Raw genomic sequence first — 137,951 nt, forward strand, 5'->3', positions numbered from 1 at the left:
AAACGCGTAATATTTTCTCTGAATACCAGACGGGACGGTTGGCAACTCTAATAACTTATGAACAAAATAAAGTTCAACATCATTAACTTCATAGCACCCACCCAGCTGTATAGAAACTCCGTCATGCTAGCTAGTACGCAGTATGGAAAAAGTCAGAATAACGAAAATAAACTCCACCTAAACTTGGTTTATATCTGACCCAGATAGACTGCAGGTCACAACTTCTTACCTGAAGTTCAGTTCACACTTGGACCGGCGGCCGCCTCGGGTCTCTTTTCCTTCTGCGTCCCCTTTCCCTCCTCCACCTGCTGCCTCCACCACTTGCCAATGTTACAGAATCTGTGGTGGAAGCTCCGCGATAGCCACCACACGAAGTAACGAGTAACGACCCTATCTAAATCCCAGTAACGACTAACGCGTTCCTGATTTTGGCATAATAACTAGTTACCGTGCTCGTTACCACAATAATAACGTAGTTACTGTAACGCGTTACTTAATAACGCGTTAGTCCCAACACTGGTCACTTATACTGCTGAATGTTACAGTTGCTCCAAAAAAGTCACCAAAGGCAGATTCCAGTGTAAACGCTGTCTCCACATGGAAAACTGGACTGATGCACCTCCTGCTGTCAGACCTGCAGGGTTTAGGCCTGTGGTGTTCTCCTCTGTCTTATACTGAACAAAAACTATTTTTTTGAAGTCCCACCAATAATTTGTGTGCCTTCTTATTTGATGCAGCACACCTGATTGTTCTGTAAATAGATTTAAATGGTTATATAAAAAACGCCTGAGGCCTTGGCTGCATTTTTAGGTAAATGGTATTAAATAACTTTGTTTGCAAAACTTGTGCATAATTTTTAGAAATGTACAATTTCTATTTGCATTTCAAGTTATGAAAATGATTCGTTAAACATGTTTGTGGGTTTTACAGTAAAAAATATAACTTTTTTCTACTCGGATTTTGAATTTTTTGTCTGGATTTAGATCAATTGTGCTAATATAGTATTCCAAAATGAAAAAAACCCTCAAATTTCAGATATTTGAGGTTGTGCTGAAAATAATGATACCAAACGAAGCAAGATAAACAGTTTTTAAAGGTGAACTATAGAGGTAAAATCAAAAGTAGTCAAAAACAGCCAATTATACCCTGGACCCCAGAGGGTTAAGTCCTGTGTTTCTTTCTGTCATTTGTCATGTCGCACGCTCATAATGCTCTGTGTTTCTTTCCTCCCTGTTCCAAGTCAATTCCTAGTTTTCAGTTTCTGGTTTATTTTCTAGTGTTTGAGTTTCTAGTTTTGCTTTGTATTTGGATGAGAAGTTTTGCAGCGTTAAAGCTATCGTTTTGAGTTTACTCCTCTGTTTACGAGTCCTACACTTGGGTCCAACATCCTGCCTGCCACACAGCAAACCATGACAATAAATCTTTCTTAGATAAACTAAACCAGCTCCACACACCGACTCAGATTAGAGTGAACCATCAAAAAACATATTAATAACAAAACATGAGAGTTCTCTGATCACATGACCTGAAATAGTACAAATAACTCATACTCTGTTCCAATTTTCCCTCTACTTTTTCACGTGTCTGAGCGAACACACAAACTCCCTGAGCGATCCCTTTGACCACTGTGAGCAACATCAGACATGTGCACTGTGGTCACGCCGGCATCTTATCCACCCAAGTTACATGGTTTATTAAAATAATCAAATTACAGCATTTACATCACAGCCCATTGTTCCTTCAGTGGGCTGGTTTCAGTCATTATGCAAATGTACTGTTTATAAGATTGGGGAAACCTGCAGTCAGCTGAGACTGAAGAAGTCACTTGGATGAGTGACGAAACGTTTCTCCCAGAATACGCTACGTCCAGATGAACAGAATCAACTTTTGGAGATTTACATTTATCTTAGACTACTTTTAATTAACTGCTTTAGCCCACTTACAATAAAAAATAATAAATAAATCTTTTATGTTAACACTATTGGAAGTAAAAATAACTTGAACTCCAATTTCGAAAACACAACTTACTTTTTTTAAATTATTTTTTTTATAAAGCTCTGACTTGTATTATGAGTCTGTGGTCTGGGAGAGAGTCCTGTAACTCTCTGTCTGCCAAATACAGTATATAATGACCAATGTTGGGCAATTAATTATATAGTTACTTCCTCAAAAAAGTAACTGAGTTTTGCAAACAACAAAGTTTTTTGCAGCTATTTTTTTTAAACGCAGCTGAGGCATTTTTAAATAAACATTTCAAACTATTTACAGAACAATCAGCTGTTCTGCATCAAATCTGATGCCACACAAATTATTTGTGCCACTCCAAAAAATAATTTCTGTCCACTATGAGATAAAGGAGAACAACAGCCTGATACCTGCAGGCCTGACAACAGGAGATGTATCACTGCTGTAACACCTGTAACATTCAGCAGTCGCCTCATTGTTCTGACACACACAACAAAACTATTGACTACACTACACACTAACTACACAAGATTTGCGCTGAACGTCTCAAATCTCTCACATCTCAAAACACCGCCGTCACTGCTAATATTTCCCCCCGTTTCTTAACAACAAGATGCCACGTTGCCATATCATTTTTTGATTGGTCGACATGGTACTTTTTTTGGACCAATAGGAAAGGTGGGGGGTGGGGTTTGTTTTTGCTCACAGGCTTTCGAGCCTTTTTTCTTATAAAACACAGTTTTTACCGTTTCTTCCCGCAGTAAATATAAACAACGACAGTATTCAGGAAGAAAACCAAACATTGCATATATTTTTAAATCACAACTCTGGTTTTACGTGGCCTATCAACACAATTTAAAAACTGGTATAAAGTCAACACTTTTTCCGTCAATTGTTCCGTCTGTCCTGCTCACATCTCTAATGGTTGTACACGTTGTCATTAACGTGGCTTCACTCCACATTAGACACGCCGCTTTGCTAGCTATAACACCGATGTCGGCACATAAGGACGCTGTCATAGCCTGTCAACGACACTGATTGGCTGCGTATATACGCATCGGCTGAATTATGGGATAAGGTGGCATCGTTCTAATCCCATATGGGAGCAGCCAGTCACTTACTGACTAACACTGCAAAACAGGATTGTTGAAGAATTAATTTTAATTTCAATTCAGGTTATTTTTTTTTGTGCGCAACGCAGATTTTCTGTGCCAGCAGTGCGCAATTGCGCACGTGCGCAGCTTAGAGGTAACATTGCTCTGTTCTTCTTACTAAAACATGCTTATCGATCAGTATTAATCAAACAATAGATGTAATAGATGTGATGTACTCACAGAATAGGCCCAGCTCACAGAGCAAAGTGGCTCCCATCCTCACATCCAGCAGTGACACGTCTGAAAACTTCTACAACTTTCTGTAAAGAGAGAGAGTGAAGCAGCAGCACAGCAGATACCAAAGAACTGTGAAGGAAACAAAGAGGGTTTTTTTTACTTCTTCTCTCTGCTTCCTTCCTTCTCAACAGAGCTAACACTCTTTAACAAGCTCTGACCACCGCATGACGTGTTTATACTTTTTTACATTTATTGAAATTTTCATCTGTCTGTGGTGTACCCTACCTCTCATCCTAAAACAGCTTTGATAGGCTCCAAACCATCTGAGAACCAGAACTTTATAAACAATTAAGAAAATCATGGTCATATCGTCGATCGTAGCTCAAGAGTTGGCAGTTTGTCTTGTAATCGCAAGGTTGCTGGTTCGAGCTTGTGTGTGAATGGGTGAATGACTGAATGTAGTGTAAAGCACTTTGGGGTCCTTAGGGATTAAGTAAAGCGCTACACAAATACAGACCAAAATAGATTGATAGAAGAACAAAGTTTTAACTGATGCTGATAAACAAAGATGTAAATATAAAACTGAAAATACATCTGAACTATGAAATTGTGGTTTGGTGATAAATTCACCCACATGTCGTGAGCAACCTCAAGCTAAACAGAAATAGTGTCGTTAACCAGAAGTGGGCATGAGGCAAGAGGAAGTCCTGCCCCCTCTCTCAGATTATATCTCTGTTACTTTAATTGTGCTGCTGTGTTTATGGTGATGTCAGCTGGGCTGAGTTGCTGAGGCTCATGGGTAATGGATTTGAAATCAAATAAACTTTAAACATGTGACAAAGGTGTAAGTGTGGCATGCTGAACTTGACACTTTGTGCCCACACCAATGTGTCAGAGTTTCACACTTTGTACTTTATACTTTACAGAAGAAGAGAAAGAAAATGGGGAAAAAAAATTAAGGTATGATGTTGCTTCACCCGCAGTTACACCTGTTAATTTCTATTTATATTTCTTTATTACTATTATTTTTAAATCGGCAAGTACTATACACAGAGCACACCCACTTAGCAGTGGGTGTTTCCCCTGTTCACTCTCATGAAACCCTTAAAGAGACAGAAGCTCATGTTGTCTTCAAATAACACCTCCGTTTCACAAGAGATACCACAGAGTGAGATTTATGCAGCACTTTTCTAGTTTTAATGTTAAAAGTTAAAACTACAAGCGACATTTAAAAAGCAGTTTATACTGTACAATTTAGGTATTTTAAATTTCACAGCAATTCTACAATCACAAGATACCGTGAGATGCACATCTGTGGACTTGAAAAGCAACTTGCTATTTTTATGCAGTACAAACATTTGATGCAGATGAGCTAAAAAGCTTCTGTTGAGGAGCTAAATGAAGGCCTTTTATAAATTAGTGAAGCAGAGGCTTAAACACAGTTGATATTTTATCTCAAACTGCCTGGATCAGTCATATCAGATAGATAAGTCTACATTTGTAGTTTTGCAGCAGATAAATCCTTTGCTGTTTTTTTGCTTTTAGCAGAACAGAAAGTCTTTGACATGAGTTTACTGAGTATTAACAGGACAAGTTTGTCTAATCAAGCTACTGGGAGGAGGGCACCGGCTGTGTGTGTATCCATGGTGTTTGCATAGAAGGCCCAGAGTTGTACTGTCCCATGTTTTAAAGTCTGCATATTGCTGAAAGTCGGGTGAGTGGAGTCCAGATTATCATTGTTAAAACTTACATTTTAAACTCTTTCGACACCTTAATGGACAAAAACTGTACACACACAAAATCTGCCATGAAATCGTCACATAAGAATGTATTTTTGTCTTTATTTCATAAATCACCAAATCAACTTGAGATCTTTTGATCTCAATGATCAAGCAATAAGATATTTCCATCAATTTTCAGATATTTAAAGCCTTTAAATGACAGTTTAAACATTTTAATTATTTGTTGTTTGTTGAAATGTTTATTTTGCATATAATATCTAATAAGGGGAAGGACACTCGTGGTGATTAGAGTCTTGGACATCAGCAGCAAAATTGACTTAATTGTAATGTCATTGTTTTGTGAAGTGCAATGGAGAATAATGTCCTGTTGGCTTCCACTGAAACCACATTTAAATCTCTCTGCCACTGCAGTATAAAACAATGCATTCTGTATTGTCAGCTTTTCATTTTGAAGAAAAGCATTTGATTTTTGTTCACTATATTCCACCAGATTGACCTTTTTGCTACTGTAGGCCAATGCATAAAAGTCTTGTATATTTGCCAGTTGTCTTAGAGAACTGAAAAATCATGGCTTTGTTCACTGCTGCTGTACATGTATGAACATGATTGACACTGACTTAAAATAAACTGTAAAACCACACTCATCCCTCAAAAAAAGGCCAAAAGCACATAACAATTCAAGATAATGATCACCACTGTATTTGCTGTTCCAGGTCCATAAAGACAAATGTATTGCAAATTTGTATAGAAAAAAAATAGACATGAAATACACAATACATTCAAATCCATACACTATTTATGAATAATGTATGTATTCTTCATTACTTTGGGGATAACGTAGAAGATCTAATGTGTAAAAATATTCTCATTATATCTACTGTAACAAAGAAACAGCTGAATTTAAAGCCACATTTTCACACACTACAAATATAACATATAACACTTTTTAAACTTTTTGTTGTTACATGAAATGTTATACAAAAGCTTTAATAAAAAAAATATTCAGTTGTAAAGAACATGAATACTTAATGGGAATATCCATTTGGAAAAAAAGACACTATTAAGTCTATATTATGGTATTTAATATGATTTCTAACCAACTTATTGTACAATGTTAAGGAGAAAATCACAACCATTTAAAATGAAAACACTGACACAGATAATGTAATCAATGAACCTAAGAAAGTTGCCTCACTTATAATGATGATTTAATGTTTACATTATCAATATATTCCTACTGATATTTCCATTTTTCAGTGAAAATTAAAGAATATAATATAAAAACAAAACATCGGAGAATCATTTTTAAAACATATTTCAAATGTTTAGTTAAATGTTAAACCTAAATACTTTACTAGAAAATGTTAATGTATATTTGTGCCCATAATTTGTAACTTGATGGTCCATGAATGGTGGGAAATATGTGGGAATGGGACTTGACAAAGCTCTGATGGTTGAGAATGAGAATTAGTCTTCAGTTATGACAGTGGTTCCCAAAGTGGGAGGCCATTGCAGGGGGTGGGGGTAATGAACTCTTGGGCACTGCTAGCATAATGGACAGGTTTTTTGACGGGGCTCCCACACAAACGCAAAGCAGAGGTTGAAGCATTGCCAAATATGCTTCCAAACCAACTTCCTTCCAAGCCATAGAAAATATGATGAAGCATATCTTGTCTTTGGCTTCACCTGGACAACGAAGATTTTCTTGTAAAACAAAAGGGGGTCAAAAAAAAAAAAGTTTGGGAACCACTGAGTTATAGGAAAGGAGATGCTCAAACTACTGTCACTTCTCATAGCTCACCCACTTTCGATAGAAAGAATCGCTGACTTTCCACAAGAAGGAGCCACTGGACCTACAGCACACAGGTCACCCAGCTTCATACAGAGCAAGGGCGGTAAAGCACAGATAAATTAATAAATTCACAATTCCAGATACATTCTGCTTTAAATGAGCACATTAGATGAATGCTCTCTTCCAGTGGATTCATGAACAACACTGAACTTCTGTAAAATATATTCAAATATACTCTCAGTCTGAAACAGCTCTGCAGTTCATTATAATTATAGGTGTAAAAACCCTCTGGTTAAACTAAAATAATAATGTTAGTGTTGTTTTTAGTGATAATCACTGTTATTTTATAATTACGTGGCTTCCACAAACTATATATTAAAGTTGATACTGTACCGTTTTGAGTATTTCCAGAGCCTCTGATTGTTTCATAGACAGAACGATCACCTACAAGTCAGAGAAAATGATTCACCACATAATGTAAACACAAGTATTCTTGTCAGTAACATTTATACTAAGACAAGATGAGATAAGATAAGCTTTAATGTCAGTGTAAGCACAAACATACAGTGAAATTAGAAAATGTATTATTACTTATAAATGCTGTACATGATTAAATTTCGTTGTTGTCTTAGTTTTCTTTAATTCAACAGTGTTAAAGCTGCAGAAGAGAAAAACATCAGGATATTTTAAACTAGGTAAAAAACTAACCATGAATGAGAGTGGAGTAGACTTGTTGTTGATTTTCACACTGACTCACCCTCTGGTCATCGGCAGAACCTTTATTAAAATTTCAAAATAAGACACTAACGTTCACATAGTTTATTATGTTTTATATAATATTGTGAACAGTTTTCAGTTTTGGAATGTTGCATCTCCATATTTAAATATTTTAAAGAGTAAAATATGTAAAAGTCTCACCTTTCTTTTTGTAGACCTTTTTGTACAGGAACAGGAACAGGAGCAAAATAAATATGATTCCAGAAATGAGTCCAGTGACCATCAGAAGAAGAAATGAAGAACTGGACACAGCTATTGCAAATAAGAAAAATGAACTGTTAACTTTAATAAACTTAACCAAACTCAGTTGAGTCAGCTGATCTGGTAACACTAGTAGGGATAGAAAGAACCTTAACAACAACATCAAGATGAAGTGCAAAACAAGTCTTAAAAGTAACTTTCATTTAAAGATATATAATAATATCATATAACCTCTTCAATACATGTGCCACACTTGACAACATTTAAAAGTGGGACCACTTGCTGTAAATAGCAATCATGATTCCTTTTAGGTTTGTAAAGTGATTTAAGTGTTAGGATGCCTGGGTCGTTGACCCAGAGTTTTGAGTTTATTATGTTACTTATCATTTCTAGTCTTTGGTTTCTTTGTTGGAGTTCTGTCTTATGGTTTATGTCTGTGTTCTCTAGTTGCTGTCTCTCTGTGTCCAGTCAGAGTCTGTGTCTATAGTTCAGTCTGTGTTATGTTTCCTGTTTTACTTTGAAAATCCGTGTCTCATGTAAATGTGTCTGGTTTTGCTTCCTTTGTCTGGTTAGGCCTGATTTGCCCCAGCTGTGTTTCCCTCCTGTTACCCATTCCCTGATTGCTCCCTCTGTGTATTTAAGCCCTGTGTTTCAGTTTGTCTGTGTTGTGATCTACCCTTATCTAGCTGTGTGTTTTGTCTGCCCGTGTAAGTTATTTGGATTCTTACTTTTGTTCTGTTTGAGTTCAGCATTAAAGCTGTTTGAGTTTACGTTTGTCTCTGGCGTCTGCACTTTGGGTCCTTTTCCTGCCTGCACACAGCCGTCACATAACAGTTTGTGTTGTGTTCTCTGTTTTTAGTAGTTTTGTATTATTTTACGTCCCCAGTGTCACTTTTCTATATTTAGCATGTATTTCAGGTCTGATACTTCATATGGCTTCTTTATGGTTTATTTTCTTGCTTTATTGTTTATGTTTCTATATTCATTTGTATTCTTGTATTCATGCCTTAACTTTTCAGCTTTAGTTATTCATCATTTTATGGTTTATATTTAGTTGGTTCTCCCTCATGTTTTCTACTCTGTACCTTTAGGCTCATCTCTGCGTTGTCTTCGTGTCTGTTTTTCAGACTGATGGGGTTTATCTGTTAGAAACATATTTCCCCCATAAAAAAGAAAACATGTTACAGTGTGCACATGATAGACTTTCTTTTTTCTGAATCCATTTGACCACTACTCTTCTTTACATTTATAAATTAATCTTTTTCTGTACTCTGCATGATGCTTCCCTCAGAGCTACTGTTCATAACAGCCGATTTACCAGGAAACACAAGACATCTCATTAGTGTAAGGTTCAGAGGCCAGACCTCACAGGAGGAGATGCACATTATAGCTGCACAGGGACATTTGAAATAGCAGCAACTTCAAATATGTTATTTCTAACTTCTGACTAATTCCTTAATCTGCTCCAAAACATACAGACTATATCAAAATTTCACAAATCACATCATCAATATAACACACGCATACATATGTGTGTGTATTTATATCCTTGTGCAGGCATCTCATTGACATAATGGTTTCCCTACCTAACCCTAACCATCAAAAATAAATGCCTAACACTGACTCCAACCCTAAACCTAACCATAACCTAATTGTAACCCTGACATTAAAACCACATTTTGAGTCTCAAAAATGCCTTCAAACTTGTGGGGACCAGGATTTATAATCAAATATCAGACGTTTTTTAGGGTGCCTTATGACTTTAATATGCTAGCCTCCTGTTGCAGCTATGTGCAGGTGACTGGGCGTGCGTACACAGTAACATTGTTTCTGATGTTTTTCTTCATCATTGCATTTTTGTATTAATCTGATAAAGTCATAGTGAAAGAGACAGTGTGCTTCTGTGTTTTTTATTTATTTTGAATGAGATGATAAGGCAGGATGAGTTCTATTCTTTTTTTAGAGAAATCATAGTTGTTTTCTTAGTTACAGGGGTTTGAAATTACAAATGAGTACTTTTTTTCTGTTTATTTCTTTCATGATTGTACTCAGGTGAGAAAGCAGCATATGAGTTCTGCGCTACATACACCAGCTGAAAGTTCAAACACAAAGTGGTGAGAAAGCTACGATCACATGAAGCTCTTTGTCTGACTGAAAATCTTACGCTGCCTGCAGTTTCCAACTCTGTGGACTGTGAGAAGAAGATGGAAAATCCAGAGAGAATCCGGATGAGGGAAGAAGAGGGAGTTTGAAAAATTGTTTAATTTTATAAAATGTATTAAAAAAAAATGGTAGCACTTTAGTCTGTTGAAGACTGCTGTGCACATTTCATTCTGCCTTTGCAAGTTTCAGTCAGAGTTAAACAAACAAATAAACAAAACAAACATAAACAGTTTTAACTTCCACAGTTATTTTTTTTCCTTCAAAGTTTGATAGACCTCTGTTCATATTCCCACTGAGTGTCGTCTCTGTGGATCTCACATCTGATAATTATTTTCTCTGCTCTGCCCATCTGATGCCAAATGTGTTCAGATATCAATAATACAGGCACAAAAAGGAGAAAATAAAACTTTTTTTTCACAGTTTGTATTAATAGAAAATTTACTGCTGAAAAAAACTTACCATTTTTAAAGAGATCACTGTACTCTGTGTAGTAAACTGGGTTTCCTCTTCCTCCTCTGCACCTGTAGAGTCCTTCCTGTGAGACTCTGATTTGGCCATTTAAGTGGAAAACTGCATCTTGTGTGGTCAGAGGTTTAGACAAGTTCTCATCTCTGTACCAGTAGTATCTCCATCCAGATGATAATGGGTTCACTGAACATTTCAGGGTCATATTGCCCCCTACTGGAACGTCTCTCATATCAGAAGTTATTTGAGCCTTTGGTTGATCTGTTGAGTTTAGACAAAGATAGAAAGAATAAATATAATATACCACACAAACAGGTTAGGATTGCACTGCCCTGATGTTGTCAGAATTCAACATCACTAAACCTCTATTTAGATTTCCAACAACGCATAAGAAGCAATAAGACCAAACTGCCATGCTATGAGTACATCCTTCTTTTTGATAACCACAGGATGGTAAAAGGGTCCAAGCTGTGTTTATACTGATGTAATTCACTTTCCTCCACTCTTACACACCCAGAATGCCTTTTATCCTTTCAGTGAATGCATTTTTGCTCCATTTCATTGTGATGCTTTATTTTATTTATAAATTACTCCTCTCCATTATTTTGTGTGACGTCTCTTTGCTTCCACCACAACAACAGATTCACAAGAAAACTTCTCATAATCTGAGGTTCAGATGTCAGACCACACAGGAGGAAATACACATTATAGCTGCAAAGAGGAATTTGAAATAGTAAAACTTTAATTAAGAGACTTTGTAACATTTTGTGACCCTCGTTAAGCATTTTCATATGATTTGATTATTTTTATTTCATGGAGTTTGCGTTACTTGTGACTTTCCAAACTGTAACAGACGCACAACAGACCCGACCACATTTCACCGCTTTTCAACACTTTATTTCGGTTGCTGCTCCTTCAGCTCTCAGTTGCAGCTTGTCAGCTGCCAGCCACACACACAACAACAACAAACTCAGGAGCCAGTCCAGCCTTAAATGCAGTGGAGGTGTGATGAGCTGATGCCGCTAAGGTGTGGTTTTAAAATGATTGTTTTACATAAGAAAAAAATATAAAATTCATTCAAAATAAATGCTGCAGGCCATTTGAAGTTTTGATAGATGTCATCAAGATACTTTTCCTCTTTCAGAGATGCCTGATCCCACAATAATCCAGCTAAACAATGACAACACCAGATTGCTTATTTTAGTCACAAAAACAAGCAGGCAAAGAGAAACACAAATTTTACACTCTATAAAAAATGACTTACATAAAATAAATAATTCCTTCATCTACATAATTTTTAATGTTATTTTGTATGTTTTGCAGAATCAGTGCACAGGCACATTCACACACGCACACACCTCTTTAAGGTCTGGGAGTGGGTTTAAAGGGAATGATCTCAATATTCTAGCCTCCTGCTGGAGCTTTCTAGTGTTGGTGAGGATGGTAACCACAGCAACAGTAACATTATTTGAACTTCCCTCCTTCAATTTTCCTCCATTTCCTGCTTTGCACTGATGTCTTTTTGGGTTGTGGCTCCAACCCTGAATATTTTGACTAAAATGTCAAATCTGATTGTTGATCATTGCATTTATTTTCAATCAAACTCATTAATGGTAAATGGCCTGTATTTGTATAGCACTTTACTAGTCCCTAAGGACCCCAAAGTGCTTTACACATCCAGTCATCCACTCATTCACACACTGGTGATGGTAGCCACAGCCGCACTGACAGAGGCGAGGCTGCCAAACACTGGCGCCACCGGGTCCTCTGACCACCACCAATAGGCAACAGGTGAAGTGTCTTGCCCAAGGACACAATGACCGAGACTGTCCGAGCCGGGACTCGAACCGGCAACCTTCCAATTACAAGGCGAACGCCCAACTCTTGAGCCACGATCACCAGTATTAATGTATTCTGCTTCAACAATTTAGGGTCACAAGGTATTGGACCATATCGCAGCTAACAGGAAGCTACTCGGGACAGGTCGCTCATCTGTTACCGGGCTGAGACATTCACACCTACAAGCAATTTAGATTCACCAATTTCCCTAACCCCACTAACTCTGTGGACTGTGGGAAGAAGATGGAGAATATGGAGAGAATCCACAGAGATGTGGAGAGAACATTCAAACTCCACACTGAAAGACCTCAGACAGACAGTGGATTTGAAACCAGTGCAAAGAAGCATGCGACTCTGCTGTTTGTGTTAGGCATAGTGAATTACACAGTGGACTGAACTATTTATTTATTTAATACTGTCATTTATTTTAAAAGATCACATTATTTGCATAAGATCCTAGGCTAAGATGATTTTGTTTTTGTTTAATAAAATTTGGAGATTTGTAGTTATTTGTTGAGCAAGTTTGAAAAATGCTATACTTCTTGTTAAGCTCGAAGAGTTTTCTTCTTCTTCGGCCATGTTTTCTTAATAATGCACACACTTGGTTGGTTGATTACTTTTCCTGTTTCTTTTATTGTTAGCAACACAGGAGGGAAAACCATACATACTTCAGCAGTTCGCGCTTCGGAACATAAGGAACAGGAAGTGAAGTAATCTGTAATCACCAAAATAAAATCCTTTCCAAAATAAAATGACAATCAGAAAACGTCTTTCACAACATAAAATAAATTAATATATTTACTCATGAGAACACAAATCTAACACCCCCCCTTGTTCTTATGCTGTTAATCCATAGCATCTTATGCATTTCCAAAGAACCATTTTTGAAACTTTCTGAGTCTCACTCTTGTAACTGGTTTTGTTAGTATGTCTGCAGCCATTTCTTCTGATGGACAGTGTTCAATGCGGATTTTCCCTTCATTTACCGCTTCACGAATGAAGTGATATTTCACATTAATATGCTTTGACCTCTGTCTGTTCACTGGGTTTTTACTCAAAGCAATGGCCCCTTGGTTGTCCCCAAACAGTTTTGTACATGTGTACCTTTTTCTGTCCATGCCGTTTAACAGTTGGGTTAAGTACATGCTTTCCTGAGTAGTGGTTGCAAGACCAATGTATTCAGCTTCACATGTTGAGAGTGCCACTGTAGGCTGTTTCTTTGTTTTCCAAGATATTACTGGTCCCTCTTTAGTAAGTGCAAAACAGTAGCCTGTTGTACTGCATCTGTCTTTTACAGAGGATGCCCAGTCAGAGTCACTGTAAGCAATTAGATCTAGATCCTCACTGCTTTTCTTAAAGATCAGTTCAAAGTCATTTGTGCCTTTTAGGTATCTGAGGACTTGTTTTGCCGTTACTAAGTCCTCTCTCGTGGGTTGAGCTAGTGTTCGAGATAGTCTGCTAACAACCCAGCTTATATCTGGTCTCGTACACGTCATGGAATATATCAAACTGCCCACTATTTCTCTGTACTCTCTTGAGTTAACAGTCTCATTTGCATCACTTCCTCCACATGCAGTAGTATCCGTTTTTAGTTCCCACGGTGTGGATCTGGGTTTGCATTCAGACATCCCAAAGCGTTCCAACATTTTTTGAATGTACCTCTTCTGATTCATCCTGATTTCACTCTCTTTTTGTATAAACTGTATCCCAAGAAAACTGGATATTTTCCCCAGGTCTTTCATGTTAAACTTTGACCTCATTGTTTCTTTGAATGTGTTTAACAAGTTAGTATTGCTAGCCGCAATGATCAAGTCATCTACCCAGATGATAACCAGTAGAGTTTCATGTTTAATATCCTTCCTGTATACACAGTGATCAGAAAGGTTTCTTTCAAAGTCATTTTGTTCAAGGTTTCTACCTGATTGTTTTAACCCGTAAAGGGATTTCTTTAATGTGTACACCACGTTTTCTCCTGATTCTGTTTGCTCAAAACCTTCTGGTTGGTCCATGTATATTTCTTCCTCAATGGGAGCATGCAAATATGCAGTTTTAACATCCATTTGGTGGATAATAAGATCATTCTGGACTGCTATTTGCATTAGGGTTCGCACAGATGTCATGTTTGCTGTTGGTGCAAATGTCTCTTGGTAGTCTATTCCTTGTGTCTGGTTGTAACCTTTTGCTACAAACCTGGCTTTGAATATTTGTCCTTGTTCATTTTCTTTGAGGGCGTAGACCCATTTTCCTCCAATGGTTTTTCTACCAGTAGGTAAAGTAGTCAGTTCAAATGTGTCATTCTCTTTCAGAGAGTTGATTTCTTCTGTCATTGCCTGTTTCCACCTTGGTGCCTCTGGTGACATCAGCGCCTCTTTATAGGTTTGGGGGATTCCACAGGTTGCTCTGTAACAATAATCAACACTTACAGAAGTTGCATTTGCTAAATCTCTGCAGTTAGATGTGTAATCCTCTAAATATTTAGGAGGTTTCCTTTCTCTGTTAGGATAGCGCTCAGTTTGGTTTTGCTCATCACCCTCATTTCTTTCTATGTCAGGGTTTGGTTCATTTGTGTCGGTTTCCTCTTCTCTAGGAGGTCTGTTCTCTGCTGCGTTTTCATTTTGTTGTTCTGTACTTTCTTTTGAAGGCACTACATGCTCATAAGTCTGAATTTCTGTGTCATATTCATCAGTCTGTGTTTGTTGTTCAACAGTGTTCTTCTTGATAAATCTCACAAGTCTGTGTTTTGACACTTTTCCTGTGTGAGGGTTATAAACCAGGTATGCTGGGCTATTTTTACTATAACCCACAAATATTCCTTTTTCACATCTGGGATCAAGTTTCTTGTGATCATGTATGTATGCATAACAGTCTGACCCAAATATCCACAGTTTTGAGAGATCTGGTCTTTTCCCTGTTAACATCTGATAAGGTGTACTTTTAGTCCTGTTACTGTAGCATCTGTTGCGGATGTGTGCTGCATTTTGAATGGCGTAAGGCCATAATTCTTTTGGCAGCTCTTTTTCTAGTAAAAGACACCTCCCCATTTCAAAGAGAGTTCTCCATTGCCTCTCAGCTGTGCCATTCTGATGGGGAGAATATGGCGCAGATGTCTCATGCTTTATACCCTTTTCCCTTAAAAGAGACTGGAAGGAACTGCTTGTGAACTCGGTGCCATTGTCCGATCTAATGCACTTAACACTGCCGTATGGTGCACAGTCGGCTAGAAACTTTGCTGTGGCCTCTGTGGTGTCACTTTTCTGTTTTAGAAAGTAAACTGACACTGCCCCTGAAAAATCATCCGTAAATAATATAGCGTATTTATGACCACTTTGGCCACTTGGTTCAATGGGGCCGGCTAGATCAGTGTGCACCAACTGTAATGGCTCACTCGCTTTTGGGTCGCTTTGTCTGTTTCTGTTGTTAGTGAACTTCCCTTCTGTGCACACATTACAATCTAACATGCCACTGCCTGTGATTTTCATGCCATCTACAACATCAGGTAGCTTTAACACATCACTAACATTACAATGTCCTAAAATTTCGTGCCATGTTTTCACATCACATGCCAGATTAACAGTGTCACAGGACATCATGTCATTGAATGATGTTTCATTGTTTACCGTTTTCAAATAGTAGAGTCTGTTGTATTCTTCGATGGAGAAGACTGTCCCATCTTTGTTCACTAGTTCATTCTGTCCCTTCTTGAAGACCGCCTGTGCTCCATAGGTTGTAGCTGCCTTCACTGAAAATATGCTCTGAGGGTAGGATGGGATGAACAGAGCATCTCTCAGTGTGATGGTGGTACAGTGTCCTTGTATGTCCCGTAGAGAGACGTTGGCATCTCCCCTCTTGAGTGCGACGTTGTTTGTCCAGGATCCATCAGCGAGCTCCATGTAGTGTTTCTCAGGATCAAAAGTCTCATCAAACTTTATGAACTTGTTCTTCTCCGTAATGATGTGTGAAGTAACACCACAGTCCACCATTAGTCCTTCTCTTATTATGTCAGTAGGCAGAAGTCTTTGACTAACTTTAAATAGAAAAGTCTGCTCTTCTTTCTTGTCCTCTTGTTTTACTACAGTTAGTTTTGCATCATCTCTGTACTTGGTTTTTCTTCTACATGTCTCATCACTGTGTGTTGAGCTTCTATGGTAGCTACACCACTTAGGTGTTCCCTTTTGGAGACAATCTTTTACAAAATGTCCTCGGTTTCCGCATCCATGACAGGTGATTGATGTTAAATCAACCTTCATCACATTATCCGCTTTTACTTTGTTGTCGAATTTCTCGGTTTCCTCATAACTTCGTAGGTTGCTTTTGAACTGTGTGAATGTTAAATCATCACTGCTTTGAGTTGTGTGAATAGCAAATGGCTTGTAAGCTTCAGGAAGCCCATTTAAAATCATAGCGATAATAAGTCCATCACTGATTACTTCTTTTGCATTTCTTAGGGAGGTCACTGCTTTTTCAGCTCGGATAATATAATCTGTCACTGTCTCATCTGGTTTCTTCTGTAAAGATGTCAGCTCTGTGTACAGTGCGATGATTCTGGGCTTGCCTTTACTATCGTAGTGGTCACGTAGTATTTTTAAAGCTTTTCTTCCGTCGTCAGTCGCATCTCTCATTACCAGTGAAAGGCTTTTATCATCAAGAAACTGTATCATTTCAGCGTAGCATTCAGCATTCTTCTCTGCATCTGGGTTAGTGGCTAATTATAGTGTCCTTTAGGCCAATGATCCGCATGTGGCCGAGAAACTTTGCCTCCCAAAGTTCGTAACTGTTTTTGTCTCCGTTGAACACTAACCTCTGCCATCTTCCTCCTGTTGTGTCACGTCTGGGCCCATAACCTGTTAAGCTCGAAGAGTTTTCTTCTTCTTCGGCCATGTTCTCTTAATAATGCACACACTTGGTTGGTTGATTACTTTTCCCGTTTCTTTTATTGTTAGCAACACAGGAGGGAAAACCATACATACTTCAGCAGTTCGCGCTTCGGAACATATGGAACAGGAAGTGAAGTAATCTGTAATCACCAAAATAAAATCCTTTCCAAAATAAAATGACAATCAGAAAACGTCTTTCACAACATAAAATAAATTAATATATTTACTCATGAGAACACAAATCTAACACTTCTTATCCTGTATCTTTATATCAGTATTGTCCTGAGGTGATGGAGCAGCAGGTCAGCATTGGCGTCTCACAAAGTGGTGACAAACTGTCTACAATGAGGCTACTATCAGCTGCAGCTCTTTGTCTGACTAACAATGTAACATGCTTTGTAGACCATTGAATTCATCCTGTGCTGACCATTATGACATTTGTCAAATGGAGATCACACAACAAACATGACTTACTTGATACTGACAATGTGAAGGCTTCACTCCACTCTGTTGAAGAATATGAGTCATCTCTGCGTCGACTCTTACACATGTAGTCTCCACTGCTGAACTCAGAAACACTGAATGTCACATCATTATTGTGTGTCCACTGTGTGGGTGTCCTGAGTTCTCTCCATTCATACTCCCACTCAGTGGTTTTACCTCCTTCCTGCATCTCACATGTCAGAGTGATCGTCTCACCTCTGAATATCTGAGGCCAGTTGGGTTGTTGTTTTACAACAACTTTATTGGAAACTGTTTACACATATTAACAGTTGAGATACAAATAGAAACATGAAATCAACACAGAAAACTTAACATTGTATGTTTGATAATCATGAGTGAATGTATATTTCAAACTAAATTTCTGAACTCACTGGTTTTCTCAATGGTGACTTCATCACTTATATCAGTGTAGTAAACTGGGTTTCCTCTTGTTCCTCTGCAGCGGTAGATTCCTCCTTGAGATACTCTGATATCTCTGTTTTGATCTCTGATTTGAACTATAGAGGTTCTTTGGGTTCGTCTGAACCACTCATATTTCCATCCATCAGAGCTCTGCACAGAGCAGGTCAGTGTCACACTGCCCCCTACTGGTATGATTGTTGTTCCTGCTGTCAGTGTGGCCCAGGGTCTATCTGCAGATATGAAAGAGGAAGAAAAATAAATATGTGGTTCATTATAAAAACATAATAAGATTAAAAAAATACAGTTTATATTTATGTTTATATTTGTAGATCTCTAAATAACCACAGTCTAAATGTTTGTCCATTCTATGGCCCTGAATGTAAAATAATGCTGGTTAGTTGGTTTAGATAACAGAAACATCATCACTTTAAACTTCACGAAGCTTTTCATGTTTCTTCTTTTCCTTTAGAAATGTAATTAAATTTAATTTCATCCACGATTGACTCTGTTGTTAAAACTCAATTTGTTAATTTTGTTAATGACAACTTGCAGAGTCTGTGAGTATTGACGCACTGACTTTACAGTGGTCCTGGTTCAAGTTCAAGTTTTAATGACAAATTTAATTAAATGTTGTTCAGTTGATTATTTGAACAGGGATCATACATTTATGCTGTCGGTCACTGAAGACTTACCTAATACAGTTATAGAGACAGTATTACTGTTCTTTTTATCATGTGAGCTCTTCCTGTCACCAATGCACTGATATTCACCACTGTCACGTGTAGATATAATTTCTAATTTGGAATCTTTGTTTGGACTGTAGGAGAAAACTTCTTGACCATCCTTGTTAATTTTGTAATACCAGTCAGTGTCTTCTCCTTCATTCATGTCACATTTGAAGGTAACAGACTCTCCGATGAAAAAACTGGACGAGTTGGGTTCAATAGTTAGCACCGCATCTAGAATCCAACATAACCACAAAGTTAACAATCTGAAACACTTCATGCACTATTGAAGGCACAACCTTAGTTTATATTCACAAAATTATAAAGATAGTGATAGATATATAAATAAATAAATAAAAAGAAAAATGTAAAGTGCTTAAGACTGAAACAGTAGTATGTAAACAGAAGTAAGATAAATAAAAAACAAAAAGTGAAAAGTGTTTTGTCACCTTGAGCGTGTCCAGTGCAGAGAAGCGTACAGAGCACTAAAATAAAGACAGAAACTTCAGACATTATCAAAGTAGCGACACTCAAATATGTCTGTGTAGGTTGTCAATCATCATAAAACAGGAAACAGAGGATGACAACACAAGTTTGACAACATGAACCAGAAGACAGGAAACATGACAGACTAACACAGAAGACCTAAGTGAAACATTACTAAACTAATCTTAACGCAACCAAAGGCAACCAGGTACCTACCCCTGGTTTATTATTACTAGTCTTATTGTTTGTGGATCTGTATTTCTAGCTTTAGTTGTTGTTTGTTTTGTGATTTCTAGTTCTTGTGTTTTGTTCCTGTGCCCCTCATGTTTAGTTCTGTCATAGATAGATAGATCATCATCATGTTCCCCAGTCAGCCGTGTCTCATGTCGCAGTTTGTCACTCCTGTCCTGTGCTCTGTGTTCCCTCTTTTCAGTGTCAAGGTTGTGCCTCTGTGCCTGTCGTGTGTTTCCTGTTTTATTTTGATAGTCTCTGTCCTGTGTGCAGTGTGTCCAGTTTTGCTTCCCTTTTCTCGTTAGGTCTGATTTGTCCCGGCTGTGTTGCCACCTGTTCCCCATCCTCTTGTTGTCCTGCCTGTGTGTTTAAGTCCTGTCATTTGCCATGTCGTACCCTCATAATGCTGTGTATTTCTTTCCTCCCTGTTCCAAGTCAGTTCCTAGTTTTCAGTTCCTCGTTTATTTTCTAGTATTTGAGTTTCTAGTTTTGCTTTGTATTTGGATGAGAAGTTTTCCAGCGTTAAATCTTCCGTTTTGAGTTTACTCCTCTGTTTACGAGTCAAACATCCTGCCTGCCACACAGAAAACCATGACAACAAATCTTTCTTGGATAAACTAAAGCAGCTCCACATACTGACTCAAATTAGAATGAAACATCAAAAAAAATGTTGGTAACAAAACATGAGAATCCTCTGATCAGAAAACCTGAAATAGTGATGACTGATGCTCTGTTCTTCTTACTAAAACATGTTTATGGATCAGTATGAATCAAACAATAGAAGTCAGTGATGTACTCACAGAATAGGCCCAGCTCACAGAGCAAAGTGGCTCCCATCCTCACATCCAGCAGTGACACGTCTGAAAACTTCTACAACTTTCTGTAAAGAGAGAGAGTGAAGCAGCAGCACAGCAGATACCAAAGAGCTGTGAAGAGAACAAAGAGTATTTTTTTTAACTTCTTCTTTCTGCTTCCTTCCTTTTACACTGAAATAGCATCTAAAAGATCTGACCACAGCATGCTGTGACATCTTTATACTCTCCTGCTGCTGCAGAAACATCAGGTTCTTTCTTTATGAAAAGGCCTGTAATATAAAAACTAAACCGAAAAAACTTGACATGCAGTAATTTTTATTATACAAATATCCGCGTGACTGAGCAGCTAAAAAGGCAAAATAAGATCACAATTTCAGAATAATTTTTAAATGTGAAGTGTTTAGGTTATCTTACATGTCAAAAACACAACAAGAACACAGCTCTGGCTGCACCTTCACACACCACACACACCGAATACTCTTTGTCATAAACCATTAGAAGCATAAAATCACAGCATCGAAGCATCATCATACAGAAACATACATAATAAGACACAAAATGCTAATGTTGCACTAAAGGCTGCTGCACAAAATCATTACATTGCTTCAAATATCCAATTAATACATTTCCATGAACAAATAAAGTCATATGTCCAGGGTGTATCTCACCTCTCATCAGCTGGGATAGGCTCGAGCCCACCTGAGACACTGAACTTTATAAACAACCAAGAAAACAGATTCATACAATATTAAGGTTTTCTTAACTGACAAAGCTGAGCTTGGTTTGTTTAAAGTATTTCATTACACTAATGCAAAACAGAAATAGTGTCCCTAACCAGAAGTGGGCATGTGGCAAGAGGAAGTCCTGCCCTCTCTCTCAGGTTATACGTGCTGCTGTTTTCATGGTGATGTAAGCTGTGTCAGTGACAACACAGTGGTCTGGTTCCTGGGGAATGTGAGTAATGTTTTGTTTTTTGTTTTTTTAAACTGAAATGTAAAATAAAACTCTGTCTGACTCTTTTATAAACTGTTTCCACTCAGAACTATTAAAGCAAATCCAAAATGTAGACCTGTTTGAGCTGACCACATACAAAACACTGTCAGTCTGATGTTTGGAGAGCAGAGCAAAGATGCAAACAGAGCCACCGTATGAATGCTATATTTGTGTTTCTTGTTTGGTTTCCTGATGCACATTTTTTTTATATATTTTATATATACATGTGTGTGTGTGTGTGTCTGTGTGTGTGTGTGTGTGTATATATATATATACAGTGGGGCAAAAAAGTATTTAGTCAGCCACCGATTGTGCAAGTTCCCCCACTTAAAATGATGACAGAGGTCAGTAATTTGCACCAGAGGTACACTTCAACTGTGAGAGACAGAATGTGAAAAAAAAAATCCATGAATTCACATGGTAGGATTTGTAAAGAATTTATTCGTAAATCAGGGTGGAAAATAAGTATTTGGTCAATAACAAAAATACAACTCAATACTTTGTAACATAACCTTTGTTGGCAATAACAGAGGTCAAACGTTTACTATAGGTCTTTACCAGGTTTGCACACACAGTAGCTGGTATTTTGGCCCATTCCTCCATGCAGATCTTCTCAAGAGCAGTGATGTTTTGGGGCTGTCGCCGAGCAACACGGACTTTCAACTCCCGCCACAGATTTTCTATGGGGTTGAGGTCTGGAGACTGGCTAGGCCACTCCAGGACTTTCAAATGCTTCTTACGGAGCCACTCCTTTGTTGCCCGGGCGGTGTGTTTTGGATCATTGTCATGTTGGAAGACCCAGCCTCGTTTCATCTTCAAAGTTCTCACTGATGGAAGGAGGTTTTGGCTCAAAATCTCACGATACTTGGCCCCATTCATTCTGTCCTTAACACGGATCAGTCGTCCTGTCCCCTTGGCAGAAAAACAGCCCCATAGCATGATGTTTCCACCCCCATGCTTCACAGTAGGTATGGTGTTCTTGGGATGCAACTCAGTATTCTTCTTCCTCCAAACACGACGAGTTGAGTTTATACCAAAAAGTTCTACTTTGGTTTCATCTGACCACACTGACATTCTCCCAATCCTCTGCTGTATCATCCATGTTCTCTCTGGCAAACTTCAGACGGGCCTGGACATGCACTGGCTTCAGCAGCGGAACACGTCTGGCACTGCGGGATTTGATTCCCTGCTGTTGTAGTGTGTTACTGATGGTGACCTTTGTTACTTTGGTCCCAGCTCTCTGCAGGTCATTCACCAGGTCCCCCCGTGTGGTTCTGGGATCTTTGCTCACCGTTCTCATGATCATTTTGACCCCACGGGATGAGATCTTGCGTGGAGCCCCAGATCGAGGGAGATTATCAGTGGTCTTGTATGTCTTCCATTTTCTGATGATTGCTCCCACAGTTGATTTTTTCACACCAAGCTGCTTGCCTATTGTAGATTCACTCTTCCCAGTCTGGTGCAGGTCTACAATTCTTTTCCTGGTGTCCTTCGAAAGCTCTTTGGTCTTGGCCATGGCGGAGTTTGGAGTCTGACTGGTTGAGGCTGTGGACAGGTGTCTTTTATACAGATGATGAGGTCAAACAGGTGCCATTCATACAGGTAACGAGTGGGGGACAGAAAAGCTTCTTACAGAAGACGTTACAGGTCTGTGAGAGCCAGGGATTTTCCTTGTTTGAGGTGACCAAATACTTATTTTCCACCCTGATTTACGAATAAATTCTTTAAAAATCCTACCATGTGAATTCATGGATTTTTTTTTCACATTCTGTCTCTCACAGTTGAAGTGTACCTCTGGTGCAAATTACTGACCTCTGTCATCATTTTAAGTGGGGGAACTTGCACAATCGGTGGCTGACTAAATACTTTTTTGCCCCACTGTATATACATACATATACATACATACATATATATATTCTAGTTTTAATGACTATTAAAAGTTAATAGTACAAGCCACATTTATAAAGCAGTTCATTTTGTACACTTTAAATACTTTAAAAACCTCACATCCACAACCAGTTTTAAACACTGGATATGGTTTCTCGTCCACTAAAGAATCAAGAGGCTGCTTCTCCAAAAGCTGGCAACTGTCCCTGAGCCATGCAGGGAAATAAAACTAACTTATTGTTACTGTTTCTTCAAAAAGTTCTATAGTTGACAATCATTGTGTAGATTAATGGTTGGGTCTGCGCTTCCACAGGCCCCGCTGGTATAGAAACTTATTCCCGTTAATGACAAGGAAGGAAACAAGACGAACAGCTTCAACCGGTTTTTACTTGCACAAGGGAGGTCCCGGTTGGTGTCTCAGAAAAGCACTCTGAATCCAACCACAGACTACCACGACTCTGGCCCCCGCTTGCCGCCTTTTATTGAAAACAGTTACAGTACACACAAGCACCTCCCATTGTAAAACCCCCCTATGGTCACAAAAGACAAGGCACTATGTGTGTGTGTGTGTGAGTGTGTATGCTTGTGTTTGGGGGTGCGTTTGTGTGACCTCCTGCTTACCAAAAGGGTCATAAAGGCAGGAAGTTCACTAAGCAAGAAAACAGAACCCTCACATAGATGTCCCTATAATAAAACGCTACAGCCTCCCCCACCAACAAACTGGTTGGCGAGATGGTCAGAGACAAAGGAATGTCTTTGATCATGCTGCTTGAACTAAGACTTACAAATTTAAGTAACACAATGACAACATTTAACAATTTGACTCCAACATTAATAATTCCTTTCTTGAACTGTCTACTACAGGTTTGTGACTGAGCTTCTTGGAGGTGAGACATGTGTCTCATGTTCAGGTGCTTTCTGACACCTGCATCACACCATGGAGGTCTGCAATGATGACTCAAACTACATGGTGAAATTTAAGTCTCCGTCCACACTAGCCCGGATAGATTTGAAAACGGTGTTTTCATCTGAAAACGCTCCGCGTCCACACTATTGTTTTCAGTCGTTTTCATAGAGTTGTGCGTCCACATTGAATCGGCCGAAAACGCTTACGTTCCAGTACTGCGCATGTGTGAAGCGCAAGATAATTTGACCTGCCTCATTTCTGTCTGCCGTTTATTTACTCTCTGGCTCTTTGAAACGTTGCGGCAAAATATCGTGGAAAAGCACAGAGTTTTTAAATGGACAAACAATGAGGTGGAGTTGTTGCTGCGAGTAACACAAAAGTACAAAGTTGCAAAAGAGAGTGAGAATTAAAGAATTTGAAGAAAAGCTATCTGAAGCATGTATAAACTGATATTATTTTTAATAGGGCTGTCAAAATTGAGAGCATGCTTATGTGTATATGGGGGTGGGAATACACGTTTGTGTCTGTGAGCACCTGTACGTCTGTGTCTATATGTCAGGTTGGGTCTTAGACTCCACCTCTCTGGGAACATGTCAGTATGTATGGAGTCCTATGTCCCCTCACCACACTCCCTGCCGGTGGCTGATGCCCTCAAATGTGGGTGCGTTGGTGTTCTTGGTGTCTGGGGCTGGGCACTCATGTATGTACCGGCTCACTCCTGGTGGCTGCTTGGGGGGACCTGGCGCCTGCGGCCCGGCTGGGCCCCTTCTTGGGGGTGGGGCGCCCTCAGGCCTCTGGGCCTGAGGCTCGGTCCTCTCTGGCACAATCGGCTGCCAGCAGAGCCCGCGGGCACGTCACTGCAACCCCCTCTGGCCTCTGCTCCGTGGCTGCTGGGTGACCTCTCATCTGGGGCTCTCCTCAGCCCTTCCCAGGAGGGTGGCACGGTTGTCCCTTTGGTGGTCCTCCTTGGGTTCTCGTACTCTGGGCCCTCTGGATGTCTGGGGCCTGGATCCCCACCATACCTGCTTCATGCCCTGGGGGACGGGGCTATGGCTCCCCACATCGTTGCATGGAGAAACCTTTTGAATACAAGTGTGCTGATCCACACAGTTGTGCACACAGGTGTACACACGGGTGTTCACAGACACAAACTACATCTTTCTTGGCTGCTACCTCAAAGCACATTGTGCGCTGTCAGTCTCGCGTGCTGCACAATAACATTTAATATTTAGTATCTACTGTTATCTACTGTTAGCTAGTTTATTGTGATGGTGTTGTATTTATTATGTTGCTCTTTTTTGTTTGTTTTCTCTTCTGGTTTTTTTTTCTTCTCTCGACAGGTGATCCAGGTGTTGTTTTTTTCTTTTTTGTTTGTTTGTTTGCTTTTCTTTTTTTCTCTCTCCCCTCTATTTTGTCTTTCTCTCCTTCTCTTTCTTTCATCCTTTCTTTCTCCCTATCCTATCCCCCAGTCATGTCTGTCCCATCTGTAACAACTGAAAATAAAATAAAATAAATACATAATTATAACAAAGATCAATCAAATGGACCAATATGGCAAGGCCATGATGATCCACTTGGTAAAGTAAATCCGCTTGGCATCTTTTTTGGCCTTCAGACAACAATTCTGATGGCTAAAGATCCAAACGGGACAGGCAAAAAAGAAACACTGTATGACTCTTCCATAAACTCTTTCCACTGAGAACTATTAAAGCAAATCCAAAATTTACACCTGAGTGTAGTAGTGTGGACCCGCATCCACACTATGGTTTTCAGTCGTTTTCTCAGAGTCCCATCCCAACATGTAGCTACACTCAACCATCAGTGGCTCAAATAGCTACTGTGCTTTACCCACGCTTTAAGGATTTAAAGTGTCTTGCAAAGGGAGAGCAAGAAGAGGTTTGGCCCAGCCTTGAGGCCCTGCTGCAGGAACAGTGTAAAAATGCCACCACAAAGGAGCCAACAAAGACAAAGAGCCTCCTCCTCTCTTCATTGTCTTCAGACCCTGACTCAGATGAGGAAGCACTGTGTAAAAGGGCCCTGAGTTTATACAGAGCAGAAACCGCCATCAGCGAGACAGACTGCCCACTGCAGTGGTGGGCCAGTTGAGCAGGGACCCACCCACAGCTTTCTGTCCTGGAAACGCTCTCAAAAACACATACATTTCAAAACAGAGCTGCCCCGTCGCAGCGTGGACACTCGAAAACGCAGACTTTCTAAATCGATGACGCATTTTAGTCATGTGATGCAGTCATGTGACCAATTAAACAAAGATAGCGGAGTGCTTTATACAGCAGTTGTTTTGATTGCTTTCAATTTTGACAGCGCTATTAAAGATTAATATCAGTTTATACATGCTCCAGATAGCTTTTCTTCAAATTCTTTAATCCCCTGGACTGGAACGTAAGCGTTTTCGTCCGTTTCAATGTGGACGCACAACTCTGTGAAAACAACTGAAAATGCAAGTGTGGACGCAGAGCGTTTTCAGATGACAACGCCGTTTTCAAATCCAGGAAGTGAATGAGCTAAAACAAATAGAAACAGAGTATTCCATCCACCGCCCAACAATAATCTCAGTTAAAGTCATCAATGCTCCACCTGCACTGTGTGCCTCCCACACCCAAGTTTTGCTTCAGCCAAGCTGTGTTCCACTTGGCCTGTCCATATCTATCATCTGCCTCTGGTGTTCCACAGGCTTGAGGGTATAGAGTATGTATGGGGAGTGTGTGTGTACTGTGTTCATTTCTGTGTGTCTCCATGTGTGTGCGAGTATTTGCATATGTGTGCATGAGGGTGGGAATGCACGTTTGTGACTGTGTGTGGCTGTTTGTCTGTGTGTCAGCTCAGATCTTAGACCACCTCTCTCAGAACCTCACCCGCTGATGCATTGGTCGTTCTCAGTGTCCAGGGCTGGGTGCTTTTAGTTTCTTTTTATTTTGTTTTCCTGTGGACACTTTCAGATGGTTTTAATTACTTGTGTCACAAACTAAATTATATCTTAATGTTAGTTGTTTTGGGGACTTAATGACCTTAATCAGATCTGTGTCTTTTTACACAGCTGATATAAAGCTGTGCATAATCTGTGTCAGATTTTACCACATCACCATCTTGTGCTTTTACATTGAGTTTCAATAATTCCTGCCAATGCTTCACTTGGCTTAACTGCCACAGAAAAATCTAAAACATACAGCTCTGCTATCACTTTTAACATAAAGGAAGACAGAAAACTAAACAGCAGTGGTGTTTGTAGGGTTACTGAAGTTGGGCTATGTGGTGGCTAGCGACACAGCTATGTTAGCATAATATAAACAGTGAAACTGGAGGGTGAACGCTAACATTTTTCCATTCGATGAAAGTTAATGTGATGGTTCCCGAAGGTTAGGGACAAATGCAATCGCATGGCAGGATGCTATAAACTGACAAAACTTCAGTCAGGAGAACAACTGAGATAATCCATCCACATTACAAGGTTACTCATTAATATACTGCTGCATGGGCTGGGCTGTAGTTATATCGTAAGGTTTTAAAAACTCAGCTTTAAAATGAATAGCTGCAATGAAAACCGAGAGAGGTCGACAATGATCAGGGACTGAATTTAGGGGCTCGCTCCAATGAAATAGAACAAGATACAAAACATTAAAACATGTTAAAAACACAAAGCCTTAATAAATGCAGATTAGTTTTGACCTGGAAGCAGGGTTCATACGTCATCACTTAAAGACCGGATATCCCACCTGTTGTGAATGTTTTAATGCAGTACAGTTCTTCTTCTTATTATTACTTTTCACATCCTGTTTATGACAGTTAAAATAAGCATATTCATATAACAAATACATTTGTCTCATGTAAACTGTATATGGTGTTAAATAGGCCTATACTACTGTGCTTTAATGTTGGTCATAAGGGTGGTACTTCAAGAGCCATATATTTTATGAGGGTGTACTCAGTGTGAAAAGTTTGAGAACCACTGGTCTAATATAAAATATTTGCCAAATCAAACACATGCATCATAAATAATGTGATTTCCATGTTACATAGGTTGAGGCCTCATCTGGTGCTCCAAGCCAACAAGGTGCGAGTAGAAACTGTGCTACTGTTTTCCATAGACAAAGGAAGGGGAGAGAGAGGTGGTGTGTTGAGGACAGCAAGAGAGGAAAGACAAGAGTTTGGAGAAGAGAGTAGGAACTTTAAATGGAACTCTGACTTTTAAAGGAAGACAGCAAGGAGATGTGATAGGAAGGTAGATATGTTGTACCCCAAGAGGACCACCTGTGTTAGTCAACACACAGCCGAGCACCTGGCTTGAGAAAATACTTCACATCTTGTGTCGTAATCTAATGAGTCAAATCAAACACAAAGCATAAATATAAGCTCAAGTACTTAAGTCACCAAGACTGAAACAAAACATGGTTGGAAATACAGAAATTTTTAAAATGTTACTGTGATAGAGCGACTAGTGCAAGAAATGGAGCTTCCTACAACAACATTTAAGTAATTTAATATTTATTATTTTAGTAGAAAAGCGATTAAAATAATGAGAAAATGGGATACAGTTCAATGTGAAAAACTACTTAATACACTTTATACTTATATACAATATTTTCATCTTAAAAACACTTCTACAAAATTCAAACTTCCTCATGTTTATATGTTTTGTTTATATTTACACACAGAATTACTCATCATGATACTCATGAGCATGCTTATACTGGTGATCATGTGACATGGTCACCAGTACAATTACGATACTTAGGAGCTTAGTATTGTTAGAGTTGGAAGTGCCTTGGTAATTTCCCTTTAGTTTGATATTAAACTCTGAATTATACTGTAAGCATTTATACAATTACAATAATAATTATTACAATAACAATTAATTTATTAATTGATCATTTACAAATAAATAGTCGTGCAGTTTTGCAAACCTTCCCTATCAATCTCACTGCTGTCCATATGTCACAAATCACCCCTGCCCACTCTTTACCCACCCTTGCTGCACTCTCTTTGGGGCTCTCAGTTGAACTTATCCACCTTCACTTCCTCTACTCCTTGCAGCTTCACTGTTAAACTGTCTCATATTCATACATATGTGTTCTGTCGTGCTTCTACTGAATTTCATTCCTCTTCTCTCCGGTGCATGCGTCCTCCTCTCCAGCCTCTCTTCCACCTGCTCCCTCCTCTCTCTACACATTACAATGCTTTCTGCAAACACCATAATCCACAGAGACTCCTGCATGACCTCATCTGTCATCTTGTCCATCACCACTGCAAACAAGAAGGGGCTCAGAGCTGATTCCTGATGTAATCCCACCCCCAGCTTGAACTGCTAAGTTACAACCACACACCTCACTGCTGTCTCACTGTCCTCATACATGTCCTGCACCACCTTGACATACTCCTCTGCTACTCCTGACATCCTCACGCAGTACCCCACACACTTGGCACCATATCCTTTCTCTAGATCCACAAAGACACAGTGAAGCTCCCTCTGACCTTCCTTATACTTCTTTCTCAGCATGAAGCCATATGCTGCCATATCACTGACATAATGTTTTTTTTTTATGTTTTTGTTTGTTTTTTCATGTTGCTGTTGACCTTCTCTTGTTTTATTGATGCCGTGCCTCTCTTTAGGGACCTTCAAATGTAAATACATAAAATGAAATAAATGAAAACAGAATAAAGTAAAACTAACTAAACAACAGGTTTAATGATACTGAAGGTGTGGTTTTAAAAGGGCTACAAATGAGTTTCTTCTTATTATTAGGAAATCTAATTAAAGCTCCCTTGAAGTTAACACATATGTAGCCCAACACACATATGTGATACATATTTCATCCCTGAAACAAAATATTTGGTACATTTAATATTTGTACCTGTAGCTGAGTTTGGATCTACGTTATGGTAGTCAGAGGTTTCCTCTGGATCATCACGCTTTCCTGTAACATTAACACAGAAAATATATGTGGGTATAATGACTCTGAGGGGCCTTTAAAATATAAATGGTACAGTAAACAAATGAGATTTTATTCACTGAAACTTAAATGTTACATATATTTACAGGTATGATTTCAGAAGTGCACATGGTTTTGGCTGCATGATACATTTGCAATTATAATTCAAAATCTGTTTTGTATTTTCATATTTTTTGTACTCACTCCTCTGTTCGACACTTCTGAGCTGAAGAGAGATATTTCTGTAGTCATCTGTCCGTCCACCTAAAATGAGGACAATTGTACTATTTTAGATTTTTATTATTCAGTAATCTTGATCTAATCTTTAATAAAAAAGACATATCTTATACTGTACCCGTGTTTTCAGAAGGTCTACATGACTCATAGACGTTCATATCACCTTTGGGTCAGTGAGAATCAAGACAATGACAAAATAATCACTCTGTGTGCAGTAAACTTGCAGTTATATTATAACTGTGAATATAAACATGAGTATAGAAATGTTCAGCTGTAAATGCTCTTATTTTGTAACAGGTGTGTGGCTGACCATGAAGAAGGGAGGAATATATTTGCTGCTGATTTTCATCCTGGCTCATAGTTTGAACTGTAGCAGCAGCCTGACTGTTTTCCTGAGACTGGGCTGGTCTGAGGTTTTAAACAGGTTCAAGTTACAATGAATGTGTTACATAGTGTTTGTTCACTGGAGACAAGAAAAGAAAGTGTTTTACCAACCTGATACAAAGTGTACCTATGGAGAAGACAGTAGTAATCATATTAAATGGGTGAGAATTACAAATAAACATAATAATTGTCCATACCATGGCAGTGTCTGGCAGTTAATATATGAAATAAAAATAAATAAATAAATCACCCTTTGATTTTTTGTGCCAACAACAGAGCAACAGGGACAGCAGGAGAATCAGTGACATACCACTAACCAGCCCCGTGATTAGAGAGACAGAAAATGAAGATCTGGATCCTGCAATGATAAAGAATAAAAATTAGCTTAATCTATAATGATATAACCCAATCAATGGGATACATCATGGGCAAAGGACACTTTGAACCTGACAGGCATTTTCTGGCGTGTCTGAAGACGTCTGTAAATGTTTTGTTAAATCAGAAAGTCATCTCTTAAAACTGTGGAGATGGAAAATATTGTGAATGGTTACATAGTAACGACTGGGATGTTAAACAATCAACACTCTATAAAAATGGCTAAAAAGACAAACTATAAAATACAGTTTTAGTTCAAAATAAGGGTTTGCATACTTTACGTGGGCAGGACCATTTTAACCTTCTTTTAACCTTTTAATCTTCTTCATTTTCACACTTCGATTTTGTAGACTGTCACTACTGGCCGGCTGGTTTTATTTGATGATCCTTTTGTTTAAATCTTTTGAAACAGAGACAACAGGGTATTTCTTCTCTGTCTACAACTCTATCGTTCACACTTACCTTTTACTGACATCCAACTTTCTGGTGACTCATGCCCTGAATAGTCACACTTGTAGAAGCCTTCATCAGACTTTGACACTGCGGGAATATTTAGCTTTTCTCGGTCATCATTTTGAATTAGTTTCCCATTTTTGTAAAATCCAACAGTGGAATTGAAGTTTCCTGTCCTCAACTTGCAGCCAAGAGCAACAGAGTCCCCTTCATTGACTGGATGGACAGGGCTCACCAGGATCACATCAGTATCTGTAAAAGCCATTAAAATATGAGAGAACTTACCAACATACAGTCTACTGTTTCCATCCTTGTTTGGTAAATGAAGACAGTGACATCAACAGCTCTAATCCTGTTCTTTGTTATGTTTTTATTAGTATTATTTTTCCTCACACTTTTAACCACAGCATGATCATTTAAGCTATAGCTGGATTTCAGATGCATTTTTGGCTACATCGTCTCATAATTATGAATACTGTTATGACACAAAGCTATTACCACACCTATAATCATGGGCTCACATTTCTGCTTCATCCTCTGCAGTGTTGGATTTATTTGTATGTGTCCAATGGCTGCACTGTGAATTTAAATCTTGTTGGTGCCACTTAATGGAAAACTAAACTCTTGGTATCGTCATAATTATGTGGAAAATATATTTCAAAAATGTAGATATTGAACCATATAATGAAACATGTCAAACATTGTATAAATACATGTTCTATTCTGCTGTATACACATTGTAATAAGATGACTTGTAGCAAGGATAGATTTTTTCCTTAATGCAATATAAACTAATGTGGTACATACAGTATTCTGTTGATTGTTTGCACTTCTATGTTGCAGATTAGTCAGTGTTTCAAGGTTACTGTGCCATTCAGAAATACAGGCTACAGGTCTAACATTCAAAGAAGAGGCCATCTGGGAACATCATTCAGTGTCTTGTGTTGGCCAAAACTCATTTGAATGAAACCAAGATAACACAGAAAATTGTTTTCTTGTTTAGATTAATACAAATTTGAAATTCTTTTTGAAATACTCAAATGCCACATCCCCTGGACTAAAGAAAAGAAGGACCATCCACGCTGTTATTAGGGCTCAGTTCTAAAGTTTGGATCTCTGATGGTTTAAGGTGCTTTAGTGACTATGGAATATGAGCTGCTTGGCTCATCTGAAAAGGCACTATTAATGTTGAAAAGTATATAGAGATTTTAGAGCAAAATATGCTCTCATCAAGATGACTTTTTTTCATGAAAGGCCTTGCATATTTGAAGAGTACAGAAGCTGAACTGGGCTGCCTGGAGTCCCAGTCTTTCACCATTTGAAAACAATTTGTGTATCTGTTTCTTGCAATTATACAGTTTCTCATTTTAAAAGCTTAAACATAGATACTGTTTTCTTTCTTAATTTATATTTTACACAGCGTCCAAACTCTTTAGAATTAGGGATGTAAAGACCTACAAGGTGCAGTGATGTTGATTCCATTGCTGAACTGTCCTGATTCAGACTCACACCAGGACACAGCATCTTGGTACAGGAGACGATCTATGTTGCATGTGGATTCAGTCATTATCCCCCAGTTTCCACATTCCAGGAGTTCTCTCAGGTATCTGTCCCGAGTAAATGTCATCACTCTCCACTGAGAAGAGTTTCCAGAACAATTCAGAGATACTGAATCATAAATGAAGTGCTGCACACTGTTAGGACTGACTGTGAGAGAGGCTGCTGAATTTAAATCTAGAGGAAAAACAAGAACTGTCATTTTTTTCTTGATAGATTAATAGATTGAAGACTGTGAATGCAATAGTAACACTTATTTTTTTCCTTTTTAAATTAGGAGCAAAAATACTGACCTGCAGACCAGACAAACTTTGGTCGACTGTGATCAGTGTGATACTCTGGGTCTCCTCTTCCAGCTCTGCACACATATCCTGCTGTGTGTGTCTGTCCATGAATGATGTAGGAGTCCTGTGCAGTCCCACTGATGCTTCCAGGTAATAATTCATACTTGTAGAGGCGATAAATTCTATTATGATGTCTCCAGTGTCTGTGTCTGGAGTAATAGTCATAGGGGTAATAGTGGTATGGGTGATACATGCCTGACTCCTGTTTAATAACTTTATACCAGTAGAAGCTCCATCCTGCAGACGGATGTTCAACATCACAGTTCAGAGTTACTGAGGCTCCAGGACTCAGCCATGATGGAGACACAGTGAGGACAGGATGACGTTCTGTTGGGAAATTATATTTTCAGAGTGAGATCAAGAACAAGAAGCTTAAGGGCAGATTATCTGTTAATAAATGCAAGCATACAATTCACATTACATTTACAATTCACTCACCATAAACTATCTTTAGGTCAAAGGATGCACTCCACATTGTTGAATTCTGTTGTGCACTTCTCATTCTGCCCTTACACCAGTAGTGCCCATGGTGTGATGTAGAAACAGAGTTAATCTTGTATTCATTTTGGTTTGGAGGTTGATGTGAGCTGCTTGTTTCCCACTCATAATCCCACTCAGTGTCTTCTCCTGGGATCTCACATTTCAAAGTGATTGTCTCTCCGCTGTATACCTCCGGCCAGTTTGGATGCAGAGTCACAGCAGGCCTGTTTCTAACTGTTAAACAGATAAAAAATAAATAAATAACTAATTAAATTACTTTTAAACATCTTCCATTAATTAAATAAAGGGAAATTCACCATGACTCACCGGTTTTTTTAATACTGATCACATCACTGTAGTCTATGTAGTAAACTGGGTTGCCTCGTCCTCCTCTGCACCAATAGTCTCCTTCCTGTGATACACCGATTTGTCCATCAGAGTGGAGAACAACTTCTGCCATCGTCAGTGGTTCTGAGGTTTTCTTGCCTCTGTACCAGTAGTAACTCCAACCAGTAGTAGATGGTGTCACAGAGCAGGTCAGGGTGACTGTATCACCTTCTAGAAAGACTCTGTTATCAGCACTGATGCTGGCCTTTGGTCTGTTTCCTGTTTAATTTAGAAAAAAAAGAAATGTATTATAAAATTACAGTGAAACAATTACTGCCTCTTTGCTTTAGAGACAATCACAATTTTACAAATAATTCTTAAAGGATACATAGTATATCTTAGGTTACGTTCACACTGCAGGTCTTAATGCTCAATTCTGATTTTTTGATCAAATCTGATTTTTTTTGTCTGCTTGTTCACATTATAAATAAAATGTGACAGCAAACGCGCTCTAGTGTGAACGCTCAAAGCGGCCCGCATGCGCAAAAGAAGACGTCACACACAACGCGCTCTGTTAGACCCAGACCAAACAATATTGTTTGACTGATGGCCTTAATATAAAGACTTGTTTCAGACTTTATGTTTCCCAATTTTGCTTTAAGTTATAAAAATATTTTTGTTATTTACATATGGCCTAATAATTATCCTTATTGCTGTTTTAGAGGAGCGGTGCTTCAAAGGATAGTTGCAGATTTCTGTCAGAATCTGCAGATTATACAGTATAAATAAAATGTTCACGTTTCTCCAACGTTGTCTTCCCAACAGTTTCACTGACATCTACACGGGATGGCCAGGAAACGTTCGCGATGTCTTCTCCGGCGCTGATAATTGGCGTCTGTCTTGTGTCAGTGACACAGAAGACGGATTTAATGTGACATGACCGTTCAAACTGCAGTCGCTTTCTAAAACATCGGATATGTATCAGATTCAGTACCACATACGCAAGAAACCCAGGTCGGATTTGAAAATATCGGATTTGTGCCATTCAAACTGTCATACCATGATCAGATATGGGTCGCATAGGGTCAAAAAAGTCAGATTTGATGCGCTTTCACCTGCAGTGTGAACGTAGCCTTATTCAGTAGCACTCAGCCTGTACCAAGTATGTATGTTTGCATCACATATATGAAATATTAACATTTGCAGTTACATGCTTTTATCAAACTCAGTTTAATTTTGCAGTCATCTGTTGGTAACAAATGCACTGTTATGAAAAAATTAGGACCGCGCATTGAATATTCAGTTCTTAATAAGGAATATTCACATATCAAAGTCTAATTTTGTTATTATTTATTTTGGTAGAAAAAACTCATTTAACAGCAGGTGGTCTAAGGAGCTTGGAAAGAAAAGCGACTGGACTTCTTTAAGTTCCTTTAAGACGTTTCACCTCTCATCCGAGAAGTTTCTTCAGTTCTAAGGTTAAATGGCGGAGAGTCCCAGATTTAAACCCAGTGGGAGTATCCCCCCAAGGTTACTAAGTTCTGACCTTAGAAACTCTACATTTCACACTTGATCTTGAAAATCTGCACCAATACAGTTCTCCATTCCTCAGGCTTGTGTTAAACAATGTGACTAAAAGGCCCACTGCCCTCTCTTCTGGACATCTCCATACCCCCCACTGATGTGACATCAGGACCAGCTGCCTTTGTACTCACTTCATCTGCTTATCAGCTGCACTCACTTCCTCCCTACTAATCCTCTGCACTTCCTAACTTTTCCCCTTCCATCCTCTCTGTCATTTTCTACATTCATGAGTTCTTCAAAGTATTCCTTCAGTCTTCTCCATCTTCTCTGTTATAACTGGAGCTTCGATGGATCTAACCTGTCTATCCGGCTCTACTGAACTTGTCAGTGGAGACTCTTCTTCCAAGGCAAATGAAGATTATGGGAATCTTCGCCCACTAAGCCACCCCACTACATCATGAGGAGAGGATATTTCATTTGACTTTTATTAATGGTAGATCATTAACAAACAAGGCTTTTCTGTTAAATGAATTCTTCACCTCACAGGATTTTATGTTTCCCACAGATGCTTGTCTTAGTGCTGGTGAGTCCAGCCTATTCTTACAACTACCTTCTCTTGTCTGTTTTCAGCTCCCTTTGCACTACTGGTAGAGGTGGGGGTTAGCAACTGTTTTCAAATCCAGTTTCCAATGTCGACATTTATACTGTACTGTGCACTCTGATCTACCACTAAGATTTTTAAATAGAATTTGCAGAGTTTGTGGGTGAAATAACCCTGAATTATGATCACTTTAAATTGTTGGTGGTTTTAATATTCATGAGTCTAATGTCTTCATCTTGTTGAAAGATTTAACCTCACTTACTCAGTGACTTGTCCAACACAGGAAAAGGGACACACACACCAGACCTTATGTCCCACACAGATTTATGATGCATGTATTTCAGACCATGATGCTGTTTTACCTTCTGTTTCTTGGTTCTCAAATTAAATAGTATTGCCCAGCTTATCGAATTCACATAAATTCTTTAACAGCATCTTTGTTTTCATTAGATTTTAATGACCTTAAACTTTTCATTTGAAAATACTTCATGACGAAGCTCTCGCTCTCTTACTAGTTGATAAAAAATAAATCCTTACATACATAAATGTGCATCTGAATACTTTTTATACTTACACTTTCAACATAATGCTACTGCTATTAGGTCTAAGCATTTTATACTTGATGAAATGCTTAATTTACAAAACAGTCATTTATAAACAACAAAAATGCTGTCATTAAACATGCTATGACCCGTTAACGAAGAATAATGATTTCATCATTATTAGTTGTAATGTTTATTATGCCATAAGATTTTATAAATGATCAATCCTGCACCAATAAATTAGTGAGAATAACTCATACTATGTGGTTGTAATATAAACTATAAAATGTTATAAAATGTTGCCCTTGTGCCTTATATAGGCATAACAAAACTTTCTTACCAGAGACTGTCAGTGTGATGACATCACTCCACTCTGTCACAGAATACAGCTCCTGTTTGTTTTTACCCATACACCTGTAGCTTCCACTGCTGATCACAGATGCATTAAGATTTAAGTATGCATCATTTGCCAGAACTGTGCTTGAGTCGGGTTTGCTCCACTCATACTCCCACTCAGTGCTTCCACCTAAAGAAATCTGACATCTAACAGTGATCTTCTCGCCACTGAATATCAGAGGCCAGCTGGGATCCAGGGACACAACTGCTTTGTTGGAAACTGTTTACAAAAACAAAAATCCAATTGGTCCAGTTTTAAATATTTCTGCATCCCATGTTAATCCAAATGAAAACGCTTAAACTCACCTCTTTTTTCAATAGTAATTGGATGACTGTCCTCTGTGAAGAAAACTGGGTTTCCTCTCCCTCCCTTGCAGTAGTAGATACCTCCCTGTGTGACAGTGATCATTTGATCTGGTTCTTTGTTTCTAATCACCTGAATTTCTGAAAAGACTGAGGCACGTCTGAACCAGAAGTATTTCCACTCATTGTAGCTCCCCACAGAGCAGCTGAGTGTTACATTGCCTCCAGCTGGTATAGTTCTTCTTTCAGCAGTAATTGTGGGTCTGGGTTTGTTTGCTGTTTGTTAGAGTAAAACAAATCTGTTTTTCTATAGTTGGTCAGATGAAAAAGAGTAAATAATAAACTCAAAGATGATTTTACTTACAGACTTTTAGTGTAAAAGCATCACTCCAAACTGTTGAGAAGAACAAGTCTCTTCTACCCTTACACCAATATTGCCCGTTGTAGGAAAATGAAGCACTGCTGATGTTGTATTCACTGTGTGTGGGAGGTGTTTTTGAGCTTGTTGTTCTCCATTCATACTGCCACTCAGTGTTTTCTCCTCCTTGGATCTCACACTTGATGGTGATCATCTCACCGCTGAATATCTGAGTCCAGTTCTGTTGCAGAGTCACAAAGGCCCTGTTGGACACTTTTCATACCGAAAATGAATTAATACAGAAAAGGTTGGTCATCATAAATCTTTGTCCTTTTATTTCTTACAAAAAGTTATCAAACTCACATGTTTTCTGAATGTGATACACTTTGCTGAGGTTTGTGAAGAAAACTGGGTTTCCTCTTCTTCCTCTGCACCGATAGATGCCTTCGTCTGAGACATTAATGAAGTTCTGCAAACTGTTCGTATTAATTGCTACTTCATGAGAATCTGGTACTTGTCTGAACCAATCATATGTCCAGCCAGCAGAGCCCTGAACAGAGCAGGACAGTGTCACCGAGCCCCCCACTGGAATAGTTGTCCTGTCTGCTGTTACAGTCGCCGTGGGTCTGAGTGCTGTTTGATTTAGAATACATTGTTTTTGTTATTTATGCATTTTTTTCTGGGAAAACCTCAATGTTAACAATTTTTCATAATATGTAGAATAAAAGGCTGTGAAGTAATTCATCAAGGCAGCATCTCATGTGACCAGTTCTTCTCACGTCTCTCATGCATCATACTATATATAACATACACTTCGCTGTATGTAATGCACTAAAGTTCACACTGCTTCCTAATTTGATGTCATCTTCACGAGTTGTCACAACGCTCAGCTAAAAGTTACATCGTACTTGACATATTTACTTCCTGCTACATTTTCAGCCTTAACAGGTCGACTCTGAGTTTGTAACTTAGCAGGAAATGTCTGCTTAATGTTACTGTCCACGCCCTGCTGTGCAGAGATCATTACATCAACAAGAATAAAAGAAAAATACTAAATAGAAACTTTGGAATAACATAAATTTAAACTCTGATGCTGGAGTTTCACATTTAACTCAGCTGTGCTACTGGAGAAAGAAAGTCTAATAAATATGATACAGAAGCTTACCTGATATGGACAGAGTCAGGTTATTACTCCGTTTTGTAAAATCTTTCAAGCCATTGTGGCGACCAATACATTGATAATTCCCACTCAGCTCTGCTGTCAGGTAAAGTAAGTAGGATCTACTTTTAGTAAAGTGGACCATTTCTTGATCATTCCAGTTGAATTTGTAAAGCCAGTCAGTGGCATTTCCCTCTCTCATGTCACAGAAGAAGGTTACAGACTCTCCAGCAAATAAATGGGACACGTTTGGTTTAAGGCTCAGCTCAGCATCTAAAATCCAACATGAACATAAACACACAGAAAAAGTTCAGACAAGATTTTGTCTTAATGAAGAGGAAGATTTCTCACTTTACAAGCAATTATTAATGTATTTCTAATATAATTTGCAAAAATGAAGAAAAAAACAAGAATGTTATTCACACATCAATCCATAGAAAAATAAAAAAGGAAGAAAGCTGTTCATTTACCTTGAGCGTCTCCACAGCAGAGGGTAATATTCAGCACTGTAACATATCATTCAGTCATCAATGGTCACATGTCGCAAATAAAAGCATTTTTAATGAATAGAATTTTACCAGTAGTATCAATAGTTGGACAAACATTTAGCACTCAATATAGTTCAGTCTTTATCGGTCAAATAAAGGAAGTTACTTATACTCACAGAATAAGGACAGCACGCTGAGCACAGTGAGCCCCATCCTCACACTGAGCCTGAAAGTCTGTCACTGCTACTGACAGAAACACTGAAACAGAAGTGAGAAACAGAGAATGCGAGAAAATAGTAAAGTTTCACCTGATTATGGGAGTAGAGGCTTTCTGCAACCTCGTTTTATGTGTTCAGCCTTTCACTGCTACTTCTCTTTTAGCCCTACATGAGGACACTGATGACATATCTTATTTTTAACTGTTGACACTTCCTGTTTTACTGTGAACAGTATGCAGAGCTGACATTATATATGATCCCTGCTTCTGAAGCTAAATTGTAACTGCTCAGATAATAATGTTTGGGAAAAGGATTTGTCGTAGTGTTTTAAGATCACCAGAATGTCATCAATGGTTTAATTTGAAAACAAATTCAAAGAAAAAAAAATGGAACAATTTATCATTGTTATGTCTTAGACTACTTAAAATCTGGGGTTCAAACGGGAGGTAGCAAATAAATTCAAGCCTGAATGTAGATTTTCTCAGGGGCAGATTGTTAGAACAATAATGTTTAAAAAAAAAAAAAAAAAAAAAAAACAGAAAAAAGAAGGAGCCTCAGCTAATGCTTTATGTAGTGGCTTCCTGATGAGATGATGTGGGTGGCAGATTGCTGCAGCTGCATTCAGCCAGAGGCAGGAACCTGTAGTGGGTCCCACCCATAGACAGACACACATGCACAGAAGAGAGAGAGATAGGGAGAAAAACTAAACTTGGAGCAGGAAGTTTAGGAGGACTAGGGGACCATGACAGTGACGGTTAGCATGTGGTTGATGAGCTCAACTTCTTTTTCACACCTTGCAATGTGCTGCTAGATCAGGGCTTTGACATCATCTCAGACACTGAGCTTTATACATATGCAAACAAACTTCTTTATATATTTATAATGCATTCAGGAAAGATGTGCAATTAAACATGCTATACAGTTAAAGATCAACAGGGTTTATAAAAGTATTACAGCATCTGACACCCCTGTGGTTTCGAATAAAAAGTCCGCCGTTGTGTTTTTTTATATATATAAATGAGGAAGTGTAGAGTGAAATGTTAGAAAATAGTTGCTTCATGCAAGACAGAGGAATGAAGGTCTTTGCATTAAAAAACTACAACTAAGATACTGAAATATATGAGTTGTTTCACCTACTAGGAAATCAGAATGACAAATGGAACAACATAGTCATCCACTGCGTGGCAGGTTTGTCAGAGAAACTCATCCCACGACCAGAATTCTCAAACAAAAATACCACATTTTATGTTCAAAATTAAATGTCATGCACAGTAGCAGAGGAATACAGGTTAGAAAAATACAGCTGTAACATATGCAGTTTTAACTCTTAAGGACAAAAATACTACATGGCACAGATAAATATTTGTTGCTCAAACATCAAAACTTGACACAGAAGAAACGTAACAAGACTTAAGCAAGATGACTGAAAAAGAGGAACAAAATATAACTGACTATGACCAGGAAGAGAACCCACACAACTAAAACTAAGTGCAGAGAATATGAATTCAATTAAACTAACTAGTAATAAAATCTTTAAGTAAGCAAATACAAAACTCAAAATGCAACATCAAAAGAATACAATATACCAGAGTCATCCAAGCCTGGAGTTGTACCTCAGTATCTAGAAATTTATTTGTGTGTGACTACTCCTCACATATATGTTTCTAGTATGTTTGTATTTTAAAATGTTGTTATATTTGAAGCTGAAAGTTATTAACAATTATTTGTTAGCTCCCACTGACAATTTACCCAAAACCATGTGCTTTGATGATAGCGCTTTACTGAGGTCGCAAGTTTGTTAATCTGAGGTTTTTCCCCCTTCAAAAGTAAACTTGGAGCAAAGCTATAACTAGGCTGAACAGACACTTGGTGTACTGTAAAATGCTTTCAGGTTAACCCTAGTTGTACGACAATATTAGATTGGTGGCGATGTCATGGATCAGCAGAATGATAGACCCGCTCACAGACGGGTTTGTTCACGTGTGAATAGAAACAGAGGCGAAGCAACTGGTGAATCTCTAATGCAGGGGTGACAAACTCCTGTCTGCAAGGGCCGGTGTCCTGAAACTTTTAAACGTGTCCTTGCTGCAACACACCTGAATAAAATTAGTAGGTCATTAGCAAGAGATTATTGAACTCGACTGCATGCTGAGGTTACAACCCCTAACCCAGTGGTGTCAAACTCCAGGCCTCGAGGGCCGGTGTCCTGCAGGTTTTAGATCTCACCCTGGGTCAACACACCTGAATCAAATGATTAGTTCATCACCAGGCATCTGGAGAACTTCAGGACATGTTGAGGAGGTAATTTAGCCACTTGAATCAGCTGTGTTGCAGGACACCGGCCCTCGAGGCCTGGAGTTCGACACCTGTGCCCTAACCCTACTTAAGTAAATTAATTGTTTGGAATAATTTACTTCTTAAAGCTATTTTATTGCACCACATTCATTCACTCATGAGCTGCTGTGACATGAATCAAATGGCTGAATTGCCACCTCAGCATTCTTTCAAGTTCTAGTCTCTTGCTAATGACCTATTAATTTTATTCAGGTGTGTTGCAGCAGGGACACATGGAAATGTTTCAGGACAGCGGCCCTCGAGGACTGGAGTTTGACATCCGTGCATTAGATATTTGGGAATGGCGGTGAAAGTATTGAGGCTTTCCAAGGAAAGCACTGTTGTTTGAAACTCAGGGGGCTTGATACACACAGGGAGACTGATTATTCCACTGAAAGACAAACAGAAACTCATATAAGAAAGAAGCAGAGCACATATCTCACTGACACAATAATATGGCAACAACTGAGTATCTGCTTCCGTCGTAATACTGAGCTTGATTAGAAATGGTGAAGCAGGTGAATCTGATCAGCTGATCCTCTACAGGAGAGCAGCCAATGGGGCAGCAGAGAAAATGAGTGGAGCTCATGTCCACAAGCACACACACAAACACCAACAGGAGAGAGAGAAAGAAACAAAAGCCAGGCCATCACGAGAGAAACTCGGGGACCACGTCAGGAAACTGTTGGGTTTATCTGGCACAACCTTGTTACCATGGAACTACTTGGAAGACGAGGTATTCACGTCAGAGAACAGCAGCATTTAACTTGACAGTGGCACTGCTGCACTAGAGTCTGGATTGGCTCTTTCTATACCTGTGTGGGTTCTCTCAGAGTACGTCTGCTTCCTCCAAACATATGCATGTTAGGTCAATCAGTGATTTGACATTGGCTGGAGCTGTGAGTGATTTTCTCTTTCCTACTCTGTTGACCCTCTGATAGACTGGTGACCTCTCCAGGTTACACCCTGCCTTGAGAGGTTCAAGCCCCTCTGTGACCGAAGAATATGGAAATTTTAATCTACAGCAAATGGATGGATGAGTAGATGACTCACACTGGGCATGTTGTAGTTGCACAAAAAGAACAGGATATTCCTGAGAAGACCAGTAAGAAATGATAAAGTAATCAAAGGGCTTTTACACTATGAAAGTTATTGAAAACAAAAGTCTACGGGTCTACTTCAGTTACTGAGTGCAATAACTTATTGGGTGTTCTTTCTAAGCTGAGACAGTCAAAACTTCATTAGAATATTATTAGAATTTTAAAGTGATGTACTGTAATTATTAGTGTTTTTATCTATTAACTTTGAATCATCATATCTGCTGTCTAAACACTTTCACAATCCTGCTCCTTTTTTTTTTACAGCCAATAATGAGACAATCTTTCTATATTTATAGAATAACCAGATGATGTATTTGTTGTCAAAATGATCAAATAAACACATAAATACTGTATCACTGAGTGTGTTTGATGAACAAGTACCCTCATCAACACCCAAGGCATCAGCAGTTGCAAGACAGTAATCTGTGTATTTGTTGGTACCTCTGAAAACCAATATCTAGGCTCCTATTTTTAACAGTAGAGTAAATCCTGTAGTCAGACTGTACATATAATTATTATTTCTGTCTTTCCATGTACAGCTGTGGTGTTTATGAACATTCCCCACTCTGAGCCATGTATGATGTGATGCCACTTAACTTACTTTACCGTTTTAGAACACAAACATTCAAGTCAATTTGAATCAATTTTGTTTATTTAACAACAACTCACAATAATAGCTGCCTCAAAATGCTTTATTTTACAAGATAATCACCTTAAAATAAAAAGTCCGCTTTAAACAAGCACCTGGTAACAGCTGGAAGGAAGAACTAAATCTTACAGTGACAGAAACTAAAATATGTGGATGATATCAGCCATGTGTGAATTAGATCTATCTGGAGCAATGAAGCGCAGAAACAAGAGCAAGTGTGCAAACAACTTTAAATTGTTTTTCAGCAAACAAGACTGTAGATGTAACAATATTTGAGATTAAATATCTTATAGGAAACACATATTCATATAACACAATTGCAGCTCTCCAAGCAGCTTACATAAAATAAAATTTAAAGTTGATCTTTTCCTAAAGCTGTTAAAAGAAGAAAAGCAACTTTATAGAAAAATGTCAAGTGATGCTTAATTCATGCAGGGGAAGAGAAACATGTATGCTTATCATACACATCAAATGATTTTAGAAACAACACAGGAAACATCTGTAAACATAGACTGCTCAAAAAAGATTAAAGGAATTATTTTTAATCAGTGTTTAGCATCACATCACTCAAACGCCTAAACTTGTTTTACAGGTAGAGGTCACTGACATTTTTCCCTCCTCACTCTCTTCTGACTATTTTTTTCACTATTTTTGCATTTGGCTAGGGTCATCATCGTTACTAGCAGGGTGAGACGATCCCTGGATGCTACAGAGGCTGTAGAGGATGTCCAACTCCTCTAGGATGCCAATTCAGTGCATGCTCAAGAGTCTGTCACCCACTGTCAGACCCTATTGTGCTGTGGGTTGTGGGTTCCTCCTGGTATGATAATGACCACCCTCATGTGTTAAGAGTGTGCAGGCAGTTCCTGGAGGATTAAGGAATTGATACCACTGACTGGTCCCCACACTTGCCTGACCAAAATCCAACTGGGACATTATGTTTCTCTCCATCTGAAGCTGCCAGGTGGCAGCTCAGATTCTCCAGAAGCTCAGATGCCCTTGTCCAGATCTTGGAGGAGATCTCCAGGACACCATTGACTCATTATTCATATGCTCCAAGATTGTCAGGCATGCACACAAGCACATGTTGGCCAAACTGACAACTGAGTATCATTTTGAGTTGGTGCAATGAACATTTGACAAAATGGACAAACCTGCTGCATTATTTTGTCACTTTGATGTGTCTTTGCATTTAGCCCTCTGTAGGTTGTTGACTTTCATTTCCAAGTGTTGTTTATTTTTATTTTTTTTATTTGTTGTTTATTTATTGAGCAATCTAAATGTAAAAACACTCTAAAAAGCATCCTGGTCTCAAAGCCAGATCATCAGTTGGTGCTATTATGATGAAAGAAAGTTTGTTTGACTTTATTTTATTTTACAAAACAGTGCATAATCTCATTTTCTCCAATGATTTCTTTACTTCTAATGGAATTAACACAGTTTTGTCACTGATCCAGTTGGTTTTGCAGATCTTGTTATTAATCTGAAAGAAACGATGCAGCATAATTCAGTCGTTAAAGCTGATTTAGAACTGAATTTACTCCATAAAAACTTGAGTAGTTGAGTTCATCGTTACAGCAACAAATCACAACATGTAAGCTATTTTATTTCTGCACAGTTACCCAGAGCTGTTTGTGATTTCACTTCAGAATAAACTGTTTCATCAGCTGCTGCAGGAGCTGGTTTCCCTGCAAATAAAGAAATGATTTGTCAAATGTCATTGCTATTGCTTCTTTGTTCAAAGTGACAACTTGATTTATTTATACAGTTTTCCTTGGTGTGTAAAACGTGTAAAACCCAAAGCAAAAGAAATAAGGTACTCATTTTATGACATTACTTACCTTTGTGTCTCTTAGGTTTTGCTTTAATGTAATAGACCTGTGCGTACAACAGGCTGTCATCTAAAAGAAGATGGACAGATGAGCAGCAGTAACAAACTTGAGTGGCTTTAATTTCCTTTATATTTTCTGTCAGTTAACACCTACAGTAACTCATCACAGGAACTGACTGAAGGAGATATTTTACTCTATTGAAGATGAGATTTTATGACAACCTGTTACTGTCATGTTTGAAAACCTGTTTCTTTCTCTGCTGCTGTTAAATCTCATTTCAGTGTCAGATCACTTCAAGCTTCCTCCACCCTGTTTATTAAGGTCAGTGACTCTATAATACAATGATATCTAACTGATATCATTATAACCCTCTTAAAATTATGAAATAATGGTCTAGTCAATGAAGTCAAGAAAAAAGTTCTATATTATATTACTTTACTCACCGTTGTCTTTCTTGGTTTTAGCTCTATCGTGGGAGACCTGTGCATAAAACACACTGTCATCTGAAAGAGGACGGACAGATGATCAGGATAAAAGGTGAAGCGTGTTCATTTTCATTACATTTATATATCTGTCAGTCAACAACACACTGATCATAGAAACCTATTGAAGGTCTATTAAAGATTAGATGTTTCTGTCATGTTTAAAAACCTTTTCTATGAAAACCTGTCAGCCCTCAAGTCCGTGTCACATCAGCTCAACCCTGCTCAGCACGACCCTTCCACTAAGCTCAAATCCAAACCTTAAGGATCACGGTTCACTTTTCCTCCATCTTTGCCATTCTATACTCCTGCACTACTGATGCCATTTATGTCCTCTTAAAATAAAATAATGTGCTCTAATCAACAGACTCCTCAAATGTTTCTTCTAATCTCTTATCTGAAACTGCGCTGAAATTAATTCCACGTGATTCTTCTAGGTTAAAATATTAGAATAACAATAATAATAATGATGTTTATTACATAACTTGGCATAAGAAAAACGAAAACAAAACGTAATTACATTTAAAAAAATTATACCAAAATAAAGAAAAAAATATTAATCTCTGAAATGTAAAAACAACCAAACAAAAAAAGGATATAAGCAAAGAGTTAAAAAATGAAGACATGAGGTTGATTACTGGTTGTTGTCTCATACTGTTAGTAGGGACAGTAACACCAGCAAAAAGTGAAACTAGAGAATAATCAGTCAGGAGGAATGAGATAGATTCATAAATCAGATTCACAATGGTTTATGTTTTGTAGGACAGACTGATCTTAAAGTTGAACTGACCCCGTGTTACACCAGAAGGACCAAGTGTCCAACCTCTTTGTTTTCTTATCTGTGTGCAGCTGATTTCTAAAACTTCCATGTTTAAACATAAATAATCACATAGTCTTCATATATCTGTGCTACTGTATCTACTTTACCATTTTGTGTGTCATCGTGGTCTTTGATTGATTCATAAACACAAGCATCACCTACAAAAACAAGCCAATGATAGATTAAAAATTGAATTTCTTATGTATGGGTTTGATTATCTTCTAAATCAGCAAACTAGAAACAGATATATTGGACCTGGAGTTTAAAAATCGTCAGTAAATAAATTTATAAATACAACAACAACAACAAAACTTGTCATGGATCAGGCTGACCTTGGACAGTAGAAGCATGTCGACTGTGTTGAGCTTCATCCTTGATCACGTGGTTCATTGCAGAGCTCTGATTTGTGCTCCGAGTCCTGGTGGAACAAAAAAAACAAAACAAAAAAAACAAACGTAGTAAACCTGTAGGTTTAATAAGAAACACAGGATGTAGTTCTAGTACAGGAGAGGGGAGATTTGAACCAACCTGGCAAAGAATGAATCTGTAAGAAAAGACAGTTATATTCTTTATTGTAACCTGTTGTGGTGCAGAAATATTACATTGAGCGTTCAGGATACATCTGTGATTTTCATTATTTACATCATATTCAGTTTAATATCAGATGGTTAATGGTCTCACCCTTTGACTGTTTGAAGCGACACAAAAGCAGAAGAAGAAGAATCAGTAAAATCCCACAAACAAGTCCAACGATCAAAGGAGTGAGAAATGAAGAGCTTTCAGGTGTTGCTGTAATAATACCAGGCTTTAATTAGATGCATTTATACAGATTAGCAACATAGTTTACATGGGGACATTTTAAAACATAAATACTATTTACAACATCACTATTCCTAATAATAACTAAAAATATTCCATTTATTTTAGTATCATCGTCCTCTGTGGTGATTATTTACCTGAATAGTGATACAAAAAACCTTTTGAATTTCTTATCACCTGTTTATCATTCCCTTATGAGCAAAGGTCTTTAAACCAACAGCAGATTTTGATTCAGATGAGTGGTGATAAATTCTGTGAATTATTTTCTAATTCAAATACATAATGTGAGCTTTACAGAGACAAAAGTATATATTGCTATTTTATCACTTTGTATTTATACTGTAAAGCTCTGTGCTAATATGTTTCAGCTCAGAAGAACATTTACGTTTGTCTGCAGACACTGTGAATTTTTCAATAATGGTAATATACAGTAGATAATGAGCGAGCGTAGAAGTAGATTCACATCATCATCTATTCTACATATTGTATAAAAAACCTAATGAATGCTGACATGAAGTAATCACTCAACACTGGTGCGCGCTCTCCCTTCACACTTGTATTGTGCATCTTCGAGTGAATTTATTTTTGTTTGGTAGTTTTCCATTCATACATCCACTAAAGGTCTAACTGTGAGATCATTAACTTATCACTTTTTGTATTTCTTGAAGAAAAAAAATTAACTCACCCCTGCGATCAATCCTGACTGACTGGCTGTCCTCTGTGTAGTAAACTGGGTTTCCTCTTCCTCCTCTGCACCTGTAGAGTCCTTCCTGTGAGACACTGATTTGTCCATTTGAGTGGAAAACTGCATCTTGTGTGGTCAGGGCTTCAGAGGCGTTCTCATCTCTGTACCAGAAGTGTTTCCATCCAGATGATGATGATGATGGGTTCACAGAGCAGTTTAGGGTCACATTTCCCCCTACTGGGATGTCTCTCATGTCTGAAGTTATTTGGGCCTTTGGTTGATCTGCTGTTGAGTTTAAACAAAGACAGAAAGAAAATATAAATATATACCCCACACACATGGGTTGGGATCACACTGCCCTGATGTTGTCTGCATTAATGTTACCTCTTGTAAACCTCCTCTCCAGTTTCAAACAACACATAGCAAGCAATAACACTAAACTGAAATGGTATGAGTAATCTTACAGATGCCTATAATCCATTTTATTCTTTTAGTGTTTATTTTTTTCTGTTTCATTATGATTCTTCTTTGGATTTATAAAATAATACTTGTGATTATTCTGTGTGATTCCTTCTTATTACCACAACAGAAGACACAGAACGTCTTACTAATGGAAGTTTATAATTCCCAGACCATGTAGCTGCACAGAGAAATTTGAAATACAGACATTTTAGTTATGAGATTTTTAGTTTCAGTCTTTCATAAAACATTTTCATTTGTTTAGATTATTTTTTCATGGTAAGTTTGCTTTGATTAGGAAATTGTCTTCTTCCTACATGATCAGAAGGAACATATCAACATATCTCTGTCTCTATAAACCTCCTGTTGAACACATACACACTGATATCAAAAACTCACACATCACCGTTTGTTCCATTAATACAACAAAATGCATTCATTTATTTACCACTGCTCATGCAAAGTTCTTAAATAAAGTGTTTGAAAGCATCAGTTTCATGACAAAAAAAGAAAGAAGAAGAATCTTCACACAGTTCACCTCGGTTGGCAAAACAAACCAAAAAGTCAGTCACTAAAAATGTTGATTGTTGTCACAAAGTCACTCTCTCTCTAGGATGCCTCACCCCACAGTAATGCAATTGAACCAGGAAAATATTGCATTACTCCTTGTAACTCTATCAATCACAAAGACGATTAGTAATTAAAGAAAAAATATAAATCTTACTATCTAAAAAAAGGGATAATATAATATGGCTTATATATTACATCTTTGGCGCACATATTCTGTCCAATTTGTATTTGCACAGAAATCACCTCAGTGTCTGCTTACAATAATAATTTTTCCACCTTGTCAGTTTTTTTCTGTTTTTGTATTTCTGTCATTATCGTCCTCAGGTGATGGAGCAGCAGGTCAGCATTGGCGTCTCTATACCAGCTGAAAGTTCATGACACAAAGTGGTGACAAACTGTCTACAATGAGGCTACTATCAGCTGCAGCTCTTTGTCTGACTAACAATGTAACATGCTTTGTAGACCATTGAATTCATCCTGTGCTGACCATGATGACATTTGTCAAATGGAGATCACACAACAAACATGACTTACTTGATACTGACAATGTGAAGGCTTCACTCCACTCTGTTGAAGAATATGAGTCATCTCTGCGTCGACTCTTACACATGTAGTCTCCACTGCTGGACTCAGAAACGCTGAATGTCACATCATTATTGTGTGTCCACTGTGTGGGTGTCCTGAGTCCTCTCCATTCATACTCCCACTCAGTGGTTTCACCTCCTTCCTGCACCTCACATGTCAGAGTGATCGTCTCACCTCTGAATATCTGAGGCCAGTTGGGTTGTTGTTTTACAACAACTTTACTGGAAACTGTTTACACATATTAACAGTTGAGATACAAATAGAAACATGAAATCAACACAGAAAACTTCACATTGTATGTTTGATAATCATGAGTGAATGTATATTTCAAACTAAATGACTGAACTCACTGGTTTTCTCAATGGTGACATCATCACTTCTATCAGTGTAGTAAACTGGGTTTCCTCTTGTTCCTCTGCAGCTGTAGATTCCTCCTTCAGATACTCTGATATCTCTGTTTTGTTGATCACTGATTTGAACTTCATAAGTTCTTTGGGGTTGTCCAAACCACTCATATTTCCATCCATCAGAGCTCTGCACAGAGCAGGTCAGTGTCACACTGCCCCCTACTGGTATGATTGTTGTTCCTGCTGTCAGTGTGGCCCTGGGTTTATCTGCTGTTATCACAAAGACGAAAAGAAAACATACAGCCATTGAACAACATTTTAAAATATGTTTTCATTTTATTTAAATTCCAACTTCCAAGAAGATATGTCTTTGCCGAGCACGCATCATTCTCAGGGACTCCTCTCATCCTGCCAATAAACTCTTCCAGCTCCTCCCCTTCAGCTGACGCTACAAGACCCTAGAGACTAAAACCAGCAGGTTTATGAACAGCTTCTTCCCCACAGCTGTCACCTTACTGAACTCAGTCCCCTGCTGAACCTTTCCATCCACACCCACTTATCCCTCCCAGTGACCATGATCATGACTGTCATTCATTCTCAACCTTCACCATATGCTTACATTGGTTACTGCTATAGTTTAGGACCCTGACATAGTATAGTCTCTGGTATAGTGCGTACACTGTTCACTATTATAGTCTGCTCAGAGCGCTACACTGTGAATATATTCATAGCAGTCTGTAGATCTGTTAAACATATGCAGCACATCTGTATATATTTAGCAAAGCTTTATATTTGTTCATAGTACATCTGTATTTCTGCCCGTCTGTATAGCAATACAGAACATCTGTATACTATATAGATCATCTGTGTATCTGTACACATGTCTGTAGGTCATCTGTATATTTGCTCTCTCTGTACATAATCTGTTCATAACTATCCCACCATTTATTTATACTACCCTTATCTGTATATAATTGCTCCTATTTTTTAGCACTTACTATTCTTGCACTCTGATCAGATGCAAACTGTATTTCCTTAACCTGTATTTATAGATGTGTAATGACAATAAAGTTGAATCCTAAACCTAATTTAAATTTATTTTTTTAATACAGTTTAAGATAATTTTAATGTTTTCTGACATGGTGAGAGAGCTACAATTTTGAGGTTAGTCGGGTAATTCAGGTTGTAGATCTCTAAATAAGCACAGTACAAATGTTTGTCCATTCTTTGGCCTGAAGAAGTCACACTGAATGTAAACTAATGCAGTTCACTGTTGAAGGAAACACACTGATGGGTTCAGAGGGATCTGCCTGGTTTCACATTTAGACAACAGAAACATCGTCACCTTAAATTATATCGAGCTTTTGATGTTTCTTTTTTTCATTATTTAAATTAAATTTCATCGACAGTTATTCTTGTTATAAAGTAAAACAGTATTTTGGTTGTAGTGTGTACTGTGAACAAAGTTAGATAAAATGCAATGGTCTTGGTTAAAGTTTCAATACATCGTAAATAAAATAGTTTCAATGAAACATTTATTAAACACATATTTTTATAATCCAGATGAGTATTTTAACTGGAATCATCACATTATTAATCACTGAGGACTTACCTAATACAGTTATAAAGACAGTATTACTGTTCTTTGTATAATATGACCCCTTCCAGGTACCAGAGCACTGATATTTACCACTGTGGCCTGTCGAGCTAATTTTGAATGTGTAGTCTTTGTGTGCACTGTAGCGGACATAGTCTCGACCATCCTTCTTGATTGTGTAATACCAGTCAGTGTTTCTTCCTTCATTCATGTTACATTTGAAGGTAACAACCTCTCCAGTGAAATAACTGGACCAGCTGGGTTTAATAGTTAGCACAGCATCTAGAATCCAACACAAACAGACAATTAGCAATCTGAAACACTTATTTAATGCTCAAGGCAAGACATTGATTTATAACACTTTATTTATATTCACATAAAATGAAAATAGAGTGATAAATCAATAAAAAGAAACACAAATAGGATCTGCATTAGAGTCATACAAGTTGAGAATAATCTTTATTAAATAAAAAGGAAGAAATTGAAAAAGGAAAACTGTTCAGTCACCTTGAGCATGTCCACTGCAGAGGAGCGTACAGAGCACTACAATAAAGACAGAAACTTTAGACATTATCAAACTAAAGACATTCAAATGTAACATAAATAAAACACTGTTGGTAATGATGTGTCTCATTTCTTGAGGCACATGATCAATAGTGAGTTAATGACCTTCTTAAGGAACAATCCCACTAGGGTTTAAAGTCCAGTTGCTTTCTTACCAAGCTCCTTAAAACACTTGGAGGTTTTCAATGTCTACTATGATCTGAGTCAGTGCACTAAAATCTAATCCAGTCTGCAAGCAACCATGTTAATAACAAAACATGAGAGTCCTCTGATCACATGACCTGAAATGGTACAGTCCATCCTCTTTGGGCAACAGATGAAAGACTGGGTTCCAAAAGGGAAATGATCTCCCCAGTATTTACTTTGTATATTAGAAAAAAATCTCAAAAATTAATGTCATTGACACATTGCAGTGGGTCACTTCTGTCAACAAAGAATTTGTCTGATGACTGATGCTCTGTTCTTCTTACTAAAACATGTTTATGGATCCGTATGAATCAAACAATAGAAGTCAGTGATGTACTCACAGAATAGGCCCAGCTCACAGAGCAAAGTGGCTCCCATCCTCACATCCAGCAGTGACACGTCTGAAAACTTCTACAACTTTCTGTAAAGAGAGAGAGTGAAGCAGCAGCACAGCAGATACCAAAGAGCTGTGAAGGAAACAAAGATTTTTTTCAACTTCTTCTCTCTGCTTCCTTCCTTTTACACAGAAATACCAACTTAACATAGTCTGACCACAACATCATGTGATACATTTATACTCTCCTGCAGAAACATATCAGGCAGATTTTTATCAGAACGGCTGTAAAAAAAAAAAAAAAAAAAAAAAAATATATATATATATATATATATATATATATATATATATATATATATATATATATATATACTGAAACTAAACAACAATAGCTTGACTGACTGCCCAAAATGAGAAAAACACAAGTCAAAGACAAGCTTTAAATGTAAAGTACTTTAGTTCATTTTACAGCCCACAAACACAACGAGAAACATTGTTCAGATTCAGATTGCTAACAAGTATCTATCAAGCATTAGATAATAAAGTAACAGGTTAGTAATAAGTTTTTCCTGGTTGCTTAGAGTGCTGTCTATGGACTTTTTGTATATACTGTAATAACTCCAGACTTGTGCATTACATGCATTAAAATTTGACTGAGGTCCGACAGAAACAGCGACGGATATTTTGTTGCCTTTGTCTGCTGCTTGTATGCTTGGTTTGATTATTATGAGCTTTATCACCAATAATAATTACCCTCATAAACACTACATGTATACATCATTCAGATCGTTTTAAACTGCAGTAGATGCATAAATGAAGACGACTGATTAAACACAACCAAGACAATAAACTTTTACCATTCCCTTCCTGTCACAGATGTAGTCATTGAGTTTGCTGCTGCTCCTTTACAAGGAGATGACGATACACTAAATATTGATGCACAAAATCATTACATTGCTTCAAATATACATTAAATAGATTTGAGGTGAGCCCCCATACCAGCTGATAAACAGAGATGTCATACTTACTGACAGCAAATGTTCACAGCAGATGTTGGTAATCCACACACTTTCTCACACAGCAGTGAAATCAATAACTGACAGTAATTTTATTTTTATTTCATTAAACTAATGCAGATTCCTTTAACATATCTTTCCACTGTGGTGACATCGTAGATTAGTCATAAATTCACTCACAGAAAGTAAGCGTGCACAAGTTAAAATAGAAATGTGTCCTTAACCAGAAGTGACCGTGAGACGAGATGAAGTCCTGCCCCCTTTCTCAGCTCCTCTCTGTTTTCTTACAAGTAGTTGTAACTGCTGTATTAATAAATAACGACAGTGCCTTTTAGCTACACTTGTTAACTAAAAAGCACACTTACACACTTAGTTACTCATTTCCATGGCTACATTTTTAGATAGCAGAGCAAAGCTGCAAACACAGCAGCTGTTTATAGACTTGAATGTGTTTTACAGAATTAACGCTGTATGTCAAATAAAGGAAGCAATAAGAGGAAGCAAGCAGTTCAGCAAGGCAGCGTTACCATGGCAATCTGATAACGTTCAGTTATTGGTGAAATACAGTTGTGCTTACTGATCTCCTTACTTCATAAGATGGTGGACTCCAGCTCGTATTGAGGCAATTTGCTGCTGAGTGTGAAGAGGAGGGAATGAGAATCAGCACCTCCAACTCTGAGCCGTGATTGACACTGGAAAATTGTTGGAGTAGTAACTGTGGTTTAGGGATGAGTTCTGGCCCAAAGCACAGGATTTGAAGGATCTTGTGGCAAGAGTGGAGTGGGAGATTGGCAGGTGGATTGGGTTGAATTGACATCTGCAGTGATATGGATGCAGGACCAGTGTGGTGTAGTGAAGTGAGAGCGGAGTTATCTTCCTACCCTTGTGTGGTCACAAGCTCTGGGTAGTGACGGAGAGAATGAGAAGGAAGACATTAGCTTCCTCTAAAGGTGCAGTTAGAGAACATATCTTGAAGCAGATCATAAATCATAATGTTATTTATATGTATATATATATAGTATGTAGCTGCAGCTATAATATACTATGTAATAATGTGTGAGTCACAGTGAACTTTAAAAAACTGCATTGCATAGATTTTATTTTTTATTATTTAAATTGAATTTTTGTAATAATAAGGTTCCACATGTCAATGTTTTCGGGGGCATTAGTCAGTGGGACACCGCTAGCAAACATGTTGCATATGTGGAGGTTCCCAGCCAGAGGCTGTGTCCCATTTCAGGGTCTGCACGCTTGAAGTACGCGCACTACGCGTACTACGTACGGTGCGTACTATGAGTATGAGAAGTGCGGAAGTGAGAGGCTTGTGAAATGGGATGGTCTAGCCTGTGTTGCGCTGTTCAGGTTGCCTAGCAACCATGATACTAACCGCGAGAAACGCGAGATTGTGTGACATAAATGAAGGAGAAAAAAAAATGTTTTGTTGGTCATTCATTTTTGTCATGACATCACTTTGATTAGTTGAGTATCTGAGGCTGAGACCACAGGACTGGAAAACATGATTGTTGGGCTTCATTTCTGTACTGAACAGTCATTACAAGATTAGTGAGTAAATAACAATTAGCTAATGTTGTTCATGAGACTAAAGTCATCTCACTGTGGTAATGTATATATATCATGGCCAATAATATATAGTATATATATATAATAATATAGTATTGTCAGATTATTATGATATATATATATATATATATATATATATATAGATAGATAGATATAGATATATAGAGGCTGAAAGTACAAACATCACTAATGTTACATAACTTTGCCGACATGTGGCCAACGGCAATGTTTTAATGTTCTTCGCTATTGAACATTCGCACATAAATAAGTGACGTCATATCCAGTACTTACTTTTGACAGTTCACTCTTCGGCCGCTCCCTTCTGCTGTATTTTGCGGCAAAATTATCCACACCCACCGCCGCGCTATGAATTGTGGGATATATGGGACCATGAAGCGTGCACCGGACCACGCTTGATATTTGGGGAAATCGACGGCGCATTTGGAGTATGCTTTTGAAGTACACTTTGAATTGGGACAGCCGTCGTCGCGTGGCGGTGACGTAATCGCACTTAAAATGCGTACTTCAAGCGTGCAGACCCTGAATTGGGACACAGCAAACGTTGTATGATCTCCACCAATGTTCCCTCTAAGCTGCGCACTTGCGCAATTGCGCACTGTTGGCACAGTCTCTGCACACAGAAAATCTGCGTTGCGCACAAAAAAAAAAAAAAAAACCTGAATTGAAATTAAAATTAATACTTCAACAATCCTGTTTTGCAGTGTTAGTCAGTGAGTGACTGGCTGCTCCCATATGGGATTAGAACGATGCCACCTTATCCCATAGTTCAGCCGATGGGTATATACGTAGCCAATCAACGTCATTGACAGGCTATGACAGCGTCCTTATGTGCCGACACACCAGTGTTTTAGCTAGCAAAGCGGCGTGGCTTATGTGGAGTGAAGCCACGTTAATGACAACGTGTACAACCATTGGAGATGTGAGCAGGACAGACGGAACAATTGACGGAAAAAGTGTGGACTTTATAACAGTTTTTAAATTGTGTTGATAGGCCACATAAAGCCAGAGTTATGATAAAAAATATGCAACGTTTGGTTTTCTTCCTGTATACTGTCATTGTTTATATTTACTGCGGGAATAAACGGTAAAAACGACGTTTTATAAGAAAAAAGGCTCAAAAGCCTGTAATCAAAAACACTCCCCCCTTTCCTATTGGTCAAAAAAAGTACCATGTTGACCGATCAAAAAATGACATGGCAACGTGGCATCTTGTTGTTAAGAAACGGGGGAAGTATTAGTGACGGCGGTGTTTTGAGATGTGAGAGATTTGAGACGTTCAGCGCAAATCTTGTGTAGTCAGTGTGTAGTGTAATCAATAGTTTTGTTGTGTGTGTCGAAACAATGAGGCGACTGCTTTCCTGTGTTACAGGAGTGATACATCTCCTGTTGTCAGGCCTGCAGGTATCAGGCTGTTGTTCTCCTTTATCTCATAGTGGACAGAAATATTTTTTGGAGTGGCACAAATAATTTGTGTGGCATCAAATTTGATGCAGAACAGCTGATTGTTCTGTAAATAGTTTGAAATGTTTATTTAAAAATGCCTTGGCTGCATTTTTAGGTAAACCTTTGTTGTTTGCATAACTCAGTTACTTTTTTGAAAAAGTAACTATATAATTAATTGCCCAACATTGGTCATTATATACTGTATTTTGCAGACAGAGAGTTACAGACTGTCTCCCAGACCACAGACTCATAATACAAGTCAGAGCTTTATAAAAAAAAAATAATAATAAAAAAAGTAAGTTGTGTTTTCAAAATTGGAGTTCAAGTTATTTTTACTTCCAATAGTGTTAACATAAAAGATTTATTTATTAATTTTTATTGTAAGTGGGCTAAAGCAGTTAATTAAAAGTAGTCTAACATAAATGTAAATGCTGTAATTTGATTATCTTAATAAACCATGTAACTTGGATGGATAAGATGCCGGCGTGACGACAGTGCACACGTCTGATGTCGCTCACAGTGGTCAAAGGGATCACTCACGGAGTTTGTGTGTTCGCTCAGACACGTGAAAAATTAGAGGGACACTGGTATCTGGGATCTCCACACTGGTAAGTAGGGTTGCCAACTCCCTGAGAAATAAATAAGGGACACCTCGTGGCCAGGCCCAGGCGACCCAGTTGTCTTCACCCTTCCCAGTGTGGTGAATTTTTTAGCTCTTTTTTGTGTGTGAAATTATTTTTTTTAACCATTTGACTTGAATTTGATTTAAGTAGATGCGTATTCTTTGTGATATCAACACATGGGAAACAAAAATCATTTAGGCATTTATTTTTAGCTCAAAATGACAACATTAACACAATAAAACAGGTCTCTTTCTTAAACAGAAGCCTGTCATGCTTAACTTTTGATAATAAAAGTAAATCTTTCTTTAAAAGAACTCTGTCCTGCTTAACTTAAAATTATATAAATTAATAGAAAACAATAGAAAGAAAAATATTCTTGTAACAGTGCACATTTAGTGCATTTAGTGCAATTGGCTTCAGCAGAGGCATTATTTCAGCTTTTGCTCCCATTTGTAAACCCACTTGTTCCCATGATTACGCATCATAACTCATCATCATTATTCATCTATGTATTACTTTTATGTATTACTCATCTATTTGTTGTAATCATCTATCCTTGCAGTTGTTTACTACACAAAATAAATTATATTATCACACTTCTGGCCACTTAGCGCTGATATTCACTGCACATGCCCATTTTAACCTTAACCAGAGGGTTTAAAAACAAACAAACCAGTGTTTACATACCATATCTGCTTCTGCCGTGGCCTGGTGGACAAAAATTGGCTAAGGGTTCCCCGAGCTTTCACGCCCCTCATGTTCTTCATGTGCCCACCATTAGAAGCACGCCTATGGAAAAAGTGCGACGGCACACAGTGCAGTGCGCTTTATAGGTGTTATCGTGCACTTTTCCAGCCAGGTGTTTTGCTTTTCCCATTCTTCCCTGCACTTTTGCAGCCTTTTTTTCTTTCTCTGAGAGGAACAAACATTGCTGGTCTAATGCTGGTCTAATGCTGGGCTCACACTGTGCGATTTTTGGCCCATTTTGAGCCGATGTTTGAGTCGTGCGACCAATTTGGTGATCGGCCCGATTTTGGCCTTCATCGTGCATCGTGTAGTATACGTGGGGTAACGAGAAGCGATTAACACCTCACGACCAGCTCCCGATCATCAATCGCTCGTGAGGGTGTCACCGCAGCCGCTCACACTGCTCACGCGCAAACACGTAAACGTTGGTGAAAAAGACGGAGCAGCACGGCTGTGCAGCGTGTGATCTGGACACAAGCGATGGAGGCACAACTTGTAGAACTTTGGAAAGCTCATCCGAGCCTTTTCGATGTGGCATCACCAAATTATCACGACCACAACAACCGTGAAAATAGTTGGATTTACATTGCTGCTCAATCACAGCTGCCTGATCAGTGTTTTTCATTAGCAATTTAGCAAAGTTGATGGCGGTGTGTGTCTGTGTGAGTGAAAGACAGAGAGGGAGAGCGAGCGACAGATTTTCTGTTATAACCTTCATTTTATGGAGGCACAGTGTGACTCAGGTCGCATCAGAGCATCGGGCGGTATAGTGTGAGACCCTGCATCGTGACCTACGAACTTATAACCCATGCGAGCCAATCGTGCAGTTTGAAAATCGCACAGTGTTTGCCCAGCTTCAGGTGTACTGTCGTCTGAGACTTGCACCGCAGTGTCGGCGTTTGTTTCCCTGTTGGCCATGCTTTTTGTTGTGGTCATCTGTTGTCTTCCGGTATTTTCTCCGCAAGCGACCTTTCCTCAACCAATGAGATGAGCGGTAATCTGAATTGTCATACTCGAATTGTCATAAGTGTGATGTCAGCTCATTGGTCACAAAGCAGGGGCGGGGCTGGGAATTATGTTTTCAAACAAAGCGTTAATTACATTAAAACTTATAGACTACTTTTGATTCTCACTGTATTACGGGACAAAGTGCATCCCTTATTAGCTCAATACGGGACGTGTACTTTTGTTTCTAAATACGGGACGATTCCGTTTTTTAAGGGACGGTTGGCAACCCTACTGGTAAGGCACATTCTCTGTAGCTCCTCTCCCTGTACTAACTTATAAGTTTAAGTTTGGTGTTGCTTTACTAAGTGTTAGTTTTTAGAGCTAAACGTCCCCAAAGTGCTTTTGATTACTTTTAAAGGGAAAAATAGTAATTGAATCTGACTTTTATCCATTATAACACCTATTTATGTGTTTTTCACCTGTGCTAAACAGGGATGAAGAGAGGCCTGCTGCTGTGTGTTTCCCTGATTGTGCTGCTGCATTTTGTCTTTTAGAGTTTGTAGAGATTTTGTTTTATGTGTATAATGAGTTTGTCATCTAAAGCTGCACGTTAAATAGTATTTTCAGCCATGTTGGGAAAATTTACTCTTGTATCTATAGTTTTTTGTAATTGATCCATCTTAGCGGGGATTTAAATATTATAACTGATTATCAGTAGTTTGTTTTTGAGTATACTTCCTCATCGTATCAGAGGTGGGTCGAGTATCCAAAAATTGTACTCAAGTAAGAGTAGCATTACTGTAAAATATTATTACTCAAGTAAAAGTGAAAAGTAGTTGTCAAAAAGTTACTCAAGTAAGAGTAAAAAAGTACTTGGCGAAAAGACTACTCAAGTAGCGAGTAACTGTTTGAAATGTCCGATTTATTTTATAAATAAATGCTATCAGACAAACAGAAATAAATAAATATACAAATTTTACCATTTTCAAAAGGAATATATGTAAAAAGATCAACAAAATAAGGCACAACAATTCTAATTTCCAGATTTCAGTTTTTACAACATAAAGCTTTTTTCACCAATACCTACAGTAAATAATATAAACATATAAACAGTGCAAACAATTTCCAGTAACAAGATATGCTGTAAACTTTATATTCATTTTTGCTCCAAATGGCACAGCAGCCTCAGAGAAAACAGAATGAGGCATCTTCAACATATGTTCATACAAGGCAGCTCAGTTTACCATAAGTTGTATGGGAGTGCATCTATTTCTGCATATTTAGCAAAATTGTGCCATTTCTTCACTCAGTGAAGTGATGGTTAAGCTTCAGCAGCAGTTTGCTCTCAATGTTCTTTCTGTGAAGCTGTAACTGTTTAGCAGTGAACAGGAGTCCTGCATGACTGAGAAGTCCTTCATAAGCTCCAGATGCAGAAAGAGCTGTATTGACTTTGATCGACAGCTTCTTGATGTGAGGAACACCATGCAATAGATCCACACCTCCAGTGAATGGACATGAATGGTACCTCTCCAGCTCCCCTGCTTCTGGCTTTCCTGACCCCATGGATCCATCATCTTTGTTGAATAGGCCGCTGTTTGTGCTGGCCTCATCCAGCTCTGTGTCTAGGTGATGTCTGATGAAGTGGAGACCTGTGGAAAGATGTAAGGTTTTCAAAACAATTAGGTCTGGTCATTATAGTGCTGTATACACTGCCAAGCTGCAGATGTTTGTTTGGAGCTAGCCTCCAAAAGCTGCCCATACACTGTGCGATCTTTGGCCCATTTTGAGCCGATTTTTCAGTCGCGCAACCGTTTTCGGGATCGGCCCAAGTTTTGCCTTAATTGTGTGTGCATTGTGTAGTATACATGGGGTAACGAAAAGCAGTTAACACCTCACGATGTTCGTCATGTTCGTACAATATAATATTGATATTGTATGAACGTGATAATTATGTACATTGTAATAACGTGATATTATATTGTTCAAACGTGAAAGGTATATTGTACTAACGGTGGCAGCTCTACGCTTACGTATCCGAGGCTTTTCAATGTGGCCTCACAAAATTATCACGACTACAACAACCATGAAAAGAGCTGGATGGACTTTGCTGCTCAATCACAGCTGCCTGGTCAAATTTTTTCATTAGTAATTTAGCAAAGTTGACGGTGTGTGTGTGTCTGTGTGAGTGAGTGAAAGACACAAAGAGGGAGAGCGAGAGACAGATTTTGTATGATCACCCCTGAGATTTAATTGTACAGTTTGAGCAGGAGCTGAATAACTTGACTGAAAAAAAAATCACACATTGTTTGCCCAGCTTAATGCAGACTGTTTAAACTAAACAAGCTGCTGTTTCACATAATAAACCCTGCCAGCCGCAGTATTGCCTTCTGTTTGAACAGTTAAAGCAGTAGAGACGAGCTGTTTGCATGTGCGTGGAACTCTAGCGTCATTAACCAGGCTAGCTGTTAGCTTATAGGCTAACCAGCGAGCAGTTGACAGGACAGCCGAAGCTGCACAAAACACCCACAAACTTGTCTCACTACAACGTAGTGCCGAAAACAAGACTTGCAGCTCGAGCTTGACACAGCTGCTGTAACATAAGACTGACATCCAGCTAACCACAGCTAAAAAGATATTTAGAGAAAACTTACCGTTTCCTCAGGTTACACGAGTTGAGTTGTTTCACGCTGAAAAGTTGGTTTGTTTTGGCTCTCACTGAAGACACCGACACTGAAGACATAGCTGTTCTTTTGTACTGCTTTTAAGCAAAACATTCTTTGTATGTGAGGAAAATGCTGTTCATCCTCTTCAGCTCTAGCGTAGACGACTGGCTCTGCCATGTTTTCATGTTTCTTCTTTCCGTGTGTCCCGTACTTTGAAATGCTTGGACCGCTCTGCCCGCCACAGTTTCAAACTGGTCATGTGACTGCATGGCCACATCTCATTGGTAAAAAAGTTACTGGAAACTCCACTGGCGGCATGTTATCTAATGTGTTAAACTAATTATTTTTTTAAAAAGTAACGAGTCAAATTTTGCAAATGTAGTGGAGTAAAAGTACCGTTTCTTCTTCACAAATGTACTCAAGTAAAAGTAAAAAGTATCGTGCAAAAAAGGTACTTTAAAAGTACATTTTAAAAAAAAACTTACTCAAGTAAATGTAACGGAGTAAATGTAACTCGTTACTACTCACCTCTGCGTATCATGTAGGATGTTAACTCGCATCCAACTGGTCTGTGTGTTTCTTCATATGGGACATTCCTTCTGGTTCTTAGTTTGATTATTATTCATGATGTTATTTATTTATTTATTTCCTAAGTATCTCTAGAGCTTGGGTTTCAGTTTCTGGTTATTGTCACTAGTGTTCTGCTTCTGATGTATTTGTATCAATTCTTATGTTCTTAGCCTCTCATTTGTTTCCTTCTGTTTCGAGTTTGCATGTTAGAGTCTGTTGTACCTCTTGTTTACCTTTTCTATTTGTTTCTGACTTGTGGAGAGGTTCTCCGCCAGGTGGAATTTGTTGTTCTTGACGACCTCCACAGAGAATCCATTGGCATTAAGTTGGCAGTGATCTCTCTGTGCTCTCCTGAACTCAAAATTTATCTCTTTTGTTTTGTCCATGTTCAGAGACAGGTTGTTGACTCTACACCAGTCCGTTAGCTGTTGCACCTCCTCTCTGTATACTGACTCATTGTTCTTGCTGATGAGACCCACCACAGTCGTGTCATTGGTAAACTTGATGAGGTGGTTCGAACTGTGCATTGCTACACAGTCGTGAGTCAGCAGAGTAAACAGCAGTGGGCTGAGCACACAGCCCTGAGGGGCTCCAGTGCTCAGTGTGGTGGTGTTGGAGATGCTGTTGCCGATCCAGACCGTCTGAGGCCTCTCCTTCCAGGATCAATTTGCAGAGGGAGGTGTTCAGGCCCAGCAGGCTGTTTTCCAATCAGGTGCTGAGGAATGATTCTGTTGAATGCTGAACTGAAGTCTATGAACAGCATTCGAAGATATGTGCCCTTATTGTCCAGGTGGGTGAGGGCAAGATGTAGGGTGATAGTGATGGCGTTCTCTGTTGACCGGTTGGGGCCATAGTCATACTGCAGTGGGTCCAGTGTGGGTGGCAGCAGGGTCTTAATGTGCCTCATGACAAGCCTCTTAAAGCACTTCATCATGATGGGTGTGAGTGACGGTAGTTGTTGAGGCAGGACACTGGGAACTTATTTGGCGCAGGAACGATGGTGGTTGAGGCCCGTTGGGACAATAGCAGTGCTCAGGGAGAGGTTGAAGATGTCGGTGAGGACATATGTCAGCTGGTCTGCACATTCCCTGAGCACTCTACCAGGAATTTTATCTGGATATGTGGGTTAACTCTGCAAAGAATTTCCTCACATCAGCAGAGGTCAGACAGAGAACCTGGTCGTTATGACGGGGGTTGGACTTCCTCACCAGCACATCATTCTGGGAATCAAACCATGCACTGCGTGTCACCGCTGTCCTGGAAGTGGCTGCGGATTTTTCTGCCATGCGCGCGCTTCGCTGCTTTGATGGTTTGAGACAGTTTGGCCCTCGCTGTTCCCAGGGCCCCCTTGTCACCTGCTCTGAAGGCAGAGTCTTGAATCCTTAGCAGGTCACACACTTCTGCAGTCATCCACTCTTTCTGGTTGGTCCGTATAATAATATCCCTGGAGTAAGTGACATCATCGATGCACCTCCTGATGTAGCTGGTCACAGATGATGTGTACTCCTCCAAGTTGGTCCAGTCGCCATTTGTTGTAGCCTCCCTGAACATGTTCCAGTCAGTGTGCTCAAAACAGTCCTGGAGAGCAGAGAGAGCTCAAGTAGGCCAAGTTCCCACCTGTCTCAGAACCAGTTTGGAGTGTCTGATGAGCGGTCTGTATGCCGGAATTAGCATAATAGACCAGTGGACTGAGTGTCCGAGGTGGCGGCGGGGCTTCGCTCTCTGCGCGCTGGGAATGTTTGTGTAAACAAGATCCAGCATGTTTTACCCTCCGTGGCAAAGTCAACGTGTTGATGGAATTTTGGAAGGACTGATTTGAGATTTGCATGATTGAAATCTCCGGCGATAATAAACAGTCCATCGGAGTGTGAGTTCGGGAGCTCATTGATCAGCTCGCAGAGCGCCTCCTTAGTATTAGCGCTGGGTGGGATGTACACTGCTGTAATGAGCACAACAGTGAATTCTCAAGCTACATAAAAAGGTCTGCATCTAACAGTCATAGGCTACGTCCACATGTACCCGGGTATTTTTGAAACACAGTCACTTGTGTGTTCATAAGTCAGTTTTCCTAGTTTTGATTCCTTTTGGACTTTTTAAACCTCAGCAACTGACAGCAATAAAAGCTTGTCCTATTTTGATTTTTTCTACAGCTGAAGCTCTGTACAGTTTGTAATCTGTCCACTTAAACATGTTTTGTCTGTGGATATAGTTTCATTATTCCTCATCCTGAACAGAACCCATAGACTGGGCAGCATCGTTCCTCTTTTTAGTTGTCCTGTCAGCAATTTTTCTTTTCGTTTATAAAAATAGAACTTCCAAGCAAATTGTTCCTGTGGGGTACTGTGTGTTTCCCCGTCCTTCACTCGTGTATGTTCATTTGAAGAGGAAAAACCTTCCACGGGACTCCGATATGAAAATATACAAACAGGAATATAATTCAGAGCATGTAAATTGTCTTACAGGCGTAATCAGGTCTAAGTTATTCTCAACAACAAACAAACTACGGTAGGAAAACCGTGTGGCTCTGCAGCGTCTTGCCTCTGCTATGTCGTCCCCCCAGCACTGTGTGCACTTATTTGCATAAATCCATGATGCATAGATTTAAAGTATAAACCTAGTCTTTAAAGTGAACATTTTCAAAGTTTTACTTTACCAAGCCAAAACACACAAAAATAATTTTAGTTTCACTATAAACATGAATTTACTTATTAAATTACTAATTACCCAAAATAAGTTTAACAGCAAATATAAATTGAACTATATTAACCTGGCTCCCACACTGTGTGTCCTGCTGTGTAGACTTGCCTTTCTCAAGCTTAACATAGTTTCCTTGTGTTTCTCTTCACTTATTACAGCAGTTCTGGTGAAATCACACTTCTTAGGCTGACTAAGGCTGCACAGAAAACGTGACATAGCAGGAGATCAGGGACTGTCATGGTGCTGCGTCTTTAGACCCAGCTTTAAGTTACAGACCGAGATTCATATTCTTCAGTATCCTGAGTAATTGGGCCTAATTTTTGCTTCATACATTTATGATACCATATAATGTTTTTGTGTTTACACCATCAGGCTATAGTTTAGTTCTTGGTCATAGTTTGTTTATGTTCTGCTTCAGTTTAATCTTTCTTCTGTGTCATGGATTCAGCCAGACGCCTCCAGAAAGACCCTTTATATTGGTTCTGATTAGTATTAAGCATGATTAACTATCACCAACCTACTTAACACTCACACATGATGACAGGCCACAGACTTCCACACTCTTATCTTCACCACATTCCTGCAGCCAGTCTCACACACACAGAGACTAATATGTTGAGGTTGGAGGTGAATGATGCCAGTGCAGGCGAAATCCAGACATTAAAACAATTTTCATTGATCAAACTAGGTTTTCTTGTTCATCCTATTAATTAGGGTCATACTTCAATTAGAATAAAGCATGATTAATTATTTGGAGAATAGCATATAGATAAACATATAGATGTTAAATCCTCGTACTCCACTTTTGAGAGTGTGTTTCACATACCTTGTTAAGTCTTTGTCTCTGTGGTAGGTGTTCGTTACTCCCTGTTTTCTTTTGGTAACCTTTTTCTTATATGTTAGTGGTCAGCTTTACTTTCCCCATCATTTCCCCAGTTAGTCCCAGCTGTTCTTCCACCTGTTTCCTCTTCTTATGTTACCTTTTATGCATTTATTGTTTGAGTCTCGCTTTGTTTCTTGCCGCATTTGACCCTCTTTGGTTGTGTGTCTTCTGTCTGTTCTGTTTAAATTTGTTCTGTGAGTCACAGAGAATAAAACCAAGATTTTTTTTTCGAAGTTTATTACCATGTTCTGCATTTAAGGTCCTGCTCTGTCTGCCACACAGTCATCATATGACAGAAACAGTAAACGGATTGTTCTCTTTCTTTAACCCTTTAAAGCCGGTTGGAGTGGGCACACTCGGTTTTGCATAACTATTTTTAAATCCCTGTGGAATCGGAACCACGTAAGCTAGCGCAATATTTTTTTTCCCATATGAAACCAGAGGAGTTGTACTTACATCTTATGCCACCAGCTTGTCCTAAGTCACGGTTTCTTTCCACATATAGCTTTGCAAAAATTGCATAAAAAGCCCTTGCAGGAACAAAAACATAATATTCCAGAAACAGGCTTTGCCGATCCGATCAGCTGTTCGTAACACTTCCCACATTGAAAAAAGACATCAGCGCGGACATCGCATGTCCGACATGACCTGCCCGAAACCGGAAGTGACATCATTTTTTGCGGAAAATGTAGTTTTTTACTTGTAGGCCTTAAAAGCCTATACTGGTGTTTTTATAAGTCATGTTTGACTTTATACTTTTCTGAATAGTTCCTGGGATGCTTAGAACTCAAATTGCACTGCTTTAAACACTTTATTTTGATGCACATGCTGTTTTCTTTGGAAATTTGCATTATAGGATAATTTTTCGTTTTTCCTGCAGTGTATAAAAATTGGTGTATCTCAAAAATAAAACTATGAAGACACTCAAAATAAATTTCCTGTTGTTGTAAACTATTTTTTGCAACTTTTTTGTATTTAAAGTTTTGAGGGATAAACCTCTTAAATTTCTCCAAGTAGAAATATATATAAAAAAACCCCAATGATTTTCAATTTTTTTGTAGGTTATTGCACTTTTTTTTCTAATTAATGTAGTTACTATGGACATAATGCATACATATTATTAAAATATGGGATATAACAGTTGTATTGATGTATAGCAACTTGAAATACTCCCAAAATGGCACTATAGCATGAAAAAATATAATATAAGCTCTGGCGGACTTGGTTCTATGGTAGGTCTTAAAGGGTTAAAAAAGTGGTTAAAAAAAACCAACTAATTTTGACTTGTAATGAAACAGATTTAAATAATGAGAAAGCTGATTAAAATGAACATTCACAATAAAATTAGAATATTTACAGTATAAGAAATTTTAAAAAAAAAATGATGGGAGAAAGAAGTATGTACAGTTATTTCTGCAGAAGTCTCTGGCAGTGTCACTTTATCTGACATGGATGGAGTGCTGCAAGAGTTTGTCTTTTGGCAAGTGCAGCATCACACAGGGTGATCTGCAGGTGGTTCTTGTGGAGTCTTCTTTCTTTTCCATTAAATACATTTTCGGTGCTGGCTCAATCGACAATCACAAAACAGCTGAAGAACTGCTGTTAAGATTTTAGAGCTGTAGCTGAATTTGGATTGACATTATTGTAGTCAGAGCTCTCCTCTGGGTCACCACGTTGCCCTGTTGAGGTGATCAAATGAAAGCATTTCAAGTGTAATTATTAATGATGATAATTATCAAGGTATTTTCTCATGGTCATCATCTCACATTTTGTGCACTCACTTGTCTTGTTAATGGCTTTGAGCTGAATCACAGATGTGACATTGGTGTAATCACCTTCTGCTGGACCTGAAATAATAATCTGATTAACTTTCATGTTAAACACAGTTATTGTATAATCATCCAGCTTCCACAAGCTCTATATTAATGAAAGTGTAAACTTTACCATTTTCAGTGTTTTCACATTTTCTGACTGTCTCATAGACACAACGATCACCTGCAGGTCAGAGAAAATCAGTCACCTCATGTCTGTGATACTAATTTAAACACAAATATTCTTACAAATAACATTTATATTAAAAGCTGCAGCAGCTGTATTAAGTACAGTCTTGTTGCAAATAGCATCAGAATATTTGAAACTGCATGAAAAACTAACCATGAAGAAGAGAGGAGTACACTTGCTGCTGATCTTCATCCTGACTGAGCGTCTGCTCATTAGCAGCACCTTTATTAAAAATGTAAAATTAGATGTTTGTTTTATGTTATTGTGGATTATACATTCTTGTGAACAGTTTGCATTTTATGACTCAATGCTGCATCTGTGTATTTAATCATTTAAGATATAAAATATGTAATATTAGAAGAAAAATGAAAACCTCACCTTTCAACTTTTTACAGCAATACAACAAGAGCAGGATGAAAATAAAAGTAATTCCAGAAATTGCTCCAATGATCATCAGAACAGGAAATGAAGAGATTTCAGGACTCGAGACATCTACTGTGGAGAAACATAAGTTTAAAACTGAACTTAATTTATAAGTTACAAAAAGTGTAATAACATATTATAAACTCACCCTTTTGATCAATCCTGACTGACTGGCTGTCCTCTGTGTAGTAAACTGGGTTTCCTCTTCCTCCTCTGCACCTGTAGAGTCCTTCCTGTGAGACACTGATTTGTCCATTTGAGTGGAAAACTGCATCTTGTGTGGTCAGAGGTTCAGAGGATTTCTCATCTCTGTACCAGTAGTATTTCCATCCAGATGATGATGATGATGAGTTCACAGAGCAGGTCAGGGTCACACTGCCCCCTACTGGGATGCCTGTCATATCAGAAGTTATTTGGGCCTTTGGTTGATCTGCTGTTGAGTTTAAACAAAGACAGAAAGAAAATATGAATATATACCACACACAGGCTGGGATTACACCGGGGTTTAAACTCCTCTCCAGTTTCCAACAACACATAGGAAGGAATAAGAGCAAACTGAAATGGTATGAGTACTCTTACATATACCTATAATGCATTTTATTCTTTTAGTGTTTATTTATTTTTTTCTGTTTCATTATGATTCTTCTCTGGATTTATAAAAGAGTACCACAACAGAAGACACAGAACTTCTTCCCAATTGAAGTTTATAATTCCCAGACCATGTAGCTGCACAGAGAAATTTGAAATAGAAACACTTTATTTATGAGATTTTTAATTTCAGACTTTCATAAAACATTTTCATTTGTTTAGATTATTTGTTCATCATATAAGTTTGCTTTGATTAGCGGATAGTCTTCTTCCTACATGACCAGAAGAAACACATCAACATATTTCTCTGTATCTATAAACTTCCTGTTGCAAAAATACACACTAATATCAAAAAGTCACAAATCACTGTTTGTTCCATCAATACAACAAAATGCAATGATTTATCTACCACTGCTCATGCAAAGTTCTTAAATAAAGTCTTTGAAAGCATCAATTTCCTGACGAAAAGAGAAAGAAGAAAAATCTTCAACAGTAATGCAACTGAACAAGGAAAATATTGCATTACTTCTTGTAACACCATTAATCACAAAGACACCCAGTAATTAAAAAAATATATAAATCTTACTATCTATTATAAAAAGGATTATATAATATGGCTAATATGCTACATCTTCACCCCACACATTTAGTCCACTTTGTATTTCCACAGACATCACCTCAGTGTTTGTTTGTAATAATAATTTTTCCACCTGGTCAGTTTTTTTCTGTTTTTGTATTTCTGTCATTATGGTCCTCAGGTGATGGAGCAGCAGGTCAGCATTGGCGTCTCTATACCAGCTGAAAGTTCATGACACAAAGTGGTGACAAACTGTCTACAATGAGGCTACTATCAGCTGCAGCTCTTTGTCTGACTAACAATGTAACATGCTTTGTAGACCATTGAATTCATCCTGTGCTGACCATTATGACATTTGTCAAATGGAGATCACACAACAAACATGACTTACTTGATGCTGACAATGTGAAGGCTTCACTCCACTCTGTTGAAGAATATGAGTCATCTCTGCATCGACTCTTACACATGTAGTCTCCACTGCTGGACTCAGAAACTCTGAATGTCACATCATTATTGTGTGTCCACTGTGTGGGTGTCCTGGGTCCTCTCCATTCATACTCCCACTCAGTGGTTTCACCTCCTTCCTGCACCTCACATGTCAGAGTGATCGTCTCACCTCTGAATATCTGAGGCCAGTTGGGTTGTTGTTTTACAACAACTTTATTGGAAACTGTTTACACATATTAACAGTTGAGATACAAATAGAAACATGAAATCAACACAGAAAACTTCACATTGTACGTTTGATAATCATGAGTGAATGTATATTTCAAACTAAATGACTGAACTCACAGGTTATCTCAATGGTGACATCATCACTTGTATCAGTGTAGTAAACTGGGTTTCCTCTTGTTCCTCTGCAGCTGTAGATTCCTCCTTGAGATACTCTGATATCTCTGTTTTGATCTCTGATTTGAACTATAGAGGTTCTTTGGGTTCGTCTGAACCACTCATATTTCCATCCATTAGAGCTCTGCACAGAGCAGGTCAGTGTCACACTGCCCCCTACTGGTATGATTGTTGTTCCTGCTGTCAGTGTGGCCCTGGGTCTATATGCTGTTATGAAAAAGGAAGAAAAATAAACATGTGTAATTGAAACACTGAAAAACAATACAGTATATATTTTTAGTTGTTGATCTCTAAATAAACACAGCATTAATGTTTGTCCATTCTCTGGCCTGAGGAAGTCACACTGAATGTAACCTAATACAGTTCACTGTTGAAGGAAACACAATGATGGGTTAAGAGGAATCTTCCAAGTTTTTGGTTTAGATAACAGAAACATCATCACTTTAACTTTATGAAGCTTTTGATTCTTCTTCTCTTTCTTTAGAAATGTTATTAAATTAAATTTCATCCATTGCTGTTGTTCAAACTCACATTCATACTAATGACAAATTGCAGAGTCTGTGAGTATTGTAACACTGTCTTTACTGTGAACAAAGTAACAGGTACAGTGGTCCTGGTTAAAGTTCAAGTTCAATGACAAATTGAATTAAATGTACTATATTTTATAATTCAGCTGAGTTATTGAACAGGGATCATACATTTATGCTGTCGGTCACTTAAGACTTACCTAATACAGTTATAGAGACAGTATTACTGATCTTTCTATCACGTGAACTCATCCTGATACCAATGCACTGATATTCACCACTGTCATGTGTAGATGTAATTTCAAATTTGGAGTCTTTTTTTGCCCTGTAGGCCAGCAATTCTTGACCGTCCTTCTTGATTTCATAATACCAGTCAGTGTCTTCTCCTTCATTCATGTCACATTTGAAGGTAACAAACTCTCCAATGAAAAAACTGGACCAGTTGGGTTCAATAGTTAACACAGCATCTAGAATCCAACACAACCACAAAGTTAACAATCGGAAACACTTCATGTACTATTCAAGGCACAACATGTATTTATATTCATAAAATGATAAATATAGTGGTAAAAAAAAATAATTAAAAAATGCAAAGTGCTTAAGACTGAAACAGTAGTTAAGATGAATCTTTTTTAAATAAATAAAAAAGAAACAAACAAAAAAGTGAAAAATGTTCAGTCACCTTGAGCGTGTCCAGTGCAAAGAAGCGTACAGAGCACTACAATAAAGACAGAAATTTCAGAGATTAAAAAAGTAGTGACACTCAATCCAGTCATGACGTCTACTTATGAGATATTTGAGTGTCTACGGAGTAAGAAAGCAACTAGACTTCTTTAAATTCCTTGAAGATTTTTCACCGCTCATTCAAGAAGCTTCTTCAGTTCTAAAACACTTTGTGAGTTGTCCCTTAAGATCATTAATTCACTATTGCTCATGTGCCTCATCACATGAGCTAAGGTATAAATAACACTGTGGTCATTATCACCAGAGGTTTCCATTTATTTATTTTTTTTCTTATTTTTTCTGTCCTGTCTGGCAGCTTTTGCAATCTGAATGCACTGTTGTGCCAAACACATTTTCTTTTCCCAAGGTCAGCTCTATAAATTTTCTACAGGATCCTCTTGTTCAGGGTTTATCTGTTTATTTCTTCATTTCTATTTGTGTTATTTAAAATTAGTAGTATTATTGCTGTATGACAAGGTCTAAGGCAGGACAAGCAGGAGAAAAAAACAAGAGAGGAGAGACAGGGGAAGATGTCAGAGTACAGAGTACAAATAGAAATATATAATGTAACACCAACCTTGCCTCACCCTGGCCTATTGAGGTCACCTGACACGAGATGAGAGCGGGGTTAAGACTCCTGGGAAGGGATCTCAAAACCGTATTGAAGGTGCAGACAGTAAGAGACGCCACCACAGGGGTTTAAATTCCTGGGACTCTCCATCTTTTGTTTCTAGAACTGAAGACGCCTCTTGGATGAGAGGTGAAATGTCTTCAAGAAACTTCTTAGACACTCAAATATTTTATATTAAGATGTAAAATAAGTCAAATTCTCACTGATGGAGAAACAGATGTCACAGTCCTGAGTCGGTGACCCAGTGTTTTGTGTTCTGTGTTATTATTAATCTTTGGTCTCATTGTGGTTTATGATTACTAGTCTTTTGGTTTATGGTTCTCTACTTCTTTAGTTGTTCTTTGTTTTGTGATTTCTAGTTCTTGGGTTTTGTTCCTGTGCCCCTCATGTTTAGTGTAGGTTTAGTTCTGTCTTCATGTTTATTTTCATGTTCCCCAGTCAGTCGTGTCTCATGTTGCAGTTTGTCTCTCCTGTCCCTGTGCTTTGTGGTCCCTCTGTTCAGTGTCAAGATCGTGCCTCTGTGCCTGTTGTGTGTTTCCTGTTTTATTTTGATAGTCTTTGTCCTGTGTGCAGTGTGTCTGGTTTTGCTTCACTTTTCTCGTTAGGTCTGATTTGTCCCGGCTGTGTTGCCACTTGTTCCCCATCCTCTCGTTGTCCTGCCTGTGTATTTAAGTCCTGTGTGTCTCGCGGTCCTTTTTGCCAGGTCGTACCCTCATTATGCTGTGTGTTTCTTTCCTCCCTGTTCCAAGTCAATTCTTAGTTTTCAGTTCCTGGAATATTTTCTAGCGTTGTAGTTTGAGTTTCTAGTTTTGCTTTGAATTTGGATGAGAGGTTTTCCACCGTTAAAGCTTCCGTTTGAGTTTACTCCTCCGTTCAGAAGTCCTGCACCTGGGTCCAACATCCTGCCTGCCACACAGCAAACCATGACAACAAATCTTTCTTGGATAAACTAAAGCAGCTCCACATACAGACTGAAATTAGAGTCAACCATCAAAACATGTTGATAACAAAACATGAGTCTTCTGATCACATGACCTGAAATGGTACAAATGACTGATGCTCTGTTCTTCTTACTAAAACATGTTTATGGATCAGTATGAATCAAACAATAGGAGTCAGTGATGTACTCACAGAATAGGCCCAGCTCACAGAGCAAAGTGGCTCCCATCCTCACATCCAGCAGTGACACGTCTGAAAACTTCTACAACTTTCTGTAAAGAGAGAGAGTGAAGCAGCAGCACAGCAGATACCAAAGAACTGTGAAGAGAACAATAGGTTTTTTCTGCTTTCTTCCTTTTACACTAAAAGAACAACTTAACACGATCTGACTACAGCATGCTGTGATGTGTTTATACTCTCCTGCTAGCAGAAAACTATCATGCAGATTTTTAGTAAAACGCCTGTAAAACAAATATTCTGAACATCAATAGAAAGATGATCATTTAGATTATACACATGTGAGCTTGATATACTGTTCAAAAATAGCATTAGCAGTGGCTTCTCATACATTCATCCATACAGCATACTAATCTTAATAAATTCATACATTCAAACACAAAAATATGAATAAAAACCAATAAATGTCAACAAACATGTCTAAACAGTAAAAGAAACTCTCTGAATGCTGTTACACTGCTGGATCTTGCAAAAGGCGTTTTACCACTCGTAGAGTTTATTTGAACACTTTGGGAGATAGAGAACAGGCAGAAATACTTTTGTGGGAACTTTTTATTTTACTGCTTACCTCTAGTTTCTTATTGGTCTTCAAATTTCTAACAAATATCTGCTAAGATTAAGTAATAAAATTACTGGTCTGTAATATGTTTATTATAGACGCTGGGAGTGCCCTCGATGGACTCTAATGTGTTAAACGTCAAAGCCAGACAAAAACTTTGAAAAGCAGTTTGCTTGAAAGTGTTTCACACACTGAAATAAGTGCATTGCAAGACATAAAATGAATGTCTTAAAACTTGACCAAGGTCTTACAGAAACAGGATATTGACTTTGGCTTCTCATTTTGTTATTAAGCAATTTTACCACTGATAATTATTACTCTCACAAACACAACACTACATTAACATGTAATTCATATTGGTTCAAACTGCTGTAGATGGATAGGTGAACAAAAAGCATTATAAAGGACTTTTCTTTACACTGTCTCTTTTATGCCACCGAGACAAACATCCATAGGTTGCTGAAATGTCCAAGCAGCCATTAATTTCTCATACTAAAGGTTGTAACACAAAATTATTACATGTATTCAAATGTAAAGTAAATAAACCACAACATCTCACTCTAAAAACAGCTGGAGTATGATGGAGGCCACAGGCCACTTAAGTTTATAAGCAGTTGAGGAAATAGTTTGAGAGATGAATAAAGCATTAACCGATAAACAGAGATGTCATACTCACGGACAGTAAATCTTCACAGCAGGTGTTGTTGATCCATGCACTTTCTCACAGAGCTGTTGAATCTATAACTAAAAATATTTCCTAATTGAAAAAAACTGAGCTCAGTAATGTAAAGTACTGCATTACATCAGGGCCGACTCCTTTAACGTGATTCTGGAGTGGTCATAAATTCACACACAGAGAGTGAGCGGCCTCGAGCAAAACTGACATTTAGCAGAAGTGAGCTTGAGGCCAGATGGCGTGCCCTATGTTGTTTCTCTCTTCCTTAAAAGTAGCTGTAACTGCTGCACTCAGTAACCGCACAGTGGGGCAGTTGGGTAATGTTGCCCAAATCAAACATTGGCTAACTTTAAACAGGGACGCTGTTCAAACCATACCAGGTAATGGATGAGTGTCAAGGATTGCTGTGTGGCAGGCAGGAGATTGGACTCAAAATGCAGGACTCACAACACACAGGAGTGAACTCAAAATACAGCTTTATTTACTGACTCAAGGAAATGATACAAAACTAAACTACATGGGGAAATTATAACCTAAACTTCAAGGCAACACACAACATGAGGGAGAACACAACACTGGCAAAAAGAAACACGGGGCTTAAATACACTGAGGGATACCGAGGGCAATGATACACAGAAGGAGAGCACAAATGGGAGTAATTAGGCAGGACGAGACAAGGGAAGCAAACTAAAAACACTAACATGAGACACAGACCTTCAAAGTAACACAGGAAACACACCGACTGAACTCTAGACACATAAACTTGACAGAGACTGTGAGACAGAACATAGAGACCTGAAATGTTGGACAGAAAAGCACAGAGTTAACAACAGGAAGCCAAATAACAAAACCCAAGAACTAGAACTCAGGAAGTACTACAGAACCAGGGAGCTAGAAATACTAGGACAGAAACAAAAACAAAAACAGTTATAAACCATGATCAAATCAGAAGTAAAAGTATAAAACTCAAAACACGGGGTCACCGACCGAGAACCACGACAGTTAGTTTCTTAGACAGACTAAAACCTACTGAGATAAAACCAAAGACATCAAAATCAAAGACAACATTGTTTGACTCTTAACTGTTTCCACTGAAAACAATTAGAGTAAATCCAGATTGTACAGTTCTTTTGGCTGACCACATACAAAACACTGTCAGTCTGATATTTGGAGAGCAGAGCTGCAAACACAGCCGTTTGTATTTATGGATGATGTAAGCAAAATTCTCCTTCTTGTTTGGTTTCCTGATGCATGTGCTGTTTTTTTTTTGCTGTTCACTTTAAGAGTTTGTGTTTGGGTTCTCGATCTTGCACCCAAACAGATTCCTTTTTAAAATATTTCCCATGTGGTGAAATTCTGGTTTTAAAGATGGTCATAACTTAGTGGGCAGGATGTGGGTGAGCATGGGGAAAAGAGAAATACTGTTTTGAAACAGAAGTGTGAGGTGAGATTTAATCCTGCTTCCTCTTTGAGCTAACACGTGTGTCGTTAAATGTAGCTCTGAAAGCTCTATTCACAGAGATTTTTTCCCCTGAGGCTCATGGGAAAAGTTAAAGTTAAAGAATCTTTGATAATCACAACGTAATAAGCTGTTTAAACTTCAGCAAATGAATTTAGTTGTAGTATATAGTGAAATCAACTGAGATCAAATCAAAAGTCTATTTCATAAAAATAGACGTCCGTTTCCAGTGGGAACACGTCTGCAGAAACTATATTTTTCTGTTTTTTTTGTGTGTGTTTTTTAACGAGTCACATGCAAACAATGCAAATCTGTGATTTTTGGAGAGCGGAGCAAAGCTGCAAACACAGCAGTATGGGTTAAGTAAGGGGTGAATAAACAAGAATGTAGTTTCAACTAGGGCTGGGTATCGTCACTGATTTCTAGAATCGATTCAATTCCGATTCACAAGGTCCAGAATCGATTCGATCCACGATTCGATTTACTTCTATTTGAATATGGGAAATTTTGACAGTCAGAAATATTATAATTCAGATTAGTACATTTACATATTTTTGTATCTATAAAAAGGAAGCTGACACACGCAAGACTTTATCAAAGGTGTAAGCTCACAGCAGATGCCTTTGTGTCAAAGTAGCTGAAGATAAAACACAGAAACACATGAAGGCGATTTTTCCTGGCCTGGGATTTTATAAAAATATTCTGCAGTACATCAAAAACGAAAGAATTAATCAACATATGAACATTACCTCTGAAGTTACAGCGGTTTTATTAGAGACACGGCTAAGCATTTTGCATTTTGCATAATTTTAAAAAGTTTAAATTTGTTCAGCATTGAACAGCAGAAATTAGGTTTTCTTTTCGGAAGTATATAAAACGGAAAGAAAAAAAAGTCGGCCGATAGCGCTGTAAACAAAGGTAGACTTGTGCTTAACAAGCAAGCCAATAATGCAGAAAACCATACAGAGAGAGAGAGGGGGAGAGAGAGAGAGAGAGAGAGAGAGAGAGAGAGCTGTGCATCATGGTAGAAGCAAAACAGTAAAAGTAAGAGTGAATACATGACGATGTTTATGTGAAGCGTAGTTTGGATCTTCTTTTGCTGCTGGTTCGGTCAATATTGTTTGGAGAGACATCAAACTAACAGCTTTACAATCAGCGCATAAAGGGCATGAACACAAAGCGCGGACCCGCCGACAGATCAGAATCAGCGGGCTGTCGGCTTTCAGCCCCGACTGTGAGAAATTCGACATCTAACTGATTCTGATCCGCGGGCTGCGCTGTGTGTTTAAGTCTTTGTGCAGAATCCGTGTTCCTGCTCTCATTTACTGTTTTAGCTGTTTGGTGGTTGTTGAAATTTTGTGAGATTTCACCTGAGATTCTGGCATTTCGGGCAAAATAAATTTGTATTAAAAAATCGATTCAGGATTTTAATGAATCGATTTTACGTAATCCAAGCCAGAATCGATTTTAATCGATAAATCGATTATAAAAACCCACCCCTAGTTTCAACATTTGCACTTCTTCTTTGGTTACATCATCAATGTCCTTTTTATGCACATTCAGCTGCAACAAGACAAGTGTTAATTGTGCCATGCTATAGTTAATAGCTTATAGCAGGATCTATGCTACATGTTTGACATCTAAAAAAAATCTGAAAGCAGCAATAAAGGTATGTAAGCAGTTCAGTAGAGCACAATCGATTTGGAAATATCGTGATCAACAGTTATTAGTGAAATACAGCTGTGCTTCCTGCACTGCCCCCTAGTGATCAAATGGCTGTTACACTTGATGATGTATCATATTTATAAAGCTCAGTGTTATTGGGTTTGACTGTTATAGTTTACATTCAAGTCAATACAGCATCAGTCACAGCATTTATTTATTTATTTCAACATAATGTATAATACATTATGCAGTACAAATATGTATCGGTGCCCTAATGTAGCATGGCAAAACCTTTATTTAAAGCTGTATTGTCAGTTAAACCAAATAATACAAAAAAAACCCTCAAAACAACAACAAAACAGAATATTGTGTCTATATCATTACATACAAGCAAATCCCAGCACGCTGCAGTTAGCATGGGAGACAGGGAATACAAATCTGTATATGCTACCACATATGAGATGCTATGATATATGCTATAATATGATGCTAAAATACATTAAATTAGACACGCCACTCTAATCTGATATTCCATTATTCCAATTGAGCTGTCAAGTATACAATTATATACGATTCTGAGACTTGTGCAAAATATTTACATATGCATGGGTCACTCACAGTGCCCTATTCTGTCACGGCTGGGGCAGCAGTCGTGTAGTGGAATGAAAAGGACCCAAAATGCAGGCAACTGACTGATGAAGAGTGTGACGTTTATTTACAAGGTGGGAAAGCAAGTGGCAAGCAAGCAGTGAGGCATGACAAATAACTGAAGAAACCTAAACTGGGAGAACTAAATAACAAACCTGAGAGCATACAAAAGGGGTGCGGGCAGAGAGATGCAGAGACAGGAACGAAACACCATAGAACGTAGACGAGCCGACAACGAACACAGACCGACACCCACTATATATATATATACACACACAAGGTAATCGGGTAATCACACACAGGAGGGAAGAACAGCTAATCCGAATACACATGACGACTGGAGGACACAAGCTGAACACAATGACAACAGACAGAGACCTCCAGAATAAAACAGGAAATCTAGAACACGAACCGGACACAAGGGGGGAGGACACAGAATACCAAAATCAGAATAACTAGAACAGAGGAAAATAATCATAAAACACAAAACGCTGGGTCAACGACCCAGCACCATGACATATTCAATGCTTATGCAAAATTCTATCGAGCGTGTCTCACTCAGAGGATGTAGGGAACATATATAGCATGCATATGCTCTAAACATTATAGTATGATTACGTTATGCTTCTCTTTGGCTCTGCTGCTGTAGCTCTCTTCCCTGACCTGTAAGGCAAACACAAAAAGACAAAATTAAAAATGTTATGTGGTGAGGTCATTTAATCTTGTCAAGGGAAATTGTCAATGTAATGAGACATTTCATTGCGTGACTGCTGTGAGTTTACCTGCATTTTCCATATTCACATCAGTGGAAAGAGCACTCTCATTTGGTTTATGATCCTTCCTTGCTAAGATAATCAGATGAATGAGCAAAAGAAAATAATTAATACATTTACATCAGTAATGCAGGTCAAAACCTTTCCTAATTAGTTTTTTGAATGTATTTTATCTTTTATGCATATGCGAGTATTTGTACTATACTTACTGTTCTTTCTGGAATTTTTAAGCTCAGTAAGAGAGTATGTGGCTTCATGAGCTTTATCTGCTTATGAAATATAGATATTTGTATTTATAGGATTATAAAAAAAAAATCACCAGAATTACTGTTTTTAACTCAAATGTTTATGTATCTCTAACCACTCTGTGATATTCAAAACATGACATGTACCATTTTCACAATTTGCAGTCTCTTCCAAGTCAGCGATTGTTTCATAGTCGTGATTATCACCTTAAAAAAATAATAAGCCAGAGTCAGAGTTACAATTTAAAGCTATGATATGTAAGTATGTGTAATTCTTGCTGCTGTGTGCTATTCAAAAGATACTGTGTACCATTTGGACCATTAGAAGTCTCTTCCGCAAGATGGACTGTTTCATAGGGTTCATAATGAGCTTGAAGAAACAAAGTCAGAGGATCATGTCAGTGCTATTAGAGCAAATACATGAACACAGTTTTGTTAAAGTGCAAAGACACAAAATTCAAATTTAATTACAGTTTTAGAAAGTTTGATTAACAGTTTGATCTCCTTGTTGGAGCTCAGTCTGGGGAGAGTTCTTTTTTCTCCTCGTCTGTCCTCACATTGTGCATTTTCCATTATTATACCTCTCTGACCTGTCTTCCCCGTGATGTTTGTGTAATGTATGTACGGTCGGAAGGGTAAGATGGCGCTGGGAAGGCTGGCAGCCTTAACCCAATTTCAGCCGGGATGAATAAAGTATTATCAATCAATCAACAGTGTATTAAAAATATTGTATGTGTTGTAATGATATGGAACAATAACTTTTGTTGACCCTTCAGTTCATTTAGTTAGATATACATTTCTGTGAGTAAATTCTGGTTTAACTCAGTTTTTAGGATTTTTTTGATTATTTGCCCAACTTTTTGTGTTTTTGATATTTGATTGATGACCAGATGACCAGAACTCCTGGACTTTATGAAGACTAATTATTAATACTAAACTTTGGTTTAAGCACTGACCATGCTGAAGAGATTTGTATTCATGGGTTTCATCCCGATTGTCTCCATGATTTCTGGTGGAGTCTTGACTGTTGATGTCCGACTGGATCGGCCTAATGAAAACGTAACAAATGCACAGATGATAACATAATACAGTAAATTTAGTACAGTAAGAAAATTACTGCTGAATGTTTAAAATGAAAATAGGAATGCAGAGATTTATACCAACCCAGTGAAGCATAAATCTGTCAAAAAAGGAAAATTATTTTTTTGTTAATCCAAACTGTTTTACTTCTATTTAGTGCTATGATGTTTTTATATTTTGTATCAAGTAAGAAAAATGTCTTACCCTTCACTTTTCTATAGCAATACAGAATACTCATTCCTAAGAGCAGGAGAATAAGAAGAAGAAAGACTCCACAAACCAGTCCAACCAACCACAGAGGAAATGAAAAGCTTTCAGGACCTGATGGAACAACTGTGATTGTAAACATTAACAGAAAACATTAAGAGACTTTATGTGAGAATTTTTTCTAAACATTAAAAAACATATATTCTCAAAGAAGTAGAGTCAGGTGACAAGAAGACAAAAGACATACTCAATGATATACGCCATCAATGAGTACTCCATCAAATCCATCAAATGTTTTGATCCTGCTCACCTTTAACTGACATCCAGCTCTGTGCTGACTCTCTTCCTGAGTACTGACACTTGTAGAAACCTTCATCAGACTTTGACACTGCAGAGATCTTCAGCTCCCCTCGGGTATCATTTTGAAGAAGTTTGTCATTGTGATAGAAAAACACATTGGAAAGTATTTTTTGTGTTTTCAAACTGCAGCTCAGACTAACAGAAGCTCCCTCAGTCACAGGATGAACAGGACTCACCAGGATAGGATCATAATAATTATCTGTGAAACAATCAATGGTGGTCCTGTTAGATCAGAAAAAAAGTTGAAGGGCACCAAAGTTACATGATGATGTGATACCTACTGTTCTGTGTATAAGAACTACTGTACATGACCTATAAAATATAGAGTGCCTTAGACATGAAATGTTAATCTCATGAGACATGGGCTATTTCCATATATCAGTTAGTAACAGCTAAAAGACTTTGGGCTCTAAGTTGACAGTTGGAGGTATTTTGAAATATGGGAATTGTCCTTGTCTTCAGAGTGAGACTTTAAAAAAGTGTTGTAATGTAATGTTGAGCTGATTTGATGCAGCATTAATAAAAACAACTCACCAGCTGCTTGTTTATGCAGTGGCACATAACAAACACAGCCACACAGGAAAAGAGGAACATGAGGTCTTACTTTAAGTGTACAATGGTCCCTCGTTAATCACGGGTGTTACGTTCTAAAAATAACCTGAAATCTGCAAAGTAGCCAACTTTATTTTTTACAATTATTATAGATGTTTTAAAGCTGTAAAACCCCTCACTACACACTTTATACACTTTTCTCAGACATGCATCAACATTTTCACACTTTTCATTCTTGTTTAAACACTCTCAAAGCTCAAACCTTCGTAGAAAACTAAGTGCAGTATTATAGAATGAAACCAAAGATCAAACCCTGTTTTCAGGTCCAGAACATGGGAATAGAGCAGCTGTGAGAGAATTCATAATTCTCTCACAGCTGCATTAATGAATCAATGGTACGGAAGTAGAGGAAGCAAGAAGAAGGAGTTGAGTAAAGTTTGACTTATCTGACTGTTTTGTTTTGCTTAATGCGCCTTATGGTCCAAAAAATACAGTAACTTCTACTTTCCTTTAGCAAGTCCAAAAGTCCAACATTTTGTGCAATGGCTAGCATCTTCCTCTGCCTTTTGAGTACTACCACAGGTGGCTTTGACAGTGCAAAACGTTTCATCGACATTGTGTTTGTTTGTTTGCTGCAAACATGCAGTTAAGCACTTCAGAGTGATAGAAGATTTATGTAAATTTGACAAACTGAACGCATTCTGTACACAACAGGAGAAAGCACGAGATTGATTTACAATGGTGTACAGCCAATCAGGACGCAGAACACAATGCGCTGTAAAAAAAACCCAACCCAAAAACCATGCAAAATTGCACAAAAAAAATTTGCGAAACAGCGAGGCCACGACAGGTGAATCGCATTATAGCAAGGGACCACTGTACTGTACTCTGCTTTGCTGGGTTTTGCAGTTTTTGTTTGTTTGTTTGTTGTACATATGTTAAAAAGTAAAACTTAGTGGTCTGAGCACTCTGTGGAGAACCCACAAAAAAATATATATAATAACATACTCAGACATTTACTGCTTATTCACTGATAAGAGTCGAGCTAAAATAAGACTTAAAATTACCTAAATGTCCCACTTTTTGTCTGTTTTTGACAGATTTACTTTCATACAGCAGTGTAGTGGGGAAACACTGTGAGGTAATGATTAACATAAAGGGGGAAAAACGACCAAAAGAACATGATGAATGTATATTAACATACTCTGTACAGTGATGTTGACTGCATTGCTGAACTCTCCTGATCCAGACTCACACCAGTACACTGCAGTAGGTGACTTTAATATGTAACTGATGTTACATGTGGATCCAGTCATTCTCCCACAGTTGGAATAGTACAGGGGGGCATCGTTGGGGAACCGCTTCACTCTCCACTCAGTGAAGTTTCCCTCACAGGTCAGTGAGACGGAGGCATACATCAAATTTTGCACACTGTCAGGACTCACTGTGAGAGATGCTGCTGAATGAACATCTGAAAACAACATGCAGAGAGGAGAACGTGAAATTGCAATAACAACTGCACAAAGATATATACCAATATTACAAATGAAAAAAATTAAATTCTCCTTTGGGGGACCTTTAAAGGTAAACATCAGCTGCACTGGTTACAATAGAAACAAACTGACCTGCAGACCAGACAAACTTTGGTCGACTGTGATCAGTGTGATACTCTGGGTCTCCTCTTCCAGCTCTGCACACATATCCTGCTGTGTGTGTCTGTCCATGAATGATGTAGGAGTCCTGTGCCGTCCCACTGCCATCAGGTAGCAGCTTATAACTGGAGGATTTCTCTGATAGATCAGGAACAGCTTTATACCAGTAGAAGCTCCATCCTGCAGACGGATGTTCAACCTCACAGTTCAGAGTTACTGAGGCTCCAGGACTCAGCCATGATGGAGACACAGTGAGGACAGGACGGGGTTCATCTGTTCAACAAAGATTTTCTCTCAGTGTTTCGTCTCTTAACTCTGAATTCAATGTCACTAAAATGTTGACTCACAAATATTTATGATGAACTTTAAGAGTGAGACTATCTAAACATGTCAAATATCTCAACATGTACTAATAACAACACATTTTTAAATGAACTATGACTCTACTTACTGTCAGAAACTGTCAGTGTGACTGAATCACTCCACTCTGTTGTTTCATGCTGTGAACTTTTCATTCTGCCCTTACAGCGATAGTTTCCACTGTTGGCTGGTGAAGCAGATCTAATCCTGTATTCATTTTGATTTAGAGCTTTTATCATGCTGTTTGTTTCCCACTCATAATCCCACTCAGTGTCTCCTCCATGGATCTCACATTTGACAGTGATCGTCTCACCGCTGTATATCTGAGTCCAGGATGGCTGCAGGGTCACAGTGGGCTTATTGGAAACTGTTCTCAGAAAAGCATAAACAACAACAAGTAAAATTAGAGTAGATCTAGAAAAAAAATCAGTCAACAATACAAAACTCTGTGACCATTAAGTTATTCACAGGCAACAAACTTTGAATATGACACATGAAACTAACAAAACAGATAATGTAACATTTTCAGGGGATGATGAATACAAAAGTAAAAAGAAATGGGATTAATAAATGGATGCTTATTATTAAAATGTATAGTTAATAGCTTTTGTATGTGTGATGATCTTTGTGCAAAGATTTGTTGAGATTATCACACTTGTTACGGAACACTATTACACTATTTGTCATGTTACCAAATGCTGTTGTCATCAAATTCCTTAATAATTTATCCAAAACAACAGTTATCACAACATTCAAGGCTTGAGCGGTCAGCAAAAGTCGCATTCTCCCATCATCCACTCATTCAAAAATTCCCTTGATAAGCGAACAGGTGATATAACAATCACTACTACCGCCAACACCAGCAGAAAGTCAGCAAAAGAAAGCAAAGTTGAAAACCAGCACAAAAACACTTCAAAGCAACAGTTCAACTGTTCAAATATACACAGGTATGGAGGCTGCAATGCAATGCTCTACGCTTGAGTGCTCATCACTGTCTTTGTTACCTGCGCAAGTCAGTGAGTTCGCAGGGCAGTTTCCAATGTGGATATAGACATAACTACTTTTTTTTTTTTTTTTGCACAATAAGATGAGGTCACAATGGTAAATTCAAACTGCTTCCAGGACAAAAACAGTTGCATTATGTTGCTAACACAACTTTAGATCTTTGCAAGCACCTGCACACACAGAATGCTAACGCTAAGCTAGCCAAGAGCCCAGAGTGATGCTAAAGCTGAATAAATGCAGACCCCACTTGACCCAACCCAGTCAAGTAAGCTGTAGTGAAGCCAGCTGCTGATGAACTTTTTCAGGTAACAAATGGATGAGCAGTCAGACTGCAGTCTCTATTTCTACCTGGGTTTTTTTTTTTTTCATGTAATTATTTAGCGGCAAATCTCATCTACAGTTGTCTCAAGGTGCTTTATTTTGTTGGGTAAAGACCCTACAACAATACAATCCTGTTCATGCTTCTAAAGAATTACATTGGAGATCACTTTAAAGTCTGTTTGTTCTGTTTTTTATTTTTGCTTTGTGTTCATACCTAAATACTAAGAAAAAGATCATATGTATGTCTTCATCACTGTTGCCAACTTAGCGACTTTTTCGCTATGTTTAGCGAGTTTTCAGACCCCTTAGTGACTTTTTTCTAAAAAGCGACTAGCAACAAATCTGGTGACTTTTGCTGGTGTTATTAGGAAATTATGACCACTCTTTGACTGAAAGCTCGCTCTTACTCTCAACAAGCAGCAGGAGCTGCCCTGCGCACCTTGCCTATGCCACAGCGCTCACAGACGGCGGATCATCCTCACTCAGCAGTCGCCCCCAGCTGCTGTCAGAGATGCTGGCCTCTACGTGTCCAAACTAGGGATGGGTACCGGTGGTTCTGACATAAACGGTAGTAACCAGACCGAAAAGCAGCACACATTTCGGTGCGAAATGTCCCTGAAATGTCATACACTTTGGATTCTAGCCAATCATTTTACCTTTGCAAGCGTAGTAGGCGGGCCCAGGTACGTACGTTCTTTTAGAGCAGAGCTACAGATTAAAAATGCCCAAGGTGAAGGGTCAAAAGTCTGGCTGTACTTCACAGCAAAAGATGCAAACTCAGCAGCATATAGCATTTTGTTAAAAGCCGTATTTGATAGCTTGCTATGAAACCTCACACCGAGCACATCTACTGCAGGTGGGTTGCCTGTTATCGGACCCGGAGTTAGCAACATCCCCCCAAAAACCCGAAGAGTAGAGTCCTGGCCCCTAGCCCTGCCAGTGTAGCAGAAATGATGATGAATGATGATGGCAGCAGCAGCCGTTCTTCTCTGCGTGAGTAGCTTAATGTTGTCCGTGTGTAATTTACGTTGAGTAGGCTAACCACGTTGTTAAATTAACGCATGTAAGGTGAACTAGCAAACACCGTCGTAGTTACATGCGGCTGTCTTCTTGTTTGATGGCAGATACTCCCTTCACCCTGGCCAAAAAGGCTAAAATAACCAAAGAAAAAGTGGGAAACAGTTAAACATGAGAGGTTTTTGGACCAAATTTGTTGTTTTTTCCATTGTTTAAGCACTGCTTCCAGCCAAGAGTGATACCATATATGCCCTATAGCTGCAGAAAAGGCTACCATTGTTATCTTTTTACAAAAAACAGCTAAACATGAGAGGTTTTTGGACAAAGTGTGTGTTCTCCATTCTTTAAACACCGCTTCGAGCATGGTTTAAGCACCGGCACCGTTTCAAAAGTACCGGTTTGGTACTGGTATCGGATAAAACCTAAACGATACCCATCCCTAGTCCAAACTGAAAATGAATCGCGCACGAACAAAGCCACTGCTCCCGCCCTTCTTTTACTCTTATTTTTTGTGAATCACAAGGTTTAAAGCTCCATAAACACACACACACAAAGTAACTCCACCAGAGTGCCCATTTCGGGTCACTTTTGCCGGCACCAAGACCGAGTAAGGGAGATGGAAATGTGATAGCTAAAATAATTTCATTTGTAGTTGTAAATGTATTCTAAATGCACTTAGGCTGTTTTTTACTCACTTTGTCTCTTCCACAATGTTATTTCTCTCTCCTACAACATGTTACAGGTTACAATTACATAAGCATGATCAATTATGCAAATTAGGAGATGACGTTATTTAGCGACTTCTACTGACTTTTAGGATAGCCAATAGCGATTTTCCTTACTGAGGAGTTGGCAACACTGGTCCTCATTAGGATAGGGATTTGTGTTGGTGTGTGGGGTTGTAGCCTAAGTGTTATATTGTTAAATGGTAATTACGTGACAATGTGTTTGAGGTCATTTTACAGGGAAATGCAATAGTAATGTAACAAAGAGTGCAACACATGACCTACTTCTTGGAGTAATCAGTAATGTCCTGCATTACTTTTAATAAAAATGTTCTGTGTAATACATTACTTTTTTGAGTAACAACCCCAGCACTGATCACAATAAAGACCTGCAATAACTCTGCCATCCACAAACATTTCACCCACAGCCTGTAATTAATTTGCATGAATGTGATGTCTTTGTTATGATGCTTGGAGATGGCGGTGACTCTCAAAATGGAGCAAATGAGAATCAAAAGAGAATCGGAATCGCTAAATTCTTATCAATTCCCATCCCTAGAGAGAAGCTACTGGAGTTACATCATTCAAATATTATGTTTGAATTTTTATGACTTCAAATACTGGTCTAAAAAAATTGGTACAAAAATTTCACTTTCACACACAATCAAAACTTTGTATCCCAAAAGAAATATAAAGCTCACCAGTTTCCTGAATGGTGACTGGATCGCTTTCTATTGTATGTGAATTTAGTTTTTTTCTCCTTCCTCTGCAGGTGTAGATGCCTCCTTTAGAGATACTGATCTGTCTATCCGATCCAACTTCTAATGTGGAATTACTTTTGGATGAGGTTTCTCTGAACCACTGATATTCAAATTCACCAGAGTGCTTCAGAACACAGGTCAGTGTTACATTGCCCCCTGCTGGTATGGTTGCGTTGTCTGCTCTGAGAGTGGCCTTGATTTCAAGTTCTGTCATTTGGTAATGAAAATACACACAAAAATAAAAATAAACAAAATCCGTGAATATACATTTTATACAAATGAAAATATGACTCACACTGGAGTCATGAGATTACAACACATGTGGGAGCAACATCTTAAACAGCAAAATAAAGACAACATTGTTCAGAAAAAGTAAATGTGTAATATTAGTTGGTTAACTTATAATTTTCAATTCAAGACTTTTAAAAGTTACTATGTGGGATAATCACTACAAAGAAGAATATGATAACTACCTGTGCTTGTGGTTGTTCTTGTCTTCTCAGTGGTGGCTTTTGCTGGATTACTATTGGAATCTGCTGAGATGATCACATAAATTCACAAGAAGAAAACTGATCAGCACGAAGGCAACAAACTACAAAATACAAAAAATCAACCTCACGGGTGAGTTTAACATGTTGTATGTAACATCCAAATATTTTTTACAATATAGAATGTATAAAAGTAGAATTTTATCAAATATAACAACGAAGATGCTGGGTCAAGGGAAATACTAAACACTTCACAAAATTGAAAAGCAAAGACAACTATTTCTCACCTTCTGCATTTCCACAGAAAAATGTGCTGAACACTAGAACAAATATTAATATTAAATAACATTATTAATAACATTATCAACCTGGCAGAAAATCAGAATGAATTGAATATCAATAATGTTTGTTTGTACTCATATACTATGAGATCATAAACAAGTTGGGAACATGACAAAAAAATAACTGACAGGAAATTTTTTGAAATAAGAAAGAATTACAAGAAATACTAACAGGGTAACTTAAAAAAAAAAAAACATAACTACAGTAAGTATAATTACTTTTTCTAAACTTAGTCAATGAACCAGTTTTACATAAACAATCATATTGATTTAAAAAGAAAATTAATGAAAACAAAACAAACAAACAAACAAAAACATAAACTGAATCCAATCAAACAAAACACATTTTTCTTTAATTAGTGGCACACAAACAGAGAAAATCAATGTACTTACAGAATAATGCCAGCAAAGTATTCCCCATCATCACAGTCCTGCAGCTCTCTGTTCCAAAGATAACCTCAAAGTGTGCTACTTTGAAGAAAGAGAACTCACACTTAATAAAAATGAGATGCCACTGTGACCCATTATTATTGTTTTTAAAATATTGGAGTCAATTAAATTTGAAAATGGATTATTAATGAAATTAATCAAATGTAAATAGTAAATGCATTGGTTCTCATATATATCTTTGCTATTCTACCTGAGAAAACAAACTACTTTGTGCAACAAGTCTCAATTATTCACACACTCATTCAAATAAGTGCATCTGATATTGCAGCGATGCATGTGACAGCGATGTGATGATTTGCCTCTCCTGAGTGTGAAATGCAGACAAATACAAAAGCTGCAGTACCAGCAGAGGGCGGAACATAGAGTTAAAGTCAACAGGTGGCAAGTGAACAAGGAAGGTATAAAGTACATACCAGTCTCCTTCTATGCCAGAAATGATTAAGCTAGGTGGCTGATATGTATTTGACTACAATTACAATGTGTTAATAATGTTTCTCTAAATGTTTTCCACGACTGTTTTCATGTTGGCTTGAAATAGAATGTCTCCATCTGCTGGTACTGCAGTTTAATGCAACCTATTACATCCATAAAAGTGTGACATCCACATGTAGATGAGTATGGCTACTACATACAGGGTTGTAATCGGAAGGTTTCCGGTTCGAGCCCCAGCTCGGACAGTCTCGGTCGTTGTATCCTTGGGCAAGACACTTCACCTACTGCCTACTGGTGATGGCCAGAGGTGAGGCCGTTGGCGCGATATGGCAGCCTCGCCTCTGTCAGTCTGCCCCAGGGCAGCTGTGGCTACAACTGCAGCTTGCCCCCACCAGTGTGTGAATGTGAGAGTGAATGAATAGTGGTATTGTAAAGTGCTTTGAGGGGTCCTGAAAAGCGCTATATAAATGCAATCCATCATCATTATTATTATTATTATTATTATTATTATTATTATTATTATTATTACTACATGCTTAGTCGAGTTGCAAAGTGTTTTCTATCAACCATTAACACAATGATGAAAGCATCAGGAGCAACTCTGGACCAGTATCTTGCCCAAGGATACTGGAACATGAAGCCTGGAGCAGCCAGGGGTTGAACCAGCAACCTTGTATTAGTAGCTGACCTGCTTTAGATGACAGATCCATAAATGACAGATGTCATTTATAAGCCCTGTAACAAGACTGAGGTCACTATCTGTTTTTCAGCAGTGAAGGGAACTTGAAGGCTTTGATGATTGTTCTTGGCATCATTTTAAGAAGACGGCTCTAATAACAGCACTAAAACTCATAATGTTGCCTGTCTTCTAATGACTGCTTGTAGAGTGTGTTTTCAGTTTGCCACTGATTTCCATCTTTTTAACATCACACTGTCAGATGTGCAGATAGACACAGCCTTTTTCTTTCTTGTTTCCCTTTATTTTTATCATGTTTCAGAAACACTTTTTTTGCTTGACTCTGATCTTGCAGCTCACAATCAGCACAGATCTATAAATAATCTTAATCTGCGGTTCTGAGCTTTGTTGTGAACACAGACACAGGAAACAACTCTCTGTATGGTTAAACTGAAGCGAGGGATTTCTTTGTTTGTAAGTAATGAGCTGTAAAACTCAGGTGTAATGTCATAGCTGACATCTGTTGAACTGTTCTACAGTTAACAGCTGTGAACTTGGGCTACTGCAGGGTTGACAGACAGAAGAAAAAATCATGAGACCTGCCTGATCCCTGTCTGTTAGCACCAGCTGTAATTTCATTCTGATACTGAACAGGAAGCATATGCTTAATAAACACTAAAAAAGCCTTTGTCCACATACTGTATATGTGGGCAGTAATAATAATAATAATAATAATAATAATAATAATAATAATAATAATAATACACACAGTCTAAACCTTTTCACAACGTTCTGCTCTGACATTCACAAGCTGCAGTTGACCTATCTTTAGATCTACAATGGTCAACCACAAAATGACTGTGGTACCAGTGTTCGATTTTTTGATTAGCTTTTTTGGGTTTTTTTGTTCTGTGGCCACAGTGAAGAGACAAGAGAGCGCAAAAGCATTCAAGCCAGTAGATATATAAATCAGTGGAAATGATCAATGGGATATTCAACAAGCATCAATGGGGCTATAACACAGCACAACATTAGATGCAGAATTCCCAAAGCTGTTTGGTGGGGGTCTAACTTTCAATGGTGTCTGATAACAGCAAAACTCACAGAGAGAAAAGTGTCACACAAAAAATTCAAGGTTTTAAAAACAAATTAGTAGCTGATCTGCAAAATCATTTTGCAGCATCTCAAAAATAAAGTGTTAAATTAACCAAACCATACCTCAAAAACAGGCATTCATCGTACCTTGCAATCATGTTCCTGATTGCGTTTTGGAAATCTGTAAAGAGTTACGAAATGAAAATAAGTTAAAAATCACTTTTGAGTTTTCCTTTTGCTGCTGCTGAATTTGTACTGCTGAAACATTACACAGAAAACCATTTTGATCAGAGAGCGTACAGTCCACAGCTGTTGCATCCAGTGGGCAGGCAGAAGATAGTAGGGTCAAAGTTCATTCTTTATAAAGCTATATTGTGAAATCATATATATATATATATACACACATACACACACACACACACACACACACACACACACACACACACACACACACATTAGGTAACAACACGTCCACGTTGTCCAATGCATTAAACACAAGGGGGAGGATAACGTACGAAAAATATCCAAACAGTGACACATATGCAAGTATAAAAGGTTAGCCTTAGCATAAGCCTTGGTTTAGTTTAGAGCTGCTAAAAAAAGATTATACATATATATAGTATACTCACGGTAGTTTATCAGGCTTGTCAGCAAACTGTAGTTACACATCAATATAAATATTTATAAACTGCTAACTACTGATCAATTTAGATTTAGATTATATATTCACATCTGTGCTAGAATCCAAACTCAGAGTGACAATAATGAGGAGACTCAAATACCTGAACTGCTGCTGCTGCCCCTGCTGCACAGTTTCATCAGCTAACAGTGCTGTGGTTTCATTGGTCTCTTGTCATGTTAATGTGATGGAAGATAATGAGAATACTACCAAATTGAAACTCAGTGTGGTGTTTTTGTGTAAAACGCCTGCAGACTGCCTGTATGTGAACAACGAGATCGTTCTCATTCCGGACGCGTAACATACCGGCGATTTATCACATAGCGTAAAATGTTACGTTTTGGGATGAGAATGTGTTAGAACTACATATAGTGTAACCTTTTTTTATGAACATAAAGGAACACCTCATAAAAATGTGACAGTCACACAGTTTGGTTACAGCTTTATAGAGAAGTCTACAGTTTTTTAACTGAAATCTTAATTGACAAGTTCACCGATTCCATGTTTTATGTTTTTACAGTCATTGGTACTTTCTTTATAAAGTTGATTATTCAGAAAAATCCACTGTTTGACTGCTGAAACCATGAAATCTAAAACACGTTTGGTTATATTTCCAAATAAGTGACGCAGTCCTGAGCAGTTCTAACTGAGCAAAGCGATTCTGACCTGTCAGTCATTAAAGAATCAGAACCAAGACAGACTAGATGTGTTCAGTACCCTCTCTGATAATCATTTTAAATTAAATACTCCAACAGAGTTGAAACACGATTATCAATTTATTTCTTTTGCAATAAAGTTTCCACCAATTTATATTTATTCTATATTTGAAATAAGAAGTCTGCGAAATGTGTTCTTATTTTATCAATAACACAGAAACAACATCTCCAAAGTATATTTTTCCACTGATATGTTGCCATTAACATTGTACTGGTACATAGATTAAATGGCCACTCTTGCTTACACTCACAGAAGCATCTAGAATAATTATTTAGGTCAACAAACCACCAAGCAGAAAATAACTAAAGGAAAACCACAGGAAACCATAAGGAGGTTAAAAAATGCAACATTTTAAGTAAGCCACTGGGAACTCAATATAACGAGAGCACAAAACCCCCAGAACAAAAAACAAGTGAAGAAAAAACAATGTATGAAACTCAAATAAAAAAACTCCACAAATATTAGACTGCCAATTCAAGACATCAAACTAACAAGAGCTAAAAGACTCAAACAGGAACCCAATAAGGAAAAACCAAAAGATAAACAATACTATAAATCTAAAAAAACATCTTTTACAACTGATTCTAGGAAGAGTAATAATATTGATAAACAAAAGGAACCTAGAATAAATAACAAACTATCAAACTAAACTCGAAACCTGCATTTCTAAATTAACAGGAACAAAAGTCAGACATAAGTTAAGCAAAAAAAAAAAAAGACTGCAGCATCCAACTCACCACCTGGTTGGCTGGGTCATCATTTCATCCTCATTTGTCTTCTGTTCTTGTTCAGTTATTGTTGCTGCATATGATATTGTTCACATCCTGTTTTATTTTGATAGTATTTTGTCTCTTGTGCCTTGCATTTAGTCCACTTCCTCCCATTCTTCATTTTTTTTCAATGCAGGTTCCACTCTTCAAATTAGCCCTCAGTGAGTGTCTTTTATTAATTTAAACACAAGATAAAGAGCTGTTTTTAAGATTTTATAGCGGTGGCTAAATTTGGGTTTACATTACATTAGTTCTCCTCTGAGTCACCACATTGAGGTTGTAATAAATGAAAGCATTTCAAAACAAACACCTCTCTTGTTATTAGCGATCACATGCTTTTCAATATCCCATTTTGTACGTGTTTTGTTAATGACTTTGAGCTGAATCAGAGATGAGATGCTGTCGTAATCACCTTCTACCTGAAATAACGATGTCATCATTGATTATAATGATAATCACAGTCATTTTATAATTGTACAGCTTACACAAACTCTTTAATTGTGTGCTATACCAGTTTCATAGCACAGCAATCTGCAAGTCAGAGAAAATTAGTCACCTCATCCCTGTGATCCTGTGAAGGATTCTCGGCCATAGAATTTATACTAAAAATGTTTATTACAAATAGGAAAAGAATAATTTAACCTAGATAAAAGACTAACCACATCTTACACACTTCTTCCTAACTGAACCTCTGTTCATCAGCACAACCTTTTTTAAAAAAATAAGACATTTGCTTTTAACAATGAAATCTGCATCTTTAAATCCATTATTGAGAGTATTAACAGTGTCTTGTACATGTGTAATTTTGAACAGTACAACTAGATGGCAGCAGTCATGGTTCCATCAGTAAAGGAAAGTCATCCAGGTCCTGAAGTAGTAAACCAGTTTCAGTTAATCACATTGTTGCCATTATGTTTGACATTTGGTATGATGTTTCTTTATGAAGTTATGTGTTATTTTAATGCCACAGTCCACAGAATATTTTCCCTAAGCTGGCCCCACAAGTATTTTCAGTGGGGTTGAGGTCAGGACTGTCATTTCATCCTCCCCACTCCCAAATTCTGGACGTACTTTGATAAACTCTTTGTGTGAAATTGAGCATTGTCATCTTAGATGATAGAGTTCGGTCTCAGTGACATGGGATTGCCACTGGTTGCAGAATGTGTGTCTTCCCAGATTCAGGAGTTTCCTGCTTTACTGAGTTTTTGTGAAGATTTTGGTTTTTGTCATTTTGTCTTGGGTCAGCAGAAATAACAGTGCTTTTTGCAGTTTGCTTTGAGAGTTTGTGTTTAGGTTTCTGATTTTACAACCACAGAGAATCTTTTTTATATCTCATCCATGTAGTGAAATTCTGGTTTTAAGGTTGGTCATGATGGTGTGCAGGATGTGGGTGAGCTTGAGGAAAGGAGAAATAGTGTTTTGAAACAGAAGTGCATGTGAGGCAAGATGAGGTCCTGCTTCCTCTTTGAGCTAACATGTGTCCGTAAAAGTAGCTCTGACGGTGTATTCACATAAATTTGTTTTCTTTAAGCTTTCAGTTACCTCACAGTGGGCCAGTTCCCGAGGCACAATCTCAACATAATAAGCTGTTTAAAGTTCAGGAAATTAGTTTCAGTATATAGTGAGATTCACTGAGATCAGTACATAAAGTGTCACTTTAAATGAAATCCAACATCTATTTCACAAAAAAAAATAGTTTCCACTGAGAACACATCTGTAGTAACCAGATTTTGTAATTCTTTTAACAAGTCACATTCAAACATCTGCAAATTTCTCATTTTTGGAGAACAAAGCAAAGCCGCAAACAGCAGTATGGGTTAGGTAAGTGGTGAATAAACAAGAATGTAGTTTCATCATCAATCTTTTTTATACATATTCAGTTGTAGCAAGAGAAGAGTTAATTGTGCCATGCTAGAGGTAATAGTTTCTTATGGGATCTATGCTACATGTTTGACATTTAAGTAAAACTGAAAGCAGCAATAAAGGTATGCAAGCAGTCACAGGCAGTCCTAGCCTATTTGGTGCCCTGGGCAAACAGAGGCAGATATCATCCAAAATGAGGACAATGCTGGATAATACCTCAAACCCACTCAATGACGTACTGGCTAGTCACAGGAGCATGTTCAGTGAGAGACTGAGATTACCAAAAAGCACCACTGAACGACACAGGAAATCATTCCTGCCCGTGGCCATCTCCCTGTACAACTCCTCCATCTAACACACTGTAAACACTGCAACGGTTGCACCCTTTTTACACACGCTCTTTTCTACTATGTAATATTCTTGTCAGTTTTCTTGATATTCATTTATAATCACCTCTGTTAATTCTCAATATTTATAATTGAGGGATCTGTATATATTAGTGCTATTTCTTCAATTTGTAAAATCTGTAACTTTTTGTATTGTTTGTAGTTTAGTCTGTTACTGTTTTTACAATTTCTTATTGGAGCAACTGTAACCCACATAATTTCCTTAGGGATTAATAAAGTATTCTTAATATGATTCTGATTGTTTCAGGATACATGACCTGCCATTGTCCACTGACCCATCAACTTACCTGTATCTTTTGCTTGTTTCTCCTCTTCTTTTCTCTTTTTTTTTTCTAAACTGAGCACCTGATGGCTTTGAATTTTGTCTTGTCCATCTTCCATTGGTTTTAATTTTGCACTCCAGTATGAACACCCGTCCCCCAACCGGAGGATCACCAAAACATAACCTAACAGATGTACACCTTAGTTCACAGATCTGGTTTGTATAGGGTTTAGTTCTGGGATTTCGCCCAACCCAGGAAAAAATCATGAATATATAATGGGCTTGGATTGACAATATTATGAATAAAATGTGCTCTATTTGGAAGCAGCCAGCCTCCTTCCCCTTTCGACAGGTTGTTTGTGAGACTTCAGCACTGAAGCGGCAGCAAGCAGGCGCACCGAGGGCCCTCACGCTCACGCGTATATGTGTGCGATAGAATTCAGAAAAAAACATTGGTGAAGATTATAAGTCTGTATCACAATGTCTGGTGTTTTAGATTTTGTTGGTTTATTTTAATTGTGGGGTTTCTCTCCTCCCTGTGGGCAAGAAGCAGGCGCACCTCGCAAACGGAGGGTGCCTTTACTTCCCGCTAATGGGGGATAGAAAACCAAAACACGCCACTGCAGTTCAATAGAGCACAGTCCATTTGGAAATCTCATGATTAACAATTCACCACCCCCTAGTGATGGCTGTTACTCTAAGGATTTATCATAAATATAAACCTCAGTGTTATAGGGTTTCACAGTTATAGTTCATAAATATGATATACAGCAGCATGATGCAACAAAAATACTGCTGACAGAATGGAAATTTAAAAAAAAAAAATCCATAGAAGTATAAGCTTCTCAAAACTGTACAAAATTCAACTCCATACAGTAACAGTCACACTATTTATTTATGTTAACATAATGTATAATACATTATACTGCACAAAAATGTATTGTTGCCCTTGTGTAAAAAGTATTGGGTCTATATTATTACATACTAGCAAATCCGTGTACCCTGCACTGGAGATAGGGACTAGAAATATTTATATACTGTGATATACAAGATACTATGATATGCTATAATATGATTCTAAAATACATTAAATTAGACACGCCACTCTAATCTGATATTCTATTATTGCTCAATCGAACTGTCAAATACACAATTATATACGATTCTGAGATTTGTGTAAAATATTTACATATGCATGGGTCACTCACAGTGCCCCATGCAATGTGTATGGAAAGTTTTATCAAGATTGTCTCACTCAGAGGATGTAAGGAAGACATATGGCATGCATATGATCTGATCATTATTGTATGATTATACTATGCTTCTCTTTATGCTTTGCTGCTGTTGCTCTCGTCACTGACCTGTAAGACAAACACAAAAGACAAAAAGTAAGGATGTTATGTGGTGAGGCCATTTAATCTTGTCAAGGAATATTGGTAATGTAATGAGACATTTCAGTGCATGACTGTTGTGAGTTTACCTGCAGTTCCCGTATTCACATCAGTGTAAAGAGTACTCTTGTGTGGTTTATGATGCTTCCCTGCTGAGATAATCAGAAGAATGAGCAAAAGAAAATAATGTGTATTTCAGTGCTGCAGGTAAAAACCTTTCTTAACTAGATTTTTAAATGTATTTTCATTTTTTTTGTAATTTTAAATTGCACATGTTAGATACTCACTCGTCATCCCAAAGTCTTTAACCTCTATAAGAGAGTATGTGGCTTCGGGTGATTCATCTTCCTCTGAAATGTAAATTTTTTTAGTTAGAGGATTATAAAAAAATGATCATCTGGATTAGTGTTTTTAATTCAAATGTTTATACATCTCTAACCACCAGAAGTAACAAAGTACAAATACTTCATCATTGTGCAATTTTCATCTGTATTTGTATTTTTTTTCCTGACAACTTTTTTCTTTTACTTCCTACTTTTTAAACAAACATCTGTACTTTCCACTACCATTTTTTAAAAAGGTTTGTTACTTATGGTTTTATGCATTTGAAGGGAGTTATTTCATCACTGCAGGTCTTCACAGTAACACATGAAAGGAAATCCTGTTTTTGTACATTATCCTTTAACTCTCACATCAATAATGTCACTCCCTCAGCATATTTCCAACTCCGTAACATCAATCGCCTCCCCCCCTTCCTCACTCCACATGCCACTGCTATCCTCGTCCATAGCCTCGTTACCTCTCGGATCGACTACTGTAACTCACTCTCAGATCATCCTCCTCCCTTTCTCTTTCTGTTCCTTCCTCTCGTCTTGTTTCTATGGGGGCAGGGCTTTTAGCCGCTCTGCACCCCGACTTTGGAATTCCTTACCCCCTGACCTCAGAAACATCACCTCATTCCCTCTTTTTTAAGTCCAACCTCAAAACCCACCTGTTTAAAATTGCCTACTCCTCATAACCTATCCCCAATCTTAAACTTTCTATCTGCTATTCTTATTATTGTGTGTATTTCATGTTTTTTATTTTTTTGCTGTACAGTGTCCTTGGGTGTTTTGAAAGATGCTTTTAAATAAATATAATGTATTATTATGATTATTATGATGATGATGATTATTATTATTACTGCATTTTCTAAGAGGCAAAACCATGTGTGATAATCAGGGGTTACAGTAGTCTGTTTTAAATGGGTTTTTTGGCACTTTGTCGGATGTTTTTAAGTGTCAGATAATTTCAAATGCAGCATATCTATCGGAAGAAGGGTTAGATTTAAAGGTAGGGACTGCTCAGTGAAATTTTTAATAAACTGGAAATTTAAAGCTTACATGTAAGTCTTCATGTTTTTAAATCAGACATCAGGTCTGTACATATGAAGTTATGTTATTCAGATTGTGAAACCTGCCTCAAACAAACTGATGTAGACTAACTGTGTTTCTTAACCTCCTAAGACCTGAGCTCTTCCACAACATGCATTTTAAATTTTTCTTTGATATTTGGGAATATTGGGGCCCGATGAATGTTAAAACAAAGAATTACCAGATTTTTTTTTTTTTACCTTATTTTTGTTTAAGAAAAATGAGAGCCACAAATGAGGATATTCATTTAAAATTTTGATAGAACAGTAGCAGTATAATGTCCTCATAAGTGGATATCAGGCCCATGTAGAGAAAATTTTAGTATTTTGGTCTAAATAACCCAAAATGTGATGTCCACATATGTGGACGGCAGGTCCTAGGAGGTTAAAGGTTGCATGAAAATCCACTGCAGTTTAGTGCAGATTAAACAGGTTAGTTTGGTGTATTGTGATGGATTTATAGTAAAGAACAGTGTGCGACTGGTGCTCATTATCAGAGAGGTTGCATAAAGGGTAATAAAGATGAATTTGAAATTAAGCAGATGATGGATGTATAGTGTATAATATTAGAAAGCATAAACAGTGTAAAGGATAGAAATTAGCATTAATAACACATCTGCAGACATCTTGTTGAATTCAAATCCACAAAGAGCAGCAGGTACATTAAGAAAATCTAATGGAGCTATCAATAGAAATTAATTCGATTCCTTTATTAGAATTAAAATTTAGACGTAAATAAAGTTTGTAATTGCATCTACTAACATAATTTTATTATTGCATTAACATATCACAAGGTTCAGTTTTCAGCTTTGCATGAAAAAGGTGGTAGAAACGTTCCTCAAAGAGCAATTTTTACATTTTGACTTTATTTCAGAGCCTGTACTTCTTCATTTTAACTCGAGTAAAGACGTTGAATCAGTACTTCAACTTTTACTGGAGTATCTTTCAACACTAGTAACTGTAATTCTACTTAAGTACAGAATTCCTGTACTTTTGCCACCTCTGGTAACCACTGTGATACTCAAAAGATAATGTGTACCATTTGCAGTATCTTCCAAGTCTTGGATTGTTTCATAGATGTGATGATCACCTTGACAAAGATAATAGAGTCAGAGTCAGAGTTTCATTTCAATACATTTAAAATAATTATGTATATTTCTAACTGCTGTGTGCTATTCAAAAGATCCCATGTACCATTTGCAGTGTCTTCTGGGTGATGGGCTGTTTCATAGAGTTCATATTCACCTTAAGAAGCCAAGGTCAGAGTATCATGTTAGAGTTTAATGTATTACAGCAATTACATATTTTTGTGCAAAGACACAAAAATAATTAATTAATTAATTTAACTTGATTTTTTTTCCTAACTTTTTGTGTTCTGGATTTGTGCCCTGGATTGATGATCTTTGAAAAAAAGTTGACCAGAACTACTATCCTTTATGAAGACTAATTATTAATGCTAAACTTTGGTTTTATGACTGACCAGGGTGAAGAGATTTGTATTCATGGGTTTCAGTCTGATTGTCTCCATGATTTCTGGTGGAATCTTGACTGTTGATGTCCGACTGGATCGGCCTAATGAAAACATAACAAATGCACAGATAATAACATAATACAGTAAATTCAGAACAGTAAAAGAAAACACTGCTGAATGTTTAGAGTGAAAATAGGAATAAAAAGTTTTATACCAACCCAGTGAAGCATAAATCTGTTAAAAGAGAAAAAAAAGTATTGTTTCTCTCAGTGCAAATTATTTTACTTCTATTTTGTGCCATGACATCATCATATGTTGGTGTATTTGTAAAAATGTCTCACCCTTCGCCTTTCTATAGCGATACATTACGAGCAGGAAAATAAGAAGTAGAGCGACTCCACAAACCAGTCCAACAACCAACCACACAGGACATGAAGTCCTTTTAGATCCCGATGGAGCTACTGTGACTGTAAACATTAGCAGTAAACATTTAGAGACTTGAGAAATCTTTCTAAAAATTTTCTTACGAAAGTAGAGTCAGGTGAAAGAAAGACAGACACATACTCATTAATATACTCTATGGTGGTTATGATAATCATTTACAGAAATCCATCAAATTTTTTGATCCTGCTCACCTTCAACTGACATCCAGCTCTGTGCTGACTCTCTTCCTGAGTACTGACACTTGTAGAAACCTTCATCAGACTTTGACACTGCAGAGATCTTCAGCTCCCCTCGGGTATCATTTTGAATAATTTTGTCATTGTGATAGAAAAACACATTGGAAAGTATTTTTTGTGTTCTCAAACTGCAGCTCAGACTAACAGAAGCTCTCTCAGTCACAGGATGAACAGGACTCACCAGGATAGGACCATAATAATTATCTGTGAAATAATGAATGATGTTCCTGTTAGTCAGCGGTTAACCTTGAGAAAAAAAAAAAGGTGAGGGTCACAAAAATCACATCATCGTGCTATTTTGGCAACTTCAGCTTTTTGAAGGTTTCTGAAGGTTAGGGTTCTGTTGTGTTGAAAAACTACTGTACATTTCCTAAAAGGAAATGTACAGTAGTAAATATACATATGACCTATAAAATATATAGTGCCTTAGACATCAAACGTTAATCTCATAAGACATGGGTTGTTTCCAAATCAAATCTGTCTACTTACCAGCTGCTTGTTTATGCAGTAGCACATATCAAACACAGCCACACAAGAAAAGAGGAACATGAGGTGTTATTTTAGATGTACTCTGATTTGATGGGTTTCTGTTGAGTTTACGATTTTCTTTTTATTAATTTATTATTATTTTTTTTAGTATATATGTTAAAAAGGAATATTTGGTACTCTGAAAACTCTATGCAGCGGCGACCCCACCTCTAGAAGAATTATGAAAGCAATTTTTCTTTTTTTCATGACATTTACTGCTTATTCACTGATAAGGGTCGAGCTAAAATAAGACTTACTATTGCCCAAATGTCCCACTTTTTGTCTCTTTTTGACAGATTTACTTTCATACAGCACCGTAGTGGGGAAACACTATGAGCTAATAAATAACATAAACGGGGAAAAAAAATGACCAAAAGAACATGATGGATGTATAATAACATACTCTGTACAGTGATGTTGACTGCACTGCTGAACTCTCCTGATCCAGACTCACACCAGTACACTGCAGTATCTGACTTTGATGTGTTGATGTCACATGTGGATCCAGTCATTCTCCTACAGACAGAGAGTCGGCCGTCCTCAGAGAACTTCCTCACTCTCCACTCAGTGAAGTTTCCCTCACAGGTCAGTGAGACAGAGTCAGAGGTAAAGTGTTGCACTCTGTCAGGACTCACTGTGAGAGACGCTGCTGAATGAACATCTGGAAACAACATGTAGTGAAGAGACAAAGCTCACAGATGTTAGGATTCAAAATATCACAGTGAACATATTCTTTTGCTTTAATGTTTAAAGGTCAGTGCTAAAAGACGCAGTGTTCGTATTGGTCAAACTATAATTTTCACTTTCAATGCTAAACCAACAACAACCCATTAATTCACATTTTTTTGCTGTTGCATTACTTGAAAAAAGATAGAAACAACCTGACCTGCAGACCAGACAAACTTTGGTCGACTGTGATCAGTGTGATACTCTGGGTCTCCTCTTCCAGCTCTGCACACATATCCTGCTGTGTGTGTCTGTCCATGAATGATGTAGGAGTCCTGTGCAGTCCCACTGCCATCAGGTAGCAGCTCATAACTGGAGGATTTCTCTGATAGATCAGGAACAGCTTTATACCAGTAGAAGCTCCATCCTGCAGACGGATGTTCAACCTCACAGTTCAGAGTTACTGAGGCTCCAGGACTCAGCCATGATGGAGACACAGTGAGGACAGGACGGGGTTCATCTGTTCAACAAAGATTTTCTCTCAGTGTTTCGTCTCTTAACTCTGAATTCAATGTCACTAAAATGTTGACTCACAAATATTTATGATGAACTTTAAGAGTGAGACTATCTAAACATGTCAAATATCTCAACATGTACTAATAAAAACACATTTTTACAAACTGTTTCTATTTCCAGGTTAAATGAACTATGACTCTACTTACTGTCAGAAACTGTCAGTGTGACTGAATCACTCCACTCTGTTGTTTTATGCTGTGAACTTTTCATTCTGCCCTTACAGCGATAGTTTCCACTGTTGGATGATGAAGCAGATCTAATCCTGTATTCATTTTGATTTGGAGCTTTTATCATGCTGTTTGTTTCCCACTCATAATCCCACTCAGTGTCTCCTCCATGGATCTCACATCTGACAGTGATCGTCTCTCCTCTGTATATCTCAGACCAGTTTGGATACAGAGTCACAACAGGCCAGTTTGAGACTGTATGAATTCAGAAAATGAGTAAATGAATGACAAAATGGGTCAATTTCCATCAAATGTAGTGATTTTTGGTTTGTTAACTTTGAACTCACCAGTTTTGTCAATCCTGACTGACTGGCTGTCCTCTGTGTAGTAAACTGGGTTTCCTCTTCCTCCTCTGCACCTGTAGAGTCCTTCCTGTGAGACACTGATTTGTCCATTTGAGTGGGAGACAACATCCACTGGGGTATTATTTCTGTACCAGTAGTATTTCCATCCAGATGATGATGATGGGTTCACAGAGCAGGTCAGGGTCACACTGCCCCCTACTGGAACAGCTGTGTTATCAGCTCTCAGTTTGGCCTTTGGTTTATCTGCAGTTCAGTTTAGCAAAAGTTGCACTAAAGACAGCAATAAAATTAAATGTTTATTTTTCCCTCCTTTAGATGAAACTTACATGACACAGTCAGTGTGATGATATCACTCCACTCTGAGAAGAAATAGTCCCTTCTGCCCCGGCAGCTGTATCCTCCACTGTCAGACTCAGTAGCTCTGATGATTCTGTATTCATTGGATTTTGGAGGTGTGTTTAACTTGGCTGCTCTCCATTCATACGTCCACTGAGCTCCTTCACCTCCCTGAATCTCACATCTGACAGTGACTGTCTCACCGCTGTATATCTGAGTCCAGGATGGCTGCAGGGTCACAGTGGGCTTACTGGGAACTGTTCATATAAAAGCATAAACAACAACAAGTAACATTAGAGTAGAACTAGAACTCTGCATTCAGTAATATGTTGTGCGTCAATCAAAATTCCGTTAATGATGCAAAAATTTGTGACCATTAAAATATGCACAGGCAACATACATGGGGAACTTAGAACTGAATTTGGAGGGAATGATGAATACAAAAATGGTGGCATTGCTTATTTTCTCTGCTGTTTTTTGTTTATGTAAGTTCCAGTTGGAGGCTGATCACTGATTGAAGACTGAATGGAGCTGGCTATAAATTGGGACCCGTCAAGACCAGTGTAGCTCTTCCTGCTTCCAACCAGGCTGTGTTCAGTTATGTACTGTGTGTGCTGATGTTTGTGCATCCAGAAGAACTAAATTAATTACGTTTGTAAATATTTTTAAATAGAAGGTTTTAATGATTGATCTTGTAACAGTAGTTGTGGGAAGCCTTTTTCTTTTAAAACCTTTTTTCTCATTTTTTAGTTTAGGGAGATGGGAAAAATGCCTGTATTAGATTTTAGGTTTTCATGATACGTAGTTCTGTTTCCTTTTCAGAATATTTTGTTTGTTGTTTTGTTCGTGCCCAACCTGACAGTTCCCACCCTCAAAGATGAATAAAATAAATTTGGTAAATTTGGTTATTGTGAAACTGGAAATTTTTTGGCAGCATTGGTCCTTCCTTGGGAACTGGTAATGTGGAAGTCATTTTTGTTTTTTGCTCTGGTTTCCTGGTACAGTACACCTGACACAAATTACAATCCTAAAGAGAACGCAATGTAAAACTTTTCTTTTAGTCTTGAAAAACATGAACACAAAGTCAACAAAAGAAAGCAAAGTTAAAAACAAGCACAAAAACACTTCAATGGGACAGTGATTCAAACATAAACAGGTACGGAGGCTACAATGCTCCAGGCTAGATTGCTCGTCACTGTCTTTTTTTGGATACAAAGTCATAACAGGCCTGTTTGAGACTGTTTATATTCACAAAGTCAACATTAACAAATAAATGACAAATGGAGTCCATTTACATCATTTTTTTTTAACATTACCATGAACTCACCAGTTTTCCCAATCCTGACTGACTGGCTGTCCTCTGTGTAGTAAACTGGGTTTCCTCTTCCTCCTCTGCACCTGTAGAGTCCTTCCTGTGAGACACTGATTTGTCCATTTGAGTGGAAAACTGCATCTTGTGTGGTCAGGGCTTCAGAGGACTTCTCATCTCTGTACCAGTAGTATTTCCATCCAGATGATGATGATGTGTTCACAGAGCAGGTCAGGGTCACACTGCCCCCTACTGGAACAGCTGTGTTATCAGCTCTCAGTTTGGCCTTTGGTTTATCTGCAATTCAGTTTAGAAAAAGTTGCATTAAAGACAGCAATAAAATTAAATGTTTATTTTTCCCTCCTTTAGATGAAACTTACATGACACAGTCAGTGTGATGATATCACTCCACTCTGAGAAGAAATAGTCCCTTCTGCCCCGGCAGCTGTATCCTCCACTGTCAGACTCAGTAGCTCTGATGATTCTGTATTCATTGGATGTTGGAGGTGTGTTTAACTTGGCTGCTCTCCATTCATACGTCCACGGAGCTCCTTCACCTCCTTGAATCTCACATCTGACAGTGACTGTCTCACCAGTGAATATCTGAGACCAGCTGTGCTGCAGTTTCACAACAGCCAAAACTGTTCAACAAACAAATAAACACAAATATTTATGAACAAACCAACAGTGAACGAAATAAAATCAAAGTTACAAAGTTCTACTTTAATTTAATCATGGATTTTTGTTTTACTGTGTTTCACAACAAAATTTTACCCTCACCTTGTTTCTGAATTGTAACTGGAGCACTGTACTCTGTGTAGAAAACTGGATCTCCTCTCCTTCCAATGCAGTAATAGATGCCTCCTTCTGAAATACTGACAGTCTGCTCTGATGTTCCAGCTTCTATTTTCTGAGCTCCAGAAAACACTGAATCACGTCTGAACCAGTCAAACCTCCAGCCAGCAGAGCCCTCCACAGAGCAGCTCAGTGTCACACTGCCCCCTACTGGTATGACTGAACTTTGTGCTGTCAGTGTGGCTCTGGGTTTATCTGCTGTTGAGTTAAAAGAAATTAAATGAATGTTGCAGAATATCTAATCCAAATTAAAACATGACTCACACTGGAGTCATGAGATTACAACACATGGAATGTATGGAGGCTATAGTTTCACATATTAATCTAAAAATTTTCATTTAAGTTTCAGAGACTTTTAAAAGTGAGTTTGTGAGATAATCACTACAAAGAAAAATATGATAACTGTCTGTGTTTGTGGTTGTTCTCATATTCTCAGCAGTGGCTTCTTCTGGATTACTATTGGAATCTGCTGAGACAACCAGATGAATTCACAAAAAGAAAACTGATCTGCATGAAGGCAACAAACTACAAAACCAGAGAATTAGCGTCATGGGTGAGTTTAACAACATGTATGTAATATCCCAATGTTACATACATAAGTATATAAAACTGTATAATTTTATCAAATATAAGAAAAAAAAAAGGAGCTGCAAAAAAGTAAGTACTAAACACATCACACAAATGGAAAACAAAGAAAACAATTTCTCACCTTCAGCATTTCCTGAGAAGAATGTACTGAACACTAGAATAAAGATTAATATCCACACTTTATCAATCATAAACAGATTTTTCAGATGCCCCATCAACATTTTTGTACCCATATATTATGTGATAATAAACAGGCTCGAAACTTAACAAAAACATAATTGACAGGCAATTTGTAAAATAATGAAGAATTAAAAGAAACTCAACTCAAAGTAACTTTAAAAAAACCCCTTTAAATCAATAACAACAAAACAAAACAAAAAAACCCCAACTGGATCTAATCAAACTCTCAAAGTAACAGAAAGATTTTTTTTTCTCAGTTAGTGGCACACAAACAGAGAAAATCAGTGTACTTACAGAATAATGCCAGCAAAGTATTCCCCATCATCACAGTCCTGCAGCTCTCTCATCCACAGATAATATCAAAGTGTGCTACTTTGAAGAAAGAGAAATCATAGTTAACGTAAATTAAACTTGAGATCCCACTCCACTTTCACCTGCCAGCATGTCCTTGATGTAAAGTGAACAGTGTACCAAGGGTCCTGGAGTTATTGTCATGATCATGGGTCTGTGAACCAGTGTTATGGTTTTTAAAGTATTGGAGTAAATGGAACTGGAAAATGGATTATTAATGAAATTAGTCTAAATAAGTTAAACAATTTAGCATGTACATTAAGCATTTTGGGTGCTCAAGTCTAGCAGAGATGGCTGTACAACAATCAGTCCACATTGCATGTCATAATGACTCAGGCTACAAGTCAAATGTAAATGGTAAATGCATTGGTTCTTATAAAACTCTGCTCTATTCTACCTGAGGACTCAAAACACTTTATACAGCAAGTCTCAATTATTCAGACACAGTTGCAAATGACCAAGGAAGGTATAAAGTACATACCAGATGCCAGAAATGATTGAGCTAGGCGGCAGATCTAAATCTGTTAATAATGTTTCTCTAAATGTTTTCCATGACTGTTTTCATGTTGGCTTGAAATAAAATGTCTCCCTCTGCTGGCACTGCAGTTTACTGCAACCTATTACATCCATAAAACGTGTGACATCCACATGTAGAACTGTGTGTCTACTACATGCTTAGTCGTGTAACTGTGTTGCAAAGTGTTTTCAGTCTAACATTGACACAATGATGAAAGCATCAGGAGCAACTCTGGACCAGTATCTTGCCCAAGGATACTGGAACATGAAGCCTGGAGCAGCCAGGGGTTGAACCAGCAACCTTGTATTAGTAGCTGACCCGCTCTAGATGACAGAAGCAAAAGGAACAGTGTGTCATTTATAACCCCTGTGAAAAGACTGAGGTCACTATCTGTTTTTCAGCAGTGAAGTGAACTTTGATGGCATCATTTTAAAAGGACGGCTCTAATTAGCAGTACTAAAACTCATAATGTAGCCTGCTTTCTAATTACTGTAGAGTCTGTTTCAGCTGACTTTTAGTTGGCGGTTGATCTGATTTCCATCTTTTTAACATCACACTGTCAGATGTGCAGTCTGATCTTGCAGCTCACCCTCAGCACAGAGCTATAAATAATCTTACTCTGTGGTTGTGGGCTTTGTCGTGAACACAGACACAGGAAACAACTACCTGTGATGGTTAAACTGGGAGGGATTTCTTTGTTTCACAAACTAGATGTGAGTAGTTAGCAGGAAGTTAGCTCGCTAGCTTCCACCAAAACATGATATCTAGACTTTAAGTGAAGATGTGATGAATCTTGCTTTCGGGCCCAAACTATTCTCTGTTTAATAAGGCTGTTGTGTTTTTAACTTGTTTTAATACTTTGTATCTTGTTCTGTTTAATCTCAACAAACAGTCAGTGATCACTGTCAGGCTCTCTCTGCAATGATGGTTTGGCTTTGGGATCTGCAGCGGAGTTTGGATCCAGACATGGCTAATGATGTCAGACTTAAGACCGGATGACATGTTCTGACTGAGAGATTTCTGAAAAAACTAAAACGTACAGCTCTGTTATCACTTCCAACATAAATTAAGACAGAAAACTAAACAGCAGTGACGTTGGTAGGATTACTAAAGATGGGCTAGCTGGTATATATTGATGTCCTATGTGATCGCTAGAAAAACAGCTACGCAAGCATAACATAAACACTAAAGCTCGAGGATGAATTCTAACTTTTTTCCACTCTATAAAAGTTAACTTGAGGGTTCCTGAGGGTTCGGGACAAATGCAGTCGCATGGCAGGATGCTGTAAACAGACCAAACTTAAGTCAGAAGAACAACTGAGATAATCCATCCACAATATGAGGTTAGTCATTAATATACTGGAACAACATGGGAATAGAGCAGCTGCGAAAGAATTTATCATTATTGGATCAATGGTACAGAAGTGGAGGAAGCAAGAAGAATGAGTTGAGTAAAGTTTGACTTATCTGACTGCTTTGTTTCGCTTAATGCGCCTTATCATTCTCTGCACCTTATGTATGAAAACTGACCTGTTCATCGACAGTATGCCTTATGGTCCGAAAAAAAAAAAAAAAAAAGGTACATAAATGAGACACATCTACACCATCCTGCCGTCCTGCCCTGTGTTAGCAGATAACGCTGTAAAACTCTGTAATGTCATAACTGACAGCTATTGAACTGTTTTGCAGTAACAGTTGTGAACCAGGGCTACTGCAGGATTCTAATACTTTAAGTTAATCTGCAAATGAACATAATTAATGATATGATTCATTAATAGATGTGAGGAAAAAGGCAGTTGATAATTCAGGTATTCATTCTATTCTGCTTGAATATTAAATAGTGACTACAGACTGGGTCTTGCAGCACTCACGGCAGTTTACAAACAGGAAGAACATGATGTAAAGTGAGACACTTAAACTGTTTATATAAGAAACAGAAGAAAAGTCAGACCTGCCTGATCCATATGTGTTAGCAGCAGCTGTACTTTGATTGATACTGAACAGGAAGCACATATTTTTTAAATATCATGAAGCACAAGACTTTGTCCACAACCTGTGCATATGGCCAATAATAATAATAATAATAATAATACAGACCAAATTACTCAGTGTTAATCACAGATAAATTACTAAGAGCACTCAAAACTTGTTCACAGGTTTCCTCTCTGACATTCACAAGCTGCAGTTCACCTATCTTTAGATCTACAGCGGTCAACCACTAAATGACTGTGCTACCACTGTTCGATTTTTTGCTCTGTGGCCACAGTAAAGGAGACAAAAGAGCGCAAAAGCATGCAAGCTAGTAGATATACTCTAGAAGTAGCTGTAAAAATTATAATCAAATATAAACAGGTGGAAATTATCAACAAGTTATTCAATAAGCTTCAGAGGGGCTACAACACAGCACAACATCAGATGCAGAATCCCCAGCAGCTGTTTGGTGGGGAGTCTAACTTTCAATGGTGTCTGATAACAGTAAAACTCACAGAAAGAAACCTTTATAGAAGTGGAAAGTAGAGCATTTAAAAAAAAAAAATCAGTGGCTGACCTGTACAATGGTTTTGAAGCACCTCATTTATAAATAGTGTTAATTTAACCAAACCATGCATTAAAAAAAGGTATTCAGAATAAAACACTGGAGCATCCTACCTTGTGATCATGATGTAGCTTTGAAGAGTTAGAAAAAGTTTTTAAAAGTCACTTTTGAGTTTTCCTTCTGCCCACATTCAGTTTCCTTTCATATCTGCTGAAGTTGTAAAGCTGAAAGATTTCACAGAAATGCATGCTGTTCACTTCTGATCAGAGAGCATATTGTCCACACAGCTGTCACATCCAGTGGGCAGGCAGAAGATAGTAAGGGCAAAACTCATTCATTACAAAGAAGCATTGTAAAATTCATAAAAATCTGCATGTATGTATGTATATATATATATATATATATATATATACACATATATATACACACACACATATATATATACACACACATATATATACACACACACAATTATGGAGATGAATTATGAAAAAGTCACCACAGTAACACTTATATAAAAATAAAAGATTAGCCTTTAGGACACCATTCATCTGTAACATATATAAAGTAAAGTCAGAGCAGTTTATCAGGCTTGTCAATACAATATAGTTATAAATAGTTATATTGATGTGTAACTGCTGACTACTGATCAATTTAGATTTAGATTTTAGATTCAGACCTGACTAGAATCTAAACTAAAAGTGACAATAATGAAGGGACTCAAATACCTGAACTGCTATCACTGCTGCACAGTTTCATCACCAACAGCGCTGTGGTTGCACTGGTCTCTTGTCATGGTAATGTGACGGAAGTGAGAGAACACTAGCAATGTGAAACTCAGTGTGGTTTTTCTGTGTAAAACACCTGCGCGATGCATGTATGTTACCGACGTACACTGTTATTTTGTTTCTGTTATTTACTTAAAGGAACACCTCACAAAACTGGGACAGTCACATGGTTTGGTTACCAATTCATAGAGACATCTATATTTTTTTTAACTGAAATCTTAATCGACAAGTGAAGTGTTTCCATGTTTTATGTTTTTACATTCATCGTTAGCTTCATTTTAAAGTTAATCCTTCAGCAAAATCAACTGTTTGACTGCTGAAACGATGAAATCTAAAACACGTTTGGTTATATTTCCAAATAAGTGATGCAGTCCTGAGCAGTTCTAACTGAGCAAAGCAATTCTGACCAGTCAGTCATTAAAGAAACAGAACCAAGACAGACTAGATATGTTTAATACGCACTCTGAAAATCCTTTTAAAGATAATGCTCCAGCCCAGAGTTGAATCATGTATATCAATATATCTTGCAATAAAGTTTCCAAGTTATATTTATTGTAATTATTGATTTCTGCAAAATGCGCTCACATTATCACAAAAAGACCAAAACAACACCTGCAAAGCATGTTTTTCAACTGATATGTTGCTATTCACATTGTACTGGTACAAAGATTAAAGGACCACTCTTGCTTGCACTCACAGAAGCATCTACAATTATTTAGGTCAACAAACCACCAAGCAGAAAGTAACTAAAGTATAACCACAGGAAATCATCAGGACGTTTAAAAAAAAAAAAAAAAAAAAAAAAAGCCAATCATTTAAGTAAGCTGCTGGGAACTAAACACAATGAGGAGAAAATGCCCAGAACAAAAAACAGTGAAGAATGAACAATGTATAAAACTCAAATAAACGCCACAAATATTACACTATTAAACCAAGACACCAATAACACAAACAAAAAGACAGGCAGGAACCCAATATGGAAATACTAAAAGACAAACAATACCACAAATCTCAAAGACAACATTTAAAATTCCATACATTTTGAATGAAAACTTATATTTCCCAGTTGATGCCTAGACAGTAGAGGCAAAAACAGGAAGACACCACAGCCAAGGACAGTCAGAATGAATGGGTGAAGAACTTTTCAGACAGGAACTTCACTGAACCTGAAAAGAAGGTGCTAACCAAAGGACTCAATGTTGCTATTTCTTTACAATAGCTGCCCATAGTGTCACAGGCTGGGTCTCTGAAATACACATTTCTCCCCTTTTACAAAAAGTCTGTTCTCTAGCAGCCGCTGGAGGACCTGTTTTACATGGGTTACATGTTCGGTTTCAGACTTAGAAAAAAATCAGGATGTTGTCCAGGTAGACAAAAAGTAAACGATCTAAGAAATCGGAGCACGTCGTTAACCAACGCTTGGAAGATGGCTGGGGCGTTGGTTAGCCCGAATGGCATCACCAGGTACTCGAAATGACCGAGGTCTGTGTTAAAAGCAGTTTTCCACTCATTGCCGTCTCGGAGTCTGACCAGGTGATATGCGTTTTGGAGGTCCAGTTTGCTGAACATGGTGGCCCTTGAAGGAGTTTGAATGCAGATGAAAGAAGCGGGAGAGGATATTTATTCTTTACTGTAATTTTGTTCAGCCCCGGTAATCAATGCAAGGATGTAGCGATTTGCCCTTCTTCTCAAAGAAAAACCCAGCCCCTACTGGGGACGAGGAAGGGCGTATTATGCCAGCAGCCAAGGAGTCTGAGATGTACGTCTCCATTGCTTCCCACTCAGGCTGCGAGATGCTGTACAAGCGGCTCGTGGGTAACGGAGCCCCAGGAAGCAAGTCAATTTCGCAGTCGTATGGCCGGTGGGGGGGGTAATGACCTCGCTCTGTCTTTGCAAAATACCTCGGCCAATTTATGATAAACTGGCGGCACAGAGGAGAGGTCTGGTGGTTCCAAAGCTGGGGGTGGTTCGACAGCAGAAGTGAGGGGAGGGGCTGATCTAAGACAGTTCATGTGACACTCCTCCCCCCCACCCAGACACGCACCCCCTCTTCCAATTAATGCGAGGATTGTGTTGTTGCAACCAGGGGTGGCCCAAAACCAAAGGAGCGTGTGGAGCCCAAAACACAAAAAGGCTGATAGTTTCAGAATGATTTCCAGATAATGTGAGGGTAACTGGCTCTGTAACGTGAGTGATGTCCGGCAGGCGCTGTCCCGACAAAGCAGAAACATGAAGAGGGTGTGGCAATGAGTCAGAGACCAAGTTTGGCGAGATTTGAGTCAATGAAGTTTTGTTCAGCGCCGGAGTCTATTAAAGCTGAGAGAGAGTGTGTCATGGTTTGCTTAGTTATCTTGGCTGGCAGCAAAAGACGTGGAGGAGAATCTTGAGAGAGCTCGCCCACCAGTATTCCTACCTTTACTGGCGGGCGCGCCCTTTTGATCGCAACAGGCAGGTTGCCACAAAATGGCCTTTCTTACCACAAAACAAGCACTCACCAGGAACCAAACGGCGATGGCGCTCAGTGGAATTGACCCGGGAGTGCCCCAATTGCATGGGTTCCTCTTGATCCAACTCCTCCCTTTGCTCACGGAGCTCTGCCTGGGCTCCTCCAGGCGCCTTTTGGGCTGCCCCGAAGGCTCATGAAAGTTGTAGAGCTGGGAACTCCGTCGTGCACGCAGGCGGCCGTCTATTTTTACACACAAAGTCATTAAAGCATCTAGCGAGGTGGGCAATTCCCACATGGTTAATTCATCCTTTAACTCTTCACAAAGATTATTTAGAAGGGTACTTCGTAATGCATCCTCACCCCAGCCAGTCTCTTCAACCAGAATCTGAAAGTCAATGGAGTAGTCTGCCATACTCCGCTTCCCCTGCTTCAGGTTCAGCAACCGATGAGCTGCTGCTTCAGCGCCAGATCCCTTCTCAAAAACATTTTTAAATTTTGAAAGAAAAACAGCATAGGTTATGTCTGGATTGGCTTTAAGTGCTGCCTGAGCCCACAGCAGTGCACGGTCACGTAACAACTGAACAAAAAATGCAATTCTTGCTCCATCATCTTCAAACAAACATCTCTGTTGGCAGAAAACCAAAGAGCATTGCGTCAAAAATCCTGCACATTTGGACAGCTCACCAGAGAAGGGCTCAGGGGCAGGTAGACGAAGACCTGTGGTGCCTGGTTCCAGAGCAGAGGGGGCTGTTACCTCAGCTGCAGCCGGCTCCACAGCTGGGGGTTCGGCTCCTTGCAGGGCGGGGTGAGCCACAGAGGGTGTTCCTTCCAGCGGTGTAAGCCGAGCCACTGCCTGGGTGAGAGACGCAATCTGGCCTAGCAGGTGTGAGAACATTGCCTCGTGGCGGACCAGTAGCGCCTCCGGTGACGCGAGGGATCGCTGGACTGGGTCTTGGTCTGCTGAGTCCATATTCTGGCTGGAACGTTCTGTCATGGCTACTGGACGGACTCACGCGCAGACAGTTCTTTCTTAGAGAACAAAAAGAGATTTATTTACAACAGGGATCTAGATAGATCTATCTATCTATCTATATCTTTATATAGATCTATCTATATCTATATCTATATCTATATATAGATCTATCTATATCTATATCTATATCTATCTATCTATATCTATATCTATATATCTATATATATATCTATCTATATATATATCTATATCTATCTATATATCTATATCTATCTATATATCTATATATATCTAGTGATGGGCAGATGAAGCTTCATGAAGCACTGAAGCTTTTCATCCAATTGGTTCACCCCAGCGCAAAGCTTCTTGAAGCTTCATTTGCTCTAGTAGGACACCTACTGGACGTAAAAATATTAGTTGGCATGAATTTGAAGAGTGTGGCCTTTTGCACACAGCCTGTAAATGTCAACAACAAAAGGAGTGTGTAAAACATCTATATTGTAGTGATGGCAGCATACTGTGTATATTTATACTGGCAGTATGGAAAATGATCATTTGGAAATGCTTAAAATGGAAATGATCATTTACTGTGAGGTGAGGTGTGGTTGGGGTGTGGACAGTGGTTGTGCTTTTGTAACGTTCAGGTATGGACAGCTACACACTGAGGCTTTGAGCCTCAGTCCTGTCCACATTTTATTCTGTAAAAACTAAATTTTCACTGCTTTTATGACCTTTTAGTGGGGAGAACATAGCTAGGATTTAATGATTTAACAAATCTTTTAAATCCTTTGTCCTCCACAATGCTAAATGGCTGGGAGTCCTCAATCACCATGCTAACCAGGTCTTCATCTATTTGAGATTGTTCTCCTGAGGAAAGACAATAAAAACAAAGCACAAATATAAATATCACACACGTCACTTATTGCATTGTATAATATTGTTATATCATTTAGTAACATTACAGCATGCTATATTATCATGGCATTTGATGGTTCACCTGGTCTTGCTCCACAATCGGTGTTCCCCTTATTCTCATGCAAAGCTCTGTAGTGCCTAAGCATGGATGAGGTGTTGCTGTTATATCCCAGCTCCCTGGCACATAGCAAACACTTCACCTTGTACAAAAGTAAAGACAGCTTAACATATGTTTTATTGCACCATCAGTATTATGAAAATACATCTTCTGTAGAAATTTACATGCCTTGTTGGGAGGAATAAAATCAAAATGTTCCCACACAGGGGAGGACATCCTCCTCTTCTTAGCTGGCTCCATTCTCTCCTGACTTTCTCTCCTCACTCTCATAAACCTCCAAACTCTCTCCAAACTGTCTCTAACTCTCACTAACCGCAACTCTCCATCAAACACCCACATTTTTGAATGAAGTCTGAGGGGTTTATATCGCTGTCATATCTCGCGGCAAAGTTCGAACCGCTTCATGAACCAGTCACGTGGTACAGCCGGGCAGCGAGGCTTCGGACGTCATCATTTTTAGCTCCTCCCATAAATGAAGCAAGCCTCGATACGCGCTTCGCGGAAACGTCCCCTCAATTACTCGACACACGCTTCGAAGCCTCGATACAGAACGTCACATCACTATATATATCTATATATATCTATATATCTATATAGTGAGTTGGGAGGGGGGTCCAGGGCTCCAGGGAGAGAAGGGGGGGGGGGGGGGGGGAATCCACACACACGCTTCCTCTTCCACACAGTCACCGCCACAGCTCCTCCGCACACACGCACTCCTCTTCAGCTGCACTCGCTCCAAAACTCCACACACGCTGCCACACCTGGGCAGGTCCCGTGATTTGGCCCAGAAGAGGGATATCTACACACAAGAGTTAAAATTAGTTCCACAGCAAAATACATACAAGGGATTCTTTTGATAATGCTGAGAGCATGAACTCAGGAGGTTCAACGTTCCAGCGGTGAGCTGCTTTGTGCCACTGCCTTAAATAGCAGCTGGGGAAATCAGCCAGATCAGCAGCAGGTGGACACAATCACACAGGTGCGTGGGCCAAGAGCAAGAGCCCGTAACGAGCTCCACGCAGGCAGAGAGGAGGAGGAGAGACAAAGAAAAAACAAAAACCAACAACAACGACAAAACCTGTAGCCAGCGTGAGCCAACCAGAGAGACACGGGGACCGTGACACAAACATGTAGGGAACATGTATGCAACATGTATGCATATATAATGATCATTATAGTGCGATTATATTACAATTCGTTTTGGCTTTGCTGCTGTAGCTCTATTAACTGACCTGTAAAGCCAAACACAAAAAGACAAAAAAAATATTATGTGGCAATCTTCACACTTTTTTATTATGTTTCCATGTTAAGATAATCAGATGAATCAACATTCAGTACTACAGGCCAAAACCGTTTTAACCAAATTTTTTAATGCATTTATTTTTTATATTGTTGGGTCTTTTGTTGTTTTTTTCAAAAAAAGATTTGCAGGTGTTTCATATTTACTCTCCTTTATCTTCATCTGCCTCTGAAATAATAAAAAAAAACCACCCAGCACGTCCCTGTGGGCGGTTTATCCTTCAAGCTCTACCAGAGGCCTGGGAGCTTGAGGGTCCTGCGTAGTATCTTAGCTGTTCCCAGGACTGCGCTCTTCTGGACAGAGATCTCCGATGTTGTTCCCGGGATCTGCTGGAGCCACTCGCCTAGCTTGGGAGTCACCGCACCTAGTGCTCCGATTACCACGGGCACCATCGTTACCTTCACCCTCCACATCCTCTCGAGCTCTTCTCTGAGCCCTTGGTATTTCTCCAGCTTCTCGTGTTCCTTCTTCCTGATGTTGCTGTCATTTGGAACCGCTACATCGATCACTACGGCCGTCTTCTTCTGTTTGTCTACCACCACTATGTCTGGTTGGTTAGCCACCACCATTTTGTCCGTCTGTATCTGGAAGTCCCACAGGATTTTAGCTCGGTCATTCTCCACCACCCTTGGGGGCATCTCCCATTTTGACCTCGGAACTTCCAGGCCATATTCGGCACAGATGGTTCTGTATACTATGCCGGCCACTTGGTTATGTGCTGCCATGATTAGTGCCTCTGTGCTGTCTTTCAGTCCGGCTTTGTCCAGCCACTGGTAGGATTTCTGGATATTAGCCACCTCCTCTATCTGCCGGTGGTACATACCGTGCAGGGGCCTGTCCTTCCGTGATGGTTCCTCGTCTCCCTCCTCTTTCTTAGGTTTCTGCTGCCTGAGGTATTCACTGAGCACTCGGTCAGTTGGGGCCATCTTCCCAATGTATTCTTGGATGTTCGTTGTCTCATCCTGGACTGTGGTGCTGACACTCACCAGTCCCCGACCCCCTTCCTTCCCCTTCCTTCCGCTTAGCGTACAACCTCAGGGTGCTGGACTTGGGGTGAAACCCTCCATGCATGGTAAGGAGCTTTCTTGTCTTGATGTCAGTGGCTTCTATCTCCTCCTTTGGCCAACTTATTATACCAAGTCAACTTATTATACCAATAAGTTCTGTTGGAGCAGCCTTTCAACGCCTCTCTCTGTCGCAAGCAAAGTTGACCCACAAAACAAAGTAAAGCTATTTTTCGGCTACGAGCCTAACACGGAACCGGCCGTATTAGTCAGAGGTCCCTTTACTGCGGTTCAGATTTTCAGTAATAGTAATAAATCACACAGCAATAGTACATTCATGTAGTTGTAAAAAGCATGATAATATATTAAGTAATCCAAAGTATTCAGAATATGTTACTCTCATTGAGTAACGTAACGGAATACGTTACAGAATATATTTTGGAGCATGTATTATGTATCAGTTCTAGAACTGAAGAAGCTTCTCAGCAAACCAGATCTGGGCCACCAAAGGGCCATCATTATTTGCGGTATGTGGGCCATGTGTAAGCACATTGTGTGAGCCAAATTTTTAATCGTGTCTGATAACAGCAAAACTCACTGAAAGAAAACATTACAAAAGAAGTTAAAGTAGATGATTTAAAAACAAATCAGTGACTGATTTGCAATATGATTTTGGAACATCTCACAAATAAATAGGATTAGTTTAACCAAATCATACCTCAACAACAGGCATTCAAAATCAACACTGAAGCATCCTACCTTGCAATCATGTTCCTGATTGTACTTCAAAAATCACTTTTGAGTTATCCTTCTGCCCACATTCAGTTTCTGTTAGTGACAAGTCCACAGCCATCAGCATCTGGTAGGCAGGCAGAACTAGCCAGGCCAAAGTTCAGTCATTGCAGTACTGTGAAAATCATAACAATCTGTTGTCACTGCAGTTTATCAGGCTTATCATTACATTAAAGTTACACATCAATATAAAGATTAATAACTACAGATCAATTTATAACTAGATTTTAGATTCAGACTTAACTAGAATTTAAACTCAAAGTGACAATAATGAAGGGACTCAAATACCTGAATTGCTGTAAATGCTGCACAGTGTCATGTCATGTGAATGTGACAGACGAGTGAAAATACTAGCAAACTGAAACTAAGTGTGGTTTATCTGTGTAAAACACATGCAGACTGCATGCACATGAATTTTACACAGTGTTACTTTTTGTTGCGTGTGTTTCTTATGAACTTCATGTGAAAGCCACAGCAGACTCGGGTGTACATTCATGCTTTGCCACATCTTTTATCATCACTTTCACGGTTGCTGTACGCACTCGGCTGCAGCTATGCCACTGCCAGCCACACACATCAACAACAACTCCAAACACAGAACCTTACACAGCTAGCGCGGCATGATTGTGATGCAGCACAGGTGCATCTGCCTTCCCTGCTGCGTCACCAGTGATCACGTCCCGCCAGAGTAATATTCCCAAATAAGTGATGCAAAGCAATTCTGACCAGTTTGTCTGTCTTTGAAGGTTCTCAGTCATCCGGGTCATTGAAGCTTAACGAGCTTGGAAAGAAAAGCATCTGGACTTCTTTAAGTTGCTTGAAGATGTTTCACCTCTCACCCGAGAAGTTTCTTCAGTTCTAGGGTCAAATGGTGGAGAGTCCCAGTCTTAAGCCCTGTGGGAGTGTCCCCCCAAGAGGGACAATGGACTCCCCAATGATCCTCTACCTTATCACACGAGCCAAGGTGTTAAAACAGGTGTAGGTCACATTCAACCAAGGTTTCGGGTGAGCTCATTGTGAAACCTAGCCCCACCCTTTCATGTGATTTCCTGAGGTCAGGTGGCCCAGGATGTGAGCGGGTGTTAAGGCGTCTGGGAAGGGATGTCAGAACTGGATTATAGATGGCAGACAGTTGTTGTTGTAAGCCTCTGTTTGAAGATGGTTGCTCACAGTGGACATAGGTGGCTTCTTTCACTCCTTTTTCAAACCATCTTTCTTCTCTGTTCAAAATTTGAACACTGGCATCCTCGAAAGAGTGACCTTTGACCTTTAGATGCAGATGGTCAGCCGAGTCTTGTCCCGTGGAGGTGACTCTTCTATGTTGTGCCATGCGTTTATGAAGTGGCTGTTTAGTCCCCCCCCAAAAAAGCCAGAATCAAGGTAGACTAGATGTATTTAATACACTCTGTGATGGCAAGCCACACATGGTAAGCTCCACACCTCTCAACTCATTTTCGTCACTTTAGTTTACTTTGCAGTTGCTACTTTAAATATTGTTTACTTATTGTCCAATATATTCTTTCTTTATTCAATTAGTTTACTTTTTCCATCACACCTTACATTGTTTATATGGAGTGCACACATATATTATCAAATTTCTGTTTTGTTATATTAATACATCTTTCTTTGTTTGAGTTACTTGGAGGTTTGGTTTCTCCTTCCTGGTTGGCAAAAGGTCTGGCTGCTGACAGGCTCATTGGACTAAACCACATGATTCATTGAATGGGGGGTGTTTCATTTTGTTTGATGTTTTGTTAGTTGTTATTTTGAGTTTAGTTTAGTTTATTAAGTTGACCTCTTTTATTGGTCTGCCTGTTTTTGGCTTTGCTAATTATCTTTTATATTGTGGTGAACTTAAGCAAAGTAGGAGTGTTCATGTACATGTTCATACATTTACTGTGTTCCATACATCACTCAACTACAGGAATGCAGCTTTTATTAAGAACACCCTATCTAACTAGGCTAACTGAAGAGTCACTTTGCCAATCCACCAGTTCCATTAATGTTAAATGTGATTTCTTGTTATATCCATACATGTTAAGTTTTATGGGAAAATCACAGGTGATTTGGTGGGAGTGTAACTAACAGTGAAGTGTTCCAATGTTTTTCTTGTGTTTATATTTGTAAGTTTCCTTTAATTGTGGAACTTTGTTTTGTAATTGGTGGTAGCGGAAGTAACGTGCAGCACAGACTGAGTTTGTGGTGACACAAGAGCAGAGAAGCATGGCGCTCTGTGAGTTCTGCTGCATCGTCCTACTGCTTTAAACTGGACTTAAGTTTTAAAGAACACATAAGTTAAGTTAAATTGAACCCAATTGTGGACTTACCGTTGAGAGGAGTAGCGGCTCGCGCGAAGAACGGACTTTCTCCCGTTTGGCTACAGCAGGCAATGAAGTGTGTTCAGGGTGCCTCTGTTAATTTGAGTTTCAATGAAAGTGGCATTTATGTGTCTATACCTTTGCTTATTGTAATTGTTTTGTTTGGGTAGTTCTCACAATGATGATGATGATAACGGCGCTGAGTAATCTTGTCGCCGAACATTGAATAAATCATCTGTAAACAAGAACTTGTCCGCGTGGTGGCTGACGGGACCTACACCCTATGTTCCATGTTTTTCACTGAAATTAACTTTAATCTCTTTTCCCAACGAGTAGCCACACCACGAGCCCATATCAACTGAGGCTACGTTCACAGTAATGCGTAGTTTTCACTTGAAAACACATTGTTTTCTCTCCGTTTTTGCCTCCTGTCCACACTGAGATGGCATTTTCCCAGAATGAAAACGCTCTCGAAAACGCATACATTTGAAGACGGTGCTTTCGCGTGGCAGTGTGGACAGCAAAAACGGAGACTTTCGAAAACGATGATGCATTGTAGTCATGTGATGCAGTCATGTGACCAATTAAACAAAGATAGAGGAGGGCATTATACAGCAGTTGTTTTGTTTGCTCTCAGTTTTGACAGCCCTATTAAAGATTAATATATGTTTGTACATGCTCCAGAAAGCTTTTCTTCAATTTTTTTAATTCTCACTCGCTTTTGCAACTTTGTACTTTTGTGTTACTCGCAGCAACAACTCCACCTCATTGCTTTTCCTCGACATTTTGCCACGATGCTTCAAAGAGCCGGAAAGTAAATAAATGGCAGACATAAATGAGGCAGACTGAATCTTCTTGCGTTTCACACATGCGTAGGACTGGAACGTAAGCGTTTTCGGCCGTTTCAATGTGGACGCACAACTCTGTGAAAACGACTGAAAACGCGAGTGTGGACGCGGAGCATTTTCAGACAAAAACAACGTTTTCAAATCTATCCGGGCTAGTGTGGACATAGCCTGAGTTACTTATCTCTGCCTCAGCCACTGATCTCACTCTGTGGACCACTCACTTGCCTGTCCTCCTGCCTACTGGTTTCTGGTACATCTGGAAAAACAGGTTGGCAGTTGCATGCCCTTCTCACATTCACCCACCTGCAGACACCAGTAAGCCAACCTCCACACCTGTGTTACTTAGTTTCCTAATTCTCTACCCCCTCAAATCATTAATAATTCTTTCCTTTCTTGCAGTGCCTTTGCCCAGAGACTCTTAATCACTCACACGCCTGAACCAGAGCTCATAGATTTACACCTCATCACCATACTTGTAAATACACAGGTCTGAAAGCTACACCCTGTTTATGTATCTTCGGTAAAACATACAGACTTGGTGTAGATTCCCCTGGGTAGAGCCTATGGTATGAGGTCCGGTCAATAGCATTGTCTTGTTCTAACTGCTTCAGATAATCTATCACCCTCTTCCTGTAGCCACTTCCTGGGTCTCGTTTCAGGGGCTCATACGTATTTTCATCACTGAGCAGTGACAAAATTTCTCATGGTACTCTTTCTGGTTTAGCAATACTGTGCACCCACCCGTGTCTTCCAGAAGGATGATAATGTTATTGTCGTTACTAATCAATGTGAGTGCCTTCCTCTCCTCCATGCAGATGTTGGCTTTGCATTGCCGAGAAAGGCCAAAACTTATGTTCACATTTGCTCTGCTTCCACTTCTGCAATATTGTTGTTTCAAATTGCTATTTCTATGGCTGTGATCATCCACAGATACTTCACTCCTGCTCTTGCTCTTGACGAAGGCAGTCGCACTTTTCTCCTCTCCTCCTCCTTTCCCTTAACTTCCCTGCTTAGCCTCTTATGTCCTTGTCTTGTCTCGTGTTTTTTGTATTACTTTTCCCTGGAACATTCTCTCACAGTCTGTTCTCTAAAACCTAAAAGAGAAATTATGGATTGGATCAACTGGTCCCTGAATGCAATTGACACCCCTTTCTCAACGAGAAGTTGGGCTTGGGTGAGCCTGAGTGCTGAAGATATCTACCTATTCGGAACCATGGTAACAGGGTTCTGGCGGATCGGAGCTGGCTTGGCCCTGACTTATCGAAGAATTAAGAAAGAGGAACCGGCTGTTCAAACCCCCACAAGGCTGCCCGCTGGGATTGAAATGATGGGAAGAGGCGTGAGTTTCTCAAAATGGGCTCATTGAGTGCAGCACGGATAAGATCTTGGAGAGGCTACGGCTGCTGTGAATACTCAGAATAAGATCTCTGACTGCAGACTGGATACATCTCGGAAGGGCTAGCTTGGAATAACATCTCTGGGCGCAAATTGGATGACATCTCGGGGAAGCACACTGTCGTGAGTTCTCAGAATCGGCTCCTTGAGCACAAGAAATGACAACATCACAGAACGCAAGTATGGCGAGGCTCGCGGCTCTCCAACGGAAGATTGAGACACCAGTGTTGGACTGTAGAACTGCTTTGAAATTCATATGAACTGTTCGCACTAAAGTAAAAAGCACCATCACTTCATGCGGATACCCTCTCGGCGCCAGCTGCAGTCGCAAGGCTGGAGCCGAACAAAAACACCCTGATAATGACTGTGTTTAGTCTGTTCCTTCCCATTCCATGCAAGGCCACCTGGGTTGGCTGGAAGACTGTTTACTTAGCCTAGCAGGGTGAAGGACACTGTCTCAGCTGAACTCTGGACACGCACACACATACATATACACTGATATACACACACTCATCCCCCTCCCTTTCCAAACGCCTTCGACGCTTATTCCCTTCCGATGCTGACGGTGGATCAAGGAGACCAGCGCACAGGCTGCAGGCCCGGATGTACTGTCTACATTGGCTGTCTCTCACCCTTTACCCACCCCTGTTGCTTGTCATGTGTTTCTTTGGTGTATTAAGAGTTTTTTCATGTGCTATGTGCAGAGGTGTTTTTTTCTGTTCTCAAACTGATCTCCCTGTTGGAGCTCAGTCTGGGGGGAGTTATTTTTTTCTCCTTATCTTTTCTCATGTGCTGCATTTTCCATTGTTATACCTCTCTGACCTGTCTTCCCCATGTGATGTTTTGTGTAATGTACGTATGGTCGGAGGGTAACATGGCGCCTCCAATAACTAAAGGACAACCACAGGAAACCATTGGGGAGTTAAAATGTGACCCTTAGAGTTTTTTTTTTATTTTGCAGCTTTCAGTGCTGTCAGAGGTCAAGGTTTGGCATTCAAAAACTTTATACTTAGTACAACTTTGTACCATCATCGCAACAGAAGCACTAAACTATGTTTAACTGAGTAAGTGAATTGAGCAGTACAGTAACTTTTCAGTGATATGGGTCTTTTCCCTACCAAACTGTATGAATTCATTTAACTTCTAGTTCACTTAATTAGAATTCAACTGAGGCGACACCGCTGGAAACTAAATACAGTAAAAACAGAAAACCTGTAGAAGTATTTGACATTGCCAATGAATCTTTCACATCGATGTGAAGGAATTTTCAGCCACTAGATTATTTGCACCTGGGGTACCAGAAGCTTAAAATGAAAGTCAATACCAGAATAACTATTATCTTATAGTATTGTTCTGTTTATTTTTATCCTGCTGCTAAACTAATTCCCCCTTGTGGGACAATAAAGAAATTGAATTGAATTGAATTGAGTCATTTGGCATGGCAGAGATTTGGGAAGTTTTTCATGGGCACAATCCACTTATTCAACTCTGCTACTCAACCCACATATTGGTTTTCCATACTAATGTGTCAACATTTAAGGGGAAATAAACAGGCTTTTCGGCATTGTTATGTCATTGTCATGGTCCGGGTGAGTGGCTGTTTTTTTCCATAGAGCTGGAGTTTCCACCTCTGGGCGGCGCTACTTCATTCCATCCATGATCTGCACCTGTTTGCAATTTGAGAGAGAGACTCATTGAGAAATGAGTCTTTACCAGATCTTCCGCTAACCTGCATTAGTGTGAGGCCACCAAGTTGTTCCTGTGCGGCATAGTTTTTGGCATATGGCTACCTGGTGTTTTCCTCTCTTTGATTTTCAGGAATCATCCAGTTCATCATTTCACTCCCAGCAATACTCACCATCCTGATGCCGGTCTACTGTGTAATCACAGTCGCAGCCCAAGCTCTTTTGGATATCTATTTACCTGCCTGACTCAAAGATTCATGGAAACACTTCCTGTGGACTATCGGGTTCTGTATACCCAGACCACTTCGACTGCCTTCTCCTCAAATCAGTCTCCACCTGCAAAACCTGTAAGACAGTCTGTTTAGTTGTTTAGTCCTCTTACCTGACCAATCACCGCCATCACTGACACCCTTCTCACTGTGTTCCAGTGCCACTGATCTTCCCCGCCTGAATCACAACCCGCTCACCGAGTTTCCCCCCCCCCAATTCTAGTTGACGGTTCCTTGCATAGTTCACAGCCCCGTTAGCTATCACAGGTTATAGCTCATGTTTCTACTTAGTAGTTTATAGCCTATGTTTCTATTTCATAGTTTAGCGCATAGCGCATGTTCAGATGCATCATTCATGCTTTGAATTATTTAGTCCACAGTAACCATTTTGTAAACTATGGTAGCTTCTGTAAATAAAGTTGTGTTTTCATGTTCAAACCTATCTGCGGAGCCCCACAAGGGACATTAGAGAAAAAGAAATGAAGATGAACTTTTGCGAGATCTCGCAAAATAGTCTGCATCCTTCAGAGGCCGCCAGCTCAAAGCTGACCGGGAGGTCGAGGTATGATGTGCCGGGAGTGTGGTATTCTTGCTGGTTCTTGTGGGCCTCAACCTCCTGGTCAGCTTTGAACTGGTGGGTAACAGACATCTCTGAAAACGTCGGAGCACTTTTGCAAATATGTGATGTCTTGATAAACCGAGCAGATATTTGAAGTTTACACAGCTATAATCTCGCCTGAAAATATCTTAAAAGTTTATTTTGTGACCCATAAAGAGTAATTTTAAAACTAAGTAGCTGCCGCCATTGTTGGAAACTGGAGTTGGCTGGGCTGCGCTAGGTTGGGCAAAAAAGGACACATTTCGAGCAGCCTTTGAATTGGGACAGCCTTCGTTGCCTGGCTGTGACTTAATCAGCCTTCAAATGTGGCCTCCATAGGATGTGGCCTATTTTGCGAGATCTCGCAAAACTTCATTTTCGTTTTTTTTTCTCCAATGTCCATAGTGGGACTTGTACCTACTGCCTCTGTTCTGTGTCTGCTTTTTTTGTCCATTCCCTGGTTCTGGCCAGCCGGCTGTAACATGTATAAGGTTTATTGCGAAAAAGCATTGTTACAACAAGAAAAAAATATTCCATCCCCCCAAAAAATTTCCGTACGTTTTTAGTTTAGCTTTCTTGTGGTACTAAATATATTCAAGGTGTCTCGTATTAATGTCTATATCTGAAGTGGAGACGGGCCATTTGAAACCCAGGCTGTTGAAGGCATGGGCTGAACCAATGGAAATAGATCATATTAAGAAGAAAACATTATAGATATAAGGCTTTAGTTATGTCTTTATTTTGAATGTCTTAAAAAAATATGAAAAACAAATAATAAAATACAAGAGCAAAACATAAGGAAAATAGTAATCAGTAAATATCATCCCCAGAAATTGCTACTTCATTACTTCAAATCCTGCCAACTTCATTACAACTTGATACATATGCCTATAAATTTACATATTCATTTACATTAGCAGAGTTGTTGTTCTGAAAACAAGCCCAAAAGCACATTATCACTTGTGGATGTGAGGTTTGTCTCTCCAGTACCCTGGCATAGACTTATAGTGGAAACTGAGGAGTATGATCCACTGAAATGCTTCGGACCCTATTATTGAAGAGGGGAACCACCACCCCAGTTCACCAATCCAGAGTCCCTCTCCCCAATGTGCACACTATATTACAAACATGAAAAGAAAAAAAAGGGACTGATAATTTTAAAAGTTTACCACTGCCACTTAATTTGGGGTATTTTTTAGTTTTGGGGGATATTCTGGATTAAATTGGTTAGGGTTTAGTTCCTCTTTTGTCATCATTCCCCTTGATTTTGTTTATACAGAACTTTTTATTAAGCTGGAGAAAAAGCCAAAAAATTCTTCAGTAATTAATGGTAACTTGCAGATATATTTATTTTGTTTACAATACATTCTAATGTGTCTAAAAGTACATAATTACAGTGAAAAATCTCAATGTGCTATTTTACTGCTGTACAGTCAACAAGTTATTTTCCCAGTTTGACTCCAGAATAAACCATTTCATGGGCTGTGGCAGGATCTGATTTTCCTAAAAAAAATAAATAAAAATAGACAATTAATCAAAAATATTTTCCCAGCAAGATTGTAATTTAAACTGGATGAGTACGTGTTTATAAATTTTATTCAGGATTTATAAATTGTAGAAGAGAAAGTGCTAGAAAAAAGTATCTGATATATTGCTTTACTTACCTTTCCTTGTCTTGGCTATCGATTTAATATTTGAGACCTGTGCATACAACAGGCTAACGTCTAAAACAAAGTCTACCACTGAATTCATAAGTAGTCCTGCTCCTAATCACATCCATCCAACCTTCACTTCACCACCACATCAACCAGAATCTACACTCCACTGTCTTAGCTTTTGATATCAGTACTGTTGAAACAATTACAGCTTCTTATGTACATCTTCAACTAACCTTATTTTGCACATCATATACATCCTTTAACTAATCTTTAGGGCTTTCTTGGACTTTACTGATACAGGTCTCGTAACATTAAACATTAGCCCTGTCACAAAGATTTATGCTTCAGTCGGCACTTTTTTCTTCATTTTTGTTAAGACGCCATAATCAACAGATGACATGACAACACTTCTACTGTAGAAGTAAGTGGAGAAAAAAATATTCCCTCTGATTGACCAGCTGTCAAAAACAGTCCTAAATTTCTCCTAACTGTTCTCAGATGGGTTTCTCCAGGAATGTATTACTGCGACACCAAGGAATAAAATACAGATTGCTGATTATTCTTTATGTGATATTAAAAAAAAAAACATTTAAAAGCAGGATTGTTGTCACTGACTGTACTGTACCTGTGGAAGGTCGTATTTTAACATCAGAGTAAACACAACTCTCCTCTGGTATCTTGGTCTTCTCTGTCAGAAGGATAAGACAAATGTCAAAAAACAACCAAACAAAAAAAAAAAAAAAAGAAAACACAATTTTCTTTATTTTCTTTAAATATTACTCGCTTTAAAAACATCTAAACCCCTAAATGTTTCCAACATAAAGTACTTACTCCTTGGAGTGGTGTTTTTAAGCTCCACCAAAGAATATGTGACATCCTCTGATTCAACTGAAATAGTGAAACAGTTATCCATTAATTAATATATTATTAAAGGTCCTGCTCATTTTTATTTTCCACCGTACATACTGTGCCTTTTTCTGTGTCATTGATGTCTTTGATTGATTTGTAGAAAAAAAGAGTCACATGCAGAGTAAAATCAAGCCAATGGTTAAATAAATAATACAAAATAAATAGTCATACATAGCAATTTGATCATCTTCTAATACATCTAATCAGGACTTAAGGTATTAAGCTCAGAGTTTACAATTTGTCAAGGAAAGAATACAGGGTGAAGGCTGACCTTGGACAGAAGAAATGTGTTGAGTTTCATCTTGCTTGGTCATGTTGTTTGTAGCAGAGTGCTGATTTTTGCTCGGAGGCCTGGAGGAATAAAAATATAACATAAATTTGTAAATGTAACAATTCCAGAAGGTTGAAAAAGGGGTGGGAAGGGTTCAACCAACCTCTTAAAGCATGAATCTGTAAAAAACAAAAAAGAAAATAATTTCAAACTGCTCTGGTGCAATGACAGTACATCTACTTCAGACTAGATGCATGAATATTTAGATCACATAATAAGGCAAAAACAAGATGGCCTCACCCTTTGACAGTTTGAAGCGACACAACAGCAGAAGAAGAATAATCAGTAAAATTCCATAAACAAGTCCAACAATCAAAGGAGTGAGAAACGAAGAGTTTTCAGGCCCAGGCTCTGCCGTAATAAATGTTAGGTTCTAATTAGATTTATGTATAAAGATTCTCCAAAATGATTTAGGGTTCTTCAATGGCACAAGAACAACACATATTCCCAATAACAGTATTTTTGTATAAACCTGAAGGTTACAAACATATGCTGGAACCCAACATTCTTTTCCTGTATATTGACACCTATGGAAATCTTCATATAATTATGTCACGGAGCATCATTTCCTCTCCTTTACTTTTGTGTGCGCGTGTGTGTGTGTGTGTGTGTGTGTCTGGGGGTGGGGGGGTGGGCAGATGCTGCAGATTTGTTATCTTCACCCCACTGGATTGAGATCTGGTGGCTGTGAGTACACAGAGAACTCATTGTCATGTTCGAAAAACCAGTTTGTAATGACTTTAGCTTTGTGACCCGGCACGTTAACCTGCTGGAAGCATTAATTAGAAGATGGGTACACTATGGTCATAAAGGTGGATGGACATGGTCAAAAACAATACTTAGTATTGTTTTCTGCAGTAGTATTCTGTGGTATATAGACAATGCTCACTTTGTACAAAGGGGACAAAAGTGTACTAAGAATATCTCTCGCACTATTACACAACCACCAGTATCCTGGACTGTTAATACAATACAGGATGGAGCTGTGCTTTTGTGCTGTTAGGTCTCCACTGGCCAAAAACATCTTACTTAAACCACAATATGTCGATGTGATGGTGTAACGTCTGTCAACAATTAGCAAAATTACATGCACTAAAAATCAGCCTTAGAGGAAAAAATATATATTATTGCATATTTATACTTTAAAGATACTACTGAACCTTTTAACCTTTAAATAATGTTGAAGTTCTCAAAAACTACAGTATTTCTACGCAGCTAAAGTCAATTTGTAACAATGACCCAGTGGTAAACAAGAGCTATTCAAACTTTAAATATTGTACAAATATTATATTGAATATTGTCGAATTGAAAGGCTCACAACAATCTTTTGAAGGTTGTATACTCTTTCAGACTTTCAGTCAAACTCACTGTTTTTATCAATGTTGACTGGATCACTGTAGTCTGTGTAGTAAACTGGGTTTCCTCTTCCTGCTCTGCACCTGTAGAGTCCTTCCTGTGAGACACTGATTTGTTCATCTGAAGGAGCAGCATCTTGTGTAGTCAGGGGTTCAGAGGATTTATTACCTCTGTACCAGTAGTATTTCCATTCAGATGACAGGTTCACTGAGCAGTTCAGAGTCACTTTGTCTCCTACTGGAATGTCTCTGCTGTTAGTAGTCAGTTGGGCCTTTGGTTTAACTGCTGTTATATGTAGAACAAAGGCAGGAAAACAAAGACATATTATTCAACATCACAATTTACAGGTCAGGATCACACTGCCCTGATCTGTGCTACCTGAGGCATGCAAGGCTATTATCTGCCTTTAAGTTAGACCTTGACCTTTTCATCGGTGTATGATGCTCTAGCAGTATTACTTCCATTTCCTGTGACCACACATTTAAAGGTTCCAAGCAGCTTTAACACTGATGGCTTTACTTCAACCCACTCTTTCATCATTTCTGTCTTTTTTATTATCTAGTAAGTAGCCACATAATTCAATAATTATAGCATGTATTTATACAGAAGAAGAAGACGCACATGATGTTTCATCAAGTAGAAACAAAAACACATTAACAGCAATTTATGACCTTGTGCTTTCTTTATGATGTTCTTTATGTTCTTATATGCTGGTCTGCAGTACGGGGGCCCCACAGGGAACTGTGCTGGCACCATTTTCTCTTCACCCTCTACACTGCAGACTTCTCCATCAACTCCCCACGCTGCCACCTACAGAAGTTCTCTGACGACTCTGCCATAGTCGGCCTCATCACAGGTGAGGACGACTCAGAGTACAGACAGTGGACTCTGGACTTGTGGACTGGTGTCAGCAGAACCACCTGCTGATCAACGCCGGGAAAACCAAGGAGTTGTTGGTGGACTTCTGGAGACGCATACCCACCACACTGACACCAGTGGACATTGAGATAGTGGACTCTTATAGGCACCTGGGTGTTCACCTGAATAATAAACTGGACTGGAGCCACAACACTGATGCTCTGTACAGGAAGGGTCAGAGCAGACTCTACCTGCTGAGGCGGCTGAGGTCATTTGGAGTCCAGGGAGCGCTTTTAAAGACCTCTGTGGTGGCATCCGTCATTTTTACAGTGTTGTATGTTGAATCAGCAGTTTATCGGCAGCTGAGAGGAAAAGAGGTTGGATAAACTCATCAGGAAGGCCAGCTCTGTTCTGGGATGCACCCTGGACCCAGTACAGGTGGTGGGAGACAGAAGGACTCTGGCCAAAATAACATCTCTGATGGACAGAGTCTCCCACCCCATGCATGTAGATGTTGCTGAACTGCAGAGATCCACTGACAGACTGCTGCATCCTAGATGCATGAAGGAGCATTTCCGCAGGTCCTTCCTCCCTGCAGCTGTCAGACTGTACAATCAAAACTGCTCCCAACAAACATAGATGTTTACATCTGCACTGTAACTGCAATAATTTAATCAACCGATTCGCACTACAACCTGGTTTGCCTCTTATCTGTAGTTATTTATTATTTAATTTAATAACTGTAGAGTACTCTGTTTATAGTAACCATTGTCCTTAATGTAAATATGTAAGAAAAAAAATTGTGTATGTTTCTGTTCTGTGTCCTGTGTACTGTTTGTTTGTATATGTGTCTTTCTGGCTGCTGTTACAACCAAATTTCCCCTTGTGGGACAATTAAAGGATTATTCTATTCTATTCTATTCTATTCTTTATGATATTAAATTAAGCATTTTTATGTCTTTAAATACTCTGCAAAGTGCAACACTTTGTTCTTTTTAGGCTTTTAGGTCTTATGGTACTGTTGGATTGAGTTGGGCCCAGCTTTGGACCCTTTTTTCAAAAATGCAAGAAGAAAGAAATATTAGCTTATGTAGTTAGGTGGTTCAACTCACTAGATTCAATTGGCTCAAAATACTACACTAATAATAATAATAATATTGTATACACACACACACACACACACACAAACTTACTTGATACTGACAATGTGAAGGCTTCACTCCACTCTGTTGAAGAATATGAGTCATCTCTGCGTCGACTCTTACACATGTAGTCTTCACTGCTGGACTCAGAAACTCTGAATGTCACATCATTATTGTGTGTCCACTGTGTGGGTGTCCTGGGTCCTCTCCATTCATACTCCCACTCAGTGATTTCACCTCCTTCCTGCACCTCACATGTCAGAGTGATCGTCTCACCTCTGAATATCTGAGGCCAGTTGGGTTGTTGTTTTACAACAACTTTATTGGAAACTGTTTACACATATTAACAGTTGAGATACAAATAGAAACATGAAATCAACACAGAAAACTTTACATTGTATGTTTGATAATCATGAGTGAATGTATATTTCAAACTAAATTACTGAACTCACTGGTTTTCTCAATGGTGACATCATAACTTATATCAGTGTAGTAAACTGGGTTTCCTCTTGTTCCTCTGCAGCGGTAGATTCCTCCTTGAGATACTCTGATATCTCTGTTTTGATCTCTGATTTGAACTTCAGAGGTTCTTTGGGTTCGTCTGAACCACTCATATTTCCATCCAGAGCTCTGCACAGAGCAGGTCAGTGTCACACTGCCCCCTACTGGTATGATTGTTGTTCCTGCTGTCAGTGTGGCCCTGGGTTTATCTGCAGTTATGAAAAAGAAGGGAAGGAAATATGCATTGTGATCTATTAAAAAAAAAAAAACAAATTAAAAAAAAATCTAGATTTAAACTATGTTTTAATGTTCTGCATTTCAGGTTCCAGATCTCTTAAGACCAGTATAACTGTTTGTCTGTTTTCTGGCCTGAAGAAGTCCCTAGTTATTATTAGTATAATCTAATGCTGAATGATGCACACTGATTCATGAAGATTCCAATTTTTGGAAGCATCATAAGTTTTCACCTTAAATTATTGGAAATTCATAATGTCTCTTATTTTATTTTGTGTTTGTTTTGTCATTATTTGTATCTACAATGGTACATCTAGTAATGATGGATTAAACATTGAGGGAGTATTTAGCATGATGTTAGCATTACATGAGCAAAATAACAGGTAAAATACGGTGGTCCTGTTTGAAGCTTCACGTTTCATGCATCAGGAAAAAAGTTTCAGTAGCAACATTAATTAAATCTACTTTATTATTCAGATGAGCAGAACAGAACAATTCATGCTATTGTTTACAGAGGACTTACCTAATGCAGTTATAGAGACAGTATTACTGTTCTTTGTTTTATGTGATCTCTTTTTGCGACCAGAGCACTGATATTCACCGCTGTCATCCTTAGAGCTAATTTCTAATGTATAGTCTTTGTGTGTGTTGTAGCGGATTAATTCTCGACCATCCTTATTGATTTTGTATTCCCAGTCAGTGTCTTCACCTTCATTCATGTCACATATGAAGGTAACAAACTCTTGAATAACAAAACTGGACCAGCTGGGTTCAATTGCTAGCACAGCATCTAGAATCCAACACAATCACGCCATTAGAAATCGGAAACACTTTTATGCACGAAACAATCTGTGTTCGTGTTCATAAAATGTTTTTTTTAGTTAAAATGTCAGTTATAAATAAATAAATGAATACAGAATTACAGAAAGATAAAATGCTAAAAAGTGATGCAGTATGTGGAGATAAAAAAAATCATAAATAAAATAAAACAACTGTTCAGTCACCTTGAGTGTGTCCAGTGCAGAGGAGCATACAGAGCACTACAATAAACACAGAAACTTCAGACATTGGTTCAAATAATCAAGTATGGCATAAATAAAACACTTGGGGTTTGACTAGTGTCTACTATGATTGGTGACATTTTATATTATGATTTTAAATGCATCAAATTATCACTGATGGAGAAACAAACCTTTCTTAGATAAACTAAACCAGCTCCACTCTGATCTGAGTCAGTGCACTAAAATCTAATCCAGTCTACAAACAACCATGTTGGTAATAAACATGAGAGTCCTCTGATCACATGACCTGAAATGGTACAAATGACTGATGCTCTGTTCTTCTTACTAAAACATGTTTATCGATCAGTATGAATCAAACAATAGGAGTCAGTGATGTACTCACAGAATAGGCCCAGCTCACAGAGCAAAGTGGCTCCCATCCTCACATCCAGCAGTGACACGTCTGAAAACTTCTACAACTTTCTGTAAAGAGAGAGAGTGAAGCAGCTACACAGCAGATACCAAAGGAAACAAAAACATTTTAACACTTCTTCTTTCAGCTTCCTTCCCTTTTTCAACAGAACTAACACACCTTAACAAGATCTGGCCACAGCATACTGTGACATGTTTATACTGTCCTGGTGCTGCACAAACTTATCAAGCAGTTTTTATCAAATGACCTGTCATACAAATATAGTGAAACTAAACCATACAAATACACCAATGATAATTTGCATTACGAAAGTATTTTTTTTTGACCAGCACTAAACTTTGTTAAGTAATTAAACAGCTACAGATAAAATGACTTATATTAAACTGTGATGCTTTTTCCCCCTGCTTATTTTAATGCACTACGCAAATACAGTTAGTTAAACAATGACTGACAAGGGTGGAGTGGGTTCTAACGTATGTTATAAAAGTGTTCCAACACCCCCTTCCCCAAAGTATGAATAGTTTATTAATTTTGCATACACTTACACTTTCATAGCATACCTAGATAGTGGGAAAAAAAGAATGATTGAGGTGTGCCTGCTGATATTTAAAACAAAAAAAGCATCTGATGAGGTCTCAAAGAAGGGCGAGTCAGTTAAATCAGTGACTAAAGAACATGTGATCTGCCACATAACACTGAGCTAATACTACAAATCATTGCAAAGGCTGACAGAGTCACCAAAAAAATGCAAAAAGAATGTATTAGGAAAAACTGAAGGCAATCAGAAGAAAAAGAAAGAGAAACCTTTTAAAGAAATGAAAACTAATGCTAAAGACTCCGACCTCAGATGATACAAACCTTTGTCTGTATGGAGCCATTTGGCAGCTCAAAGCCAGAGGAAGTTTGGGTAAAATTACCCTGTCCAAGCCTGCACTATAGGGTTACATGCACACTGCTACTGTATTTTTTATACAGATAATATATAAGCTTTAAATGAGACTGTAGCAAGTATGACCCATGCTCAGCTACCGGTCTCCACTTCCTGCTGAGGGCCACAAACCACTGATGACACACTAAAGGCTGGGAAAGAAAAATATTAAACTGCTTGATTAATAAATGCACCTTTATACTTTTATTTTCTTTTAGAGTATACAAAGTAATCTCAAAGTACTTTGTAACAAAGTAACAGGGTGTACACTACTTTTCACATTAAGACATCCGGGCCCTCACTACCAGACTACAGAACAGTTTCTTCCCCCGAGCCGTCGACTCCTGAACACTCAGTGACTGGACTGACACACACATGCACACTTTCATACATGTCACTACCAAGCACTTATCTGCAGTTTCTGACACTCACACTCACACTCTCACACACACACACACACACACATACCAAGTTACTTTTGCACAATACTCAGCATTTTGCATACTTCCATTGCACTGTCTTGTGTCTGTATCGTCCTACTCTGTCTAGTGTTACACTGTCTTGTCTTGTTTATTTTTGCAGTTTTTTGCACATTGCACTTTACGTAGTTCTGTGTTTGTCCGTTATATGTGAGCAGCAGGGTCTCGGAGGAATGCAGTCTCATTTCACTCTGTACTGTACCAGTGTACATGGCTGAAATGACAATAAAAGCCACTTGACTTGACTTGACTTGAAGACAGCTGGGAGAGACTGCGACCAACGACACCAAGTTTTATAGGCACTTTAAAAAATCATTAATAGATGAATAACGTATCAAATTATACTGATAAAGAGAGGTGCCATACATACCCAGGCTAAATTTTCACGTGTTAATGATCCTGGCACTTTTTCACACAACAGTGAAATGTGTGTCTAAAAAAGTGAAAGTTTTCATGTTAACTGATAAAGCTGAACTTCACTAATGTGAGGTATCCCATTACATCAATGCAGACTCTTTTACCATGTTTTTCCATTATGAAGAAATTGTGGTTTGGTCATAAATTCACCCACAGGAAGCAAGTGAAACTAACGTGTGAGGCAAGATGAAGTCCTGCTCCCTCTCTCAGCTTTTCTCAGCTGCTTAAAATGCAGCTCTAAAACTAAGGCATTCATAGATAACTATTTATATAATTATGTAATCTCTGACTACATTAAAAAAAAACCCACACTGAATCTCCAACATTTGGATAACAGAGCACAACTGCAAACACAACTGTTATGGGAATGCTGTAAGTACATTTGTGCTTCTTGTTTGATTTTCTGATGCATGTGTTTTTATAGATAATAAACTCCAGCCCAGCAAAGTAACAGAGATGTAAGCATGCCATGTAAGACTTGACAGTTTCTTGCAGAATCAATGCTGCATGTATCACAGTGAAGCCTCAAGCGATAAGGCGAAGCAAGAAGATCCCCACAGTTGCTGTGGAAATCTGATTGTAATAGTTATTACTGAAATACAGCTGAGTTCACTGCAACACGCCAAATGTAGCCAAATGCTACACAACTTTTAGCATTTCCTCACAATTTGGCCAACAACACCATCTGATTTGTTCATGTTTGTTACATTTTTTAATTTAGCAGATTTTTTTTAAAGTTATATAATAGCAGCAAAACAACTCAGTAAATATTTATGTAGCTTATGATGCAAGTGTTTGTATTTTATATTCTTTCACTCATAATGTCATTTAGATAAACATAAAACCAATTGTGTTTTACAAACTGATGCACAGAATGACTGTTTTGTCCATGTGTTTTGGCTTTTGGAAAAACATATGACAGATCGCCACGGGGGCGATCGTGGCTCAAGAGTTGGGAGTTCGCCTTGTAATCGGAAGGTTGCCGGTTCGAGCCCCGGCTCGGACAGTCTCGGTCATTGTGTCCTTGGGCAAGACACTTCACCTACCGCCTACTGGTGTTGGCCAGAAGGGCCGATGGCGCGATATGGCAGCCTCGCTTCTGTCAGTCTGCCCCAGGGCAGCTGTGGCTACAACTGTAGCTTGCCTCCACCAGTGTGTGAATGTGTGTGTGACTGGGTGTGTAAAGCGCTTTGGGGTCCCTAGGCGGGACTAGTAAAAGCGCTATACAAATACAGGCCATTTACCATTTATTTATCACATCTATGGGTCCTGTATGGGAGAAAATCTGAAAAATATCTTGGAGCAATTTTGTTATTGATATAGGTTAAGGTTATGGTTGTCTGTCCACACAGAGACAGACAACCATTTGAATTAAGATTCACACCCACATTCAAACCTATGGACAATTTAGAGTTACCAGTTAACATATCCCCACTAACTGCATATTTTTGGACTGTGGGAGGAAGCTGGAGTACCTGGAGAGAACCCACGCAAACGTGGGGAGAACATGCAAACCCCACAAAGAAAGACCCCAGCTTGGTGGTGGAATTGATCTTCTCAGGACCTTCTTGCTGTGAGGCAACAGTGCTAACCACGGTGCCACTGGACATCCTCCTTAAAAGCAAATATATTCTCCCCACAGATGACTAGAATGAATTTCTGGCTCTTGGGAGGATATGCAACTAAAGCATATAGAAAGTCATATGTAATACTTGTAGCTGTACCTTTAACTGTAATGTGTCGGTGTTTCAGCCCTTCAATGTTGATTCTAGCACTTTTTCACTTTGTTTTTCAGTCAGGAATCAGACATCGCGCCACACCAGAACTAACGTGTTTATGAGCAGACAACTTTTGTCATACACTTTACAAAATTCTATGGGTGTAAACTCTTTGAGTTTGTATACTGTTTAGTATCGTGTCAGATAACTCAAACTGTTTTTCTACACAGATAATGTACTTAAAGTTTAGCTATTTGCAGAATACATTTAAAATCATGGTACTGACTTCTTTAATAACCACCATAATAACTATCAAGCCAAAATGGCACATGAAATAAAATGTAAAGTCTCCTGTAGCAGTGACATCACCTTTAATCATTCCTGAGTTACTATTTATTGTGTCATATGTTAACAGGGAACACATACAGTATATACAAACAGATCACTCAAAGAACCAAGATAAACTAAGACAGAACAGACCCGTAGCCAGTTTCAAAGTGACCCAAAAGCCTGTGAAAATAGCTA

At 38.6% G+C, this 137,951-nt stretch overlaps 6 protein-coding genes across 6 annotated transcripts; all 6 read right to left on the reverse strand.

Annotated features, from left to right (window-relative positions):
- Window positions 1-6,835: 6,835 nt before the first annotated feature.
- On the reverse strand, window positions 6,836-20,334 carry LOC148104169 (uncharacterized). The gene is made up of 8 exons (XM_087838279.1): window positions 20,298-20,334; window positions 19,230-19,265; window positions 18,748-19,014; window positions 18,025-18,285; window positions 7,749-7,859; window positions 7,539-7,607; window positions 7,185-7,274; window positions 6,836-6,891 (listed from the first exon to the last, which is right to left on the reverse strand). The coding sequence occupies exons 1-8, from the start codon at window positions 20,332-20,334 to the stop codon at window positions 6,836-6,838; spliced, it is 927 nt and encodes a 308-aa protein (XP_087694405.1).
- Window positions 20,335-29,116: 8,782 nt separating this feature from the next.
- Window positions 29,117-39,798, reverse strand: LOC148104170 (uncharacterized). Its single transcript, XM_087838280.1, has 21 exons — window positions 39,749-39,798; window positions 39,555-39,590; window positions 39,091-39,357; window positions 38,289-38,558; window positions 37,932-38,198; window positions 37,571-37,843; window positions 37,209-37,469; window positions 34,202-34,480; window positions 33,833-34,108; window positions 33,595-33,721; window positions 33,344-33,516; window positions 32,952-33,227; window positions 31,503-31,745; window positions 30,916-31,023; window positions 30,777-30,792; window positions 30,592-30,689; window positions 30,400-30,444; window positions 30,249-30,308; window positions 29,967-30,029; window positions 29,455-29,622; window positions 29,117-29,358 (listed from the first exon to the last, which is right to left on the reverse strand). The coding sequence occupies exons 1-21, from the start codon at window positions 39,783-39,785 to the stop codon at window positions 29,117-29,119; spliced, it is 3,585 nt and encodes a 1,194-aa protein (XP_087694406.1). The 5' UTR covers window positions 39,786-39,798.
- A 5,652-nt stretch (window positions 39,799-45,450) lies between these two features.
- LOC148104171 (Fc receptor-like protein 5) lies at window positions 45,451-74,012 on the reverse strand. Its single transcript, XM_087836153.1, has 17 exons — window positions 73,796-74,012; window positions 71,993-72,028; window positions 71,511-71,777; window positions 70,727-70,990; window positions 70,326-70,604; window positions 68,918-69,199; window positions 52,085-52,351; window positions 50,476-50,742; window positions 50,075-50,353; window positions 48,512-48,796; window positions 47,689-47,796; window positions 47,536-47,551; window positions 47,340-47,425; window positions 47,115-47,165; window positions 46,149-46,208; window positions 45,715-45,774; window positions 45,451-45,561 (listed from the first exon to the last, which is right to left on the reverse strand). Exons 1-17 carry the CDS (start codon window positions 73,830-73,832, stop codon window positions 45,473-45,475), a joined length of 2,733 nt encoding a protein of 910 aa, XP_087692279.1. The 5' UTR covers window positions 73,833-74,012; the 3' UTR covers window positions 45,451-45,472.
- Window positions 74,013-79,450: 5,438 nt separating this feature from the next.
- LOC118455785 (Fc receptor-like protein 2) lies at window positions 79,451-88,119 on the reverse strand. Its single transcript, XM_087838281.1, has 8 exons — window positions 87,846-88,119; window positions 84,168-84,443; window positions 83,690-83,989; window positions 83,269-83,535; window positions 81,463-81,711; window positions 81,150-81,278; window positions 80,822-80,913; window positions 79,451-79,510 (listed from the first exon to the last, which is right to left on the reverse strand). The coding sequence occupies exons 1-8, from the start codon at window positions 88,117-88,119 to the stop codon at window positions 79,451-79,453; spliced, it is 1,647 nt and encodes a 548-aa protein (XP_087694407.1).
- Window positions 88,120-100,566: 12,447 nt separating this feature from the next.
- On the reverse strand, window positions 100,567-114,240 carry LOC148104172 (Fc receptor-like protein 5). The gene is made up of 14 exons (XM_087838282.1): window positions 113,296-114,240; window positions 107,675-107,799; window positions 107,043-107,113; window positions 105,766-106,038; window positions 105,366-105,626; window positions 105,004-105,282; window positions 103,667-103,933; window positions 103,323-103,583; window positions 102,955-103,230; window positions 102,453-102,752; window positions 101,970-102,227; window positions 100,994-101,242; window positions 100,700-100,825; window positions 100,567-100,592 (listed from the first exon to the last, which is right to left on the reverse strand). Exons 1-14 carry the CDS (start codon window positions 114,238-114,240, stop codon window positions 100,567-100,569), a joined length of 3,717 nt encoding a protein of 1,238 aa, XP_087694408.1.
- Window positions 114,241-126,655: 12,415 nt separating this feature from the next.
- Window positions 126,656-133,891, reverse strand: LOC148104173 (Fc receptor-like protein 5). The gene is made up of 13 exons (XM_087836189.1): window positions 133,855-133,891; window positions 133,455-133,490; window positions 132,974-133,240; window positions 132,168-132,425; window positions 131,767-132,045; window positions 129,728-130,000; window positions 129,126-129,128; window positions 128,600-128,710; window positions 128,463-128,478; window positions 128,300-128,379; window positions 127,951-128,007; window positions 127,745-127,807; window positions 126,656-126,964 (listed from the first exon to the last, which is right to left on the reverse strand). Exons 1-13 carry the CDS (start codon window positions 133,889-133,891, stop codon window positions 126,903-126,905), a joined length of 1,542 nt encoding a protein of 513 aa, XP_087692315.1. The 3' UTR covers window positions 126,656-126,902.
- Between the last annotated feature and the right edge of the window lie 4,060 nt (window positions 133,892-137,951).

Source organism: Neolamprologus brichardi, chromosome 3 (assembly GCF_056152115.1).
Source record: "Neolamprologus brichardi isolate AB-2024 chromosome 3, ASM5615211v1, whole genome shotgun sequence".
NCBI lineage: Eukaryota > Metazoa > Chordata > Actinopteri > Cichliformes > Cichlidae > Neolamprologus > Neolamprologus brichardi.

Bases quoted from the DNA above. Each gene is read 5' to 3' on its own strand.
- LOC148104169 (XM_087838279.1), bottom strand. From the start codon at position 20,334: ATGGGAGCCACTTTGCTCTGTGAGCTGGGCCTATTCT. The intron at 18,286-18,747 runs GTAAGTCTTCAG...TCATATCTGCAG, and splicing joins TGTCTCTATAACTGTATTAG to ATAGACCCTGGGCCACACTG. The intron at 7,860-18,024 runs GTGAGTTCAGAA...TATTTGCAATAG, and splicing joins AGTCACCATTGAGAAAACCA to CTGTGTCCAGTTCTTCATTT.
- LOC148104170 (XM_087838280.1), bottom strand. From the start codon at position 39,785: ATGGGGCTCACTGTGCTCAGCGTGCTGTCCTTATTCT. The intron at 33,228-33,343 runs GTCAGTATTTTT...TTTTTCCTCTAG, and splicing joins AAAGTTTGTCTGGTCTGCAG to ATTTAAATTCAGCAGCCTCT. The intron at 30,445-30,591 runs GTCAGCCACACA...ACTGACCCAAAG, and splicing joins ATATTCCTCCCTTCTTCATG to GTGATATGAACGTCTATGAG.
- LOC148104171 (XM_087836153.1), bottom strand. From the start codon at position 73,832: ATGGGAGCCACTTTGCTCTGTGAGCTGGGCCTATTCT. The intron at 50,354-50,475 runs GTGAGTTCAGTC...ATGTGTAAACAG, and splicing joins TGTCACCATTGAGAAAACCA to TTTCCAGTAAAGTTGTTGTA. The intron at 46,209-47,114 runs GTAAAGTAGATA...GTCCTCTTTCAG, and splicing joins CCACGATGACACACAAAATG to ATGACAGTGTGTTTTATGCA.
- LOC118455785 (XM_087838281.1), bottom strand. From the start codon at position 88,119: ATGACAGAACTTGAAATCAAGGCCACTCTCAGAGCAGACAACGCAACC. The intron at 81,712-83,268 runs GTATGTTAATAT...ATTGTTTCACAG, and splicing joins AGTCAACATCACTGTACAGA to ATAATTATTATGATCCTATC. The intron at 79,511-80,821 runs GTCAGTGCTTAA...TTTGCCTTACAG, and splicing joins ATACAAATCTCTTCAGCATG to GTCAGGGAAGAGAGCTACAG.
- LOC148104172 (XM_087838282.1), bottom strand. From the start codon at position 114,240: ATGACAGAACGTTCCAGCCAGAATATGGACTCAGCAGACCAAGACCCA. The intron at 103,584-103,666 runs GTAAGTTTCATC...ACTGAACTGCAG, and splicing joins CATCACACTGACTGTGTCAT to ATAAACCAAAGGCCAAACTG. The intron at 103,231-103,322 runs GTGAGTTCAAAG...GAATTCATACAG, and splicing joins AGTCAGGATTGACAAAACTG to TCTCAAACTGGCCTGTTGTG.
- LOC148104173 (XM_087836189.1), bottom strand. From the start codon at position 133,891: ATGGGAGCCACTTTGCTCTGTGAGCTGGGCCTATTCT. The intron at 133,491-133,854 runs GTGAGTACATCA...TGTTTATTGTAG, and splicing joins CTGTGAGCTGGGCCTATTCT to TGCTCTGTATGCTCCTCTGC. The intron at 128,008-128,299 runs GTCAGCCTTCAC...TCACTATTTCAG, and splicing joins ACACATTTCTTCTGTCCAAG to TTGAATCAGAGGATGTCACA.